This window comes from Apium graveolens, chromosome 10 (genome assembly GCF_009905375.1).
Source record: "Apium graveolens cultivar Ventura chromosome 10, ASM990537v1, whole genome shotgun sequence".
NCBI lineage: Eukaryota > Viridiplantae > Streptophyta > Magnoliopsida > Apiales > Apiaceae > Apium > Apium graveolens.
The window spans coordinates 239,379,269-239,506,998 of NC_133656.1; the positions used below are offsets into that span (position 1 = coordinate 239,379,269).

The 127,730-nt window shown below is 34.8% G+C and overlaps 13 protein-coding genes across 20 annotated transcripts; 12 read left to right on the forward strand and 1 right to left on the reverse strand.

Annotated features, from left to right (window-relative positions):
• Positions 1–2,580: 2,580 nt before the first annotated feature.
• LOC141692153 (peroxidase 7-like) lies at positions 2,581–4,351 on the reverse strand. The gene is made up of 2 exons (XM_074496892.1): positions 4,047–4,351; positions 2,581–3,354 (listed from the first exon to the last, which is right to left on the reverse strand). The coding sequence occupies exons 1-2, from the start codon at positions 4,332–4,334 to the stop codon at positions 2,581–2,583; spliced, it is 1,062 nt and encodes a 353-aa protein (XP_074352993.1). The 5' UTR covers positions 4,335–4,351.
• An 876-nt stretch (positions 4,352–5,227) lies between these two features.
• LOC141689840 (serine/threonine-protein kinase AGC1-7-like) lies at positions 5,228–8,001 on the forward strand. The gene is made up of 3 exons (XM_074494328.1): positions 5,228–5,549; positions 6,420–6,988; positions 7,071–8,001. Exons 2-3 carry the CDS (start codon positions 6,465–6,467, stop codon positions 7,918–7,920), a joined length of 1,374 nt encoding a protein of 457 aa, XP_074350429.1. The 5' UTR covers positions 5,228–5,549; positions 6,420–6,464; the 3' UTR covers positions 7,921–8,001.
• A 5,008-nt stretch (positions 8,002–13,009) lies between these two features.
• Positions 13,010–17,414, forward strand: LOC141689843 (isocitrate dehydrogenase [NADP]-like). Its single transcript, XM_074494330.1, has 15 exons — positions 13,010–13,167; positions 13,830–13,873; positions 13,961–14,070; positions 14,339–14,376; positions 14,652–14,729; positions 14,842–14,895; positions 15,004–15,105; positions 15,249–15,340; positions 15,902–16,005; positions 16,103–16,171; positions 16,253–16,368; positions 16,512–16,546; positions 16,644–16,786; positions 16,873–16,995; positions 17,066–17,414. The coding sequence occupies exons 1-15, from the start codon at positions 13,119–13,121 to the stop codon at positions 17,157–17,159; spliced, it is 1,251 nt and encodes a 416-aa protein (XP_074350431.1). The 5' UTR covers positions 13,010–13,118; the 3' UTR covers positions 17,160–17,414.
• A 908-nt stretch (positions 17,415–18,322) lies between these two features.
• On the forward strand, positions 18,323–20,871 carry LOC141692155 (uncharacterized). Its single transcript, XM_074496893.1, has 3 exons — positions 18,323–18,611; positions 18,654–19,501; positions 19,801–20,871. The coding sequence occupies exons 1-3, from the start codon at positions 18,323–18,325 to the stop codon at positions 20,869–20,871; spliced, it is 2,208 nt and encodes a 735-aa protein (XP_074352994.1).
• Positions 20,872–26,864: 5,993 nt separating this feature from the next.
• LOC141689838 (isocitrate dehydrogenase [NADP]-like) lies at positions 26,865–31,669 on the forward strand. Of its 2 annotated transcripts, none has more exons than XM_074494325.1 (16): positions 26,865–27,201; positions 27,302–27,339; positions 28,087–28,130; positions 28,221–28,330; positions 28,604–28,641; positions 29,074–29,151; positions 29,260–29,313; positions 29,420–29,521; positions 29,665–29,756; positions 30,220–30,323; positions 30,420–30,488; positions 30,566–30,681; positions 30,827–30,861; positions 30,959–31,101; positions 31,188–31,310; positions 31,380–31,669. In XM_074494325.1, the coding sequence occupies exons 1-16, from the start codon at positions 27,032–27,034 to the stop codon at positions 31,471–31,473; spliced, it is 1,410 nt and encodes a 469-aa protein (XP_074350426.1). In that variant the 5' UTR covers positions 26,865–27,031; the 3' UTR covers positions 31,474–31,669. The 2 variants fall into 2 exon arrangements, with proteins under 2 accessions (XP_074350426.1, XP_074350427.1); XM_074494326.1 differs by having other exon boundaries at positions 26,866–27,202; positions 27,306–27,339.
• A 10,103-nt stretch (positions 31,670–41,772) lies between these two features.
• On the forward strand, positions 41,773–45,350 carry LOC141689849 (uncharacterized). Its single transcript, XM_074494339.1, has 5 exons — positions 41,773–42,046; positions 42,245–42,385; positions 42,602–42,639; positions 42,937–43,003; positions 44,718–45,350. Exons 1-5 carry the CDS (start codon positions 41,879–41,881, stop codon positions 45,120–45,122), a joined length of 819 nt encoding a protein of 272 aa, XP_074350440.1. The 5' UTR covers positions 41,773–41,878; the 3' UTR covers positions 45,123–45,350.
• A 1,191-nt stretch (positions 45,351–46,541) lies between these two features.
• Positions 46,542–53,813, forward strand: LOC141689837 (zinc finger CCCH domain-containing protein 37-like). Its single transcript, XM_074494324.1, has 12 exons — positions 46,542–46,959; positions 48,235–48,482; positions 50,279–50,338; positions 50,434–50,511; positions 50,631–50,693; positions 50,803–50,997; positions 51,597–51,634; positions 51,750–51,796; positions 51,882–52,006; positions 52,577–52,630; positions 52,714–52,857; positions 53,395–53,813. Exons 1-12 carry the CDS (start codon positions 46,620–46,622, stop codon positions 53,560–53,562), a joined length of 1,560 nt encoding a protein of 519 aa, XP_074350425.1. The 5' UTR covers positions 46,542–46,619; the 3' UTR covers positions 53,563–53,813.
• Positions 53,814–55,260: 1,447 nt separating this feature from the next.
• LOC141689850 (aquaporin SIP1-2-like) lies at positions 55,261–58,486 on the forward strand. Its single transcript, XM_074494340.1, has 3 exons — positions 55,261–55,713; positions 57,082–57,354; positions 58,197–58,486. The coding sequence occupies exons 1-3, from the start codon at positions 55,420–55,422 to the stop codon at positions 58,344–58,346; spliced, it is 717 nt and encodes a 238-aa protein (XP_074350441.1). The 5' UTR covers positions 55,261–55,419; the 3' UTR covers positions 58,347–58,486.
• Positions 58,487–63,540: 5,054 nt separating this feature from the next.
• On the forward strand, positions 63,541–65,433 carry LOC141689851 (aquaporin SIP1-2-like). Its single transcript, XM_074494342.1, has 3 exons — positions 63,541–63,873; positions 64,091–64,359; positions 65,138–65,433. Exons 1-3 carry the CDS (start codon positions 63,576–63,578, stop codon positions 65,282–65,284), a joined length of 714 nt encoding a protein of 237 aa, XP_074350443.1. The 5' UTR covers positions 63,541–63,575; the 3' UTR covers positions 65,285–65,433.
• Positions 65,434–68,479: 3,046 nt separating this feature from the next.
• LOC141689839 (apyrase 2-like) lies at positions 68,480–74,061 on the forward strand. The gene is made up of 9 exons (XM_074494327.1): positions 68,480–69,139; positions 69,906–70,034; positions 70,137–70,193; positions 70,302–70,394; positions 70,901–71,106; positions 71,348–71,439; positions 72,969–73,186; positions 73,287–73,476; positions 73,565–74,061. Exons 1-9 carry the CDS (start codon positions 68,831–68,833, stop codon positions 73,672–73,674), a joined length of 1,404 nt encoding a protein of 467 aa, XP_074350428.1. The 5' UTR covers positions 68,480–68,830; the 3' UTR covers positions 73,675–74,061.
• A 1,077-nt stretch (positions 74,062–75,138) lies between these two features.
• Positions 75,139–84,681, forward strand: LOC141689833 (ricin B-like lectin R40G2). 6 transcript variants are annotated; one of them, XM_074494315.1, is made up of 8 exons: positions 77,441–77,779; positions 78,574–78,826; positions 79,056–79,178; positions 80,064–80,546; positions 81,252–81,374; positions 82,382–82,768; positions 83,116–83,238; positions 84,231–84,681. In XM_074494315.1, exons 2-8 carry the CDS (start codon positions 78,596–78,598, stop codon positions 84,453–84,455), a joined length of 1,695 nt encoding a protein of 564 aa, XP_074350416.1. In that variant the 5' UTR covers positions 77,441–77,779; positions 78,574–78,595; the 3' UTR covers positions 84,456–84,681. The 6 variants fall into 6 exon arrangements, 2 of the variants coding, with proteins under 2 accessions (XP_074350416.1, XP_074350417.1); XM_074494316.1 differs by lacking the exon at positions 78,574–78,826; XR_012562536.1 differs by lacking the exons at positions 78,574–78,826; positions 80,064–80,546; positions 81,252–81,374; ... (1 more) ...; positions 83,116–83,238; positions 84,231–84,681 and having other exon boundaries at positions 75,139–77,519; positions 77,671–77,779; positions 79,056–79,093.
• A 21,323-nt stretch (positions 84,682–106,004) lies between these two features.
• On the forward strand, positions 106,005–109,045 carry LOC141692270 (ricin B-like lectin R40G3). Its single transcript, XM_074497011.1, has 4 exons — positions 106,005–106,641; positions 106,983–107,105; positions 107,682–107,908; positions 108,796–109,045. Exons 1-3 carry the CDS (start codon positions 106,090–106,092, stop codon positions 107,904–107,906), a joined length of 900 nt encoding a protein of 299 aa, XP_074353112.1. The 5' UTR covers positions 106,005–106,089; the 3' UTR covers positions 107,907–107,908; positions 108,796–109,045.
• A 7,925-nt stretch (positions 109,046–116,970) lies between these two features.
• Positions 116,971–120,292, forward strand: LOC141689089 (NAC domain-containing protein 87-like). Of its 2 annotated transcripts, XM_074493267.1 has the most exons (4): positions 116,971–117,165; positions 117,244–117,402; positions 117,815–118,122; positions 119,372–120,292. In XM_074493267.1, the coding sequence occupies exons 1-4, from the start codon at positions 117,159–117,161 to the stop codon at positions 120,026–120,028; spliced, it is 1,131 nt and encodes a 376-aa protein (XP_074349368.1). In that variant the 5' UTR covers positions 116,971–117,158; the 3' UTR covers positions 120,029–120,292. The 2 variants fall into 2 exon arrangements, with proteins under 2 accessions (XP_074349368.1, XP_074349365.1); XM_074493264.1 differs by having other exon boundaries at positions 116,971–117,402.
• The last annotated feature ends 7,438 nt before the right edge of the window (positions 120,293–127,730 follow it).

The following is a 127,730-nucleotide window of genomic DNA, read 5'->3' on the forward strand; positions in this document are numbered from 1 at the left end:
TACGAATGATGATAATATATTTAGGAGAATATAAGGTAATTATAGTTTTTAATATTTTTTAACTCAAAAAATTGAGAAAATTAGAAAAATAAAATGAGACGATTTGAGAGGCGTCATCTAAACGCCTCCGTCTTCTCCTTTATATAAGTATATTGATATTTATTGATTTTTAACTCAAAAAATTGAGAAAAATAGAAAAATAGAAAGAGACGATTTGAGAGGCGTCATCTAAACGCCTTCGTCTTCTCCTTTATATAAGCATATTGAATGATTGATTTGTTGTAATATTGTTGCAATAAATATACTGATGTTAAATTGAATTATTTTTTAACGATGTATATTAAATATTTATATATAATAGAATATATATCCTATTATATCCAGGGTTGTATCATTATACCATATTTTGATGTTTGAATAATATTAGAACAGTGTAATCTTTTTATATTTATGATTGGTTGAACCTTCAATCATATTTTATCTAAAATTATATTGGGGTGTCTACTTCTTTTTAGTTTATATCACTGAAAAGATAAGATATTCTATTCAGTTTATCGCTGGTTTGGTCACAAAATATACCTTTATTTTAGATACAACGGTTTGATCAATTTGGCGGTTCTTATTAAATTGGTAGTACAGGGATCATGACTATAAAAAATTTGGATAAAATCTCTCTTATGCATGTTATATAATAAGGATACAATTTAGGTTTAATATATTATAAGCAAATGAAATTCCAACAATACTCTTGTTATGCAAGACATGCCTGCATAATAAAAAGATTAAGTCAAATTGACAACCTTAAGATTTAGTTGTATGAAAATCTATATTTGTATTTTGTAATTGTATACTTGAGTCTGTAAAAATGTAAGTAGATTAGACCGGGGGATTTTTCTGTGAACAGTTTCAAACTAAGGAATAAACTCTGGAAGATCAAGCCGTGATCATGCCTCAGAGAAAAGATGTAGAAGCTTAGAATTGAATAATGTTGTTCTGGAAAAAATGTTCTAAGTCAAGATATCGACAAGTCACAGATCAAGACATATCGAGAAGTCATTCGAGAAATCCAAAACAGCTTTTCGAGAAGTCACATGAGATATCGAGAAGTCATTCTACTTGTAAAGATATCGAAAAGTCAAAATGAAGATATAAAGAATTGCAGATATCGACAAGTCAATTACTCATGTAGAGATCTCAAAGATATCGATAAGTCAAATTTCGCAAGTTGAGATCTCACAGATATCGACAAGTCACTCATACATGTAGAAGTCTCACAAATATTGACAAGTCAAATATTCATGTAGAGAACTCTAGATGTCGACAAGTCAAAAGTCATATCGAGAACTATAGATGTCGACAAGCGCAAAAGACTTGCACTAAAATGTACTAAAGCCTTTTCTAAAACAACCTTTTTCTATTTCCATTTTCGGCTTAGCAAATCTGTGCAGAATCTAGCAGGCCTGTGACCATCCTTTTTCCAGTTAATCTTGACTCTTGATCTTGTATTCTTCAAGCTGCTTTTGCAGACTTTCCAATTCATTGATTGAATTTTTTGTTGACTAATAATCTTGAATCTTGAACTTGTATGTTATTTTGAATTTGAGATAATATGTCGAGATCTCCTTTGTACTGTAGAGAAGTGACATATCGATAAGTATATTGACTTATCGATATCTCGAGTTCTCGACATATGTAAATGGTTTGTCGAGGTCTCTAGTTCTCGACATATAGAATAACTTGTCGACATCTCTAGTTCTCGATATGGCTTTTGACTTGTCGACATCTTGAGTTCTCTACATGAAGATTTGACTTGTCGATATCTTTGAGATCTCTACACGTAGAAGTCAGTGTTCCAGAAATCTCTAGGCGTACCAGGACGGTGAGGATACCTTCGAGAGATTAATCGGCTAGTCGGAGATTAATCGGAACATTAATCAGAAGAATATAAATATTATTTTTTTTAATTTTTATAATTATATAATGATCCATATGTCAAATATCTGTTTAACAAAAGAAATTAGAATGATATTAAATAATATCTACACATTTGACATTCATTATGTACTAATTATTGAGTTTACAATATTAACTATATTTTAATTCATACATCTAAACTAATTACAATATGTCATTGTTATATTTTAAGTGAGAAAATAAATATATTAAATTACTTGTTAATTCTTACCAATACTTTATATTAGAAATTGATATGATATTGTGTGAAATTATGAAATTAATGAATTAAAATCATATAAACGTAATGATATAATTTTTTTCCACCTTGACCGCCTAAGACCGATTTTTGATCGCCTATCCCGCATAATCCCGATTTTGACCCGATTTTCAGAAAAACGCCTAAATCACCGTCTAGATACAAGTCGGGACGTTTTAGCACCTCCTAGCTCCTAGGCACGGCCTAAACCGATTTTTTAGAACACCGGTGAAAATAAAATATCAAAAATGTTTTGCTTATTAATAAAGGTTAATAACAATAGATAATAGATTTTGACACCTTACATCAAAGGTACAAAACCACAGAGAAAGAGAAGTATCATGAACGAGAAGTGAAGTGATCTAGTATCAACTAGTCCCTAACTTGTTGGTCCAAGCCTTGTTGACATAATTGCAATTCGATCTTATTTCTCCGTGATCTTTTCCGGTAAGGACCCCGACATTTCCAAGTTTCACCATTGACACCCCGAACTGAACGATGAAAAGTTCCGGCTGAGACGCTAATGCATGCACTAATGATGCAGTTCGTTGATCAGAATGTAAGAGTTGATCAGTTGATAACAGTCCTTTTTTCTTCTCGAGGTTCTTATAAAAAACTTGATCGAAAGTTCTTGGAGTCGTTATATCAAGATGCACGAAATTGTCTACTCGACTGCATTTTTTCTTCAAGTAACGCAAGTAGCTTGTATCAACAGAAGGATCTGGTTTTCTAGTACTGTTATAGTTAAGCAATCGTTGTCGTATAGCCGAGCAACTGCTTCTGCCTATAGTATGTGATCCGGAAAGAATCACCAAGTCGAGTATGCTCAGACCATTGGTTTCAAATTGTTTTATTAGCTGTGTCATGTTTTCATGGCCATGAGGCACCTTGTTTGCTTCACTGGAGATGGAAATTAGGCCGTCTTTTCGTCCGAATGGAACTTCCCAGAATGGACCTCCAACCATTATGGTGGCATCTCTAGCTGCTGCTACAAGAATATCAGCACAAGAAACAGTCTTTGGGCACTTCTTCTCGACTTCAGACTTTATCTCATCAATGATGTTAAAGCCTCGTAGGGTTTTGCTCACTTCAGCGGATCTTTCGCTTCCCTGATGGTTTAGTAGTATTGAAGCGTCACAACCCTACAATTCACAACATTTACAATTTGGGGTGAGCAAAAAAAAGTCAAATCAATCGAACCTGACCGGACCGGACCAAACCGACCAAACCGCCTTTTTCATTTTTTTCGGCGGTTCGACTTGGTCTAGGTTTGGTATGAATAAAAACCGTTATTTTACGGTTCGACCTGGTTTTCATCTCCAAACCGGACCGTTAAGGTCGAACCAGACTGTTTCAATATATATTAATATATTTATTATAATTATATACCATTTTTGTGTGTGTATATATATATATATATTAATTACTTAAGTTTATTTTATACTTTATATATTTATTTTATAATTAATATCTAAAAATTAGTATTTTACATGTAATATTTGTATTCTAAATTAAAAAAATAATAATTTATATTTATGTATTTAGTTAGGTTTCAAACCGTTACTGACCGTACCGAACCGTTAAATCGTGGTCTGGTCTGATCTGGTCCGAAATTTCAAAGAATTCGTTCCGATTTGATATTCTGTAAAACCGTTATATATGGTTCGGTCCGATTTGATCGTAAAAACCCGACCAAACCGACCGTTGCACACCCCTATTTACAACCACGACAAAGATTAAGAATTTATTCAACTTCCGTAATTTCTTGAGTCAGGCCCTTTATCTTTAAATTTTAAGTACTTAACCAAAACAAACAGAAGGATAGTGAAATTACCCTGACAAAGCAGTCGTGAAAATGCAGTCGAATGATACTAGCAGCCAAGGTGTTATCCTTCTTAACCAAAGCATGCAGTTTCTGCTGAATGATGCCTTCAAGTTGTGGACAAGATTTGTGATAGTATTCTAAAGAAAGTTGATCTTCGGGACGTAACATAAACCTCGATGCTCTTGCAGGCTTCGCCTTCTGAGAACTGATCCCTGAACTTCCCCTTGCATTGCCAATACAGTTAAGAATCAGAACTATGGCAATGCAGAAGCTCAGTTTCATAAGTTTGATTTCCATGAGAACGATGATTGTACACCAAGAAAATCTACGAGTATCGAATGTGTCGTGGGGAGATGATATCAGCTTTCGATTATGAAGTCTTATAGATCAAGTACATGTGCTTTGAATTTTGATATACGTGGGAAGCACTTCTCTGTAGACTATTGAGCTAACAGACTTTACAGGCCAACATGTTCACTACTAGTTCAGTTGGAGTGGCCTGTTTCAATTATTTACCTTTATTTAATCGCTTTTTTCGTAATTTAAACGTTGAAATGTTCTCCACCTATTTAAAAAATATTTCTTTGACAACTTTTCCGTATCGTATGCAAACGTTCCGTGTATTTTCGTGTATTCGTGTATCAAATTTTAAACCCGAACCTGACCCGGATTTACATTCGTGTACCAATTTGGTAACACTAACCCGGAACTAATATATTCGTGTTTACCCGTTTTGGTACACTAAAGTACACGGATTATATATAAAAAATATTAATTATTCAAAAATATAATATAAAATTAAACGGTGAGGTACTCACTCACGTAGTCAAGAAACAATAAAATATATTTTAGTATTTACAATTATATATATGTTTTTTAGAATATGTAAAATTCACATTTGGTATTTAGTATATATATGTATATTATATATTTTTAAAAATTTAATATGCGTATTTTCATTCCGTGTTATGTACCTATATCGGAAACTCAAACCCGACACTAATTATATTCGTGTATTTTGTATTAGTGTACTTTCGTGTTCGTGTATCAAATTTCCAGCTGTAAAATGAGTATTGACAAAATTTGACAAAAATGTGATGTTCTGTTATCATTCCTCTTTCCCCCTGCAAAACTCCTCTCTCTCTCTCTAATTCTCTCTCCTCTTTCCCACCAATCTCTCCCCAAGGAGTTCTTAAAAACCAGTAATTTTTTTGCAATAACAATTCCACTAATGCTAATTATAAGTAAATAAAAATTGAGAACAAAGTCTTGCTCCTATCTGGCATGCCACAGCATTTCAGAAAAAAAAAACTTCTTACCATTCATTTTCCATCAAGAATTTGAGTCCTTTCTTCCCTGCACTTTCTTTCTCCATTCTCTTCTTTTATATCTTCTCAAGCAATTTCTGGAAACCTATGAACCAGCATGATTACATGAAGATCATTGACACATGAATGCCTGTTTGATTCAATGATTTTGTTGCTCATACAGCAATTAATTTTGTGATTACAGGTTGGTTTTTCTTCAACTTTTTTCATTCTATTTTGTTTTACTGCAGATAATTTATAGATTCTGATGCATGTTTAGATGAATATCGAAATAATTGTTTCAGCATTGGTGTTATTGGATGTATTTGGAATACATGTTTACCTCATTGGCCATAGTTTTGTTCCGTCCCCTTAAGAGATGTAGGGTGTGTTTGGGATTGCTGTTGCTCCTTTTTGCCGAAAAGCAGCTAAAATATTGTTTGGTAAAATTGAAAAGCTGCTTTTGTGAAAAGTGTTTTGGATCTAAAAGCTCAAAAGCTGTTTTTCTGAAAAGTGTTTTGAACCTAAAAGTTGCTGTCAGAAAAAGTAAGGTCCCATGCTTTTCCAAAAAGCTGTTTTTCAGCTTTTGCGGGAAGCAGATGCTGATTTCAACATCAGACCTCATCAAAAATATTATTTTTTAAATTTTTTACATCATAACATATACATACTAAAAATATTACCAAACAGTCATCTGATTTTTCTCACGGCACTTTTTTCACCAGCACTTTTTCTAACAGCACAGCAATTTTTTAACAACAATTCCGAACGGAGCCGTAATCAGAAGTTTCATATTAGTGCTTTGAATGCCTGCATTAGATAGAGAATCATAGAACGCCACACTCCACGCCCATGTCTCTGTTGAGGCTCGAAACCTCAAAATCTCAAGGAATCATCGATGTGAGTGTTGAGAAACATTTAAAGACCTTGTTTCCTAGTTCAAATGTTAGAAAAACCTTCAAAGATGATGCTTGTGTGGTGATTTTCATGGTTTTTTCTCGGTTTGATTGGTGTAATCATGTTCTCCATGTACATATGTTGTGATTTAATGATATCAAATGTTTTTTTAATGTAGCTGAACGGCAAGTCATCAGAACAAGCATGGTCTGAACCTTGAGATATGGACACTAATTCACAAACTGCTACAAGTTCTAATGATGGCACAAAGAAAGATGAGAAAAAATCACAAAATAGTGCCAAATCTTCAGGACATAGTAACAACAATCGTAGTGACAGCCTAGAGAGTGCACCTTTGAGACCTCATACAGGTGGTGATGTTCGATGGGAGGCCATCAACTCCATCTCGGCTAAAGAGCCTCTTAATCTCAGCCATTTTCGTCTCTTGAAGAGGCTTGGGTATGGAGACATTGGAAGTGTCTATCTTGCTGAACTCAAAGGAACCAGCACATATTTTGCAATAAAAGTCATGGACAAGGCCTCTCTCGAGAGCAGAAATAAGTTAGTTCGAGCTCAGACAGAAAGGGAGATTCTTGGCCTTTTAGACCATCCATTCTTGCCCACTTTATATTCTTACTTTGAGACTGATAAGTTCTATTGCTTGGTCATGGAGTTCTGCAGTGGAGGTAATCTTCATTCTCTTCGACAAAAACAACCCAACAAGTACTTTACAGAGGAAGCTGCTCGGTTAGTAACCTTTCACTTTTTCATATTTGATTAAGTTTTGAGAATTCAATCAACCAATTTTAGATGTTTCTTTGTTTGTCAGATTCTTTGCATCAGAGGTACTGTTAGCAATTGAGTATCTGCATATGTTGGGCATAGTTTACAGAGATCTTAAACCAGAAAACGTTCTAGTTCGTGAACAAGGCCATATCATGCTATCCGATTTTGATCTCTCACTACGTTGTTCTGTCAATCCAACACTTGTCAAGTCCAACTCGACATATCTGAACAGTGGCAATGCAAGTGCTGCAGGCATTTTAGAGAACGAGAACACAATGCATACTTCATCAAGTTTCTTTCCTCGTATCCTAAATTCAAAAAAAAATCGAAAATCCAAATCAGAACTAGGCCTCTTAGGAGCCATGCCAGAGCTAATGGCAGAGCCAACAGATGTGCGGTCAATGTCATTTGTTGGCACTCATGAGTACCTAGCCCCAGAAATTATCCGCGGAGAGGGCCATGGCAGTGCAGTGGACTGGTGGACATTCGGTATCTTCTTGTACGAGCTTTTACATGGAATAACACCATTTAAAGGATCAGGAAATCGCGCTACACTCTTCAACGTCGTAGGACAGCCACTAAAATTCCCAGAGTCTCCACAAGTGAGTTCTGCAGTTCGTGAACTTATCCGTGGACTGCTGGTGAAGGAACCACACAAGCGCATTGCATATAAACGCGGTGCAACAGAAATCAAACAACATCCATTTTTCGAGGGAACAAACTGGGCTCTAGTGAGGAGCGCGACGCCTCCTCACGTGCCTGCTCCTGTCGATTTCTCGCAGTTTGCTTCGAAAGAGACACCTGCACCAGAAAAGAAGGTGACTGAGGTTAAGAATCATAAGAAGAACACAAGTGCTGATGTTACTTCTCATGCTGATTTTGAGTGCTTTTAAGGGTTGCATTGTCAATAATAGATGCATCTAAGTTAGGAAGATTATATTGCACATTGTGAAAAAATGTAGTAACTTTCATTTGTTGACACACTCATACTTTATTTGAATGCACATTTCAGAATTCAGAAACTGTTTTCTTTTTCTTGGCCCATTTTTTATAGAATTATGAATTAGCTGCAATGTGAGCATTAGTTCTAACTTTCATGCATCCAAATCCACAAAGTAATCAAATTCCTGGCCAAGTTACTGTATTCTTAAATTATATTTAGAGAAAAATGCCTAGAGGTAAGTACTTAGAGCATTTCGGATGGCTGTGGGATAAAATGGTCGACCAAATAATATAAAATACGGATTATCTTAATTTTACTGAACATGTAAAGATTGTACTTCAGCGGAATTGGCTATAATGGTTGTCTATATTTTAAAAATAGTATTATTTCTATTTATTGTAAATATAATATTTTATTTCAGTATGGTAATAGGTGATTTGGCACATAACTACTGATTTTGTATAATTGGAGTGCATAATATTTTTACATAATCTCTATAATAATATTTACGGAATGCCACATAAACTTTTAGCAAAAGGGTTTTGTACCATTGAATATGCTCTCACGATGTTTACCTAAATACGTAGAGTATTTTTAATGACAAAATTGTAAATTTTAAATCATTTATGTGATTACAATAATATCCTCGTATATTTACATTAAAAAATACTAGCATAATAACCCGTGCGAGCCACGGGTCATTTTCTAGAGTTTTTTTATACATCATGCAATTATAATGTTCGTAGAGCAACTCCAACAAAATCCTTATATAGGCTCTTGAGTCAAATTTTGAAGAAATGGAGATAAAATTTCTCTCCAACAAGCTCCATGTCCCCCTCTATAACATTAGGAGTTTCGAATGCTTTCTCACTTTTAGGAGTGAATATCCCTTCAACTATTATTATATTATATTTTTTTTCCCGTTATTTTATATTTAATGAATGAATATAAACAGGGTAGTAAGTGTACGTTTAAAACGAAACGATTAAACTTAATCTGTAGAATGCCGTTAGTATGTTTACAAATAAAAAGCTACAAATTAACATATATGTTGAATACAGAGTTGACCAATTCAAATCTGAATTTATGATTATGCCTCCTCAGTCAGAGCATGTCGCTTAAATGCGGTTTACCTTCGTTCACGTGGTTTGCAAACTATTGCGTGAACCCATAGAGTTTACCCAGTGCGCACACCCGAAGGGTAGCGGATGCGGGTTACCTATGATAAAAAAAAATCTTGAATTTTATTTAAATAAACTATATGTACTGCTCTATATTATTACTGAGTTCACTACTAACTTACAATTAACTTACTCATTAAAAATGATAAAAAATGCATAACTAAAGTCACAATGGCTTGTAATCATAATATACAATAATGTTAAATTTACATTATTGTTAATATTAAAGTTGATTTTAATGAAAAATATCAGTTTTTGAAATTCAACGTATGTATTTATAGGAAAATGTTAGTTTTTTATTTACATTACTGTTAATAAAATAAGATTAAGTTATATGATTACAAGTCAAATATTCAATTTTAATATTCTTAAAATTGGGACAAATCCCAAAAATAATAATGCATTACCAGTGAAGTTAGTAATTTTAATATAAATAATCAATTGACTTGATCCTATAAATACCTTAAACACATTAATTTATATTAACATAAGATATTAAAAAATTTCACATTATTGGTAAAATATTCTCGCTGAGCTTGTAATTTAAATTTACTAAACGTAGAATGTGACGATATTTTTGGGCCGGATCATTTAGTCAAATTTCGAGTATTTTTTGAACAATGGGCTAAGTTCTAAAATGCTTTCACTCAATATAATTCGAACTTATCTAAATATGTAATACCAATATAGATTATTTATATATATGCGATTCTATTTTCAATATTTTTTAAAAAATTATATATGTACATTTTAATTATTTTTTATAATAAAAAATATGTTAAAAATATATGAGATATATTTTCAAACTAAAAATGATTAATAAATAAGATAATAATACATTTATGTACTATGCCTAATTTTATATCTAGAATTCAATTCTTTAAAATTAACTGTACAAATATTCAACTAACTATCTTTTTTTTGCGGAATTCAAGTAAGTATCTTTAAAGTTAAATAAAATATTCATTTAACACAATTATATATTATGTGTATCATAAAAACCACATGCAACAATATGGTGTAGTGGTAAGATGTTGTATAGTTGAATGAAATAACTTGAGTTTGATTCCCACAAAACACATTTTTTATATAAATATTAAAAATAGGGGTAATTTAGTCTTTTCAATGAGACTTTTTAATCTCATGAAATTATACCCTTATTCTCCTATTATATATAGAAGAGATGAATGAATAGTACGTTTAAAATGAAATAAATAAACTTAATATGTAGAATGTCGTTGGTATGTTTACAAAGAAAAAATTAAAAATTAACATATATGTTGAATACATATTCGACCAAAAATTTTGAATTTCATTTAAATAAACTATATAACTGGTCTATATTATTACTGAGTTCTCTATTAACTTACAGTTAACTTACTCAATTTGAAAAGATAAAAAATGAATAACTGAATTCAGAATTACTTGCAATCATAATATAAAATAATTTAAAATTTACACTAGTGATAATATAAAAGTCGATTTTAATAAAAGATGTTAGTTTTTGAAATTTAACGTATGTATGTTTGGAAAAATGTTAGTTTTTTTACACTACTCTTAACAAAATAAGATTAAGTTATATGTGTTTATGTTAGCATGTGAATTATCGTATGTTACACTTCCTAGAAAATTACGGTGGTTTCAATTATTTATATGCTAAATATCTGATTTATGTAGATGTATAATCATTTTTAATATCCAGTGAGACAATTGATTACTTAAATAACATATATTTATAATTATTCAAAAATTAAAATTATGTAATAAATAAATTACAATAATTTATATATGTTATTCACATTATCACTAACAAACAATCCATATCTGTTTTTTACGCGACCGAGTATCAATCATGTAACATAAAAATAAATTATATATTGTAAGACTTATTATTGATATTCATGATTTTTTTCAAGAATTTGAAGGAAAAATTGTAATTATATTGTTATTTAAACTAATTTTAATTTTCTTTCATTACAACTCTAATATTTCTTCATATAATAATTTGATAATATTGTATTCTATTTTCCTAAAATTAAATATTTTTCAATTCGATAAAGTTTTATAAATATTAGTTGAACTGGTTAGTTCATTCAAATTATTGAACAATATTTTTTTTTAAATAGTATAAAATGTATTGAATCAAATGCTATAATATAGTATAGATATAACTTTTATTTGAATAATTCAAAATATTAAAATAATTCAAAATATTTGTACAATATTATCTTGATCAATAAATATTGTTTATCTAAAAGAATTCTTTTCAAAGTGCTAGTTTTTTTAAAGTGAAAAATGAAAAATAAATCGATATAATATATCATCGTAGTTTTAACAAATCACGTGAGATCTCGTATCAAATTTCAAATATTTTTAAATCGGGACAAGTCCCAAAACACTATTGCGCTATCAGTGAAGTTAGTAATTTTAATACAAATAATCAATTAACTTGATCCTATAAATACCTCAAACACATTAATTTATATTAATATAAGATATCAAAAAAATTCACATTATTGGTAAGATATTCTCGTCGAACTTGTAATTTAAATTTACTAAACGTAGAATGTGATAATGTTTTTCGGCTAGCCATGTAGTCAAATTTCGAGTATTTTTTGAAAAGTGGGCCAAATTCCGATTTCAAATTCTAAATAAACTAAAATTTATTGGCTCATTATAATTCGAACTTATCTAAATATTTAATACCAATCTAGATTATTTATATATAGGCGATTCTATTTTCAATATTTTCTTTAAAAATTATATATGTACATTTTAATTACTTTTTATAATAAAAAATTGTTAAAAATATATGAGATATATTTTCAAACAAAAAATAACAATAAATAAAATAATATTTCATTTATGTACTATGCCTAACTTTATATTTGAAATTCAGTTTTTTAAAATTAATTGTACAAATATTCAAGTAACTATCATTTTTTTTTGCGGAATTCAACTAGCTATTTTTAAAGTTAAATAAAATAATCCTTTAGCACACTTACATATTATGTGTATGATAAAAAATACATGTGACAATATGGTGTAGTGGTACGAGGTTGTATAAAAGAATGAAGCAACCTGAGTTTGATTCCCACAAAACACAACTTTTATAAAAATATTAAAAACAGGGGTAGTTTAGTCTTTTCAATGAGACTTTTTAATCTCAAAATATTATCCCTTGTTGTGCTATTATATATAGAAGAAATTTTATACTCTCCATTTTATTTTATTTTTAAAAATTGTTATTAAGGACATTACTAGATACCCAAAATTGACATAAATGATGTTGTAATTTGGATTATTTTAATTAGTAAGATTGATATAAATTTATGGGGAGTCCATTTTATATGGGGGAGTCCATCTTATTTAATTATATTATTACCATTAAGAATGTACCACCTAAAATTGAAAATTTTAATTTTGGATATCCAACATTTTGTTTTATTAAATAATTCAATATTTCCGAATCGGGAAGATTTCATTCTTTTGTTTTATCAAAGATTTCATTTTGAACATTTTGCAAAATGAATCAATTCCTCTTCCTAAATTGTATAAATTGTAAATAATTGTAAAAAAATATTAGCACAAAGTGTGTCGGCCGAGAAATTAAAAATAATTAATTCGGATTTAAGTGAGTATTTGACCGAATAATCGAATACTAAAAACGGGTACTCAAAAAATTTGCCAATTAATAAAAAATTAAAGACACACCGAATATATCCGATTTTCGAGTTTTACGAACTTGGCATGAACTAATCCAACCTAGCACACAAGTAGGGCCGGTCAAATGAGGCGGGCCGCCAGCCATCCCCGAGTTTCTGGCCTTTTGGGCTTACAAATTAAAAGCACATACAAAAAGAACTAAAATAAAATAGTTGTAAGTATCGCCAGTTTATTACAATCTGTTACTTGTAAATTATAATCTTTTTGTGATCACAGAGGTTTTGCAAATTGGAAAGTAAAGATGGCATTTCAGAAGATCAAAGTGGTCAATCCCATCGTTGAAATGGATGGTAACTTGCACTTCTTTATTTATATATGTTCTTGATGCTCTGTATCTTTGTTTCTTGAAATTCTTGTGTCTTGAATTTTTTAATATATGGGCATGATTAAATTTTTGAAATTTTGTATTTGTATGCCTTGATTGAGTAAAGTTTAGTGTTTTTTTTGTGATTTTACTGTATAGTTGTATTACTTACATAGATGATTAAGGGAAGTTAACAAGAATTGTGGCAAAGACTCAATTTTTATTAATGTGTGTCTGTGTGTTAGAATTGTACATTTATGTTTGCAGAGGTTGTGGGTGATTTGGGTTTGGTTTTGTTTCGGGATTAGACGAAAGTATCAGTCTTTGTTAGTTTGAGAGTTAGGGGTTGTTACTGGAAGTTTGGAAGCTGAGGAAGTGTTGTTTTACTTGGTATTTTACAAAAGGGGACCTTTTTCGTGTTTTTTTGTGGAAACGGAAAGGTTGCGTAGGAAGTGATTGGAATGTATGTGGTAGTGGAAAGTGGTAGTTGATTGAATTCTGTTGTTTTTTTTAATTTTGAAGATTTGATACTGCGTGTTTATGGTTTTCGTTTTGCATTTAAGGCTTCTTAAATATTTGTTTAAAGCACAAGAATTACAAGCAAGAACTTGCTCGGCATGCTTATTTTTAATGGGATACATGCTGCAGGTGATGAAATGACGAGGGTTTTCTGGAAATCAATCAAGGAGAAGGTAAGCATTCTTCATTTCTCCATTGATGTAATCTTCTCTGCCCTTTTTTGTAGATACCTTATATTGTGTGTGTTTTCTTTTCTGCAGCTTATATTTCCATTTCTAGATTTAGATATAAAGTATTTCGATCTTGGCCTCCCTAATCGGGATGCCACCGATGATAGAGTTACAGTTGAAAGTGCAGAAGCCACTCTTAAGTAAGTTCTTATTGCTTTTACATTCGACTCTGGTTTTAAATTTTCTCTGCTACTCATCCTATTGTGTAATTAATCAAAAATAGACTCCGTGCACCTTTTGTTTTATTATAACAGCTGGAAACATTTCCAAACTCTATTTCATCAATATTAAATATCAAAATGTTGTTTAAACTTCATTTCCTAGGTAGATGAGTAATGTTCATCAGTTATTGATGAAAAGTATTTGATTGTCGTTCTCTGATATATTTATTGAATAATTAAACTCCAGGTACAATGTAGCAATTAAGTGTGCAACTATTACACCAGGTACGCGTTTTAAGATCTGGAAGCAGTGTATTTATCTACTTTTATTTTATGACACAATGTCTGCAACTTGTTAGATTTTCTGTAGTTCATAAGAGCTCAATATCCTTGGTCCCATATATCAGGAGTTGTCTGCACATATATATATGCAATTAAATTAGGTGGAAACCAAATATCTAGCTGAGGGCTATATAATCAAGGCATTGCATGTTATTTTATTACTAGAAATACTCATTTTATATGTGAACTGATAGTTAATATCTGCTTCTGATTGACAGATGAAACTCGTCTTAAGGAGTTCAACTTGAAACAGATGTGGAAGAGTCCAAATGGGACTATTCGTAACATATTAAATGGTTAATGAATTTCCGCTTGAATTCGGACCTTTCTTGTTCTTGCAGACAATTTAATTTGTTTTAATTTGTTCACTTGTCGGATATTGAACAATGAAATTTTCAATTATTGCAGGAACAGTTTTCCGCGAACCAATCATTTGCAAAAATATACCTCGACTTGTTCAAGGTGCTTCCTGTTTCTTGCTTCTTCGTGTGTTTTTTTTTTCCATATTTCATTTATGTATCACTATAACTGTAAACTTCTTCTACTTACACAATTTGGAAATGCTTAAAGGTTGGAATAAGCCAATATGCATTGGTAGGCATGCTTTTGGTGATCAATATCGAGCTACTGATCTAGTTGTTCAAGGACCTGGAAAACTCAAAATGGTGTTTGGTATAATTTTATCCCACTAGTGAGCTTTCGAAAGACTCTCATTAGTTTCCAGTCTTATTAACATTGAATTTATAAATGATGTGAAACATGATCTCTTTGTCACTAAATTTTTTATGTATTAATACTTAAAATAAATTCTGCAGTACCCGATGGGCAAAGTGAGAAAACAGAGTTAGAGGTTTTCAACTTTACTGGTGCTGGAGGAGTAGCTCTTTCAATGTACAACACTGACGAGGTTAAAATTTGAGATTTTATTTTTCATTTCTCAAATATCTGGTGCAAAAGTTTTTACGATTTCTTTTGTGAACCAAATTGTTATAGTTTTATGGTAAATGTTCTGTATTTTGAAGTGGTTGAATCTGAGAGCTATTCAGGTGGATATGGTTCTATTGAAGGTTTAGTAAGGCCCAATGGGTTTTATACTTTTATTAAGTGTAGATAATATATATGTAAGCAGATGATAAAAAGTAAATGACAATGATATGTATGATAGTTCATTGCATTTGCATAGTTAGGTATACGGGAAACCGCAAAGCCATCATTAGGTTTATTTTATTTATATTAACCAACCGTAAGTGTAAAATAATCAAATAAATTTGAGAAACACCGCTCTATTTAGTCTTACACAGTGCCTCTTTCTGTAGTTCATGTTTTTCTGGGTGCCCTTAGTTTACTATTTGGTGTAGTTCTTGTTTTTACGGGTAACCTTAGTTTACTATTTTTTGATGTACTAGCTGTCCTGAGGTACTGCATATAGCCGTTTATCATTGCTTGTTTTTTCCCACTTGTGGTGCAGTCCATTCATGCTTTTGCTGAGGCTTCAATGAACACAGCTTACCAGAAAAGATGGCCACTATATCTTAGCACTAAGAATACTATTCTTAAAAAATACGATGGAAGGTATAATTTACATGTCACATATTCTTATTCATGTTCCCCACCCCCAATCCAAGAATTACTGGTTATTCTTTTACTGATAGTTTGTTTCAACTTGAAGATTTAAGGATATTTTCCAAGAAGTTTATGAAAAAGAGTGGAAGTCCAAGTTTGAATCTGTAGGAATATGGTGAGCTATAATCTTCACGTCTTGTCTACGTATTTAAGTTTCAAGTGGTTTTCCATTTTCTTATTATTGTTGATATTATAGGTATGAACATCGATTAATTGATGATATGGTTGCTTATGCTCTTAAGAGTGACGGAGGTTATGTATGGGCATGCAAAAACTATGATGGAGATGTGCAAAGCGACTTTTTAGCCCAAGGTTTGTACCTATATAACGTAAAATGTAAAAGATCAATGGAAAGTATTGTTTTTTTTACGTTCTTTCTTGGTAAGTGGAGGATCATCAGTCATGGTTGTCATGTTTTAGACTAATTTTCATATAACTTTCCCCCTTTCGTACAGGATTTGGTTCTCTTGGTTTGATGACATCTGTACTGGTATGGCTGCCATATCAAGTTCTTTAGCATTTCTAGAATGTGCTAGTTTACTTTTCCATCCTGGTTTTAAAGCTGTGACTGTTTTGATTGGTTTTAGGTATGCCCGGATGGAAAGACCATTGAAGCTGAAGCAGCCCATGGCACAGTTACACGCCATTACCGCGTTCATCAGAAAGGAGGTGAAACTAGCACTAACAGCATAGCTTCAATCTTTGCATGGTCTCGAGGGCTAGCTCATAGGTACAAATTTCAAAAACTGATATAGAAGCCATCTTTAAATTGTTATCGCTCTGGGCGGAATAATCAGCCATTTTTTATCTTGACAGAGCAAAATTAGATGAAAATGCCCGCCTTCTGGAATTCACTGAGAAATTGGAAGCAGCGTGCATTGGAACTGTCGAAAGAGGAAAAATGACCAAGGACCTTGCACTTCTTCTCCACGGGCCTAAGTAAGCACTCCACTATCATACTCTGCTTATTTACCTAGCAAGTCCAAGCTAATGGTGATGTTATTTGCAGGGTAACCAAGGCTCATTATTTGAACACCGAGGGATTCATCGACGCTGTTGCTGCAGAACTGAGAGCAAGACTGTATAAGCAATCAAAGTTGTAAAAACTTTCTTCCCCATCATAGCAATTACTTAAAAATAAAGTTTGGAAAATATGTACTTTCTAACTCTATGCAAGCGTAGAGGGAGGGAACTCATAGCGTTCATACAAACCAAAGCAAATTTGATAAATGCAAGATTTTGGGGCAAACCACATTTTGCTTATTCTCGCTTCTCCTGTCTATTTTGTTTTGGGTTCTCAAAATTTTGACAAATTTGTAAAACTAGTATTTGAAGTGTGAATTTTTTTCCCCTTTCAACTGTGATTTATCTTGGAATTTGGAGTTTGTTTGAGTAAACATTCCTTTTAGTATTATTAAAGAATGGAAAGTTAAATAAAACAGTTAAAATAATTAATAAAATTTTATATTGATTTACATAAGTTGGGCTTTCCAGAGTAGCAGTTTGATGGTGTAAGCTTGAGAACTGAATTGACATTGATCTTTATGAGGGGTTTTGGGAATGGTGTTTGAATGGGTTGACATAAGAGCATTCACATCCGAGTTTGTTTATTCATCATATCTCTATAATTTAGGAATTTATATTGATATTCACTCTAAGGCTCTGTTTGTGTGAAAACTTATAAGCTACTTATAACTTATAAGTTCGTAACAGCTTATTGAGTAGTGTTTGTCGACATCACTTATAAGTTGGATTTATAATTTATAAGCTAATAAGTTGAATGTTAGCAACGACGTACTTTTTCTTAACTTATTTTGATTTTTCGTTTTTTATTAACTTTAATTTTAAAATATATGTTTATAAATATTATATTAATTCAAAACTCATGAATTAAGATAATTGTATATAAAAAATATTTGTTTTAGTTCATTTAAATAAAAATAATTCGGACTTTTAAGTAAAGTTATCCAAACACTTATATAACTTATAATTTTTAATTTACTTATTACTTATAAATTTACTTATTCATTTTAAGTAATAAGTTACTTATTTTAAGATTTCTCAAACGAACATTAAATATTCCCTCCATCCGGATTCCCAAAATAGGGACTAATTATAGGGACCAAAAATAAGTCCCCGTATTTGGGGACCAAAAATAGTTACTCACTCACTAAGTACGTCTCTCCAATGATTGAGAGTTCCTCTGTCTTATTCCAGTAACAAGTTTTTTCCCATTTTATCTTTATTATTTCTTTTTACCATAGCTATGGAACATTCGAAACAAGCGCTGGAGGATTTATATGCTAAACTGTCCATTAAAGATGAGGAGGAAGGAGGGTTTACTGTTGAGCCGGAGGAGATTGTGAAGAAGAAGGAGGTTTTTCTTCTGGTAGGACGGTTCTTGACGGAGAAGAAAATTAATTTTGTGGCAATGCAAAATATGTTGGCAGATTTATGGCGTCCAAAGGAGGGGGTGGAGATTCATGACATAGGAGCAATGAGATATACTTTTGCTTTTTATCATCCAATGGATTTACAGAAGGTCATAGATGGAGGTCCATGATCGTTTGAACAGAGCTTATTAATTGTTAATGAAGTAAAGGAGAATGCTGATCCAAGGGAGACAAAATTAGATGATACGAAAATCTGGGTACAAGTGTATGATTTACCAAATGGTTTCATCTCTGAGAGTATACTCCAAAGCATTGGTAATTATATTGGTGCCTACGTAAAGTCTGATCCTGCAAACTATGATGGTGCATGGAAAACACATGTGCGGATTCGTGTTAAGATGAGTGCTAGTAAACCAATAAAGAGAAGGATGAAGATCAAGAGATTAGGAGGGGAGTGCAGTTGGGTTAACTTTAAATATGAGAGACTATCTACGTTCTGTTTTGTATGTGGAATCCTGGGACATGGTAAGCGAGATTGTAATGTGGTGTATGCTAATCCAGGGAAAGCAATAGAGAAAGCAAATGGGACATGGCTGAGAGCACCAGGCAGGCGAGCTAAGAACAATGTTGGTTCTAGGTGGCTGAGGAACGGTGGAGGGGGGGACGCAAAGTGGGCGGGAAAAAATAATCAAACGATTTTTTCGGAAGGCAGCAGGAGTGAGGAGGATAATCAGGGGAGATTTACGGAGGTAGATGGGAGGATAAATGAAATTCAAACTGAAGAGGGAAGAATAACAGTAATGGAGAAAAATAAGGGAGTAGAAGATAATGCTATGAGTGAATATTCAAAGGAGATGGATATTGGACATGAAGTAAATCAGGGAGACAAGATTGTGTATGATACTAAGAGACGCAGGGTTGAAAATAGTGGACTAGTGAATGATGGGCCGGAGAATATGAATACAGATGGGCCAAGTAATTCAATTGATACAGTCAAACCCCAAGAAAAAGAGGATCCAAAAAACGTGCAGCTGGCGGGCTCTGGTGTCCAGGCCCGCCAAGGATTATGAGTTTAATAGGATGGAACTGTCGTAGGCTGGCCACCTCACGAGCAGTGAATTTTTTTAAGGAGTTAGTCCAACAAATAAGGCCTAGTTTAATTTTTTGTCTGAAATTTTAGGGAATAAAAAGAAGGTAGAAAAGATTTGTAGAAGTATTCAGTTTGCAGGGTGCTTTGTAGTCGAATCGGAGGGTCAAGGAGGGGGCTTAGCTTTGTTATGGAAAAATACGGGTTCAGTGAAGATAAAAGGTAGCTGCAATCACTATATAGACTTTGAAGTTTGAAGTGCAGTGTGAGCAAGTGGGAAGATGGCGTTATACGGGCTTCTATGGATGCCCGGAAAGTTATAGACGTCATGAATCATGGAATTTGTTAAGGGGATTAGCTGGTGAATCTGAGTTACCATGGTGTGTGTTAGGTGATTTTAATGACCTGATGTTTGCCCGTGAAAAGAAAGGGGGGCGACCTCACCCTCGAAGATTGCTGGAGGGTTTTGTTGATGCTCTTAATGACTGTGGTTTAATAGATATGGGTTTCTCTGGGAACGAGTTTACATGGGAGAGAGCTCGTGGTCAAACTAATTGGATTCAGGAGCGCCCCGATAGAGGACTTGCAAACCAGCAGTGGCAAAGTTTGTTTCCAGACGCGAAGATAAGAGTTTGGGATGTGTCTTCTTCAGATCATCTCCCGTTGATACTAGAGTTAAACAGGCAAGTGTATGTTCAAAAAAGTCATCGGTTTAAGTTTGAAAATATATGGATCGGGGAAGCTGACTGTTACAATTTAATAAACCAAAGCTGGAATATGCAAGAGGGATTGAGGATTATGGAAAAAATTAAGTACTGTACGATGAAGTTGCAAGAGTGGGGTGGAGGGCAGTTGAAAGAGTTGGGGGTGCAGATTAAGCAGAGTAAAGGGAGGTTGCACAAGTTACGGTCGAGAAGGGATATGTATGGAGTTCAGCAGTATAACGAGGAAATAGATAAGTATCTTCGACTATTGGAAAAACGTGAAATTTACTGGAGCCAAAGAGCGAAGCAATTCTGGCTTAAGCATGGTGACCAAAATTCTAGGTTCTTCCATAGCTTTGCAACTGGTCGGAGACAACAGAATCAGCTCAAGGGGTTGAGAAACAAAGATGGGGAATGGAAAGATGATGAGAAAGAGATGCAGAACATTGTGGTTGATTATTTTACAGGTTTGTTTAAAGCTACGCCGGATATAGAAAGTTTAACGGAGAGAGAGGGTGTTATGCACGTTACTGAAGGACAAAACGAGGAACTGATAAAGCCTATCCTGAGAGAGGAAGTGAAAGAAGCTATTTTCTCAATGCATCCAGAAAAATCACCGGGTGGAATATAGTTGGGGATGATGTTTTCAAATTTTGTGCAGATTTTTTTGAAACGGGGGAACTGTATGAAGGAGTTAATCGAACTATCGTGTGCCTTATTCCAAAAATAAAGTAGCCTCAAAGCATGACGGATTACGTCCGATCTCTCTATGCAATGTGTTGTTTCGTACTTTATCGAAATTAATGGCGAATAGGCTTAAGAGTTGTCTGCCTACATTGATCTCCATAAATCAAAGTGCTTTTGTTCAAGGAAGATTGTTGTCTGACAATGCGCTGATTGCGTTTGAAATTAACCATTATATTCGACGTAAGACGCAAGGAAAGTATGGCTATGCGGGGTTAAAAATCGATATTTCAAAAGCCTATGATCGGCTTGAATGGAAGTTCATTGAAGATATGCTGGGTAAATATGGGTTTCACCAGAAATGGATATCTCGTGTCATGACATGTATTCGAACTGTTTCTTATAGTTTCTTACAAAAAGGAGAGGTGTTTGGCCAAGTCATTCTAGAGCGTGGGATAAGGCAAGGGGATCCTATATCCCCTTACTTGTATATCTTGTGTGCTGAAGGGCTGAGCTCGATGATTAGATGAAATGATGAGGTGGGTTTAATACATGGTTGTAAATTTGCTAATGGAGCTCCAAGGGTCTCTCATTTACTATTTGCAGATGATTGCTACCTGTTCTTCAAAGCAACTTTAACAGATGTTGTCACAATAAAAAAAATTTTGAAACGATATGAAAAAGTGTCTGGGCAAGCGATAAATTTTACGAAATCTAGTGTTACGTTTAGCCCGAACACAGCTAGTGAAGGAAAATTGAGAATCTGTGAAGCATTGGGAGTCGAGGAAGTGGAGAATTCGGGCAGATATTTGGGCGTGCCAATGGTGGTAGGGCAAAAGAACAAAGAGGTTTTTGGCTTTCTCACGGATAAAGTGAAGCAAAAGTTGAATAATTGGAAGAGTAAAAAAAATTTGAAGGCTGGGAAACATACTTTATTGCAAACATCATGTCAAGTGCTGCCAAATTTCTGGATGAACTTAATGACTATTCCTGCTGAAATTTGTCAAACTATACAAAGACAAATGAATCAGTTTTGGTGGGGGAATGGAGGTCAGAGTAAAGGTGTGAAGTGGTTGGCTTGGGGAAGAATGTGTGAAGCTAAAGCGAGTGGTGGCCTGGGGTATAAAGATTTACAACAATTTAACCTCGCGATGCTCGCAAAACAGGGATGGAGACTGGTTAATGGAGAGAATGCGTTTGTTACAAGTATAATGAAAGCCAGATATTTTCCGAAGACGGATTTTTTCAATGCGGAACTAGGAGCAAATCCAAGTTATATGTGGCGAAGCATCTTATCAACTCAGGATATTGTTAAACAAGGATGCAGAAGGAAGATAGGAAATGGCAAAGTAACTCTTGTTTGGAAAACCCCCTGGCTTCCAGATGTGGAGAATGGAATGCTTACGACTGAAATGCCACATCAGCTAGCGAATATTAAAGTGGTAAGTTTGATGAAAAATGATGGGAGGGAGTGGGACGAGGAGATCCTAAATGACATTTGTGATGAAAGAGATAGACTGTTAATACTGAAAATTGCAGTGCCTAGGAGAGAAAAAGGAAGATTCATGGTACTGGGTCTTGGACGAAAAGGGAGAATTTACTGTCAAAAGCTGTTATAATCAAATAAGGGGAGAGAGGAACATGGGGAATGCATCTTTCTGGAGGAAGTTATGGTCTTTGAAATTACCAGGTAAAATTCTTCATTTTATATGGCGTGCGTGTAAATTATGCTTGCCTACTACTGTGGATTTGAAAATTAAACATGTAAACGTGGAGACTGTATGCTCATGGTGTCATAATTCTGAGGAAAATGGAACTCATGTGCTTTTTGAATGTGTATTTGCAAGAGCAGTCTGGGAGGCTGTTGGTTTGATAGATTTGATCCAGGTTGCACCAAATGAAAATGTTTTTGATGTATTTCTGAAAATCTTCACTCATTGTACAAGACATCAGGCAGCAGCAGTGGCTTTGTTTAGTTGGCATATCTGGAATCGAAGAAATAAATGGTTGTGGGAGCGTATAAATATGTCAGTGTATGGCACTAAAACAACAGCTATAAAGATGTTGGAGGATTGGAAGCATGCCCAGCAGGAGGATAGTGCGAGGAGAACAGGTCAAAGTATGGGAAGTAGGGTGTGGCAAAAACCAGCCACAGGGTGGGTTAAGATCAACACGGATGCAGCCGTTGTTCCTGGTACTCATAAAATAGGAACTGGAGCAGTAATAAGGGATGAAGATGGCCATTTTCTGAATGCGAGGTGTATGGATATTGCGGGTGAATGGAGTGTGAGAGAAGCTGAGGCTCGAAGCCTGCAAGATGTTGTTCAATGGACAGTGGCTCTGGGATTCAGGAAATGCATTTTTGAGCTTGACTCGAAGATTGTTGTGAATGCTTGTAATGGCGGGTCTGGTAGATCAAACTTTCATTCCATTATAGCGTAGTGTGTTGAAGAGTTTAAGCACCTCGATGAGGTTAAGGTGCAATTTTCGTATAAATCTGCGAATTTAGTGGCTCATACGTTAGCTAGAGCCTCTATTTCTATGTCAGGTTTTTATGAATGGCAATTGGCAGGGGGATGTCCCTGAGTTCATTAGTGATGTATTGAGCTTTGAGTTAATATAATTATTGCAAGTGCTTTTATTTCAAAAAAAAAGTACAGGCCGCTTCTGCACACCCTCCCGTTCTCGCCACATTCATCTCACAGATACCCGCCATATCCTTCTTTCCTTTTGTATTTATATATATTTTCATACCTAATTTCACTTCTCATGCTCTCCAGATGTCCTTCTTTTGAGTCGTGAATCACCACCGATTGAATTCGTCACCTATTGGATTAATCGCCATCTGCAACTTACTCTTCTCTTAAGGTTTTTTTTTCTCAATTATCTTCCCCTATTTATCTTTTAACTGTATCTATTGATATGATATGAGTTTAGTTTTTTGGTATGTATTGGAATCAATTTTAATATTGTCTACTAATTATACGATTTTGCATCATTAATTGATATATCAAGTTAATAGAGTATTGAATTTCTAAATTAGATACAAAATTTGTGAAGAAATGATGGATACACAGGAAATGGAACATGGGTATTTTACAAGTCTTTTAACCGAAGATCATCAACTCGATTCTACTTATGTTTGGCAAAATGAAATCTCCCCTATAACCCCTGACGACTCTCCACCATTTCCTCCTAATGAAAGTAGGAAATCTGCAAGGGGAGCAAATTTTACCCTTGAGAAGATAAGTTACTTATTTCTGCTTGGTTAAATTGTAGTATTGATGTCGTTCAAGGAACTGACCAGAAGCACTCCCAACTCTGGGAAAAAATCTATAATTACTTTCAGCAGTACAAGGAAGCCACAAATGATCGAACAATAAAATCTTTAATACATCGATGGTCAGTTATTCAAAAGGCAACAAATAAATTTTGGGGAAAATTAGCTCAAGTTTATCAATTAAATCCAAACGGCGTGACTTAATAGAACAAGGTAACTCATGTGAGCAAGTTTTGTCTGCACCAACTTTGATTATCTATATCGTTCTGATATCAATATTTTGTTTGTTTATGTGCAAGTTTGATGAGGCTAAAGCAATGTACCTATCGTTAGAAAAATGCAGCTTCCAATTTGAGCATTGTTGACACCTGCTAAAAAAACAACCTAAGTGGATTTTGCATACCACCAAAGAGGATCCGAAAAAAAGAAAAACGATGTCCTCAGCTCCATCCAAAAATGTGACCAGTACTCGAAATTCTGCAGTTACGGAGGATAATGTGATAAAAGATGACATAATTGAGTTGGATCGTCCAATTGGATAAAAAGCTGAAAAGGGAAAAAGAAAGGCTTTAGATAAATAAATGGATGAAAGTATTCAACTCAGAAAGTTAAAGTATACTCATTTGGAGGAGTCATGTGCCCAGGAGAAAGAATTTTGTCGATTGAAGGGTGAGAAAATGGCGTATGATAAGGAGAAGGAGGGAACAAAATTACGTCAAGAGGATGAAAGACTAAGGTTATAATGTGAAAAATTAGACCTTGCAAAGAAAGAAGCTGATCGTATTATTATAATGATGGACGTGAGTTGTATGCCAAAGACACAACAACTATATTTTCAGAAATTACATCAAGAAATCATGACACGCAACCATCCTCCAAACGTAGAATAATATGTGTGTAAAAACGTATTATTGTGAATCTTTTGCTTAGTGACTTTTGTATATATGTCTATCAATGCTTGGTTGTAAACTAGAGCAATTGCTTATGTTAATTTTGTATGTTTGGACAAGTGATGTTATGACATTTATGACATTTATGCTTGCACTTTCTGATATATAACAATTGTAAAGGATTTCTGACTCTTTTAGGGTTGTGTGATTGGTTCTGCAGAAATACAGAACCAGCTGAAAAGCGTTACAGATCATTGCACAACTGAAGAAGATGGTAGTTGATTCGTAACCAGTTCAAGACCAAAACCGTTTTGTGTTTAAGACCTTGAATCTTGTATATAATGACTCTGTTGTTGTGTTGCAGCTTTGACAATTATTAAGTTGTGGTATAAAATTGTTATGTGTTGATTTCATATGGTTGTGCCCTATTGTTGTAGTAAAATGTGTATATAACATTTTTCTGGCTATACATTACAGAGGAATGCATAGGAGCCGGTTATACATGTCAAAGCATATATTTTTATGGCTCAACAAAAATGAAGACCTACATATTAAAATCAACATTATAGAGATGGCAAAAATGAACACAATAGACTACATATTAAAGTGATGTTATATTTAATTTTCAATTTTGAAACTGAAAAAGAGAGAAAAAAAAAGTATATAAAAAGAGTATGGGGATAAGAATGGGGAATGAGATGCAGGTGAATTTATTTTGATAAATAAACTTTAGAGATAATTTTGGGAATTGCCATTTATAGTAAGAATATAGGGATTGATATACAAAACCGGATGTGAATGCTCTAATGAATAGAAGAGCAGCACAAAGGGAAAAAGGGAAGGGGAATATTTTTGCTAGATGATTGGTTACATGAACATATATAATTTCATTCATATGTCAGTAGCTTACTTTTCAGTTTGAGTATTATTTTGAAAATCTGTATCAATTGAATTATTGAAAATTTAAAATTTTGTATGGATTTAGTTATTGACAGATGATTTATTCGATACGTATTTTTAATTTAGTATTCAAATTGAGTCGAACTGAAAAATAAGACATACTTAATATATTTGGATAAAATGAATAGTAAACTTGATATTTTTTACACAAAATATATGATTGACTAGGTTAGTTATACAAAATAAGAAGCGGTGTGAAATATACGGTTGTTTATTACACCTAACTCCTGCTGCAATTAGAGTGAGTGAAAATATCACACATGACATAATAAACATATATATTGATTGATGGATATAAGTTATCCTTGATTATTCCTAGCTATACAAATATTCCTGACAAAAAAGAAACACCGATGAACTTTCTCACCCATTTAAAGAAAGCTAGACCGATTCTTAAATGGATTGATATTTTGAATTACAACTGAAATGCATGAAGACATGTTTATATTAATTTTACAAGAATTTTTTGACTGAACGATTATGGCAGGTGTTTTTAGTTGGCCAAATATTAAATAAGGCGGCCGATGCAAATATAAATAAGCATGAACAAAAGTATAAGGAAAATATGACGTTTAGCTGGTTACGAATTTCAACGTTAGAATTTGAATTCAACAAGCACTTCGTTCACTTCCCACATTTATAACTTGAAAATGAAAGTATTATTTTCAAAAATATTTTCATACTTTTACAGTAAAGAAAAATTGAAAGGATAAAACCGCCCCTACATTCACAATAAATATTAAATTAACATAAAAATAATTCGATAATTTCACTCTATTTTACTCCGAAAATAAATAAAAAAGGCTAAGAAGATACATTTTGGTTTAAGAAAACCTAAAGAATCGTAAAACTTGTTGAAACCGCCACAACCATCATAATAGTGTCAATCACAATCACAATTTAGCGTCTCAAATTATATATTTGATTTGATATAATTGTAATTACCACCAAAAACCCTAAACCCTTGTTAAACCACCATGTTATTACATCAAAGCTTAAGCTCCCCCGGAGCTCTTACGTTTCTCGGCCGCCGTAATTCTCTTCTCTCTCGCCGGAACATTCATTTTCCGCTTACGTCATCCTCTGTTTTTCCTTGTGCTCGTCTCCACGTCAGCTCCGACACTGTCTCTCAACTTGCTCAAGACAAGGTTACATATATATATATACATACTTTTATATTAACTTTTTTTATTTTAATTTTTACTTGTTTTTGAAGTTATTTGTGTTTGTGTTATGATTGTATTTCGGAAGATCAAAGTGATCAATCCAATCGTTGAAATGGATGGTAATTACCTCCTCTCTCTCTCTCTCCCTTCCTCTCTCTCTCTCTCCATCTCTCTCTCTGTTTGTCTCTCTCTCTCTCTCTCCATCTCTCTCTCTCTCTCTGTCTCTTATATATATATATATATATATATATATATGTTCTTGATGCTCTCTGTATGCAATGTTTCTTGAAATTCTCGAAAAATTTATTTTGGGAGCATGATTATATTTTGTGTAATTTTGTATTTACATGATTTTAATGTTTTCTTTTATGTATCGGTTGAATAAAGTTTAGTGTTTTTTTGTGTTAGTTTACTGTGTAGTTGTATTATTGCATAGAGGGAAGCTGACAAGAAGTTGTTGCGAAGACTCAATTTTTATTAATGTGTGTGTGTGAACTGTATATTTTGGGGATTAGACGAAAGCATCAGTCTTTGTTAGTTTGAGAGTTAGGGGTGTTACTGGAACTATGATGTTAAGCTCAGGAAGTGTTGTTTTATTTGGGATTTTTAAAATTAAAAGAGGACCTTTTTACCGTGTTTTTTTGGAAGCGGAAAGGTTGCGTAGGAATTGATTTGAATGTATGTGGTAGGGAAAGTAGCGCTTGATTGAATTCTATTTTTTTCTGTTTTCATTTCGAAGATTTGATAGTGGGTGTTTAGGGTTTTAGTTTTACATTTAAGGCTTCTTAAATATTTTTAGAAGCGCAAGAATTACATGCAAGCACTCGCTGCGCATGCTTAATTTTAACGGCATACATATGCTGCAGGTGATGAAATGACAAGGGTTTTTTGGAAATCAATCAAGGAGAAGGTAAGAATTCTTTATTTCTCTGATTGTTATATTATTCTTCGCCCTTTTTTATTGATACCTTATAGTGTGTGTTGTTTTCCTTTTCTGCAGCTTATATTTCCATTTCTAGATTTAGACATAAAGTATTTCGATCTTGGCCTCCCTAATAGGGATGCCACCGATGATAGAGTTACAGTTGAAAGTGCAGAAGCCACTCTCAAGTAAGTTCTTATTGCTTTTACATTCGACTTTGGTGGTAGTTTTCTCTGCTACTGATCCTTTTGAGTTTTGTGTAATCAATCAAAAATAGAATTTGTGAACCATTTGTATTATCATATAGTTGGAAACATTTCTAAACTTTATCTCATCAATATTCAATATCGGATGTGTTTTAAACTTCATTCCTAGGTAGATGTATTATGTTCGTCAGTTATTGATGAAGAGTATGTCATGCTTGTCTTCTCTGACATATTTCTTAAATAATTGAACTCCAGGTACAATGTAGCAATTAAGTGTGCAACTATCACACCAGGTACGCGTTTTAAGATATGGAAGCAGTGTATTTAATCTAGTTTTATAACACAATGCCTGCAACTTGTTAGGTTTTCTATAGTTAATAAGAGCTCAATATCCTTGGTCCAGTATATAAGGAGTGGTCTACACACGCACATACACACACACACATATATTTATATGGAATAAAATTAAGTGGAAACCAAATATCAAGCTGAGGCGACTTAATTAAGTCATATATTTCAGGCAATTCAATTAATCATTTTCCCAGGCAATGCAATTAAGTCATTTCTCCTAAATCTCACAGTCTTTTGTCTCTGTTTTCCTTTATAACTATTAAATTTCAGTATCTGTCATCATTTACTACAAATTTGAATGTTATTTTATTACTGGAAATACTCTGTACATTTTATATGTGAACTGATAGATAATATCTGCTTTTGGTTCACAGATGAAACTCGTGTTAAGGAGTTCAACTTGAAACAGATGTGGAGGAGTCCAAATGGAACAATTCGTAACATATTAAATGGTTAATGAATTTTCGCTTGAAGTTGGGCCTTTCTTCTTCTTGTTCTTCCAGACAATTTAATTTATTCACTTGTCAGATGTTGAACTATGTAATTTTTAATTATTGCAGGAACAGTTTTCCGCGAACCAATTGTTTGCAAAAACATACCTCGACTTGTTCAAGGTGCTTCCTGTTTCTTGCTCCTTTATTCGTTTTATTACCATATTTCATTCGTGTATCACTATAACTGTCACTGTCTTCTACTTACAAAATTTTGAAATTCTTTAAGGTTGGAATAAGCCAATATGCATTGGTAGGCATGCTTTTGGTGATCAATATCGAGCTACTGATCTAGTTGTTCAAGGACCTGGAAAACTCAAAATGGTGTTTGGTATAATTGTATCCCACTAGTCAGCTTTCAAAAGACTCTCATTATTTTCCAGTGTTATTAACACTGAATTTCTAAATGATGCGAAACATGATCTCTCTGTCACTATATTTTTTATGTAATAATACTTAAAATAATTACTACAGTTCCAGATGGGCAAAGTGAGAAAACAGAGTTAGAAGTTTTCAACTTTACTGGTGCTGGAGGAGTAGCTCTTTCAATGTACAACACTGATGAGGTTTAAATTTACTCTTGAGATTTTATTTTTCATTTTTCTAATTTCTGGTGCAAAAGTCTTTACCATTTCTTTTGTGAACCAAATTTGTTGTAGTTTCTTTGGTTAATGTTCTGTTTTTTGAAGTTGTTATATGCAAGTAGATGATGTAAAAAGTAAACGACTATGATTTGTATGATAGTTCATTCCATTTGCATATTTAGGTAAACGGTAAACCCCAAAGCCATCATTAGGGTTAATCTTCATTTATATTACAAAATGATTTGAGAGATAGTGCTCTATTTAGTCTCACACGGTGCCTCTTCGTGTAGTTCTTTATTTTCTGGGTGCCCTTAGTTTACTATTTGATGTAGTTCTTGTTTTTCCGGGCGTCCTTAGTTTACAATTTGAATTTTGATGTACTCACTGTCCTGAGGAACTGTATATAGCCGCTTATCATTGCTTATTTTTTCCACTTGTGGTGCAGTCCATTCATGCTTTTGCTGAGGCTTCAATGAACACAGCTTACCAGAAAAGATGGCCACTCTATCTTAGCACTAAGAATACTATTCTTAAGAAATACGATGGAAGGTATAATTTCCAGGTCACATATTCTTATCATGTTTCCACCCCCCAATCCAAGAATTACTGGTTATTCTTTTAGTGATTATTTGTTTTTACTTGAAGATTTAAGGATATTTTCCAAGAAGTTTATGAAAAAGAGTGGAAGTCCAAGTTTGAATCTGCAGGGATATGGTGAGCTATAATCTTTGCGTGTTGTCTACAGATTTAGGTTTCAAGTGGTTTCCGCTTTCTAATTGTTAGTATTATAGGTATGAACATCGTTTGATTGATGATATGGTTGCTTATGCTCTTAAGAGCGATGGGGGTTATGTATGGGCATGCAAAAACTATGATGGAGATGTCCAAAGTGACTTTTTAGCCCAAGGTTTGTACCTATATACCCTAAAATGTAAAAGATCAATGGAGAGTATTTGTTTTTTCTTATGTTGTTTCTTGGTAACTGGAGGATCATTAGTCATGGTTGACATGTTTTAGATTAATTTTTATGTAACTTTTCCCCTTTTGTACAGGATTTGGTTCTCTTGGTTTGATGACATCTGTACTGGTATATCTTCCATGTCAAGTGTTTTAGCAGTACTATAATGTGCTAGTTTCCTTTCCCATCCTGGTTTTAAAGCTGTGACTGTTTGGATTGGTTTTAGGTGTGCCCAGACGGAAAGACCATTGAAGCTGAAGCAGCCCATGGCACAGTTACTCGCCATTACCGAGTCCATCAGAAAGGAGGTGAAACTAGCACTAATAGCATAGCTTCAATCTTTGCATGGTCTCGAGGGCTAGCTCATAGGTACAAACTTCAAAAACTGACATAGAAGCCGTTTTTAAATTGTTATAACTCCAGGCAGGATAATCAGCCATTTTTTATCTTGATAGAGCGAAATTAGATGAAAATGCTCGCCTGCTGGAATTTACTGAGAAATTGGAAGCAGCTTGCATTGGAACTGTCGAAGGAGGAAAAATGACCAAGGACCTTGCACTTCTTCTCCACGGGCCTAAGTAAGCACTCCATTATCATACTCTGCTTATTTAACTCTAAGTCCAAGCTAATGGTGATGTTATTTGCAGGGTAACGACAGCTCATTATTTGAACACCGAGGGATTCATCGATGCTGTTGCTGCAGAGCTGAGAGCAAGACTGTATAAGCAATCAAAGTTGTAAATACTTTCTTGCCCAATTCCCATAGCATTTACTTGAAAACAAGTTTGGGAAATATGCATGTTTAAACTGAGATATAGGTAATTGGCAATGTTTTTTTCTAATGTATTGAATATTCTTGTTTAGAATAATTCTTATGAAATAAATTCAGTGTATAATGTTACTCTTAAGTCTATAGAACAGAAACTATAATACCAGATGTTCCTCTTTTCTTTCACACAAACATTATATTTGCCCCTATTAGTCCAGAGGTGATCATCATTAATTTATTATAATGCTTTTTAAATTAGTTTTCCTCATCCAGTCTGTACTAGAAAATTTATTCCATGTTATTTTTGATTATATGTTACTTATTTTTATTATATGGAATTATTCATGCACCTTAACTTCAACAGAAATGATCAAAGTCAGACCTTGGGCACCTGACAAAGCTTATTTTTGTTTTTGTGATTACAAAACAGATTTGAAAATGTACTTCTTGCAAAGGTCTCCAAAATACAATATTCACGGTTACAAATGGTTAAATATTAAAGTGGTCACTTAATTAAAAATCATATGTCAGTTTAATCATCAAACTTAACGGGATATTATTTGAATCACTAAAATAATAGTAATAAAATATGAAACAGATAACTCAAAATATGTGCTCGAGAATTAAAAATTATTTTATGAAGTTCTAAACATTTTCCTTAAATCATATTTCAACCAAATGAAAAGTTATGAATAATCCTATTTTAGATGATATAGTGAGATTTTTAAAAATTTATCTACTAATAATTTTCTTTAAATAAAGAAAATAACTACAAAATTAAAAATAAATAGTAGATAAATTTTTAAAAGTCTTGCTATATTATCTAAAATACTAGAATTCATACATTTTCATTCGGTTGTAATATGATTCAAAAAAAATATATAGAACTTCATAAAATAATGCAAAGCGTGCGTATACACAATATATGACACGGAAACATTCACATTCCAACTCGTATCTATTATTAATCCAAATAATTATCAATAATACGATCAATATGTCTAATACTAAAAATATTTAAGCATCCGCTCTCAAGCGATATTTAAGTATGCATCTTAAGCGTTCCTCTTATTTATCAAACACAATATGACCACGTATATAGTCATCTCAAACTTAGTTATCAAGACAAACCTAATCCAATTATAATAATAATTGTCTACTCGTAAGATTTATTACTCAATCAAATTATGTCCTTTATCACCGATCACATAATATCATATTGGGTTGAAACTCAAACATCTTCCCCTTCAATCCGATACTTCATATCATATAGAACAGTAACCATCAAAACGCCAAATGCCCGTCACCAATATCACCCCTCAGGCAAAAATTCTTTCATCTCGTTTTTAAAACTTTTGAGAATCACTAATACCCGAATAACGACCTCCAAACTACCGTTCTTCATCATAACAACATATTCATTTACAAAATCATGTGCATCAACCACGACGAGTGTCCTTTCATCTGGTGAGTCAATGGCATCCAAATTCTTCACATGGTTGATCAAGACATTGAAACAATGGTGATGATCTCTACCATCTTCTATCATCTTGAGCCCGCAAAAAATAATCTTGAGAAACCAATTCTCAAGAGTGTCATGATTGATCCACGGTTCAAGGGCCAACCATCATACCGCATGTAACTTTGCCTCTTTCCACATTAGTAGGCTTCTTTTCATCAAATTCATCATTGTATTCCGCAATATCAATTGAATCCCGAACTTTCCATCAACCCCATCCATCATGAATCTTGATTCTGATATCACTTGCTAGGAGGAAATACCACAAATATACGAAATTCATAATCAATGTAGATTACACCACAAAAACTACATGAAACTGAAAACTCGCGTCCCAACTTGTATTAATATTCTAAATAATTATTAACAACGCAAGCAATCAAAGATGCCTAACCTTAACAATACTTAAGCATACGCTCTCAAGCGATCCTTGAGTCTACATCTTAAGCACTCATCATATCTTTCAAACACAATATGGCGATATTTATATAGTCATCACAATCTTAACTACCAAGACATATATATAATACCCCAGTCCCACATCGACATGATATGTGACTTCTGTTCAGTTTATAAGATAAAGTACCACTAATACTATGTGCACCAACAAATTATGATCTATTGGCGACTTGCGGTGGGCTTGTTGTTTACCCAAGTTGGATGCATTTGGGCTAGTATGCTTCGGGTTTTTTCGGACTCGGAATGGACTTGACCCGATTTTTGAAAAAAGTTCAGGATTTGACCCGGTTTGTCACCATATGATATCAGCGCTGACTCTTGAAAGCTCGATACGTCAAGTTTTCGGAGGTGGGGACACGAAGGCTGATGGTATTATCCCACAATGGTCAGAGATCTGGAGGTAGGGAGATGAAACCAACCGGTATTATCCCACAATGGATAGTGAGACAACGATCCAGACCTATGGGCTCTTTGTTCGGCCCGACAAGGATGTTAAGAGTTTAAGTGGGGGAGCTTTGTAACACTCCAGTCCCACATCGGTAGAATATAGGACTTCTGTTCAGTTTATAAGGCAAAGTACTACTATTATGTGCACAAACAAATCATGATCTTTTTGGAAGGTCTGTGGTGGGCTTATTATTTACCCGAGTTGGCTGCATTCGGGTCAGTAAGCTTCGGCTTATTTCGGATTCAGAATCGACACTTGACCCGAATTTTGAAAAGGCCCGGGATTTGACCCGGGTTGTCTTATAGGTCGATTTCACCTTATTTATTTAAAACATTTAACATCAAAGATAGAGTTTGAAAAGAATTTTAGATCTCCAGTTTTAGTTGCGTATCAAATCATAGAATCCAGTCACTGGATAGTGTGACATATAGAACTAGTTTATGCATGTCCCGGAATATATAGATAACTCGTTAGGCCTTGTCTTAAAGAGGGAATTAAACTAGCCCCTCATCGAACTATGGAAGCTGTAACTGGCATAGTGCAGCCGTAATTTAAACTGTATAAATATTGAACATCAACTTTTTAGACTTTTTCATCGGTTCAAAGTTTTTGATTTTGAAAATATTAATTTGAGCCGTCAAACGATAGTTAATTGCGGAGTTTTGCAGCTCAATGTTTTTAAAACATATTTGACTAAGTTTGGATTGAATATGGATGTGGCATTTATGGAACATCGTGCTATTTGATTGATTGTATTGATTGGAATAGACTTATCATATTATTGAAATAGTTTCAGTGAGTTGTTAGACATTTATTTAATGGATTTATGTAGAATTGTGCTTTCAATTTGTTGCTTTATAATATTTTAGTTTGACCGATGCTTGACTTTTGTGAGATTTTGGTTTTTGATTAAAAGATGTATATTAGTTTTTATTTAGAATTAATGTCCCAACAAATTGGGATGTTATAGATCGTATCAGAGTTCTACACGGCCAGAAGTGTATAGGCACTGCCTGGGTTCTATAAGTGTGTTTTTAGGCTCGACTGCCACTTGGGCTTGACTTATGGGTCTTTTGATAAATGAGTTTTCATGATAGTTGTGCACGAGTTTTCAATAGGTCAGCGAAGCGTGAGCGGGCGCGGAGAAGGAAACGCCAAACACTTCGTCCTAACGGGAATCAACAATGATGAAATGACAAGATGAGGTGCCCCGGGCACCCTCGTTTAGAAGGAAGGGTCGAAGGTTTTGGGCATATAGCTAATTGAAAGGGCAGGGACTGATTAGACGCTCTCCTTTTCTTTTAAAACATTTGATTTCATTTAGTAATAGTAAAAATGATAATAACAAATAGAAAGGAATAATGTAATGGCTTAGGTCGTATATCTACGACCAATTTGCGGTAGAAGAGAAGGTTCCATAAAAAATTGTGTGGATGAGCTCTTGACTTATTGTATGCACTTTACTGATGAGCATGTTATTTTGAGAATTTGAGGACCAAATTCTTTGAAGGGGATAATATGTAAAATCCCAGATTTTTAGATAATTCTTTATTGTGACTTTGGTGTTTAATTGTAATTATTTATGATTTAAAATCAATGATCTTTTAGTTTATAGAGTTTATTGTAAAAGTCATTAAAGTATATTTTTAAAAAGTTGTAACTCTTAATTAAATTTCAAAACTTAATTTTAGCTAAGAATTTATTTTGTTAAGAGAAAACATGTCATTAATTAATTAGTATGGATAATAATTAGATCGATAATTATCTTTATACTTAGATTGAAAATAGAGAAAGGGACAGACATCAGTTACAAGCGTTAAAAAAACCTAACAAGAGAGAAAAGATGTAGCGCCCGTCAGAGAGAGAAGGGGTGGGATTCGTAACAAGTTTAATAGGAAGGGGCAATGATTCTCGTAAACTTTTGATACTTATGTAAACTGATGTGCGTGATGTTATGTATATAATTTTATACCTACATGCTTGACTGATCTTGGTTATATATTAAGGATATTTGTGTAGTATGTTGTAATATATAAGTGATGATGTCAAAGATTACTGAAGATGACAACATCATTAGTGTTCTTGATAAAAGTGTGAAGAAAAAGCTAAATGGACATCTGATCTAAGGAGAATAATGAACTGTTACATTTCATAATCATTTTAAATTTGGGGTTAGTCTTGTTAACAGACATGAATTTGTGTTAAACAATCTTCTCACAAATTGGGGGAGATTGTTGTAAAAGACATGTATGTACTTTAATAAGACTAAGATATTTTGTCAACCCCAAGTAAGTTGTATTATTATCTTAATTTATATTTTGTACTTGTAATATTTAAAGTCTGTAAAAATGTCAAGGGAGCAGACTGAAGCCTTTTTTCTATAAACAGTGTCAAGCCTAAGAATTCTATTTGGAATAAGATCAAGAAGATCATGCCTCAGAAGAATTATGAAGAAGCTTGGAGTTGAATGAATCTGTTTTAGGAAAAATACTCTAAGTCAAGATCTCTACAAGTCACGGATTTAATGTTATAGAGAAGTCATTCGAGAACTCCAGAATGACTTATAGAGAACCCAGAAAGCTTATAGAGAACTCAGAGATATCGACAAGCCAAATTGAAGACAAGAAGATTGGAGATATCGACAAGTCAGTTTTTCACTAGAGAACTCAGGGTTATCGACAAGTCAACATTCATTAGAGAACTCTGAGTTATCGATAAGTCAAGTTCCACTAGAGAACTCAGAGATATCGATAAGTCAAAATTCACTAGAGAACTCAGAGATATCGATAAGTTAAATTTGACTAGAGAACTCTGAGATATCGACAAATCAAAAAGCCATTAGAGAAGTAAAAGTTATCGATAAGTCAAAGTAGAGATGTGAAGATTAGAGATCTCGACAAGCCTAAATTCTCTTATAGAGAACTGAAGACCTCTACAAGCCAAACTAAATATAGAGAACTAGAGATCTCGATAAACCAATATACTTATCGAGATGTCAAGTTTTCTATAGACCTAAACTGGAGATCTCGGGGTAAAATCTCAAAGTACAAAGTTGCGAATCAGTTCAATATCCAAGATTAACAATCAACAAACAATCCAAACAGCTGGATTGACAAGTCTACAAAAATCAGCCCGAAAAATGTGCAAGATCAATGGTGAAGATTAACTGATAAAAGAATATCAAAGTGAACACGGGGTGCCAAGATATGCTAAGCCAGAAATGGAAGATCTACTTTTCTATAAATAGAAATGACAAGTGACAGTTTAGAAAAACTAATAGCATGTCTTATTGTACATTGTGTAAACTAGCAGTTAACTAAGTTATAAAGTTAACACTGGTCCTTTAGTCAGTTGTAACAATTTAGATGTTATCTTGTAACACTCTCAAGGAAAAAGCTAAACTCTTTAACATCAAAGAACCTAGAAATTTTGTAGCAAAACATTCTTAATTTTAATACAAAAATTAAGTGAGTTTTGAAAAGATCTGTGTTCCTTATTCTTGCATGTTTTAATTTCTGCAGTAACACATTTTATTACAAGATTCAATTTACTTTGTTCAACCTAGCCGAAAGGATTCAAGAAAAGCTTAAAAACAGTAAAACACATTCACCCCCCCCCCCTCTGTGTTTATTCATTTCCTAACAAGTGGTATCAGAGCAAAATCTGAAAGTAAACAGATTAAAGATCCCGGGAGAATGAATACACAAAAAATCAGTAGCATCAAAATTCTTACCTTTGACAAAGCTAACTACACTCTTTGGAAAAAAAATATTGATGTTTATCAGGATGACCAATCCACTCTATATTAAGATACTAAAAAATGGGCCCTTAACTCCTATGGTTAGAGTTGAAGAATCGACAGATGGTGATATGGTCATTTCAGCTCATTATGCACCAAAAGATTCTTCTGAGTATACTGAGTCTGAAAAGGAGAAAGTTTTCCTGGATAGTGGCCTGCAATTAATATTGATTGAGTCACTTGACAATGTGATGTACAACAACATTGTCGACTGTGACACTGCCAAGCCAATATGGGAAAAGATTGAGATACTCTGTGAAGGAACTGAAGAAGTTAGGTCAAACCAGAAAAGGATACTGATTTCACAGTATGAGGGTTTCCATGACTAAGCCAAAGGAAAGTATTACTGAAGTGTTTGAAAGATTCAACAAGCTAATAAATGACTTGCAGCTCCATGACAAATACTATGAAGCTGAAAAAGTGAACCTGAAGTTCTTGCTCACTCTCCCTGATCATTCGGAACAGAAAATATCAGCAATCAGGGAATGGAGAGACTTGAGTAGGATAACACTGGAAGTTCTATATGGAATTCTCAAAATTTATGAACTTAAAATGATCCAGAGAAAATCATTGAGATCTGGCCAAGGACATGTTGTAGATGGCTCAAGTGCTTTAATTGTAAATGAAAGCCAAACATCTAATGATGAACCAAGATCTCAAACTCCAGTTGCCTTAACAAGTGAGCAAAGAACAAATGATTCAAAGGAACAAGTCATTCTGGAATGGGAAGAAGATGAGTTCTACACTCTTGATAAACTGGATGAGCTAGATCAGTCAATGACTTATTTGGCTAGAAAATTCTCTAACATTAGAGTAAAGAAGCCAAGATTTTTCAAGGGAAAAGGAAAGTCTTTCAACAAAGATAGCAGCTGGAAAGGAAAAGGGAAGACAATTCTGAGAGCAAGAATGGTTACAAAACTGGATATGTTGACAGATCTAAGATAAGGTGTTACAACTGTGATGAGTTGGGCCATTTTGCTACGGAATGCAGGAAACCCAAGAAGGTAAAGAAAGATAAAGCTTATCTTGAACTTGAAGCAAAATATGAAGCTCTTCTGAAGAAATAACAAAACAAAACTTATATTGCAAAGGATAGAAGTTGGGATGACTCTGAGAATGATGAAGATGAAGAATTTGGAAATTATGCACTCATGGCCTTGGAGCAAGGAGAATCATCCTCATCTAAATCACAGGTACCAACTCTTACCACAATTGATTTAACTGTGAATCAATATAAGGAAACTGTTGAGAAGATGAGCACATAAATGTTTCACACCCACAGAAACATGGTTGCTACTAATGAAGAAGCTAGCAGATTAACAAAGTTGAATGAGAAGCTTGAAAGTGAGAAGCAAGAAACTAAATTGTTGATGGTTGAGCTTGAAGCTTTAAAATAAGAAAATGCATATCTAAAGAACAAGCTCAAGTGTGCAAGTGAAATTGAGGCAGTGCTAAGGGAGAAGCTGTAAAAGAATGAAGTGAAACTGAAATCTTTCAGAAATGCATCTGAACTAGTTGGACAGTACCATGAGAAAAACAAGTCATGTGCAAACATTGCTATTGGCCTTGACTATGATGCTTTGAATGACAAAAAGAAAACTGTAGGTGACAAAAGGAAAGCAAAGAAAACTGAAAATGCTCCAACCTTTTTGAAGGAGGTTAATGCACCAATATTCAAAGTATGTGAAGTCAACTTGAGTGAAGAGGAATTGATAATCAAGCAAGAAATTGTTGATGAGGATGAAGAGGAGAAAACTGCAGAAGTAACTCAGTCTTCCAATACTGAAGAGAAGCTCATGGACAAACAAAGTCCCAAGACTCCTGTCAAAGAAACCAAAAGCGAAGATACAAGAAAGAAAAAGAAAAATAGAAATGGGAAAATAGGGATAAACAAAAGCAACAATTTTGCTTATGTTGCAGATGCTCCAAGAAAGAAGTGTGAAAAATGTGGCTCTGTGAATCACCTAACTCACCTTTGTAAAAAGGCAGTTAGCAAGCCAACTGAGGGAGCCTGCAAATATAATGAAGCAAATGCAAATGATCCCTATTCATTATGTGACAAGTTTGACAGCATTTCTTGCAACTTGAAAGTAATGAAGAGTTGCCACAAACTGAGAGTAGACCTTAAAGAAACAAGAATTGAGTCTACATCAGATGGAAAGCATGGACAACAGTCATTGAACTCTTTTTTTTCTAAAACAACTCATTCTACTTCTGCTGAATAAGTTAACAAGAAGAAAGTTCCCAACACTTCTTAAGTTTCTAAACACACTTAAAACTCATTGTATGCGGGGTAAAGTGAAGAAAGTCATCTGGATCATATACAGTGGATGTTCCAGGCATATGACAGGTGATAAAACCCTGCTATCACAATTTGAGGAGAAAGCTGACCATTTGGTGACCTTTGGAGACAAAAACAAAGGATTCACAATGGGATATGGCAAAATTGTTTCTGAAAATGTTGTCATTGATGATGTAGCACTGATAGCTGGTCTTGAAGTGAATCTTCTCAGTGTTAGCCAATTTGCAGACAAAAGCTTTAAAGTTTTATTCAACAAAATAGAATGCACTTTTATCAGCAAGAAAATTGGTGAAGTTGCTCTGAAAGGAGCAAGGAAAAGAAACTTGTTTGTTGCAGATTTTGACTCAACAAATAAGGATGGTGTTTGTTGCTTCTACACCAAGACATCAGAAGAACAAAGCAAGCTCTGACATAAAAAGCCGTCTCACTTGAATTCACATGGGAGAAATCACACTGATAAAATCGATTCAATCAAATAAATACAAGTTAAAATATCTGAATTTCGAGAAAGATTGATGCTAAAATTGACTAAAATTGGACCGAAATTTATTAATATTTCACCATTAAACAAAATAAAAAAATTATATTACCGGAAAGTAGATTTAATCTACTTTAATATATAATTTTTAGTTTTTTGAAATAATATAAGAGTAATATTTATTTTTTGGTCAAAAAATGGTCATTTTTTCTATAAAAGGAAATGCGACAACTAAAATGAGACGGGGAGTAGGGGTGTACACGAATCAAGTTGGGCGGGTTGGGAGAATTTAGCAACCCAACCCAATTAGTTCGGGTTTTCAAAATTTCAACCCAACCCAAACCGTTTAAATTTATAACCCAAACCAATTTGTATACTTCGGTTTGGTTCGGTTTGGATGGTTCGATCGGTTTATTAAATATACAAAATTAATATAAAAAATTATAATAAAATATAAGGTTTCAAAGTTTAAAACACTTGAAAATAGTTCAAAATAATATTACAATCCTCCATATTGAATAGTCTTAAGCATCTAATTTTCGACATCAAAAGTACTAATAATATTGCTTACGCTTTAAATATTGGAATGAATCATTAATGCAAAAAATATAACACTAATCAAACATCTATTGTTGTTACGAAATGAACTATGAACACGGATGTTATAAGTTAAATTTAGAGTTAGAAATATATGGATCTATGTAAATGACGTAACCATAATTTTAGATTAACTTATTAGCATGTACATATATATTTTAATCGGGTTGGGTTGGATTGGTTTAAAATTTTCGAAAACCATATCCAACCCAATTAAATCGGGTTGACATTTTTTCAACCCAACTATATATCGGGTTGAAAAAAATCGGTTTGGTTCGGCCGAAATAGGGTCGGTTCGGTTTGGATTGGTCGGGTTGGCCAAACCGTGTACACCCCTAAGGGGGAGTAACAAACTATCCCAATAATTTGAGATAGGTCCTAGAAGATTCACTTCACACATATGTAACTTTACATTGTTTCTTTGAGCTAATTAAAAATCTACACTTGCATAAATTATAAAAAAATGATCCAATAAACTAAAAATATAATGGCTAATAATATATTTTGAGATCAACAAAAATTTGATGAATGGGCCGTTATCAGGCCGAAAAGCAAAATTTCAGGGGTAGATGGATCCAGAATTCACAACATTCCCATCCACTCGAACTCTTAATCGGGCCTGTTCCTGGCCCAATCAAATAAAAAGAACTGGACAGACAAAATCAAACAGAAACAACTGACATACAAATGTACATTAGATAGAGTTCACTTTGACTCCACTTGCCGGCAAACATCTATATATTCATTTGTATCTATATCTTAACTTAATCATACCATGTTATTACATCAAAGCTTGAGCTTCGCCGGAGCTCTCACGTTTCCCCGCCGTAATTCTCTTCTCTCTCGCCGGAAAATTCATAAACCTCTGACGTCATCATCTGTATTTTCTTGTGTTTGTCTCCACGTCAGCTCCGACACAGTCACTGAACTTGCACAAAACAAGGTTCCATATATACTTTTATACTAGTATATAGCCCGTGCGATACATTTTTTTATAATTTTAATACGTTGCTTCGAACTTTGTACCTCTTAAATAATACTATTTTTATAATTATAAATCTAGCGGTTCTTGTATACTATTTTTTTTGTTTTGTTTAATTTTTACTTGTTTTGATGATCATTTTTATTTGTGTTTATTTAGGTTTTAGTTGGGGCATTTGTATCTGCTGTGATTGGACAAGTTTCGAAGCCTTTTACTTCTGTTTTGCTGTACGGTAATAAGTTTGAGCTTGATTTTAGCTGGATTACTCGTTCCGGTGGCTTTCCTTCTGCTCATTCCTCTGTGAGTTCTTGTACTATTGAATTTTATTTTTCGGATTTTTTGGTTTAAGGTTATTTAGGCCTAGCATTGGTAAATTTATCGGAATTTTGTGATGAATGTTGGTTCTGGTGCCTTTGAGATTTATTTTTTGGATTAATTGTCGATTTTATGTTTAAATTTGAGTTATGCTTGGTATTGTGTAGACTTATTGTGATTGTGTAATGGATTCATTGGCAGGCTGTTGTGGCCACTGCAACTTCCCTTGGCCTTGAAAGGTGCGCGTGTTTATGTATTATTGAAATTATATATGTAATTTGATCATGAATGTTATGGTTAAATTTAGTGAATTCTATATTTGTAAACCGTAAACTGTTTGTTTTGCGACTCACGGATTTTTGTAGGAATCTTATTTGGATATGTAGTGAATTATGTATGTTTATTTAGTAAGTTTTGCATATGTGTTAGGAAGCGAGGAATTATGTCTAATTTATTTACAAGTGACCTGGTCGTTTTGTGTTTGTTTTGGGGTTAAGGAAGAATTAGTTTGCTAAGTTCATTTGACTAAATTGCAGGGGTTTTGCAGATTCAGTTTTTGGTTTGGCAGTTGTTTATGCTGGGATTGTTATGTATGATGCTCAGGTTTGCATTTTTTTCCTCGATTTCTACATAGAAAAGTAGATATGTGTGTCTGCATTTGTGTGATAGTTTGATCATTTTTTGGATGTCGAACGTGTTAATGTGTTTTGTGTTTCTGTGAGACTTTCAAGCTTCTTGGACGAGGCCATAGCTGTGTTTTGTTGGAATATATCCATATGTAATAGATCCCTTGATAATTCAAGTAATTTAACGATGCATTGCACGTAGGGATATAATTATTTTTTCTGAGCTAATAAACAAGATTATATGTTTATACATAGAGGTTGTACACTTGCACTCCATTCACAAGGGAAAACAAGAAATAAAGTACAAAATATGTGGTTAGGTTATTTTCTGATCGGGTTGCTGAAGGCAGAATGTTATTGAAGCTCAACTTTAGTTTGGGCATCTAAAGATATTGCATTGGCGATGAGCTTTGCATAATGTAATCCAACTTATTAACTAAGGTCTAAGAATAAAGGGTGTAAAAAGGTCTTGCTTAAATGGTGATTTATTTATTACTCTTCATTCTTTCGTTTTTACAAAAATGATCATGTATTTCGACATAATTACATCTTCAATTTCTGTCCTGTTCAGTACTGAGGACCTTAACCCTTTATTTTAAATTTCAGGAATGGTATGTTCTGAAAGTTGAGAACACTAACTTTTCTGGGTAAAACAGAATACTTCTAAAGCTGAATAAAGATACAATATCCAAAATTGTATTCAACAGTTGAGAATAATAGTGAAATAAATGCGGGATTTTTTGTTTTATTTAATGTATAAATTGATTTAAAAGACTGTTTGCTACAATAAGAATACAGATCTGGCTTGTTGATATAACATAAATATTTATCTTCCGTCTCGGAAAACAAATAATCTATAACTGAGTATCTAAACAAAAGTGAGTAAGATTAAGATGTCATTGACCCAAAACAAATAACCGTCAAGAAGCTGTAAAATCTTAATTTTAGGCCCATGTCCGTTGAATGAAGAACCATTCGCATGATACAATCTCTTGTCTACTCTGTCAATTAAAAACTATATGCGTTTCTGTAAAGTCCTCATACAAAGGGACTTTTGTCGAACATGGATAACTTGGGTAAATCGAGACAGAATCTTAAAATAATCATGAAATTGAGAGCGTTGACATTTTTCCGGGGGATACAAAAATCAGATAGAAAATTCATAAAGATAAAAAATGAAGAAATAATTATTAGAAATGGCGTTTTGATGTTATGTTCTTTTAAATTGTTTTAGCTAGGATTCGTTGAAATAAAAAGAGGCTCGGCTAGGTACTTACCAGGCCAGGGAAATTAAATGGGCCTTTCGAAGCAAAGGGGTCTTCCTTCTGTTTTTATCAAACTAGGAGGCAACCATCTAAAGATTTGTTTGAACTTAGTTGTGATGAATTTCTTGTTTACTTTAGCTCTATTGTTCTTTTCTGATCCTACTTTAAAATTCAGGTGCTCCATTTAAATTGTATAATATTTTATGTTTGAAGTACAAATTGTATGCTTTATTTGGACCTCGTACTTGTTGATTGTTTGATATTATGTAAGGGTAACTTCCATTAGGGCAGTTGTACTAGAAACTGGAGTAAAGAGGATTTTTCAGGAAGCACATATATGAGGGTAGTAATATGTTCGTTATTATTGTAGAATTTATTAGCCTTAAAGGCAAAAGATCTCATCTTCTTAAATTTTAAATGGCCCAGGGAGTCCGGAGGGAAGTGGGAAATCAAGCAAAAGTAATTAACAAGATTTTGCCGAAGACACGGGGTAACACATGCCCCTCAAATGCAGCTTATCATATGTCTGAATCTTCATCAAAGAAACAATCCTCCTCAAGCCTGGAGAGACCAGACACACTACATCTACAAGAACCAAGTCCTACAAAGCCAATAAACAACACTACTCTACTAAGTAGAGTAGACGAGAAAACAAATCAAACTATGCCAACCAAAACGCCGCCTGACTTGATGACGGATGTTAAAGAAGGATCGGGAGATTTTGTCCATTATTATGCTCCACTTAAAGAGTCGGTAGGCCACACAGAGATAGAAGTCCTCGCAGGTGCTATTCTTGGTTTCTTAGTTAGCCTAATAATTCATACAACATGAGTCTTTTTTGTAGTTACAGTGTTATACAAGGGGTGTCTGTATGTAATTCACAAGTTTGGACTAAAAAAAAGGTTTACAGACTGTCCTGGTACTCTCTGGTTCTGCACACACATACTAGATTCTTATATCAGACAGTTTTATCAATTGTTGTACACTTTGATCAGTTCATCGCTTAATTGATCTTAGACTTTTCGGTAAATAGACGTCAATGAAACATTTCATTGTTAATGGCTACGCAATCCTCAAGCTTCCGTTAAACTGTCAGTCGAACTCGAAATTAGAGTGATTTTATTTGCAAGCATTAGAGTGATATATGTTTGGTTGCTCTTCTTCTGAATATTGTTGATTGCATGAAGAGTATGATCAAAATAAATCAAATTTGGATCAAAGAAAGATTACAGAGGATTAGAGGAAGTTGACTCAAGGATAGATGCATGTTAGGAATTACTAAAAATGGTTCATGAGTGAATGCTCTGGAACTTGCTTATCATTTCTTATAAATTTTTTAATCAAATTAAACAGAATTGTGTAGATATTAGCAAAGAACTCACTTTAATCTTAGAGGTGTCTCTTTTATGGAATAATACTAATACTTAACCAAATAATAAAAGACTATATGATCTTATTTTTTTTAAAAAAAACTTAACAAGTTTTTAACAAGCAACATTTTTTCCTCGCATGAGATACCGTTAGAATAATATAAGATCCCGGAAGAAACCTTTCTCTAAAATACCTTGAGCTTTCAGAGTAATTGGTTTTTTAACATTGGTATCAGAGCTCAGGTTGGTAGATGACTCAAGTTCGACCCATAAATGGGCTTTCGAGTGATGGAGAGTGTTAGAATAATAAGAATAATATAAGATCCCGAAAATGGTCTTCTTCTGTTTGAGATTTTAGGGTGATTGGTTTCTTAACGGATATGATATCACACACATTATTTTATAAGAAAATGGGCCTGAGGATTATCAGGTAACTCACCAACTCACCCGAGATTATAAACTTCTCTTGTATAAATTTAATCACATTTTTGTAAATACTAATAACTCATACTGAAATTATAAATTTACCTTCTTATATTTATATAAGAAAATGTTATAAGCACAATAGTACCCGAGATTATCTTTAGATACATGATTCTCATATTTTATTATTAAGAATCACTTTAGATTTCTTCAAAAAAAGAAAAAAAAGAATCACTTTAGATAAACATACCATTTTATAAACTATAATAATATCTTCAAAAAAAGGTATTCAACTCCGTTTTATATTTATAAATTATAATCTATTTTTTGTATATATATCAACTTGGACTCTAAATTCTAATCAGATAAGTTCTCGTATTTTCTAAAATATTTCAAATTTTAAATAAAATAATTACAATATAAATACCTCAATATTATATATCTAGCACAAACTCACAAATAAAACACACTAGCCTGCTGCCTACTGGTTATCACATATCTAGGGTTTCAATCTTTTTCAATCCTTTTCAATTCAATGGCGAACCCTCTCTTCGGCGGCTACAACTCCACCGCATACGGCGGCGCCGGATCTAATCTCTCCAACCTCTACTCCTCCGCCGCCGATCAGTACCATCCCGGCGATTCAACCTCTCTTCTCGGCGCTACTACGGCGAGATACTTGCCTTCCGATCCGTACTCGTCGGCGTTCTCTTCGTCGTTCTCGTCTCTCGCTGATCGGTCTTCGTTGTACTCTGAGTATCTCTCCGGCGGTTATAATAGGGCGGCGTGGCCTGGGCCGCCTGGTGTGGAGGCTGGATCGGGGTTTCCGAGTGTTGATGCTTTTGCGGGGTATAAGCGTCCCTCTCCGGCAGAAGGTACGGTGTTTTGTCTGAGTTTTTCGTGTTTTTTCGATATCGATATGGACTGTAATATGTGATTATATTTTGTTGAGCATGATATTATGTTAGGTTTAGGTTGTTGTTTAGTAGTCAATTAGGTTCACTGATGATTAGATTAACATGACTGAAGTGTAATTATGCTGAGCAATTAGGTTTAAGAGGTTCGGAAGTTGAATAAGTAATTGGAAATTGAAATTAGGTTTGGTTTGTTGTTGATTAGGAAGTTCGATTCACGTGATAATTAGATTGTGTCTAGTTTTTAAGTTGAAGAGGCTCGGAAATTGAATGAACGTAATCGGAATTAACAGAGTGATATGGTTCGGAAATTGAATGTGTAAAGTCGGAATTAAAAGAGGGATATCTGATTTGGTGATATAATGAATAAAATCGTAAATAACTAATAGGATATGATATATGAAATGAAGTAAGAATATTTGCTAAATATTAGCTCCATGTAAGTGTATCTGTAAGAGAATGGTTATAGCAGTGCCTATTGGAATGGACGGCACTGACTTATCTGTGGAGTTTATATTCACGAAGTTGTGAGGCGAATTTTCTGGTTACGGAAAAGCTTATGCTTGGGGTCCCTTTGTTGGATTGAGGTTATTTCATATATTTCAGATTTTTTTGTTTTATAAGCATATTTGAGGATGTTATTTTTGAACTCTTGGCCATATGTTAGGTATTATTTTAATCAGGAATCTATTACAATGGGGTACTGTTTCCTGTTCTTACATATATGTTTAGGCTATGTACTTGGCTTTAAAATATACTATATAGATGTGATACAGAATATTGCTGATACTTGTTACCTAATAGTTTACCTTTAAACTTCTACCGAAGTTGGATATAACAGTGTATCAATTATTAGGTTATCTATATGTTTATCTATACGTGTATAGCCATTTAGTTTGGTAACTGCAAGATTTAAATATTTTTATTATTACAACAGCATGTACCTATATATTCAAGCATGTTAAAGTCTTCTTACATGGGGGTGGCATACAAATTACATGATTTGAGCTATTTTCAATAGGAAGTTATTTCAAATGTTATATAAGAAACGATACCTATATATTGTAGTGTACAAAATAGCCTAATATAATTTCTACACGAGTTTATGTATGGATTAATATTTGCTCCCGTTCCTATTACTAATTTTTTTATTGCTAATATTAATATCAGCAAGTCCTACATAATAATAACATTTATTTTGCTTTGGTTGCTATATGCGTCTACTATCTATCGTAGCACTTTACCGTCAGACTCTTCTGGGTACCAATAGTACAGTGGGTCAAAGTGATGCTTGGTATGCTAGCAATGCTTTGGCCAAGCGTCCTAGATTTGAATTTGGAAGCAATTTGCCTATTTATCCACAGAGGCCAGGGGAGAAGGATTGTGCCCATTATATGCTCACAAGAACCTGTAAGTTTGGAGAGAGCTGCAAATTTGACCATCCTATTTGGGTTCCGGAGGGTGGAATCCCAGATTGGAAAGAGGTGATTATTGCTATCTTCTCATATTATAGTATATATTTTTGAAATCATTTTTCCAGCAATGATAATTTACCAATATAGTATCTTAACTTCTATATTTTACCGGGCTATGTATGTTATTACGAAGTAGCTACAATCATAATTATTGCATACACACTCTATTTATTTACATGTATTAATAAACAATATAATGGAGCTGTTGTAGCCTTCATTTTTTTTGTAATTATTATCTTCGTATTTGTAATAAGTTTTGTTTAGGGAAATATTTGGATTAATTGGTATATGACAAATAGAGAATGACAAATAAAGGGATGGAGAGTTAGGATTGAATCTATGACCTTGTTGGGGAAGGGGTGGGGATGAGCCTTTGCCTCTTGGAAATCCACGATTTCTAATTATTGATATGCTTTACTTTTAAATAGAAAAACAAAAGCTCCCTCCGTCCCATTCATTTTGTCCATCAATTAAAAAACAATATTTTTTCCAATTTACTATAATTATATTTTATTTTTTATATCTAAACTCAAATGATGTCATGTTTCTGAAATTTTAACATATTCTAAAACCTAATTTACTGAAATTTTGAAGAAATGGTTGGTGGACAAAACTTTTGTGACAACAAAATAGGAAATGTGGACAAAACGAAGTGGGATAGAGGGAGTATAAATAAGTTATTTGACTCGCAATAGATAAAATATATTGCATCTTGCTTCATCTCTTGATCTATATGTCCACACTTATTAGTATGTATCTTTATTCACCCTCATCTCTTGATCTATATGTCCACACTTATTAGTATGTATCTTTTTCATCCTTCAGCCTTTTTGAAGTTCTTACAATGCTACTTAATATCTTTAACTTTTTGCTATCGCAAGCAGCAACAATTAATCAAGTGTGATACTTGAGACATCTAATTTATCGATACGTGTCCTAATATCTTTCATCTTATTTGTTTATCTCTGATTTTCCTCTTTGAAGTGTTATTTATACAGTTTATCCATTTTTTACTTTGTAAATGTACCCCTATGCAATCATCCTTTATAAACAATAAGATTATATATATTGACTTTACCTAGGATGCTTAATTACAATACCATGTTTTGAATATTCAAATGGTTCTATACAGTACTTGTTGGACTCTAGTGTACTTGAATATATTATTTATACAAGTTTGCTATTTATAATATTGAAAGTTACTAAGCCATGTTCTATAAATTGAAATGGGTCATCAAAGTAGTAGTTGTCCTTTTTTTGCTAAACGAACCTTACTGGCAATGTTATTAACTGTAGACAATACATGATATGTAATACAATCTAGTGTCACATAAGAAGTCTGCTGAGACACTATATGTGATTGGAGTTTGAAATATATATGTGTCGTCTAGGTAGAATTAGGATATCAGGCACTAATATGTACTTGATCGGACCAGGACACTCAGATTTTACTATGAAAAATAAACTTTGATCTGCTTATGGAAATCATAGATGTTTTGTTACGGGTACATATATGTGGATTCTAAATGGTCTCCTCGGAACTATTACCATATACATGTGTAATATTGCCGTTATTGTCTGTATATCTTGAATTTAATATTAGATTGTCAACCAGCAATAACTAATAAGAGACATCTAGAGAGACAAGTTAATCAGACAAGCTTATCTAAACTATTTGAACTTTGGGTGTCTGGGCTTTTCTTTTGCCATTTGAGTAACACCTTTCTTGCCTTCTGTGGCTGCTATAGCCCTGCTGTACCCAATGCATCTATAACTTCTGTTTTATTACTCAATATGTTTTGTAGGTACCGCTTGCTGTTACTAGTGAAGCACCTCCTGAGAGACCGGGAGAACCAGATTGTCCTGTAAGCAAAATTCTGAAGGAATTGATTTTTTACAAAGTTGTTTTGGGTGTATTGCATGCCTGTCTTGTTGTTATACTGACATATATGTTCTGCAGTACTTCATAAAGACTCAAAAATGCAAGTTTGGTCCGAGATGTAAATTCAATCACCCGAAAGAAATAGCAGCTCCTTTGGTAGGCACATTGTCAATTTTGAAGTGTTCCTTAAATATATAATTTTAAATTTACTTCAACAGAAAACTGAGCCTATTTGATGCTTGTACGACACTAATAGTGACTTTAACTTGATTTAGGGTGTGGCAGAGAATGCTGATCCTTCACAATTACCTCAGAGGCCATCTGAACCCCCATGCGCAGTATGAATTTTTAAACTTATATTTTCTCTGTGCTCAGAACTCAGAAGTACTAATGGGATGACCTTTTGTTTTTTCGTTTGTTGATCCTCGGTGGATAATGTTTGTGCAGTTCTATACGAAGACCGGTATTTGTAAATTTGGTGCAAGCTGCAAATTTCATCACCCAAAAGATATTGTGATTCCTTTATCTGGTCAAGTAAATGGCACGGGAAATGAAGAAGCTTTTAAGAATGGAAGCGTGATGCCGCAGCCAATAGGAACTCCTGCTTCATTGCACAACTCCAAGGGTCTTCCAGTCAGACCGGTAATGCATATGTTTATAATGTAAACATTAAATGAAATACATGTTCCTTTGTGCTGTTTTATTAGAATATGTAGGTATATTTTAAATATGCTTTTGATAGTATCACCACTATATAAATTTAAGAGTTAGCAGGAGAGATTCACTGTGCTTCTCGCTTAAGTGGGCCTGTAAGTGTACTTTTGATAATTATGCTGCCATTGCCTTCCTTATTAGGCCCTGCTATTTGTCCATATGTATCCGTCTAACTTGTCCAGGTTTCCATGGTTATCAATAGATCTATGTTATTTTAACTCCGTTTAGAAAGTCTACCTTACGTATGATAGCTATCCGAGTTGAGCAGAACTTCTTTGCTTGAGATCTATCGAGGGAATTTGAATTTTTTTATAAAGATGTGTATTAAGTCAATTCGTGTGGTTGTGTAGACATATCTGTGATTTGGACCAGATTACATCTATAACCATCTGTTGTTTTCCCGTCTCTATGGAATTAGACATGTGCTTTTTTTAGTTTGGGTATTGTTTTGAAAATTTCTTTTTATCAAAATGTTTGGTTACAATTTATCCTATTCCTGCGTTGTTATCTAAAATTTCTTGCAACAGGGTGAAGTTGATTGCCCATTCTACCTGAAAACTGGAAGGTCAGTACCTCACATTATTAGAAGATTTGGAAGTAGATCACTGTTATTTTTATTTAGATCATGATTGATGAGTAACTGTATTAATACGAGTCGCTCTTGTAAATTTGTATTTCAGTTGCAAGTATGGTGCCACTTGTCGATATAATCATCCGGACATATATGGTATGTATGTGTGTATTACTGGAGGTTTCGTAGCCTTCTTCATTTGGTCTCCTATTTTTAAGCTCCCTTGTGATGTCCTTTGCAGCCACCAATCCACCTGCCGGTGCTGCAGCTTTTGCCACCACTCCTGCTCCTCATTTGAACTTTGGTGTTGTCAACCCAGCGGCATCTATGATTCAAAGTATTGACGCTAGGTTGAATCAGCCAACGGTAACTTAACACGGCTCATGCATACTTTCATTAACAGTATTATCCTTTTTTCTCCCAACATTGTTTACTTTTGATGTATGTGACTCTAAATTCTAGTGTAAATTGTTTTAACTATGAACTTAATTGAACTGGGTTAGCCACTTTTCATGATTTGTGTGGGATAATGTCCTGAGATTGTTTTAGTAGGAAATTTATTCCTTGGAATTTTATCAGTTGGATTCTACAACAGCTTTATAAAGCTTTATTTATTCATAAAAATTAGATGGCTAACCACACCAGGTTTAACCTTTTAGTGTATTAATTAATTAATTAATATGTAAATGTAAATATTTAACTTGTATAATTATGCAAACAAAAACTTGTCGATACATGTATACAATGCTTGGGGTTTGGTAGCTAACATGAACAGATGAAGTCGACTGGGGGATCAGATATCACATGTTTAGCGGACATTTGACAAGTCAGACACGTTGCAATCATGCTGCTTAACATCGCTTACGAATTGTATGTTAATTAGTGTTTACTTGGAAGCTATAATTGACAAATCTTTTATCTTGTTCTTTGATGCAGCTAGGTTTGGGACCAGCTATCTATCCTCAACGGCCTGGACAGATTGAATGTGATGTGTGTTGCTTGTTTTCCCTATATCTATATAAATAAATCACTTTCTTAACCTATATTAATCAGTCTGCATTGTTCTCTGTCAGTTCTATATGAAAAGTGGAGAATGTAAATTTGGAGAGAGGTGCAAATTCCATCATCCCATCAATCGATTTGCTCACACACAGTTGGCCAAGGAATCCCAACAAGAAAATGTGAAGCTCACTCTTGCAGGTCTCCCTAGGAGGGAGGTATGTGCTTCCGAGTTTTATCCGTCAAGTAACTAAATAAAGAATTTTATACACACACAAACCTTTCTTTTGTTCTGTATTCTGATATGCTGGTAATAATATACCCTTCTGGAGACGCAATAATCTCTACGCTATTTACAAATTTATCTATAAGACAAGGTTAGGAAGGTTCCAACTTGGAACAAGCTACCTAACATCTAAATAAATTTTAATTTTGGTTCAGAATGGTCTTTTTTGTATAAAAAATTAGAAAAAGCTTAAATATGTGCCGACTTTGTATATGCGAGTTCGGAGATTATGCTCTTAAGAGAATGTGACTACGTCATCCTACATGCTGGATTTTCTGTTCATTTTTTGATGTCTTCCAAATGAAGACAAACTAAACGATCAACATTTTGTATGACTACAATGAAGCATGTCCGGTTGTAAAGAAACCAAAAGGACCTAATTTTTATTACCTGAATTTTCAAATGTGCTTTTAATGATGTATTGTTGTGTATCACCTCTGATTGCTGACTACAAATGTATTGTTGACAGGGTGCTGTTCACTGCCCCTACTACATGAAGACCGGTGCATGCAAATATGGTGCCACATGCAAATTTGATCACCCACCACCTGGTGAGGTCATGAGCTCAGCAACAGCAGGAGCATCTGCGGCAGGGGTTCAAGCGAAAGAGGAAACTACTCAAGAGCAGCAATCATAGATGGTCTCAAGAGGCCTCTGTAGCAGCCATAAAAAGAATTTCTGGCAAGCTTCTAATTATTTTTGCTTATTGTAATCCGATTTGGTAAACCTAGCTTAGTTTTGTTCGAGATTGTAAACTGGTGGGATTTTTATGAACTTGGCATTTTGAAGGACGTAAAGCTGTATACAGTTTGCACTTTGCAGCTGTGTGTTTGGTTTTTCTAGTTTAATCCTAGTTGAAGTTTCAAAGTTGGATCTCTTTTCAAATTCTCTGATCTATTGTTACCGAAATCTCCCTTTGCTTAGGTGTTGGTTTTTAACTTAATCTTCCTGTACTGATGATTTATCAGATACAATTTTGGTGATGAGCTCCCGGCCTGTTCATTTTATCTAATTTATTTATAAATAGATATATAGACAAGTGTTTATTAACCAGAAATACAATCTCTATTCGTACCAAATTACTAAATTACTTGTTCGTTTTAACTTTTATGCATATTTTTAGAAATTTTGACTGTATACTTTTTTTTTGAATATTTTTTTTTGAATTTTTTGTGAATAAAAAAATAAATTTTACTTTTATTTAAAAAAGAATTTTGAAAAATGATTAATAAAAATAAGCGGCCAAATGTACCTTAAATTACGTGGATAAGTTAATTGGAATTCCAAATGTTACTAATAATTAAACGTTTTTTTTCTGGTTTACCGGTGGCCGTGACTTGTGACTCGTGAGTATACAATAAATACAAAATTTTATAAGTTTAATATTTTTGATTGGCCGACACATCTTAGTAATAATGAATCCAATTTCATAATTTAATCCAATTTCACACCCATCACAATCAAAATAAGTCAATTTCATAATTTAAGTCAATATCATAATTTTTAGTATTTAGAACGTATAATCATAATCAAAAGATTGATTTCTTTTAGAAAAATGTGTAAAAATGTTTGGTGTACTGAATTATGTACAGAATAATATATGTCGGATTTTAATTGAAACGACCCCTTATATTCACATAAACAAATTTAATTAAAATATCTCACTTCAATTAAAATGTCATTGTGTGAAAAAAATTTGTACACACTTTTTTTGTCAGTATTTTGTACACAATTATGTAGACCTAACCTTATTTTTTTTTGGGTTAATTACCAAATATGTCGCTTACGGCTAACAAGTGAGTTATTGATTATAAAACCGACACAAATGAGTCACTCATTTAAAAATTTATATAAAAAATATCACTCTATCATTAGTCGAATTTTTTAAAAGTATTATATATTGAGTTTCACACATTTTTTAAAAATAATATTACATCTAAATGAAAGGTTCCGAGTTCTACTATTTTATATAATATTGTTAGATTTTTAAAATTTTATCAACTATTTATTTTTAATTTTTTGATTGTTTTATTTAATTTAAATAAAAATAAATAGTAGATAAATTTTTAAAAATCTAAAATATTATCTAAAATACTAAAACTCGGGATCTTTCATTTGGATGTAATATCATTCATAAAAAATGTGTGAAACTCAATATATAATACTGTTAATAATTTCGACTAATGATAAAGTGATATTTTTGATATAAATTTTTAAATAAATGACTCATTTGAGTCTGTTTTATAAACTCGATATATTTTAACATAATATAGTTGATAATTAACCTTTTTTTTAACAAGACCGGGGTGATAGAATAAAAGATAAGTATAGCTCGAAAAAAGTGCCCTCGTGGGGTTGCCAATACGTACAAAACACATACACATTCTTTATCGTTTCTACTTATACTACTCTGCAAGTCAGTGTCATCACCCACCTAGTCTCCCACAAGTCAAACAAACTCACCGGAAACTCTAATTTTCCGACGACCCTTCAAATGGAAGCTTTAAATCTGGCGATCGGAGATGCAATACTAACTTTCATGTGGGTGTTTCTTGCTTCAACTCTAGGAGCAGTCACGTTCGAAATTGGCAATTATTTGCAAGTCCAAGGCCTGTTTTTTGATATGTTTTGCATGGCCTTTCTTGTGTTTATTATGCTGTTTATTTTCGGATTCCTTGCTTTTGCTTTGGGTGGCGCCAGCTTTAATCCTACTGATTTTGCTGTTTTTTATGCTGCTGGTGTTAAGAAAGAGTCTCTGTTTTCTGCTTCTCTCAGGCTTCCTGCTCAGGTATGTTGTAGAATCTCGATAAATGAATAATTTCGTTAAATGAATAATTTTTCGGGTGCCAAAATTGTACTCCCTCCGTCCCATAATACGTTTCCCATTTTGACTTTTTACACTATTTATATTAAGCAATTGACTACTAATTTACGTCTAATCTATAAGATCAAATATAGTCATCAGTGATTTTGTTGAATTCGTATTTTTGAGTAGTTTAATACGAAATTAGAGATATTAACAATAAAAGAGATATTAACAATAGAAAACGTTTTTAGGGACGGTTAGTTAAATAATTTTTTCTCCGGTTCCAACATTAGTTAAATGTATAAATAATTTTTTCCAATCCCAACATTAATGTGTGCAGTGTATTTTTAAACTCGATAAATGAAAACCCGTATTCATGTGTATGTCAATAAGATTTCTGTGTTGGAGTTCATTATTTAAGTGTTGTATGTGTTGCTTGCTGGGATCTAGATTTAGATCAAGAATGTAGATTTTGGTACTTACTTGATTCAGTGCAGTAATTTAATTTTGTTTATATGATAAGAATTCCGTGTTTGTTGTGATGATCAAGTGTTTACTTGCTAGCCGCACTTAATTGAATCGGAATCACCTTCTTTATGAATGATTATGTGGGTAAAGCTGTGACCTTTGCGATGATTGATGTAATGTTAATTGGTTTAGTTAGATTGGATCTATGAAAAGCTAGGGAGGAATATTTTTTTAAAAGATTGTGATGTATTGCTGCTTTTGTAAGTTGAAAATGAGGACCAGTGACTTTTTTCATGGGATATGCAGTTGTTGAATATGCTCTGTTGCTTGAGTTTTTATGTCTTTAATAATTGGTCCCTTGTTTCACTTTTGTTAGTAGTAAGCCACAAGACTAGCCATGCCATTTACCACCTTGCAAACAACTTTAGTAATTAGTAATTAGTAAATATGCAATTATGCTGATTAGATTACGGCCTTTTGGCTTATTGGTAAAGCTTAGTGGTCAGTTGCAGATACATCGAGCCTCCGAACTCTTGTTTCCATGAGAACATGGGTGACCGCTATGCTACAATGATAGGGAAACAAAGCGTTTCTATATTTCAAATCCCAATCCTAAAGTTACAATCTTTATTCCCAAATTGTGCACTTCTTTCTTATTTTTCTTGTTATTGACTTTGAAGCTAGTTAGATTAAAATGAGAAATGCTTTCCTCTCAGGTTGTGTATACTAATGTCTATGACATCAGAGATATCTTGTGAAATCCGGAGTATATATCATTTCCCGTTATATCCTTGATATTACATAGATTCTGATCCATCTGAATGTTAAGTCATATACAGAGGAAAGAAGCTAATGGATTACTTGTTAAACTTTCCATCATAGGCAGCCGGTGCTGCTGGCGGTGCATTGGCAATCATGGAGCTGATGCCAGTGCAGTATAAGCACATGGTAATGGGGCCTTCTTTGAAAGTTGGCCTGCACACAGGAGCACTTGCTGAGGGGGTGTTGACCTTCGTAATTACCTTTCTCGTGCTCTGTATTATCCTTAGGGGTCCTCAAAACGCCATTCTGAAGAATTGGTTGCTTGCCATGACAACTGTGGTGATAGTTTTTGCCGGTGCCGGTTATACCGGCCCTTCGATGAATCCTGCCATAGTACGTACCAAATGCTATTTTCTGTTTTTTTATGTTAATACAGTATATGGGTTTTTTAAACTAAATTATATTGCGTACACGAGATATAATGTTCCTAGTGTTCTGTGGTAATTAATTTGATAGATCGGTTCCAAATTCTAAATAAAATGGGGAAAATATTAATCACTGCATGCTAAATTGCAATGTTTTTCTTTTCTGGTTTTTCGAATCTCTGTGATATCTTATCCTGATTTTGATTTCGTATATAACGTTTCTCAAGCCTTAGTAGAACGTTAATCAAGAAGACATGCTTTAAATAGACATCTTGTCACGCTGTTTGTATCCGAGCTAGTGAGCTCTATAAACATCTGGCCACTAGAACTTTAAGATATGCCTCAAGTACCCAAGACAGCATTGCTTGACAGACGCTCTTAATTTAGAATTCTCTTGATCATAGTTACCTGCTGCTTCAAATTCTACTAGACCCCTTCAGGTACAAAGATGTAATGTTAGAGTATTTCAATCTGGATGTGGCATTTGCCGGGCTTTTCCTATGCTCCAAACTTTTGTCTCGGATGTTAAAGAATCTGTCAAGCATCCTTTCGAGCAGAAGCCCCTTGTTTGATTCATTCCAATGTAACCAATTTCTCTTACCAAACAAACTAATTCACCTATCATGTAGAAAGACACTGTATTAAACAAGCACTATGTAAGTTCTTTGTTCTACGCCAATCCTCATCCTAAGTGTCCTAACTTTTGTTCTCTTCAAAAAATGGTTCTTTAGTTTTTGTCTTCAGGGATTGTAAGCTTTATATTATACATCACATTCCGTGATTGCTCACTTGTTTCTTTTGTTTGTTCAGGCCTTTGGTTGGGCATATGCAGATAATCGACACAAGACATGGGAGCAGTTTTACGTTTACTGGATATGTCCATTTGTCGGGGCCATATTATCAGCTTCGCTATTTGGCATCATTTTCCCTCCCCCAGTAGTAAAGCAGAAGAAAGCTTGAACAAGAGGCAACATCTGTTCATCTTTACATTCTAGAGATTCTGTTCTTTATCAGCCACAATTCTCATTTCTTTCTAGATATATTATTACTTGTAAAATATAGATTATGTTTTTGTGTTTAAAAGCGATGAACTTTTCCAACTTAGTGCCTTTGTCAACTTTCTATCTCATTTTCTCTTTGCTATGTGCACTGATGGCTAAGGAATCTGTAGCCTCTGTTACTCTGGCTCGGGTACGGAGTGTCGGACATGACACATATCGAAGTGTCGGACTTAAGAAGTCTGAAAATTGGGGACTCGGGAACACTGTCCTGTTTTTGGACACGGATACGGGGACACAACATATTTTATTAATAAACTAGTATGTTAAGTTAGACATCTCAGACTAAAGTAACAATAGAACTTCGATTAAGGTTAATTTTCTAATTTTTTTTTACGAATTTGGCATCTTCCCTACTTTTATCTCATTCTCGCTTCTTTCTTTTTTCTTGCATATTTATTTTGAATATTAAGTGTGACTAATATTTGATCAATAAATTGGTCAACCTGTCCATGTCAGTCAAAGGATCTGACACAGAATAAGTGTCGTGTCCGAGTTTACAATTGTCCGACACAGTATGACAACCTAAGCAGAAAAGTGGGAGTAAAATAGTCTGTAGCTTCAAACTAATTTACAAACTATTACTTCCAGTTGTCTTGTTCATCGGAGATTTGTAGAAGAGTAAGGGAGTTAACGTCGTGCTCCATCTTTTGACGTCGTTTCTTCTCAATTATGATGTAAGTATGACGTAATTCAGGATACATGCACATCAATTATAAAATATATTTTTTTTCTCACTACGTTCTTAGATTGTTGTCCATTCAAGAGTAAATTACAAGGGTGTGGCTGTAGTATACACCGATTTTCAAAAATTTAGCCGAATTTTCACTTTGACGGAATGTTGGCCGAAGTTCATTCCCGCATTTTAAAAATTTGGCTGCCGTCTAGTCCGTTAACTTAGCACCGTTAAATAATAAAAAAACCCGTAAAATGAAGGGGTATTTTGGTAAAACAGGTCTAAAACAAATAAAAAATAGAAACCGACCCACTTAAACATATTCTACTATACTAAATTGTAGTCTCTCTACTTCTAAAACCCTAGTTAACAATTCTCAATCGACGAAGCTGAGTTGGAGTGGTTTTTGAGTGAGATGGAGTGGTTTATGCGACCTAGGAGTGAGTTGGAAAAATACGGAGCTGCTGAGTGCCCTAATTACAAAGGTAATTCTTTCCATTCCCTAATTAAGTGATTAGGGTAATTCTTTACAGTTTAATTCATTACTTACTTTATGTTAGAGTAGAATATTGCTGATGTGGTCCCGAATCTTATTGTCTATGTTTATTGCTGTCGGAATATTATTTATTGCTTTTGAATGGACCCATATACTCTGTGCATGGCTGATAGAAAGTGATTTTGCCCTAGTTAAACAACTCAGTGGATGACCCCCCCTTTTTGACATCGTTTATGTATTTTTATTGATTTATTATTGCAGACTATCCTGGTTTCTTTACTATTAAAATGTATCATGGAGGTCAATTTGACAATTTGAACTCGAAATTTGTTGACTATAAGATTGATTACTTTGATTTCTGCAATTTGGATTTGATGTCTATGCTTGAAGTAGTTGGGATGTTGAGTGCTGCTATTGATCATAAATCAGTAGGGGTGGATTTGTTCTTTAAATCACCAAAAGAGGGAATGGATGAACTGGGGATGTTAGAAACTGATGAGGAAATAAGGATGATGACAACTTTAATTAATGAAGAAGTGCAGTTTGTTGAGGTGTATGCTGTTGTCATTGAACCTCTTGAAGTGGAAGGTTTGCCCTTAACAGATCCACATCGTAAAGTTACAGAAGTCATAGAGTTGGAAGATGAGGATGTTAGTAATGAGGAGAAGGTTCCCTCTTCTGATTCAAGTAGTGAAGGAGAGCAAGAAGATGATGATGTAGTTGTAGAGCCAAGTCCAAAGAAGATGAATGTGAAGAAGGTTGGAAAAAACCAAGTCCAAAGAAGAAGGTGACTGAAGATGAGCATCATGTTGAAGTTGATCAAGGTCAAGGTAATGATCAAGGTCAAGGTAATGAGCAGCATGAGGGTTCAACTGCTGAAATGCAAGAAGAAGAAGAGTATGATTTAGAACATCCACCTGAAGGTTATGAGGAATGTTTTGAAGGACAGGAAGCTAACTTTGATAGGTATAGGGATGAGGAAGAGACAGATGAAGAAGATCATGAATGGTTTCCAGATAGCTCTAATGATGGGAATTCAGATCATGAAGAAGACTTTGGAGATATCACTTCTGAGTTTGAGGGGTTCAGTGATTACAGGGATGCTAATGTAAGGAGTGGAGGTAATGACTTTGGAGCTGCTAATGAGGGTGATGAAAATGTGGAGTTAAATGATGAGTTCTTTGATAGTGAGGATGAAAAGATGGCAGTTGATAGTGAAAATGAGATGGATGATCAATTTCCAGAGTTCAATGAGGAGGTTGATATGGCTAATCCTAAATTCCACTTGGGACTGTTATTCAGAGATAAGGATGTACTGAAAAGGGCCATTAAGAGTCATGCCATAGCTGAGAGAAGACCAGTGCTCAGGACAAGGAACATGGGAAGCAAGATCCAGTATGTGTGCACCCCTCCCTGCACTTGGAAAATTTATGCAGCTAAGTGCCAAAGGAGTGAGTCCTACCAAATAAGGACATACAAGGGGAAACACACTTGCCAAACAACATTTCATCAATTTAATTATTTAGGGTCTAATCAATGCACTTGAGCAATTGTGTCCAAATGCTGAACACAGATTTTGTGTTATGCATTTGTATAATAATATGCACAAGGAGCATAAAGGGCTGGGTCTGAGAGGTATACTTTGGAGTGCTGCAAGATCAACAACCTCATTTTATTTTGAGAGGAACATGGACACAGTTAAAAAGGTAAATTCAATTTATGCAGTGAGATAAATTAACTTATTTATTGTGTGCCTTGAAACATGGAATGAACTTATATTACTGTTGTTTATACAAGTTGAGCAAAAATTGTTGGGAGTGGCTAAATGACAAACCAAAGGAACAATGGAGTAGGTCAGGCTTCAAAACCACTTGTAAATCTGACATTTTTGTCAATAACCATTGTGAGGTCTTCAATAACCATTTATGTTGTATTTTTTAAATACAGAATAATGAGTCTACAATTGAGGGGAATGCTACTGAGGGAAATGAAAATGTGACCAATGCAAATCAAACTGTTGAGGGGAATGAAAATGTGACCAATGAAAATGCAAATCAAAACACTGAGGATGAAGAAGTTGCTAGAGAGCCAGAAGAAGGTGGTGAAAATTTTGCATCTGAATTTATGCATGGAGCATCTCAGCCTACACATGAGATGGATGAAAGCCAAGGAGGTGTATTCAGCCCTCAATCACCAACTACAAATCCATTACTAGGGACCACTGGTGTCACTCTTAAGGCATGGCAGAAGCAACATAAAGCTGTTACCACAAGGGCTGAGATTATGAGGGCTAGGAGTACTAGGGAAAGAAAAATGAACAAGAAATATGCAGATTAAGTATTTAGAAGTACCAACTTGTGGCATGTATTTTTGTTAAAACTATTAAGGCTAGTTGGTGAAAATTAGAATTTTGGTTGGCTAGTATTTTGTATGCCAAAACTGAAGGTATATCAGGTGTAAGGCAAATGATGTGCCAAGTCTTTTGTGTGCCAAATATTGTGCCATAACTCTTTTGTATGCAAATATTGTGCCAGGGCATTATTAATTTCTAACGTATTTCTTTGCCATTATCAGTTTTCTGTACTCTAAATATTGCCCTACTGTTGTTATTTCTTTGCAATTAACACAAACAATTCAGAACACAAACAATTCAGAACACAAACAATTCAGATATGCATAATGCAAAACAAAGCTGCCACTTCCATTCAATACCAACTACATTTTTAATAAATTCTTACTTCACAACAACATCAGCATTCACTAAATTAATTCACTACACACAACCACCAACTACAACTACCCCTACCATAATTCACTCCTTCTCACTCCCCCTGAACAAACACAGAAACAAGCAAACTAAACACACTACACAAATTCGAATTCTCCATTTTCGAGCTTCCCTCTTCTGCACCTCTACCAATTGCATCTCGTAATCGCCTTCCATGGCTCTCAATCTCCTCAACAAACCTGGAGGTGATTTTGGGTGTTGGGTTTGCTTTTTATAATTATATAGTTGTGTGTATACTAACCAGGGCATATATGGGTGTTTATATATATCTGTTATTTGTTATGACCGTTACAACTCTGAAAATTCCAAAATTACCCCTTACTCCGTTACACCTGTTAGCCTTTACTTAACGGCAGCCAAATTTTTAAAATGCGGGAATGAACTTCGGCCAACATTCCGTCAAAGTAAAAATTCGGCTAAATTTTTGAAAATCGGTGTATACTACAGCCACACCCCTGTAATTTACTCTCGATTCAATGATTTTTGAAAATTCATAAGATTGTAACTTCGAAAAATTTGAATTTGATCCCGCCCGCTCCATTACGGTAACTTAAACATTGTTACTTATAATAACCTTTTTGTATACATTTAACATACTCTTCTCAGAATATGATATCTTGCATAACCTGCATTCCAGTTACGTTACTCGGACTATTCATTTGATAATCGAGTACCCGTGTCAGACACTTGACCCGGGCATGAACACTCGGATTTGGACACTTATTCTAAGGCAAAAACATGTATATTATTTAAAATATTGCCGAATCCGATACTTAGACAAGTATTCATGTTGGACACTTCTACCCGAGTCCGAGCAACGGAGCATTCCAATAGTTCTAAACTATTTACCTCAAACAAAGAAAGAAATCTTGGTCTAGTAATATCACATTCTTACGTTTTTAAAAAGAAAAGATATCTAATATTCTTTAATAAATCAGATTCCATAAAAAATACACATCAATACAAATTTGGATATCCAATATTCATAAAATTTGCATAAAGAAGTTTCGAGTCAAAGAACGGTCCCGATAATTGGATATCTTATAAGTAACTTATACGTTTATATGTCATGACTTATAAATGACCGGCATACCCGATATATAAATCATTGTCATTAGTCAGTCAATCGTCTTGCATTCTCGAGAAAACGATCTTACATTCTTGGAGAATCATGGGTGCGATAAAATCAGCCATTGGTGATGGAATTATAACCTTTATGTGGGTTTTTTCGGCTTCGACTTTAGGACCAATAACCTCTGTCATTGGAAGTATCTTTGGAGTAGAAGGCTTGATCTTCAACCTGTTTATCACAGTCTCTCTTGTAGCTCTTATGTTGTTCATTTTCAGTTTTATCGCGGAGGCCCTCGGTGGTGCCAGCTTCAATCCTACATTATTCGCGGCATTTTATGCTGCTGGGATTCAGAAGGAGTCCTTGTTCTCTGTTTCTCTCCGTCTTCCTGCTCAGGCATGTATCTTAATATCTTAATTTCTGAATTGTTTGCCTTCTTTCGGGTTGTATTTCATCGTTGTTTTTGGTATCTTTATAGCAATTATTGTTCTATACTTCTATGGTAATTCTAATTGTCTGAATTTGAGATAGCTAGTCCAAATCCACCCGAATGTTTAAATTTAATACAAGGAGAGAAACGAATGATGAGTCTTGTCGAATATTTTTTTTACAGGCAGCTGGAGCAGCAGCTGGTGCATTGACAATCAAGGAGTTGATGCCAGTGCAGTATAAGCACATGCTAGGGGGGCCTTCTTTGAAAGTCGACGTGCACACAGGAGCGATTGCTGAGGGGGTGTTGACCTTTGCAATTATCTTTCTTGCGCTCCTCATCGTGCTTAAGGGTCCGAGAAACTCATTTCTGAGGAATTGGTTGCTTGCCATGTCAACTATGATGTTTTTCATCGCAGGTTCCAGTTATACCGGCCCTTCTATGAATCCTGTCATTGTAAGTACCGCATATTATCTCTTGTTGTGTTACAGTCTCGATATTTTTACTCACTTATAAGATGTGCCAAAAGATTATGCATTCCAATTTCCAAGTGTTTTGCAGTAATGTATGTGATAGTTGTGCTTATGACTTCTATATGTGACACTTCTTTACTGAGAAATGACTGAAATTTACTCTCTCTTTAGCCGGTCTATTTAGTCCCCAGAGTTTTCGTTCATTTTTTAAATAGCATTCCTCGAGTCTTGATTCAGAACTAGTACCACTTGAATCGCGTGTCCTGTTGTCTGCAATTTAACTCAGTAGACACCTTGCCGCCAGATCTTTATGATAGAGCCTTTCTCGACATGCCCACTTCCTTGAAAATGTTCATGTCTCCGACTTCAAATATATAGTTAATCGACATATTTAATGTGTTTTGAGCCACCAGTGATCTCACGGTTCTGGTTTTTGATCTGCATCTTGGTCCATCTTCAAGTATTTGATACGTTGCTTGCTTCAAATCATCAAAACAACTATTTCATACTGCAGTGCCTGTAGTCAGCTCTAGATTATATGATTTGTACGTTGCTTTCTTCAAATAATCTAAACAATTATTTCATACTGTAGTGCATGTAGTCAGCTCCAGATTATATGATTTGTCCTCGTTATTGTTAAGTAACCAGTCGCATTAAAATCTTAAGGTGTCAGAGAAAGGCCCGAACATGATCTTATACTCTTTAACAGTTACGATCTTATACTCTTTAACAGTCATGACGGTCTTGGCATTTGTATGCAGGCCTTCGGATGGGCATATGTGAATAATCGACACAATACTTGGGAGCATTTCTACGTTTACTGGATTTCGCCTTTTGTTGGGACAATACTATCTGCTTCGCTCTACGGTGTCATCTTCCCACCCCCTGTCAAGCAGAAGAAAGCCTGAAGAGGCGATGATTGCTAGGATTCATCTTTAAGAGAGTTTATTATGCTGATCAGATACATATTTGTTTTTTAATCTTCATTAAGATAGATCTTAGTTATGCTATTGTGCTTCAAGTCAGTGAACTATTCCAGCTAAATGCTACTTTTACATTTTCGTCCCATATATTTTTGTTACGCATGTGCGCTGACGAGAGGCTGAGCAAAATCGAACCGAAACAGAAAAGCCGAATCGAACCGTGCTAATTCGGTTTGGTCTTGATTATTCAGATATACCGCATAGACCGAAATAAAATTCGGTTCGGTCCGGTTCTTTTAAAAATATTTCGGTCCGGACCGAATATACCGAATAGACCAAATAATAAATACTATGACTATATAAAATTAAAAATATAAAATTCGGTTCGATTCGGTTTTGGTATATTCGGTTCGGTCCGACCGAACCAGCATTTCTCAAATGCTATTTGATATGAACTATTGCTAAATTATATGGTCTGGGATAGAGCAGACCTCTGCTTGCCCATGCTCGAGTCATTCCCACATGTGACAACAATGGTATGCTTATATTTCAACATGCTCAATGACATGACAAGATTATCTGGGGGCTGTCAGGGATGATCATGATTCAGATTAAACCAAATAATCCACATAAACTGATCCGATATTAAACCGGCCCAAACCGAAACCGAAATGTGCTCTGCGGTCTTGGTTCAGTTATTTTAAAAAATCTTGGGTCATGGAATTGGTTTTGATATGACCTTAACCCAAACCGATTTTAATTTAGACCGCATCACACTTGGCTACCAGGCGTTTACTGTGGGCACAATAACTAGTACATCAGATGTGCGTCCTTCCCGATCCTCTCGCAGTAGTACTAGGGAAAGGTCCTTTCAATGCTCTAACGCCCGCACCGGATATGAAGCGAACTGTCTCACGACGTTCCCCGCCTCCCCGGGATAATGAGGAAAAGTTCGAATTAGTTTGGATTTTTTCAAAACTATAATTATATGGTTTGGTTCCGATTTGACATCTAAATCAAATTAAATTGGATCACGATCACCCCTAGGGGCTACAATTTTAGGTTTCGTTTCGTTTTCGGATTTGTAGGGATCGATTTAAAATAAAAATAAAAATAAATAAATGAAATTTTAATATTAAGTGTAAATTAATGAAAATTTTAGTAATACATTGGTTCGGGTTACTTTCGGGCCGAGTATATTATGTTCAAGTCATTTTCATATTCTCTTCATAAAATTTTCATATTCCGTTCATAAACCGTGTTACAAATTGAGCCAGGTTCAAATTGAGTTTTGAATAGTAACTTTTCACTAATGGCATTATTAGTCATTAAAATATAGAATAAAATAAAATTTTATGAATTTCACCTTTTTATTGAAATTTTTGGAGTTTATACATGTTATGCAAATAAGATGTCTTGTAAAACATGTTATCATTCAAAATATGTTTCACAAATATCACTAATTCAATAAAATTATGCAAATCTCATATATTTATACAATATGTATGTTCAATAACTAAATATCTAATGTTCTACGTAGAGATATTCAAAAAATACGAAATCCGATCCGGAAAAGAGCCCGAAAAGCCCGATCCGGAAAAAAAAACGGCCCAGTTCAGTACGGCTGGCCTCCTCTTTTCTTAAAAATTCGGCCCGGTCCAAAACCCAAAAATTCCGGATAAAAGTCTGGATTTAACAAAATCCAAATCTAAAAAAGCCTGGATAAAAGGCTGGCTCGCCCCAGATAAAAACCCGAGATTTTTGAAATGTCCGAGAAAAAAATTGATTTTTTATATAAAATTTGAAAATATACAATACTTTTTATAATTTTAAAAAAAATATATTATATTATTAGAAGTAATTAATCTATATATGTTTATCTGCCTATATATTTCGTTAAAATTTTCAATTTTTTCCATCAAATTAAAAGGTATTAAAGATAATTACTAAATTTGTTGTAATTGTAACCGAATTTTATTATTATAAATTGCAAATAATGTCCTTTTTAAATTTATAATTTTATATTATATATATATTATATAGTCTGTGACTATACAAAATATTTGAATTAGGCAGTCTTGTGCATCAAGAATTCATCTAGAGTAATAACAACTAACAAGTTTGTGTTAGACACTAATAAGTAGGTGATCATACAAGATTTTGGACAATACAAATTGTTATATACATAATTATATTATTATAATTACATATATTATATTAAAAAATAATTATTTATTTCGGTGTCTAAACTACTCTCTTTGATATATCAAAACATTATTTTCTCCGGTATTTAAACTACTCATAGTTTGAGTTATAATATATAAAAATATTTTTTAATATATAATAAAAAGCCCGGATACAGTTCGGTTCGGCCCGACGCGTGAGCCTAAAACGAGCCTTATATATCTTAGAAAGGCCCGACCCGATTTTTAAAAAAGTCCGACTCGATCCGTTTCCAAAAAAATGGGGTTTTACCGGATAAAACCCGGTCTTATAGGTTTTTTGTGCATCTCTAATTTACAACATTATGCAAACGGAACATATTTTGTAGAATAATATATTTTACAATGTTATACTTATAGAATAGCTGAAATCTGCAAGATTTTTAATAAAATAGTGATGTTTATAAAATATTATTCAAAAAATAATATGTTTTGTAATATTTTAAACTATATTTTACTTGGAAAACAAATATGAACTCGAGACACTCCAATAAAACAATGAACTTCATAGAATTTAACTTTTAAAATATATTTCCCACCTCTTTTGTACAACTCTACAGATGAAAAATCATATATAAAAAAAAGGTTTTGCTTTTTATCGGGTTAAATAACAAATTTACTACTATATAACTAGCGAAATATCAAATTTACCACCGATAAATTCGGGATCTCAAATTAATCATTTTTTACACAAAAATGCTAATTTTCGGTGATAAATTTGAGATATCGTTAGCTTATAACCAAATTAAAAAGTGGCCAATTTGAGATCCGCTTACTTGAAAGTGGCCAATTTTAGACCCCGAATTTGTCAATAGTAAATTTGAAATTTTGAGGAGTCAAACTTGATAATTAACCCTTAAATAAACTACAATTAAAAAAAAATTAAAACAAAAAAATTCAGGATCCGTAGACAAACAAATCTGTAGTCAATACATTTCGTAAAAAACACACACAAACACAACTAACCAACCGTTCAATTCAGCAACACACACCTTCCCTCCATCTCTCTCTCTCTCAATCTCTCTCTCTCTCTCTCTCTCTCCCAATCTCTCCAGATCTCTCTCTGTCACTCCCTCACTAAAATCACACACACACAATCTTCAATTCATTCAATCTCGCAACACATTTTACGTATTCCACTACAAATCAAAACCTATACAAATCACAATTCGAAGCGCTGGAGTCCGTACACGACACACAGATACCTACCGCCACCGGCACCGGAAAAATCAGGTACCGATCACCGTCGGCCGCCGAACTTCTCGAAGTCCAATTCCAATTCCCCGCCGATCAATCCTCCGACAAAACAATGAAACAACGTAATCGCCAATCCGACACTTTCTCCGATCAGATTCACCGTTACCGGAGCATTATTCTCGTGATCTCGGTTCCTTTACTTCTAATTTCGTTTGTATTGTTCGTTATGACTACTCGTTCCGATACGATTGAGGATTCGTTGCTTTCGCATCGGAAATTTGCTAATGGTGGAGGTAGTAGTGGTAATAAGTATGCGGTCATTTTTGATGCTGGTAGTTCTGGGAGTAGAGTTCATGTTTTTTGTTTTGATATGAATTTGGATCTCGTGCCTATCCGAAATGAGCTCGAGCTTTTTGAACAGGTAATATGCTTAATCTGGTTGAATGATTAAGTTACATTGCACATTTTATATAGCCAATGCAATGTGTACTAATCTCGTCTCGTAATTATGTTAAATCTCGGAAAAAATGATAATTATAAAATCTGTATTAGATCGATGTAATTATGTTAAATCTTGTAATTATGCTTAACCTTGTTGAATTTTAAGCGAATGCAATGTGTATTACTAATAATTATGTTAAATCTGGAAAAAATTATAATTATAAAATTTGTATTAGATCGATATATGTAATGCCGTGATGTAACTGAATTGAGATTTACATTATATGGAGGACAGACATTGTATTAATACTTGGTTGGATATTTTTTACTATTGTAATGTATTAGAAGTATAAAATCAGCCTAGTAGTTCTGTGATACTGTAGATGTAGATGTCGGATGGAATTTTGCGATTTTAGATATTCAGTGTGCAACTGTGTTAGTATATTACAAATGTGCTATATCTTCGCGGTTTGCAAGTTTAGATGTTAGTTGTGGACTTGTAGTTAATCCTTGACAACATTATGTTATGATAGATGTATATGGAGAATTATACACCTGTCACCTGGAATGGAATCTTAATGTGTAAGATTAGTTTTAGCATTTTTTCCCTCGCAGTAGAACTCCTTCGATCTTCTCGCTCTGAATTCTGTCTTTCAATAAAGTTTTCTTATTAGGACGATCATTTTGTTAATGTTTAAGCCCGCCCTTTTTATTCTTTGGTTTCTCTCATTTTACCTTTTCTGCAGTTGAAACCAGGTTTGAGTGCATATGCAAAGGATCCTAAGGGCGCAGCAAATTCTTTACAGCCCCTTCTTGAGAAAGCTGAGGCTGTAGTTCCACAAGAGCTTCGCAGTAAGACTGTTGTCAGAGTCGGGGTGAGTAATTTGTATGACAACACTAAACAATAATTTCATGTACTACTGGGTGTTTAATACCACTTTTTTATTAATCATATGGTTATCCGACCCACCACTCAGGCAACTGCAGGTCTAAGGCAATTAGAAGGTGATGCATCCGACAGAATTTTGCAAGCAGTAAGCCTTGTGTATATATATTTCTTTTGGGTGGTGCTGATATTGTACTCTATGTTATCCTATAGCCTTAGCACCATGCTTATTAGTACTCCCATTCTTCTTTAAAAGGTTAGAGATTACCTCAAGGATAATAGTAGGCTCAAATCAAAGTCTGATTCCGTGACTGTTCTTGATGGATCTCAGGAGGGTGCCTATCAGTGGGTATGTTTGCCTTATTTTATATTTATTTGTGCCATAGAATGATATATATTATGAATATTTGTGAGGTTTAGCTAGAACGGAAAGGACAGTCATTTACCTTTTTAGAATATGAACGTTTTATCTAAATGAAATGTAGAAGTATAGGTAACTGGAGGAAAGGTTAGTGTAAATAGTGGCATGAGTCTTGGGTATTTACTCATGTTAGCAACATACTGTATGCAGCCAATAGTGGGGGGGGGGGGGTAAGATTTGAGGGGTTTTTTTCATCTTCAATGCTGAATTTCTTTAGATATTTGTGACAGTTTTGGTTTATTTATAACTGTGTAATGTATAATGGATTTAAAATTTGGGAGGTTACTCTTTAAATAATAATAAGTTTTCTTGCCTGCTTCTCTTTAGTTTATGCGCTAGGTTTCTTGATTGGACCCTGCAAATTTATAAAAATTTGGAAATATTGTAAGCAAAATTTCACGATTTGATAAGAGTTCTTATTTACATTTGTGTAGGTCACTATAAACCATTTACTAGGGCGCTTAGGGAAAACTTATGCAGATACTGTTGGAGTAGTTGATCTTGGTGGTGGATCTGTGCAAATGGCATATGCCATCTCAGAGAATGATGCTGCCAAGGCTCCAAAAGTAACAGATGGACACGACTCATATGTAAAGGAAATGTATCTCAAGGGAACAAAGTACTACCTTTATGTTCACAGGTGCGTCTCTCCTTATGACTTGTGGACCTTGTATATTTATTAATGAGTGATGTTTTGTTTTTATGGATGGATGTTTCTTTGATGTCCAGTTTACATTACACTCTCTATTTCCTTGTTATAAGTTTGAATTATCGTGCTTCGTCGGTATTCTTGCAGAAGCGAAATGAACTTTTTTTCCGTTTCCCTCAACAAAATTCTAAGTAATGCTTCCCTTGGTATGGTTTTCCTAATTTGTATACAGTTACTTGCGCTATGGGCTATTGGCAGCTAGAGCTGAGATTTTGCAAATTACCGGGGACTCTGGAAGCCCATGCATTGTGCCAGACTTTTCTGGTATGTTTAACTTCATAATTTCCATAGAGGTTGATATTGTCTCTTGAGAAGTAGTATTCTGCTAATTCCTTTGTCATAATATAAAACTGTTACTTAGTTAAGATTTTGGTTTAGAACTTTGCAGAACTTGACACTTCTTGTGGTACTAGCTAATAAAGCTATTACCTTTTTGTGTATCTTGCTCTTTAGAATATTAGAATGTAGCTCTATCTACCCATGTTCTTACAAGCCATTTTATAGGAAATCATTTCCCATATTGAGTTTGATGTGACTTTTAAGGGCCACTTTGTACTAGTAAAAGACTTCATAAGAAGAAGTATGACCTTAAATTGTCTCTACTCTGTCTATGACAGCCAGCATATCTTCCCGAGAGGCCGAGACCATGTGTTCTCCTTGTGTTTTCCTTGTGTGCGCGTGGTGTTGAGTTTTCTTTTTTTTAAAACCTATCATATTATATTGTAATACCTTGTGTACTTTACTGTTGATTTTTAGCACATGTAAAAATTATTACATAATTAGCAGAAATAAAAATTACATTTTTAACTAGAGAGAAGATGCAGTAACATATTTTAATGTATCAGTGAGCCAGATAGATGAAAATCTTAGTATGAAAAGGAATATGATAGTGCTAGAACTGAATGTTTTTTTTCCAGAAAATGACTCAACAATGAAACACATGATTCACACTCCCACCATTAAATTCCATTTTCTATATTTTACTCTTTTAAGCGTTCCGTTCTTGCCTCGCCACTCCATTCATGTGAATGAAATCTTATTAGTGCTTCATTTTGATGCTTATGCGACAACACTGGCTATTCTTTTTCACAACATTATCATTCTAGATCACTAATTGAATGGATTTCCATTTATATCCTTGGCGTGACAGATTACTCGCCTAAAAATATATACATAATGACTTGAAACACATGATCCACTCTTCAACTGTTACATTCAGTTTCTATTTTATTCGTGTGCGCGTTCCATTCTTTTTCGCCTCACTCCATCTATCTACGCGAATGCAATCTTATTAGTGCTTTATCTTGATGCTTATGCTATGATACTGGTTATGGTACATCTTTTTCCTTAACGCCCTTGAAAGCTTTCTTTTACACAGCACACTCATTCCAGATTACTAATTAAATGGATTTCCATTTTATCCTTGGTGTGACAGTTTTCCTTTGAATGCCTTGCTATAAATAATAACAAAAAAACTGTTCAAATGATATAGCTCTCTACAATTTAATTTACTGGAGGCTTTGAATAAAGTTTGTTATTTTAATAATCTTCTGAACTTTTTCCAAAGTGACATAAATTTGTTATTATTGATGTTCGTGTGTAGGTTTTTTAATGTGAGATATATGTGTGAGTTTTTATTTATAAATGTTAGTACTTATTAAGCAAGTCTTACTTTAGTGAGGCAAACATCTTGTCTTGAGCCTAGGTCCTGGAGGAAACTTTTGAGCTACAGACTTGAGTACTCTATGATTTAACTATGTGTCCTTGAAATGTTCTTTTTCTTTCTGGCGTAGGATCCTACAAATACGGAGCTACGGATTATAAAGCAGCACATTCTCCTTCTGGTTCGAGCTTGCAAAAATGCAGGGAAGTAGCTACAAAGGCTCTGAAGGTAAACGAGTCAACATGCACCCACATGAAATGCACATTTGGCGGGGTATGGAATGGAGGAGGTGGTGATGGACAGAAAAATCTATTTGTTGCATCATTTTTCTTTGACAGGGCTGCTGAGGTATAACTGTTCTTGTTTTGATGTTATAGACAACTCATGACAAATATAAACCTTTTATGGTTACTAATGTTTGTTGATCATATACTTCTATTCTATGAAGGCTGGTTTTGTCGATCCAAAGAAGCCTGTTGCCAAAGTTCGTCCAGTAGATTTTGAAGATGCTGCCAAGCGTGCTTGTCAAACAAACCTTGAAGAAGCCAAATCTATATACCCTCGGGTGGAACCAGAAAACCTGCCATACTTATGTATGGACCTTGTATATCAGTTCACATTACTTGTTGATGGGTTTGGTAAGTTTCTCCTTGTTTTAATCACTTATAATTGACATTCAAATGAGACCAAAATTCTAACCTGCTGTTTGTGCACTCCTTGAATCAGCCCTTGATCCTTGGCAAGAAATTACACTGGTGAAAAAAGTCGAGTACCAAAATTCTTTAGTTGAAGCTGCATGGCCGCTAGGCAGTGCAATCGAGGTTGTTTCCTCCTGATGATTATAGTATCCACATGGTTAAATGAGACTGGTGGTCGGTATACGTTGGTTGGCAGATTACGAGACTGCAATAACACTCCGAAGATCAGCCAGAAATCAGAAATATTCAGTTGTCTCAGCTTTAAATAGTGGAAGAGGAAATCGATTTTGTTTGTTAATTTATAGAAAATAATGAAAAATCAATCATTATTCCATTCATCTTCATTACATTATTAGCTAGCCATTGCCTGGTTTAAGATTTTTGAGAGAAAAATATAGCAATTTGTTCATACACTTTACGCGGCGTTATGTTTTCATCATATTATTATTATTGATATTGTTCTCGTCTCAAGACATTGGAATGTATGAAGGCTCTATTTTTTGTGTAATATAAATTTTCATTGCATTTCTTCGTGCAACTTATAAAGAATGATCTGCTGCTGCCAATATATCTAGCGGTAACAAAAATGTTTTGTTCTGGGATATGATATATCAAGGTGCAATTTTTACCACCAATCTTTCCTAATTCACATTTTTGTTAGAATTTCTTTTGTAATTCTTTACATAAGCAAATTGTTGGTAAAACTCCAAATGACATTTTTTTTTAACTTAATTTGTGTTTAGAGCAACTGCAATGGTACCCTTAGCTAAATTATTTACGTGGTGTTTAGGTGGTGTGACAATATTTAGAGATTATATAAAATTTGGAGCACTTCAATTATATTTTTCTTTAGTAAAAAATATACATAATCACATTTAGTTGGCTAAATTTGTCGAAACACTAAATTTCTTAGATATGATTTTGATATCATATTTATACGTAATGTCATTGAAGTCTTCACCCTTTTCTTTAGCTAAAATTTTATATAATTGTCAATTTATCATGTTTTAACTAGCAGCTCTACTAATTAACATTGGAGATGCTCTTACCCGAATCATGTTCATTTTATTTTTACATTTTCAATATTTTTATGAAATGTAATTTGATTATATAATTGTTAACAAAGTGCTGGTGTGGTTGAATTCTTTTCTCCTTCGGGTAAAGGTGAAGGAAGTTTAAACACTTGAGAATTGGGTAAAAATATGTGAATGTATAAAAAGGTATTTAGATAATAAGATTTTAGTAAGCAATTAAAATCTACCAAATTGTTTCTTGGCAAAAAAAAACAAAATCTACCAAATTCCTAAACTAAAATTAGAGAAGGATTTCATAGTCTTGAAAAAAGCGAACAAACGAAACATATATGCAAAAGTTCCATAAAATACTTCTAATTGGGATAACATATTTTCTGCAATGTGTTTTGTTTTTAAATGCAAAACTGATTTTCATTTTATTTTTAACACTTAAATCTCGAAATATAAATAATCTCAAAATAAAAATAAAAATCAAATTAAAAATTAACTAAAATTTAGATTTAACTTTCCTAATTTTCTTTCAATTTATTTATACATGTATATATCAAATTTATTGAATCACAAAATTCATAGTTGAAACAAAACCAAGCGCAGTGTTTAACATCGTAAACAAAACAAGATGCTCACATCTGTTTATCATTTTCTTGATTCCTTTTAACTTCTGAAGTAAGCATAACATGATTGTTAGTAGAAATGCAAAACTAGGTGAGTGTAACAAGCTTATATTATTACCTCGATAGGTGAAAATATCTCTAGGTCTCAGTCAGACATTTTGTCGAACAGTTTGTGCACACAAGTATAGTGTAACCAACCCATGATTGATTAAGCTTGAAATTTGTAAAATTTTAACAAGAATTCTCTGTTTGAAGATGAATCTTGATGATTTGGAGCTTTAGAAGCCAACTTATGATTGATTAAGCTCGAAAGTTGCAATCTTTTTGGTAGAATTTGTTGTTTGAAGTTGAATCTTGATTATTTGGAGTTTTAGAAGCTAACCCTTGATTGATTGAGCTTGAAAGTTGTAATCTTTTTAGTAGGGTTTTTTTTTGAAGTTGAATCTTGATGATGTGGAGTTTTAGAAGAAAATTTACGCTATCTTTACTATCTGTTAGTAATTATCTTAATTCAGCAAATTATGTTGCAAGGCCAGTTAGGTTGTTGTCTCCATGTTCTTGTTTGGTTAATGAGTCTGAGATGAGGGTTTCTGTCCGTAATTTGGAACCGTCTAGTTTTCGGGTTTTGGTTTCTCATTTTTCTTCAGTTACGGAAAGAAATGATAGTGGTTTTAGTTTAGGTAAGCTTGATGATGGAGTTAGTGATGATGATGAGAATGGTGGTGAAGATGATGATGGTAATGATGAAAGCAAGGGTGGGAAGTTGGGTTATAGGGATGAGGAATTTTTGCGGAACGTAGGAGTTATTATGGATATTTTGTTAGCCCCGCGAAGCAGTTGTTTGGTTGTGAAGGATAAGCTGGAGGAGTGTAGTGTTGTTGTTTCGACGGATTTGGTTGTGGAGGTTCTTTCTCGTATACGGAATGATTGGGAAGTGGCGTTTACTTTCTTTACGTGGGCTGGTAGGCAATCAGGTTATGCACATTCTTTGCGTGCGTACCATTCTATGATTTCTATTTTAGGGAAAATGAGAAGATTTGATACAGCTTGGGGGTTGATAGAGGAGATGAAAGGTGGGAGTACTAGACCATCTCTAGTGACTCCACACACGTTGTTGATAATGATTAGAAGGTATTGTGCTGTGCATGATGTTGGAAAAGCTATTAATACTTTTTATGCTCATAAAAGGTTTAAGTTTGAAATAGGGATGGAGGAATTTCAAAACCTTTTATCTGCTCTTTGTCGGTATAAGAATGTAAAAGATGCTGAATACTTGCTGTTTTGCAATAAAGATGTTTTCCGACTCAATACGAAGAGTTTTAATATTATTCTTAATGGATGGTGTAACATTATTGGGAATTCAAAGGAAGCAAAGAGAATATGGTGGGAGATGCATGATAGAAAGATCTTTAAAGACGTTGTCTCGTATGCCAGTATGATGTCATGCTATTCAAAACTTGGTAGACTCAATGATGTGCTCAGGCTTTTTAAGCAAATGAAAGTGCTGGAAATTGTTCCAGATAGAAAAGTTTACAATGCTGTCATTCATGCCCTTGCAAAAGGCAAGGTTGTAAAGGAAGCTCGCGATCTATTAAAAAAAATGGAAGAAGTAGGAATTGCTCCAAATGTTGTTACTTATAACTCGCTTATTATGCCTCTCTGTAAAGCCCGTAAATCAGATGAAGCGCGGGAGGTTTATGATGAGATGTTACAGAGAGGCCTTGCACCTACTATTCGAACTTACCATGCTTTCTTTCGCACTTTAAGGACGGCTGAAGATGTGTTTGACCTCTTAGAAGACATGAACAAAGTAGGGTGCCGTCCTGGTCATGACACTTTTATAATGTTAATTAGAAAGTTTTGCCGTTGGCGCCAGCTTGACAATGTCTACAAGCTGTGGAATCAGATGAGTGATTGTGGACTTAATCCTGATCGCAGCTCGTATATTGTTGTAATCCATGGGCTATTTTTGAATGGAATGTTGGAGGAAGCATACAAATATTATCAAGAGATGAAGGAAAAACACTTAGTGCCAGAGCCAAAGATAGATGAGATGCTTCAAACTTGGGTAGCGGGAAAACAAAATGCCGATAAGCAGACAGTGGAGTCAAAACATGGTCAAGTAAGTCATAGTCAGACAGCAAAGGAGACAAAAGTTCCATTGGAGAAGGTTGAAAGGAATGTAGATTTTCGACGACAGCCTGAAATTAGAAAAGTTGTGAGGGAAAGTGGATATTCATTTTGGGATGATTAGATTAAAGTTGATAACTGATGCTCTTCTGTTGCTTTATGTTCTAGACAGGGCTCCATGATAACTATGAGCAAATCAATAAAGGTTGGTCCGACTTCCTGTAGCCTGCTTCATCTTTGCTAGTCATCTCTAACAAGTGAAGAAAAGGATTTCCTAGGTTCATGGCATTTTCTTTATATGTGCTCCTATTGGAAGCCACACTTCATACTTACTAGTCATTTTTTTTGTATTGAAGGCATCAAGTTAGTCTAGTTTTGCGTTTTCGCTCCCGAAGAGCTTGATCTCTTGCTAAACTTGTGACTTGTGATGACCCTCGGTTATCTCTAGCTGGAAATTTCATACTGGTAAGCATATGTACTTGGTTGTGATTGAATGGAGTGTCATCATGTTTTACCTTTTGGATATAAATCTCATTTACTGATAAAGAAAATCTATATGGTATTATGGTACGAACCAGGATAACTTTTCTATCCAAAATACCTTAGAAATGACATCTCAAAAGTGTTTTTCCACATTTCTAAACGTGGATGAAAAAATCACATTAAAGTAAGTAAATATAAGAAATTTGTTATTCGTGTAGTGTATGCACTTGTAATGTTGCAGATTATGCATCTATGATAGGTGTAATGGTTTAGATTTTATATCCTTTAAATAATAAATATGCATACACTTACACCACTATTAAGACAAGTAAAAGTAAAAATATACTGACCAGAATATATATATTAACAATTTTAATAATGTTATGCATTGCCATGCATTTTGTACAAAACACAAATGTCCAATTAATAGGATTAACACTACATGAATATTTTTACACGCAATATTATATAAAAATTGGAAATATCAGTAAAATTTTAAATAAATATGAAAAATTAAAAATATAATAAAATTTAAATGTTAAAAAATTAAAATAACTTGGACATCAGAAGTATTTGAAATACCTGCAAAAAAAAGAAAAGGCTACTCAGATAAAATGGGAGGGAGGGAGTGAGTTTCTGACAGAAATACATCATAAATCAAAGGTCTCTCGCTCTTTTCATTGAGATTCTTGTTGTTGTACATTTGTCTTTAACTCTGCATGTATATTTATTATTACTAAAATATACACACGTACCAAAATTCCTAATATCTCCAGCTGCAAAAAAATATAATTGATCATGCTCGTTTACGATCAAGTAGATTCTCCTCACCACAACAATAATGCTCCTACGCCACCCAATGATCCCCCCGTATCCGACCCATATTTTTCAACTCCTGATCAGACTCTGGATTATTTGAGAGGCAAGCCTTCTTTTAGGATTTATACGAAGGCCGAGACTGATTGCTCCCTAACTATCCGTGATGGCCAAGTCATCCTTGCCCGTTTTGACCCGTCTGATCTGTTTCAGGTAAATCCCATGCTTTAAAATTTTGAGTTGACCGAGCTTAGATGAATACATTTTTAGAATAGAAGTTATTTAAAAAATTCGAAATATTCGAGCTGTAATCATTTCTGGATTGTGTCACATGATGGTTTTACCACTTTCATCGCCTATGTTGTATTTGTGAGGGATGTCAATATTGAGGTTGCAGTATGTGTAATTTGTTGTTATATATTTGCGATGTTTTTGATTGTAGCATTGGGTGAAAGATGAAAGATATAGCACAGAGGTTATAGATGAATATGGATTCCCTAGCTTTTCTATGGTTAATAAAGCTACTGGTCAGGCTTTGAAGCATTCTGTTGGAGCCCATCATCCTGTATGTTTATTTATTTCTTTGGTTCTGTTTTATCTTTTGTTATAATAAGGGGAATATGATATAATATAGTGATGGATTTTTATGTTCATTAATAGAGATAAGGTTTAGTTTTCTAAAGACACTTAGCTTTCAAAACGAATTCTTGATGTTTGTTATAATGTGAAATGAAATTTTAAATGTCACGGTGTTAGTTAGTAGTTATAGTTTGTGGCATGCAAATTCCGGTATGTAGATAAAAGGGGATGGAAACTCATTTCTATCTCTTCTAAACGTGATAAATAGTTAGATTCTCTGTGATTCTTGTATGAAAATAAGAGACGGAATTGAATGATTAAATAAGCATCTTGTTTTTTAAACTGATTCTGTCATTTTCCTGCTGGTTCATCAAGCTAGCTCTTTTACTCTTCCTTTGTTCTTGTTTCATCAAGGGAGTCTCCTGCTAGCTCTGTAAGCTGATAGATAAGGCGTGAAGATGCTTGACAGGGTATAATGGGGGACTTGGGAGGTCATTAAGTGCTCTCTTCTTTTCAAGCCACTTTCACCATTCTCAGTTCCACAATAGTACTGGCAAATGTTTTATCATTTCTTTTTTCTTTTTTTGGGAAAGAGGGGTGGGGGGTTGGGGGGGGGGGGGGGGGGGGTTAACAAATAACAATACTTTGTTACCGGTTGACAACTTTATAATTTGCACAGATTGATCTGCTTTTCTTAGAATGGTCTCGACTTTATTATTAATTATCTCGAGTCAGTTGCTCAAGTGTTGCACGAGTTTCTAATAGTCCCGCTGTATATTGTAGCCTTGTTATTGGTTTTTGGTGAAATTTTATCTTCATTTTTTTGGATGCTTTACAATTGCTAATTTGCAGTTAAAATTATCTTTTACAGGTGCAACTTATCCCTTATGTTCCAGACATACTCGATGAGTCTGTACTTTGGACTCTTAGCGAGGACTTGGGTGATGGATACAGAGCTATGAGGATGGCCACTAACGCTCACCTCAATGTGGATGCATTTCAAGATAGTAACGGATGCGTTCATGATGGTACTAGCATTGGCCTGTGGGAGTGGTTGCAAGGTGAAAATCAACGATGGAAGATCGTACAACTTCAGGATGGGCCTTCTTCTATTTATGATCAGATGCACCAGGTACAACTTCAGGATGGGCCTTCTTCTATTTATGTTCAGACGCACCAGGTACAACTTCAGGATGGGCCTTCTTCTATTTATGATCAGACGCACCAGGTTTGGGATTATTTAGGCCAGATGCCGTCTGTTAGGGTTTACACAAAGGCTGAGACTAATTGCTCCCTTGCTATCCGTCATGGTAAGGTCATTCTTGCCCAGGCTGACCCGTCTGACCCGTCACAGGTATTTCCTTGTTTCCTATCATTTTTTGTGTTTATTCAGAGAATTTTGAGGAATTATATTGTAATTATAATTATAAAATAAGTAAATATATTTTTTGTCCTTTTTTGCCAGTAAAAACCACCATGAGCAGCATAGTATTACAGGTTGTCATATTATCCTATTTACATAGGAGCATGGGCTTGTTATTATAATGCTCATTCTAAATACAAGTTTAACAATTATATATAACAGGTTAAATTTTTACTAAAAAGATATTATTCTTCCTAATATATTTTAAAGAGTTTTAAATAGAAGTTTTAATAATAATAAAACTAACTACACCCGAAGTTTTAAAGGTATGAGCCAAGATCTATTTAGCTAATATTTAAAATACAAAAAATAATGTCAAAATAAAACTAAATTATTCAAGCTGGAAAGCAATTGCTTTTTCATGGTAATTTGTATAATAGATATTTATGAAGTATAAACCGTATAATTCAGGTAAAACCAAATTTGAATACATTTATAGGTACATCTTAAGTATCTGTGAATATTTATAAATGATATATTGGTTTCCAACAATAGACGACTCTGATAATGACCCTTTGCTATATTGATACTTTATCATGTTTGGAATTAAAGTTTGGAACTATTTAATACTATGATATATATTTGTGTATATTTTTTTATGATAAACTGATATTTTTGCGGTGTTTGTGATTGTAGCACTGGGTGAAAGATGAGAAATATAGCACAGAGGTTAAAGATCAACATGGCTTCTCTAGCTTTGCTCTGGTCAATAAAGCTACTTTACAGGGAATGAAGCATTCTATTGAAGCCCATCATCCTGTATGCTTATCTGTTGATTTATGTTCTATTGAGTTGTTTTTATTCTCTAGCATGGAGTTTCTATATGGAGTAAATGGATTTTCATATCCAGTGCTAGAGATAAGTTTCATTGTCTCATTTTACTGGGATAAGCAGCTCTCTAAATATAAGTAAAAGTTAATGTCATTTTTTTCTTTGTAGTTAAAGTTTGTGGTTTGTGGTCCGCAGTCGATACTTATTAGTTAAATGGAAGAGAATATGTAGTCATTTCTATGTCGTCTTAATGTTATAAATAACAAGCACTTTGCACTTCTTGAATGGCAAAATGAGGCTGTCCAGAATGCTGGAAAAAATTTCTCGTTTCTTAAATTTTCTGACTTATCCACTTGACAATCAAACTACCTCTGTTACTCCCATTCCTCCAGTCTCAAGTCCAACTCCATTAATGGAGTCTGATGCATGAAATTGGTGTCAGAGTAACTGTGAACTGATTGCTTCTCCTCCTTCCATCCCTCTGTTCTTCAAAGTTCTGACTTCATCTCCTAGCAAATATCTCTTCTAAGTTGCTGGTTCTTACAGAGCTTCAGTGATATCTTTTGTACTAAAGCTGAAACTGATTCAAGTTAGAGAAAATCAGTTTCTCTTCTTTCCTCTGTTGCATCAAGTTAATTGCAACTAACAAAATTTGATTGGTTATGAAAAGTCAATCTGTGTGTACTTCATGTATTTGAGTTGCCAAATCTTATCTCAGTTGCTGTCTAGTATGGCAGAAATTCCCCCACTTCTAATTTTGTCCAACTGGGATTTTGATTGGTTGCACCACTTTCTCCTCAAGTTGAATATTAGTTTGTGTTTGTTCGTTGCTGTCAAGATGGTTATATATGATTACACTAGCTGTATACTTGTTTTTAGCTGATTGTCCAACCTGTATACTTAATGATCCTTGTGTTTTTATCTTTTCTGCTTAAACTATTTGATTTTTGTGTTTGCTCTTTAATTGCTTATATGCAGTAAAATATATTCTACAGGTGCAGCTTGTCCCTTATGTTCCTGGAACACTTGATGAATCTGTCCTTTGGACTCTCAGTGAGGACTTGGGTGATGGTTATAGAGCAATGAGGATGGCCAGTAACACTCGCCTCAGTGTAGATGCATTTAAGAATAGTAAAGGACGCATTCATGATGGTACTATCATTGGGCTGTGGGAGTGGAAGAAAGGTGAAAATCAACGATGGAAGATTGTACCACACGAGTATGTGCCTTCCTCGATTCATAATCATACGCACCAGGTTTGGGATTGTTTGAGCCGGATGCCATCTGTTAGGGTTTGCACAAAGGCCGAGGCAAATTGCTCTCTTGCTGTCCGTCATGGTAAGGTCATTCTTGCACGAGCTGACCCATCCGACCCGTCTCAGGTATTTCCATGTATCCTAATATGTTTTGTGTTCGTTCCGAAAAATACCAGCAAGTGATATAGTAGTATAGTTTGTAATATTACCCTATATGTATTATTAGGGGCTTGAGTTTGTTAACTGATTTGCTCATTGTAATACAAGTATAAAAATATGTATAATAAGTTAGGTTGAAATTGTAGCACACATCTCACAAAACCCACATTGAAACAGTTTTTAACCAATAATCCACTTGTATATAGAGTTCCAGTGAATGATGACACTGAAGATTACCTTTTACTAAAATGATAATACAGGGCGTGTAAAATTTATCTAACATTATAATATCATTGTGGTGTTTGCTATTATAGCACTGGGTGAAAGATGAAAAATATAGCACAGAGGTTAAAGATCAAAATGGCTTCCCTAGCTTTTCTCTGGTTAATAAAGCTACTGGTCAGATTATGAAGCATTCTGTTGGCGCCACTCATCCTGTATGTTATCTGTTACTATTGATTTATTATATTTTTAACCGTGGAATATGTATATGATGGAGTAATATTCATGCCCAATACTAGAGATGAGTTTCAATGTTTTACTTGTAAGAGACAATTTACTTGCTAAATGGATTTTTTATGTTTGTTGTAATATTAAATAATGTTTAATATATCACAATATGTTAGTACATAGGCTTGTGTGATCAGTACTCAGTACATAGATGAAAAAGAATGATAAGTCGTTATATGTTTCTGTAGTATTATAAATAGTTTAATACTTTGCAGAGTCTTTTATGAAATTAGAGGCCAAACGTAATTATGGAATAAACTTCTTGTGCATTAAAATAGTTATATTTCTGAACTGCCAAGGCCTGAGTTTGATGCTTTAAATTGGTCTCAGAAGAACCACGAGTTGATATATATTTCTCTCCTTTCCTCCCCTTCAAAGTTATGACTTCGGCTCATAGCAAAAATCTCTTCTGACCAAGTTTTACTTGGTTAATGATTTAAATGGCGCTTCAATACTTCAGCAATGTATATTTCTACCAATGCTGAAACTGATTGGGGATAGAGAAAATAAGTTTCTATATACCCATTTCTTTGTTGAAGCAGCGTCACAGTTAAATTAAATAGCTAATAATTTCAAATAGCAAACTTTATTCATTCTGGAAAGTCGACATATGTCTGCTTCATTGGTTCTTATTGTCAATACTGATTTCAGTTGCTGTTTGATATCATACGGATTCTCCTCCATTAAATGTTAGTTCCACTGTTATTCTTTTTGGCAGGACCATTTTGTCATTAATTTGTGCTTCAGCTCTCAAATCACAATAAATATTCAACTTATTTTTTGACAGTGTTTACCAGTCTAATCTCCATCTAGAAATGATCCTTGTATTCTTGTTTTCTGTTTCGTTGCAGAATTTAGGTATTTTTTGTTTTTCCGGATGCTCTACAATTGCTAACATGCAGTAAAATATCTCCAACAGGTGCAGCTTATCCCTTATAGTCCAGACAAACTTGACGAGTCTGTCCTCTGGACACTCGGTGCAGACATGGGCGATGGCTATAGATCAATGAGGATGGTCAATAACACTCGCCTGAATTTAGATGCGTTTCTCAATAGCGATGGACGCGTTGATGATGGTACCACCATTGGCCTGTGGGAATGGTCAAAAGGTGAAAATCAGCAATGGAAGATTATTCCCTACTAATTACAAGTCCCAAACATATTCAAGGTTCTTCAAATAGCTTGGTTGCAAATTGCTTCTGTGAGAATCTAGCCCTACTGTCAGTATCACTTACTAGACTCTGACATTTCTTTAAGCCCCGAACATTTTCTTAATATGCGTAATTTCTTTTCGGAGTTGTATTTTGAATCGTATCGACGATGTTCTGGAAAAATGAGTGAGTTAACTGAAGTGCCTATTTTGAGGTAGACGCACGTAATTTCTATAAAGACATAATAAGAGCTTTATCTTACTCCCGAATATAAAAAATGAAACAAGGTCCTATTGACGTTAAACTTACGTCTTAAATATTTAGATATGTTTATGGGTTTATTAGATTGAGATTTTAAAAATTATAAATGTTAATTTCTCGATTTAAAAGATAATACTCCCTCCGTCCCATTATATATTTCATATTTTGACTTCCGACACTATTCATGTTAAACGATTGATTATTAATTTATGTCTAATCTGTAAGTTAAAATATAGTCACGAGTGATCTTGTTAAATTCGTATTCATGAGTACTTTAATACAATGAAATTTTTATATTTAATACTAATACGAAATTAAATATATTAACAATCAAAAGTATGCATTGTCAAACGTGTCCAAAAACGTTTTTACGGACGGAGGGAGTACTAATTAATAATTTTGCGCATATTTTTGATCGACCTAAAACTTTACGTGTTGATGGAGCCTAGTGAATTTGGTTAGTGCTTCGAAAAATATTCTTCAAAAATTTGGTTACATTTTGAATATTTAAAATTTAATACTAAACTCACGATTACCTCTGTGTTTCATTTTAAATTACGTATATTAAGAATAGAGTACCTCTGATTCATTTTAATCTCTCTTTTGAAAAAATTATGCATATTAAGAATAGAATTAGTTTTTTTTTACAGAAAGAATAGAGTTAGTTGAATAACATTTATTTAATGCATTGAAAAGTAATAATAGAATTAAGATTTAAAAAAATCAAATCCTTAAAGCAATGAATATAGGAATAATTTTGGAAAATTAACCTTAAATTTGCATTGAAACTAAAAATGAACAAGTAATTTAGAATTATTCATTTTTTGCTAAATAACATGTATAATGAAAACTCTCGAACAAATTCTATAAATACTGAGTTTAATGGGTCTTGGCGTTTAAAGTTTTGAGATTGTCAGGATTCCCAAATTGGTACGAGATGTTTTATTATCAAATTAGACTAAATTTTTGAATGGTGTTATTTTTGGAAGTCCCAAATTGATACGGGATGTTTTATTATTTAACTGATTAAATCATCACTATACTTATATAAAGGAGAAGACGGGGTTAAGGTGACGCATCTCATATCGTCTTATTTTATTTTTCTCAATTTTTTTAATTAATAAATATCAAAAATACCTTATATTGTCCTAAATATATTATCACCGTTCAAAATATTCTACTAAAATTTCTATTAAATCTTTAATTAAGTTTTTTAAAATCAAATTACCATCATAATATTCTTCTTAAACTTCTACTTTCCATTTAAATCAACTTACCATATTGATATTCTCCTAAATTTCCTTTTAATACAAATTCTCCTATTTCTACTTAAAACAACTTACTATATTATATTTTTTTATATCAAAAATTACATTTACCTTATACTCTTAAAGTTTCTACTAATCTTTAATTAAGATTTTTTTAAATCAAATTATCATCGTAATATTCTTCTTAAACTTCTGCTTTTCATTTAAATCAACTTACCATATTAATATTCTCCTAAATTTGCTTTTAATACCAATTCTTCTATTTCTCCTTAAAACAACTTACTATATTTTATTTTTCTATATCAAATATTACAGTTACCTTTATACTCCTAAATAAAATATCACCGTTCCTGATATTCTTCAAAAGTTTTTACAAAATCTGTAATAAGAGAGGAAAACTAATCTCTTGGTCACAGGTTCGAATCCCACGGGAGGAGAATTTATGATTATGCCTCCTGAGCCTCATAGTCTGTCGCTTAAATGCGGTTTAACTTGGTTCATGTGGTTTGCAGACTATTACGTGATCCCGTAGGGTTTATCCAGTGGGCACCCGAAGGGTAGCGGCTGCGGGTTACCTACTATAAAAAAAATATGTAATAAGATTTTGAAATTAATTTACCATCGTAATATTCTCCTAAAATTTCTCCTTTCATTTTAAATCAATTTACCGTTTTGATACTCTCATTAATTTCTTTTTAAATATTGTTTCCTCTTTTTCTCCTAATATCAACTTACTATATTACATTTTTCTTGAGTGACGGCTCTCAAATTGTTTATATCTATCTTTTGTAGTTTTCTAAAAAATTTATATTATTAAATAGAAAAAATATTACATTAATTATTTTTTTTTTATCGTAGGTAACCCGCAGCCGCTACCTTTCGGGTGCGCACTGGGTAAACCCTACGGATACACGTAATAGCCTGCAAACCACGTGAACCAAGGTAAACCGCATTTAAGCGACAGGCTCTGACTCAGGAGGCATAATCATAAATTCTCCTCCCGTGGGATTCGAACCTGTGACCAAGAGGTTAGTTTAAAATAATTTTTAGTTTTTTTTTTGTATTTCTTATATAATCTTGATCATTTAGAAATCATGAATGATAAATAAATATAATAAATTAAAAAGTTTGAAAAATCGTTTTCTCTTTAAAAAACATTATTGCAATGAGCCGATCTCCCATTATTCAGAAATTATCAAATTGCCAACCACCATAGGTACGGAACCAAGGCAAGCAACGCAGATGCTGGATTTCGTGGTGGTAAAGGCTAGTTCAACTTATAATGCTATCATGGGGAGAACAGGGATACATGCCTTCAAGGCAGTCCCCTCTTCCTACCATTCAGTCATGAAGTTTTCCACCCGAAACGGGATTGGAGAAGAGAGAGGAGATCAAAAAATGGCTAGAAGCTGTTATGTGGCCTCTTTGAGGGCAGATGGAGTCGGGGGGCAGGTTCTTCCTATTGAAGATATGGATGTTCGAGAAAATGATGAGAATAGAGGAAGGCCAGCAGAAGAATTGGTTTCGGTTCCTTTAGACCCCGAGAATCCTGAGAGGATGACTTTCATTGGAGCCACATTAGAGGAGCCTCTTAGAGAGAAGTTAGTGAAATTTTTACAAGAAAATAGTGATGTGTTTGTATGGTCAGCAGCTGATATGCCAGGCATAGACCCGGAGTTAATTACTCACAAGCTAAACGTGGATCCAAGCCGGAAGACAGTGAAACAAAAGAAAAGAAATTTTGCCCCGGAAAGACAAGAGGCTATAAAACAGGAAGTAGAAAAGCTCTTAGAGGCTGGTTTCATTGAGGAGATTCAATTTCCGGAGTGGTTAGCAAACCCTGTAATGGTGAAGAAGGCTAATGGAAAGTGGAGGATGTGTATAGACTTCACTGATCTGAATGATGCATGCCCCAAAGACTGTTTCCCGCTGCCTAGAATTGATACTTTGATTGATGCCACTGCTGGACATGAGATGCTGAGTTTCATGGATGGATTTAGCGGATACAATCAGATCAAAATGCATAAGGATGACATTCCAAAGGTATCATTTATCACTGACTTTGGTGTTTATTGTTATCTTGTTATGGCGTTTGGTCTCAAGAATGCAGGAGCCACCTATCAGAGGTTGGTGAATAAAATTTTTAAGGATCTTATTGGGAAGACTATGGAAGTCTATGTTGATGACATGCTAGTCAAGAGTCTAGTAAAGACTGATCATATAACCCATTTGAGGAAAGCTTTTGAGGTCCTAAGGTACCACAAGATGATGTTAAATCCAACGAAGTGTGCTTTCGGAGTAGGATCTGGAAAATTCTTGGGATTGATGGTCTCAAAGAGGGGAATTGAGGCCAACCCCGATAAAATAAAGGCAATCTTGGATATGGAACCACCAAAAACTGTCAAGGATGTACAGAAGCTCACAGGAAGGGTTGCGGCGCTAGGACGATTCATCTCCAAGTCAGGAGACAAGTGCTTGTCATTCTTCAAGTCATTAAAGAACATTAAAGACTTTGTAAGGAGTGAGGAAAATCAGAAGGCATTTGAAGAGTTAAAGAAGTATATGGGCCAGGCCCCGTTGTTGGCCAAGCCAGTTCTGAGTGAAGTTTTATTCTTGTACTTGGCTGTTTCAGAGAGCGCCTTGAGCGCGGTGTTGGTTAAGGAGGAACTGAAAGTCCAGAAACCCGTATACTATGTCAGCAAAATCTTGCATGGTGCAGAGTTGAATTATTCAACTATTGAGAAATTCGCTTTAGCCTTGGTAATGGCTTCAAGAAAGCTGCGTCCTTATTTTCAAGCTCACCAGATTGAAGTGCTAACAAATCAACCACTGAGAAATATCATTCACAGTCCCAAGACAAGTGGGAGATTGATTAAGTGGGCAATAGAGTTGGGAGAGTTCGATCTCAAGTATAAGCCACGTACGGCCATAAAAGCCCAGGCACTAGCTGACTTCGTGGTGGAATGTACCATACCCAACCACGAAGTCGGGGGGCAGGAAGATGCCATACCTCAAGACAAGGGAGTCGATAATGAAAGCAAAGAGAAGGATGATAAAGAGTATTGGGTTCTCTATTTTGATGGAGCATCAAAAACAAACTCCAGTGGAGCAGGGTTGGTTTTGCAAAGCCCTGATGGGTTCTTAATTGAGTATGCCATGAAGCTAGACTTCCCAACCACAAATAATGAGGCAGAATATGAAGCCCTGATAGCTGGCCTTGGTCTAGCTGGGACACTTAGAGTCAAAAACTTAAAGGTCCGTGGAGACTCGAAGCTGATCATATCCCAGGTAAAGGGAGAATTTGAGGCAAGGGATGATACGATGGCTAAATATGTTCGCCTAGTAAGGGCTGTGATGACCCAATTTAATGAATATCATGTTGAACACATTCCAAGGGAAGAAAATGCTAAAGCAGATGCGCTATCAAAGTTTGCTTCATCTGAGATTGAAGAAAGTTCAGGAAGTGTGTACTTCCGTGTTTTGAAGACACGAAGCATAGACGTTAAGCTTGTGGCTCCCGTAGGCCTAGGGGCGTCATGGATCGATCCCATTAAGGCTCACATTCAAACTGGATGGTTGTCAAGCGATGCAACTGAAGCACGAAAGTTAACTGTTCGAGCACTAAGGTACTCTTTGATAGATGGGATTTTGTATAAAAGATCTTTCGTGGTTCCTTACTTAAGGTGTCTCAGGCCCGATGAGGCACGCTTGGCTCTTGAGGAAGTGCATGAAGGTATTTGTGGGCAACACCTGGGGGGCAGGGCCTTGGCTCATAAGATAACCCGTTTAGGCTTCTATTGGCCAGAAATGATGGCTGATGCCAAAGAATATGTGAAGAAGTGTGATCGCTGTCAGAAGCATGCACCAGTTGCTAGACAACCCCCCGAGATGCTGACCTCTATCAACTCGCATATTCCCTTTGCTATGTGGGGGATGGACATTCTAGGGCCTTTCCCTATGGCCACGGCACAAAGGAAGTTTCTGATTGTAGCCATTGATTATTTCACCAAGTGGATTGAAGCCAAACCCTTGGCCAAAATCACAACTAAGCAGGTTGCACAATTCCTGTGGGAAAACATTATGTGCCGATATGGAATTCCCCGTATCCTCGTCACTGACAATGGAACACAATTCAACAACGAGGAATTCAAGAAGTATTGTGAAGAAAATGAAATTGAGTTACGATTCACCTCTGTGGCTCACCCACAAGCCAATGGGCAAGCGGAAGTAGCAAATCGAATAATCCTGGATGGACTAAAGAAGAGGATCGAGAAGTCAAGAAATAATTGGGTGGATGAGATACTTCCCATATTATGGGCCTATAGGACTACCTGTAGAGTCACGACAGGAGCAACTCCTTTCATGTTGGCGTATGGGGCAGAAGCAGTAGTTCCCGTGGAGATATCACATTCCTCTCCAAGGATTCAGGCTTTCAACGCAGAAGAAAATGAGGAAGGGCAGAGGTTAGCCCTGGATTTAATCGATGAAGTGCGAGATAAAGCACATGCAAAGATAGTAGAATATCAGAAAAAGGTTTCATTCTACTACAACCCAAGGGTTAAAGAGAGGTTTTTCAAACAAGGTGACCTAGTCTTGAGAAAAATAGAGGCTTCTGGTGTCGGACAGAAAGGAAAGCTTGCCCCAAATTGGGAAGGGCCGTATAGAGTCAAGAGCGTTCAGGGTAGAGGAACCTACAAGCTGGAGACTATGGATGGTTTTGAAGTCCCGAGAACCTGGCACGCACAAAACCTGAAGGTTTACTACGTGTAAGATGGTCGAAGTACGATTCTCACTTGTCATTATGACAAGTAGGTTTAAAAGCACCTTGAAGCTTTGTTTGCATAGGATTTTTATTTTTTAGCTATTATAGATCAGGGTCGAACCCATATTATGTAAGGTTTAGGAAAACCAGACTTGAAATGGAAGAGTTTGAAATTATTTCAACCTATGGATGTTTGACTTGTGATAATACTTGTGTGGCCCATTAAGCCAAGTTTGAATATTAAAGTATCGGAAAAATGAAGGAGAGAATGCAAATAAGGAAAGTAGCATAGCCCCGCAGGGTAATAAGTTTTAATACAAACAAAAGTCCAGACATAAATTAAGGATAAAATTACAGAATAGAAAAACTACTCCTCCATGCGGGAGCCTTCATTCTCTTTCTCCTTATCAGCGCCTTCAGCGTCCTTCGCAGGAGAAGCGGGAGGAGAAGCAGTGTTAGGATCCAAGATGCGATCATCTGGCTGAGGGGAGTTGAAGAGGACGTCTATGCTGTCCTCCGACTCAGCCTGCTCGGGACTTATGAAGTCCTTAGGGTCGACTAAGCCCGGGTGCTTCTCAGAAACCGCCTTTACGGCCGCATCCCATCCCTGAGTAAACTGTAGGGAATAAAGACCATCATCATGAATCTCCATGAGATTCTTAAACTTGTCAGAATCCATGTAGTCATCAATGAGCTTATCCTTATCGCTCCTAAGTTTCACCAGCTCGGAATGAGCCTTAGCCAGCTCCTCTTTCTTCGTGTCCAGCTTCTTCTCCAGGACCTTGGCTCTCTCCTCCCACTTCTTCATCTCCTTCTCAAAATCATCAGAGTTACCCTTCCAGGATCTAGCCTGATGTAGGGCCGCCTGGAAATAGGTATTACTCTGCAAAAAAAATATGTATGAGTTGGCGCAAATTCATTGGGATACAAGAAAAGTTGAAATTCACAAAAGGAAGAGAAGAAAAAAGAAAATTACCGCAGCTTGGGCTTGAGAACCCAGAAGCTCAATAGTCTCGATATCACTCCCCGTAACAATGTCAGTGAAATCGTGGGGAGTGATGGAATGGTACGACCAATCCTTGGCATGTTTGGTGGATCCAACCACCGTATCGCTCCTCTTGAAGCCCCAGTTAGGCCTGAAGGAATGTGCCTTAAGTGGAGGATCCACGTCGTCCCCCAGCTCGACCACCGGGACGTGGGGCTTAAGGAAAGTAGGACCGTCAGGTTTGCTCCTGGGGTCCCTGTTTAACTTGGCCCTCTTCTGGCGGCCAGATTCCCCCTCCTTGGGCCTATTGACATTATTAATAGCCTCACAAGCTGAAAGGAAAAGCAGAAGGAATATTAAAATCCAGAAAAAAGAAAAAGTGCGATTAAAAAGAAGGAAAAATAATTACGCAGGTATAAATTTACCCTTATCACTGGCCTGGGAGAGACCAACTTTCTTCAAGGAAAACTCCTCTAAAAGGGTCCAGGTGTCTGTTTTCCCATCATCTGAAATTAAGGCTTGGTAGGCCACCTCCTCCTCATCAGTTAATCTGATGCTACCAGGACTACCATCTGATACTTTGCAAAATGGCCTACGGAAGAGTGTGGCCCAATCACCCCCAGCCCAGGTCAGCCTGACAAACTCATCCCTCCATTTAGGGTTGTTCTCGACTATAGAGTTACTATCAAAGATATGGGGAATTTTGGGCCGTCGGCGAATTAAAACCCAGCCCGGCTGACTCATGGAACTATTATAGAATTGGAAAACTTTCCTAAAGACAGCTACGGAAAGAGGGAAGCTATTCCTGAGACAAAGGACCATAAAATAGATAATGTTCCTCCAGGCGTTAGGAGGGAGTTGACAAGGGTTGATTCGTACATCGGCTGGTAAACGAGGAATAAATTCGTGGAATGGGAACCTAAGACCTGCGGTCAGGGCTCCTCGATAAATGAACAGGGTATCCCCCTCCCAATTACAAGTCCTATCCCCAGGGGCGGCTGGAGTGATCCTAAGGTGGGGTGGAAGTCTGTACAGGGTTTTCATAGACTCTATCCTACCATCTAACTCATGAAAAGTGTTACCATGATTATACGAATCTAACTCAGACAGAGAAGGATATTCATCACCTCTCGAGTTAATCATATCAATGAGGGAAGTATATGGAGATTGAATTTGGATGTTTGTACCTCTTTTAGAGACATTCATCTTCTGCAAACGAGCCAGGTCACGGTCCGCCATTAATATGCTTCGGTTGAAGGCTTGAAACCCAGAAATACTTGAGAATGGTGGAGCTGCGGTGGCTTTGGTCGCCGGAAATCGCCTTCTCAAAGGGAGAACTCTAGAGAAAAATGTGAGATAAAATGAGAAATGGGAAGTGAAGTGAGGATTCTCACTCCACACTACACTTATATAGGCGAAAAGCTCGGAATACGAGGCGTTTTTAGGCCCATTTAGCCAGGCCCAATCTAGAGGCCCATCTACAAGAAGTATTAGGAACAATCTAGAAGCTCCTGTGGAATTTAAAAAATCAAAAATCGACCAGAACCTTAATATGGTTCGATCAGAATCCTGATCGACACAGAAAAGAGTCCTGATCGATATCTTATTCGAACAGGAGGGAAGAAATCCCCTAAGATCGATCAGAGTCCTGATCGACAAAGAAAAGAGTCCTGATCGATATCTTATTCGAACAGGAGGGAAGAAATCCCCTATGATCGATCAGAGTCCTGATCGACACAGAAGAGAGTCCTGACCGATATTCCATTCGATCAGAATGGTCAAGAGCCACTTAATTCGATCAGGAATCCTGGTCGATTAAGCCCGTGTAACAATCGATTAGGGTGTCACTTTGAAGGCCAATTCGGTCAGAATCCTGATCGAAATCGATCAGGAATCCTGTCGACCAGAGTGTAAGATCCTGAGCTAATTCGATCAGGATCCTGATCGATTTTGTCTGCATCCTGATCGATTTTGAATGCATTCTGATCGATTTTAAGCCAGAAAATTAAGGATAAATCCCAGAAAATTAGGGAAAATCCCAGAAATTAAAGGATAAATCCCAGGAAATTAGGGAAAAATCCAGAAAATTAGGGAAAATCCCAGAAATTAAAGGATAAATCCCAGGAAATTAGGGAAAAATCCAGAAAATTAGGGAAAAATCCAGAAAATTAGGGAAAATCCCAGAAATTAAAGGATAAATCCCAGGAAATTAGGGAAAAATCCAGAAAATTAGGGAAAAATCCAGAAAATTAGGGAAAAATCCCGGAAATTAGGGAAAATCCAGAAAATTAAGGATAAATCCCAGAAAATTAGGGAAAAATCCCGGAAATTAGGGAAAATCCAGAAAATTAAGGATAAATCCCAGAAAATTAGGGAAAATCCCAGAAAATTAGGGAAAAATCCCGGAAATAAGGGAAAAATTCCTGGAAATTAAGATAATTCCTGAATAAAAGGAAAAATTCATTGTAAATGTGTAGGTCGCTCCACACTTTACGAAAAAACGAAACCCTGTAAAGGAACGAATAGACTTAACTTCTGCGAAACCTAATCAATGTTTCCCAAAAGTTGGGGGGCAAATGATAGGGATAAATAAATTATGCTTGTATAATTAAATACTGCATTAATTGTACAAGCTGTGGGCTGCTAGGCCCAATAAAAAGATATATGATACTCAGACCAGAAAGGTTAAGCCTGATGGACCAGATCAGGCCTGATGGAATAAAAAAGGCCCAAAAGCCCTAATTATTAATTAATTTCGTAATTAATTAATAAGGGAAAAATCAGCTATTAGGAAGAGTCCCGATAAGGATATAAATCCTTATAGATTAGCCTCAAGGGGACCTAAAAGGATAAGGAATCAGCTTCCTACTTCCTAGGACTCCTAAGTCTATCCTAATTCAGAGGCTTGTCCACCAAGTCTCCTATACCAAGTCCAATTCAAGGACTCCCATATCTATATAAGGGGCCTCACCCCACAAATCAGAACTACGTTTTTTGGCTTGATTCTCTAATTCACAGAGATACGTAGGCATCTCGTAAAGGCAGAATTAAGCTACGATACACGAGAGCAGCCATTAAAGGCCTTGAGCTCCCGAATCTTAGTAATAAATACAGCAAATAATAACCTTAGCTTTTTATCCATAACATTTGGCGCCGTCTGTGGGAAACACAACAACAACCATGGCGAGAACACGGAGAACAATTGGAGCTCTAGAGGAAGGAACACCAACCCAGGTGATTTCATCAACCGTGGAGGTTCCTCCCCATTCAACTTATGCATCTACTCAGGAGGAAGCCCAGACAGGGGCAACTCAACCCCAGCTACAAGGGACAACTCCCCCGATTCAAGGTACGAATCCTCAAGTTCAACAAGTACATATACCTGTGAATTCTCGACCCATCGGGTATGAATATTCAACTATTGTTACTACTAACCCCCTTATGGGATGCCCCTTCACCCTGAGGTTGGAGGAAGCGGATATGCTGGGCGAAGCGAAGCACGAGGGCGGTCGCCCCCTATATACGAGGTTTGGGTCCTATCCCTGAGGATCGGGAATTTTCTGGTCCATACACTGAGAGAGACTCCGAATCTTCGGATGATGAAGTGGCCCCGAGAAGGAGGCGTCCTGGAAAAGAGCCAATGGCCGATGGAAGGCAACGCCCCCAAAGCACCCCAGGGGCGAATCCCCAAGAAGTGCAGGAAAGGATCAGGGCTCATGAGGCTGAAATCCAAAGGCTGAGGCGTGATTTGGAGGCTCACCAGGCCACCAGACCCCACATACCTCCTAGGGGGAGAAATCCTCCTCCTATCATAGACCTGGATGGTCCGGTAAGAAGAAGGGCTGCTGTCCCAAGAACTGATCCAAGCAATCTCCTTCCCCTTGGAGATCCTGATGATCCAACTCCACCTTTCACAGAAGAAATAATGAATGCCCATATTTCAAGAAAATTCAAGATGCCCACTATCAAAGCCTATGATGGCACGGGAGATCCCGCTAATCATGTTAGGACATTCTCTAATGCACTGCTGCTGCAACCCGTGAATGATGCTATAAAGTGTCGGGCCTTCCCTCAAACCCTGTCGGGTATGGCTCAAAGATGGTACAGTCGCCTGCCCCCAAATTCTATTGGATCGTTCAGAGAATTAAGTCAGGCTTTTATTAAGCAATTCATCAGTGGAAGAGTCCATGAGAAAAGTTCAGCATCTCTTATGAGTCTTGTACAGGGAGCTAAGGAATCCTTGAGAGATTACCTGAATCGTTTTACAAAGGAGGCTTTAAAAGTCCCAGACCTTGATGATAAGGTAGCCATGATAGCACTGCAACAAGGAACTAGGGATGAGTTTTTCAAGATGTCCTTGGCCAAACGTCCCCCTGAAAACATGTTGTAACTCCAAGAGAGGGCAGGGAAGTATATCAAGGTTGAAGAAAGCATGAGGAAGACCGTAGTGAGTAATGAGCCCACTGGAGGTAAGAAGCGAAAAACTGATCTGGAGTATATCGCTAAGGACAAATATCCTAGAACCGAACAAAACCCTCATTCGACCCCCAAGAAGGGAGGACCTGGGCAAAAGTTCACTGAATACGCTAAGCTGAGTGCTCCTAGAAGTCAGATTTTGATGGAGATTGAGAAAGATAGAGATATTCGCTGGCCTAAGCCCTTGAAGGCTGATCCCGCCAAGCTAGATAAGAGCAAGTATTGCAGGTTTCACAAGGATGTTGGCCATGACACCGATGAGTGTAGGCAATTAAAAGATGAAATTGAGTTTTTGATTCGAAAAGGAAGGTTGAACAAGTATACTGGAGATGGAGGGGACAGAAATAATAATGGAAGGAAGAACTTTGAAGATCGTAGGAGGGACCAAGATGATCAGGGGCGGAATCCCCAACCCAGAGGGCCGGTTATAAATGCAATTTTTGGAGGACCGCGACGCCCTCGAGGGCCAGTGATAAACACGATCTTTGGAGGTCCAACTGCTGTTGGATTGTCCAAAAATTCCAGAAAGGCATATACTATGGAGGTTATGCATATTGTTGGAGAAGCCCCGAAGAGGGCCAGGACAGAAGTAACATTGGCTTTTGATGATTCCGACCTAGAGGTTGTGAAGTTTCCCCATGACGACCCGCTGGTCATAACACCGATAATAGGAAATAGCCCGGTTAAGAGGGTCCTTGTGGATAATGGTGCTTCTGTGGATATCTTGCTCCACGACACCTTTCTAAGAATGGGATATAACGACTCCCAGTTGACACCAACCGACATGCCGATATATGGATTTGCTGGAGTAGAATGTCCTGTGGAAGGGATAATCAAATTGCCAACCACCATAGGTACGGAACCAAGGCAAGCAACGCAGATGCTGTATTTCGTGGTGGTAAAGGCTAGTTCAACTTATACTGCTATCATGGGGAGAACAGGGATACATGCCTTCAAGGCAGTCCCCTCTTCCTACCATTCAGTCATAAAGTTTTCCACCCGAAACGGGATTGGAGAAGAGAGAGGAGATCAAAAAATGACTAGAAGCTGTTATGTGGCCTCTTTGAGGGCAAATGGAGTCGGGGGGCAGGTTCTTCCTATTGAAGATATGGATGTTCGAGAAAATGATGAGAATAGAGGAAGACCAACAGAAGAATTGGTTTCGGTTCCTTTAGACCCCGAGAATCCTGAGAGGATAACTTTCATTGGAGCCACATTAGAGGAGCCTCTTAGAGGGAAGTTAGTGAAATTTTTACAAGAAAATAGTGATGTGTTTGCATGGTCAGCAGCTGATATGCCAGGCATAGACCCGGAGTTAATTACTCACAAGCTAAACGTGGATCCAAGCCGGAAGACAGTGAAACAAAAGAAAAGAAATTTTGCCCCGGAAAGACAAGAGGCTATAAAACAGGAAGTAGAAAAGCTCTTAGAGGCTGGTTTCATTGAGGAGATTCAATTTTCGGAGTGGTTAGCAAACCCTGTAATGGTGAAGAAGGCTAATGGAAAGTGGAGGATGTGTATAGACTTCACTGATCTGAATGATGCATGCCCCAAAGACTGTTTCCCGCTGCCTAGAATTGATACTTTGATTGATGCCACTGCTGGACATGAGATGCTGAGTTTCATGGATGGATTTAGCGGATACAATCAGATCAAAATGCATAAGGATGACATTCCAAAGGTATCATTTATCACTGACTTTGGTGTTTATTGTTATCTTGTTATGGCGTTTGGTCTCAAGAATGCAGGAGCCACCTATCAGAGGTTGGTGAATAAAATTTTTAAGGATCTTATTGGGAAGACTATGGAAGTCTATGTTGATGACATGCTAGTCAAGAGTCTAGTAAAGACTGATCATATAACCCATTTGAGGAAAGCTTTTGAGGTCCTAAGGTACCACAAGATGATGTTGAATCCAACGAAGTGTGCTTTCGGAGTAGGATCTGGAAAATTCTTGGGATTGATGGTCTCAAAGAGGGGAATTGAGGCCAACCCCGATAAAATAAAGGCAATCTTGGATATGGAACCACCAAAAACTGTCAAGGATGTACAGAAGCTCACAGGAAGGGTTGCGGCGCTAGGACGATTCATCTCCAAGTCAGGAGACAAGTGCTTGTCATTCTTCAAGTCATTAAAGAACATTAAAGACTTTGTATGGAGTGAGGAAAATCAGAAGGCATTTGAAGAGTTAAAGAAGTATATGGGCCAGGCCCCGTTGTTGGCCAAGCCAGTTCTGAGTGAAGTTTTATTCTTGTACTTGGCTGTTTCAGAGAGCGCCTTGAGCGCGGTGTTGGTTAAGGAGGAACTGAAAGTCCAGAAACCCGTATACTATGTCAGCAAAATCTTGCATGGTACAGAGTTGAATTATTCAACTATTGAGAAATTCGCTTTAGCCTTGGTAATGGCTTCAAGAAAGCTGCGTCCTTATTTTCAAGCTCACCAGATTGAAGTGCTAACAAATCAACCACTGAGAAATATCATTCACAGTCCCAAGACAAGTGGGAGATTGATTAAGTGGGCAATAGAGTTGGGAGAGTTCGATCTCAAGTATAAGCCACGTACGGCCATAAAAGCCCAGGCACTAGCTGACTTCGTGGTGGAATGTACCATACCCAACCACGAAGTCGGGGGGCAGGAAGATGCCATACCTCAAGACAAGGGAGTCGATAATGAAAGCAAAGAGAAGGATGATAAAGAGTATTGGGTTCTCTATTTTGATGGAGCATCAAAAACAAACTCCAGTGGAGCAGGGTTGGTTTTGCAAAGCCCTGATGGGTTCTTAATTGAGTATGCCATGAAGCTAGACTTCCCAACCACAAATAATGAGGCAGAATATGAAGCCCTGATAGCTGGCCTTGGTCTAGCTGGGACACTTAGAGTCAAAAACTTAAAGGTCCGTGGAGACTCGAAGTTGATCATATCCCAGGTAAAGGGAGAATTTGAGGCAAGGGATGATACGATGGCTAAATATGTTCGCCTAGTAAGGGCTGTGATGACCCAATTTAATGAATATCATGTTGAACACATTCCAAGGGAAGAAAATGCTAAAGCAGATGCGCTATCAAAGTTTGCTTCATCTGAGATTGAAGAAAGTTCAGGAAGTGTGTACTTCCGTGTTTTGAAGACACGAAGCATATACGTTAAGCTTGTGGCTCCCGTAGGCCTAGGGGCGTCATGGATCGATCCTATTAAGGCTCACATTCAAACTGGATGGTTGCCAAGCGATGCAACTGAAGCACGAAAGTTAACTGTTCGAGCACTAAGGTACTCTTTGATAGATGGGATTCTGTATAAAAGATCTTTCGTGGTTCCTTACTTAAGGTGTCTCAGGCCCGATGAGGCACGCTTGGCTCTTGAGGAAGTGCATGAAGGTATTTGTGGGCAACACCTGGGGGACAGGGCCTTGGCTCATAAGATAACCCGTTTAGGCTTCTATTGGCCAGAAATGATGGCTGATGCCAAAGAATATGTGAAGAAGTGTGATCGCTGTCAGAAGCATGCACCAGTTGCTAGACAACCCCCCGAGATGCTGACCTCTATCAACTCGCCTATTCCCTTTGCTATGTGGGGGATGGACATTCTAGGGCCTTTCCCTATGGCCACGACACAAAGGAAGTTTCTGATTGTAGCCATTGATTATTTCACCAAGTGGATTGAAGCCAAACCCTTGGCCAAAATCACAACTAAGCAGGTTGCACAATTCCTGTGGGAAAACATTATGTGCCGATATGGAATTCCCCGTATCCTCGTCACTGACAATGGAACACAATTCAACAACGAGGAATTCAAGAAGTATTGTGAAGAAAATGAAATTGAGTTACGATTCACCTCTGTGGCTCACCCACAAGCCAATGGGCAAGCGGAAGTAGCAAATCGAATAATCCTGGATGGACTAAAGAAGAGGATCGAGAAGTCAAGAAATAATTGGGTGGATGAGATACTTCCCATATTATGGGCCTATAGGACTACCTGTAGAGTCACGACAGGAGCAACTCCTTTCATGTTGGCGTATGGGGCAGAAGCAGTAGTTCCGAGAACCTGGCACGCACAAAACCTGAAGGTTTACTACGTGTAAGATGGTCGAAGTACGATTCTCACTTGTCATTATGACAAGTAGGTTTAAAAGCACCTTGAAGCTTTGTTTGCATAGGATTTTTATTTTTTAGCTATTATAGATCAGGGTCGAACCCATATTATGTAAGGTTTAGGAAAACCAGACTTGAAATGGAAGAGTTTGAAATTATTTCAACCTATGGATGTTTGACTTGTGATAATACTTGTGTGGCCCATTAAGCCAAGTTTGAATATTAAAGTATCGGAAAAATGAAGGAGAGAATGCAAATAAGGAAAGTAGCATAGCCCCGCAGGGTAATAAGTTTTAATACAAACAAATGTCCAGACATAAATTAAGGATAAAATTACAGAATAGAAAAACTACTCCTCCATGCGGGAGCCTTCATTCTCTTTCTCCTTATCAGCGCCTTCAGCGTCCTTCGAAGGAGAAGCGGGAGGAGAAGCAGTGTTAGGATCCAAGATGCGATCATCTGGCTGAGGGGAGTTGAAGAGGGCGTCTATGCTGTCCTCCGACTCAGCCTGCTCGGGACTTATGAAGTCCTTAGGGTCGACTAAGCCCGGGTGCTTCTCAGAAACCGCCTTTACGGCCGCATCCCATCCCTGAGTAAACTGTAGGGAATAAAGACCATCATCATGAATCTCCATGAGATTCTTAAACTTGTCAGAATCCATGTAGTCATCAATGAGCTTATCCTTATCGCTCCTAAGTTTCACCAGCTCGGAATGAGCCTTAGCCAGCTCCTCTTTCTTCGTGTCCAGCTTCTTCTCCAGGATCTTGGCTCTCTCCTCCCACTTCTTCATCTCTTTCTCAAAATCATCAGAGTTACCCTTCCAGGATCTAGCCTGATGTAGGGCCGCCTGGAAATAGGTATTACTCTGCAAAAAAAATATGTATGAGTTGGCGCAAATTCATTGGGATACAAGAAAAGTTGAAATTCACAAAAGGAAGAGAAGAAAAAAGAAAATTACCGCAGCTTGGGCTTGAGAACCCAGAAGCTCAATAGTCTCGATATCACTCCCCGTAACAATGTCAGTGAAATCGTGGGGAGCGATGGAATGGTACGACCAATCCTTGGCATGTTTGGTGGATCCAACCACCGTATCGCTCCTCTTGAAGCCCCAGTTAGGCCTGAAGGAATGTGCCTTAAGTGGAGGATCCACGTCGTCCCCCAGCTCGACCACCGGGACGTGGGGCTTAAGGAAAGTAGGACCGTCAGGTTTGCTCCTGGGGTCCCTGTTTAACTTGGCCCTCTTCTGGCGGCCAGATTCCCCCTCCTTGGGCCTATTGACATTATTAATAGCCTCACAAGCTGAAAGGAAAAGCAGAAGGAATATTAAAATCCAGAAAAAAGAAAAAGTGCGATTAAAGAGAAGGAAAAATAATTACGCAGGTATAAATTTACCCTTATCACTGGCCTGGGAGAGACCAACTTTCTTCAAGGAAAACTCCTCTAAAAGGGTCCAGGTGTCTGTTTTCCCATCATCTGAAATTAAGGCTTGGTAGGCCACCTCCTCCTCATCAGTTAATCTGATGCTACCAGGACTACCATCTGATACTTTGCAAAATGGCCTACGGAAGAGTGTGGCCCAATCACCCCCAGCCCAGGTCAGCCTGACAAACTCATCCCTCCATTTAGGGTTGTTCTCGACTATAGAGTTACTATCAAAGATATGGGGAATTTTGGGCCGTTGGCGAATTAAAACCCAGCCCGGCTGACTCATGGAACTATTATAGAATTGGAAAACTTTCCTAAAGACAGCTACGGAAAGAGGGAAGCTATTCCTGAGACAAAGGACCATAAAACAGATAATGTTCCTCCAGGCGTTAGGAGGGAGTTGACAAGGGTTGATTCGTACATCGGCTAGTAAACGAGGAATAAATTCGTGGAATGGGAACCTAAGACCTGCGGTCAGGGCTCCTCGATAAATGAACAGGGTATCCCCCTCCCAATTACAAGTCCTATCCCCAGGGGCGGCTGGAGTGATCCTAAGGTGGGGTGGAAGTCTGTACAGGGTGTTCATAGACTCTATCCTACCATCTAACTCATGAAAAGTGTTACCATGATTATACGAATCTAACTCAGACAGAGAAGGATATTCATCACCTCTCGAGTTAATCATATCAATGAGGGAAGTATATGGAGATTGAATTTGGATGTTTGTACCTCTTTTAGAGACATTCATCTTCTGCAAACGAGCCAGGTCACGGTCCGCCATTAATATGCTTCGGTTGAAGGCTTGAAACCCAGAAATACTTGAAAATGGTGGAGCTGCGGTGGCTTTGGTCGCCGGAAATCGCCTTCTCAAAGGGAGAACTCTAGAGAAAAATGTGAGATAAAATGAGAAGTGGGAAGTGAAGTGAGGATTCTCACTCCACACTACACTTATATAGGCGAAAAGCTCGGAATACGAGGCGTTTTTAGGCCCATTTAGCCAGGTCCAATCTAGAGGCCCATCTACAAGAAGTATCAGGAACAATCTAGAAGCTCCTGTGGAATTTAAAAAATCAAAAATCGACCAGAACCTTAATATGGTTCGATCAGAATCCTGATCGACACAGAAAAGAGTCCTGATCGATATCTTATTCGAACAGGAGGGAAGAAATCCCCTAAGATCGATCAGAGTCCTGATCGACACAGAAAAGAGTCCTGATCGATATCTTATTCGAACAGGAGGGAAGAAATCCCCTAAGATCGATCAGAGTCCTGATCGACACAGAAGAGAGTCCTGACCGATATTCCATTCGATCAGAATGGTCAAGAGCCACTTAATTCGATCAGAGTCCTGATCGAAATCGATCAGGAATCCTGGTCGATTAAGCCCGTGTAACAATCGACTAGGGTGTCACTTTGAAGGCCAATTCGGTCAGAATCCTGATCGAAATCGATCAGGAATCCTGTCGACCAGAGTGTAAGATCCTGAGCTAATTCGATCAGGATCCTGATCGATTTTGTCTGCATCCTGATCGATTTTGAATGCATTCTGATCGATTTTAAGCCAAAAAATTAAGGATAAATCCCAGAAAATTAGGGAAAATCCCAGAAATTAAAGGATAAATCCCAGGAAATTAGGGAAAAATCCAGAAAATTAGGGAAAAATCCAGAAAATTAGGGAAAATCCCATAAATTAAAGGATAAATCCCAGGAAATTAGGGAAAAATCCAGAAAATTAGGGAAAATCCCAGAAATTAAAGGATAAATCCCAGGAAATTAGGGAAAAATCCAGAAAATTAGGGAAAAATCCAGAAAATTAGGGAAAAATCCCGGAAATTAGGGAAAATCCAGAAAATTAAGGATAAATCCCAGAAAATTAGGGAAAAATCCCGGAAATTAGGGAAATCCAGAAAATTAAGGATAAATCCTAGAAAATTAGGGAAAATCCCAGAAAATTAGGGAAAAATCCCGGAAATAAGGGAAAAATTCCTGGAAATTAAGATAATTCCTGAATAAAAGGAAAAATTCATTGTAAATGTGTAGGTCGCTCCACACTTTACGAAAAAACGAAACCCTGTAAAGGAACGAATAGACTTAACTTCTGCGAAACCTAATCAATGTTTCCCAAAAGTTGGGGGGAAATGATAGGGATAAATAAATTATGCTTGTATAATTAAATACTGCATTAATTGTACAAGCTGTGGGCTGCTAGGCCCAATAAAAAGATATATGATACTCAGACCAGAAAGGTTAAGCCTGATGGACCAGATCAGGCCTGATGGAATAAAAAAGGCCCAAAAGCCCTAATTATTAATTAATTTCGTAATTAATTAATAAGGGAAAAATCAGCTATTAGGAAGAGTCCCGATAAGGATATAAATCCTTATAGATTAGCCTCAAGGGGACCTAAAAGGATAAGGAATCAGCTTCCTACTTCCTAGGACTCCTAAGTCTATCCTAATTCAGAGGCTTGTCCACCAAGTCTCCTATACCAAGTCCAATTCAAGGACTCTCACATCTATATAAGGGGCCTCACCCCACAAATCAGAACTACGTTTTTTGGCTTGATTCTCTAATTCACAGAGATACATAGGCATCTCGTAAAGGCAGAATTAAGCTACGATACACGAGAGCAGCCATTAAAGGCCTTGAGCTCCCGAATCTTAGTAATAAATACAACAAATAATAACCTTAGCTTTTTATCCATAACAATTTGATAGCACGTCAAATACTTGATTTTCAAGATTCGGTTAAAACCTTTAAAATTTTCTAGAATTTTGTCACAAAATCCATTTAATATTCTACTTAAAGATTTAAAAAATAACAATTTTATTAAATTTCATAAAACCGTCGATTAAGGTGTGCAAGTAGTACTACCACACTCGACCTTCAATAAGCCCCAAAATTATCAAATATTTTTAATATACTCGATTATAAGTTTTTAACACCGGATGTAGGATTTATTGGAGTTGTTTTGTTATTCAATTTAAATAAAATTTATTATATATTTAATATTTTGCACGCATGTGTTTTTTCACATTTTAGGAATTCTAAATTTTAATCCGACATTTGAAAAAGTTGAAACCGGCCAACCACAAAATATTATTAATTCTATAAAATCTAAGCTAAAAAGTCTAGAAGTACTCGATTTGTATTCAGATTGTAGTGGAATTCTAATAGTAATAGCTTCATATATTATTCTAATATTCTTTATGAGGAGATCACATTTTTCGTTGCAAACTAAGGACACCATTTATATTCTGCAACTAAAATATAGTATAAAAACGTTACAAATTGTATTATTTTGCGAGTAATGTTCTACAAATATAATTATTTCATTCAAAATCTTGAATATCATACATGTATTGGATGTATACCATCATACATTTTTTTATTTTACGAAACATGTTTAGTTTGCAGAACATACACATTATACTTATTAAACTTAAATGATCTTTAACGATTTTAATAAATTGGTGATATTCATATAGAGTAAAGTTTTATGCAGTCCACCTTTTAATTGGAGTCCTCGGAGTCCATCTATGTTCTGCAAATAAAATATCTTTTAAAACGTGTTATCTTGCAAAACATGTTTCACAAATATCATTATTTCAATAAAATCATGCAAATCTCATATATTTACAAGTACAATATGTATGTTCTGCAACATGAATATTTATGTTCTGCAAACTAAATATGTTTGGTAGAATAATATATTTTACAACGTTCTACTTGTAATATCTATACAATCTGCAAGTTTTTCAATAAAATTGTGATATTTGTAGAATATCATTCGAAAAATAATATGTTTTGCAACAATTTAAGTTATATTTTACTTGCGGAACATATATGGATTCCAAAGACTCTAATGAAATAAGGAATTCCATTGAACCTAACCCTATTAATATATTTCATAGTATTTTGATTGCAAAACATAGGTGGTTTCAGAGGTCTCCAATAAAAATGTGGTCTCCATAAAATTTTTCTTTATTCTTCATTTATAAATTAAACAAATGAAAAAAAGGTCACTTAATTTTCGAGAACTCACATAATTTTCGAAATCTACATTACTTAATTGCTAAGAAAATCCATAGAACAATAACTAATCCAAAAACGATTATATTCCAAAAATAATTGGCCGACTAAAAAAATTCAAAATTTAAATTTTCGGGTCACCCAAAGAATCAAATTATTACATGACACGTTTGTAAACCCGGCCCCACACAATTAGATTTTGGTAGCTGATCAGTTTCATCACTACAACTGTACATTTGTAACTATATAAACACACAATCAGACACAAAACACAAGTACTCTCTCAAACCTCTTCATCTTCTCAAACTCACTCTTCTTGTCCGATCAAAAACCATGGATTATCCGTACGGCCACCCCAACCACAACCGCCACAACGACAACCAATACCCACCACCACCAAACCCATACCCACCTCAGGACCCGTTTACCCGACCCGGACCCGACCCGTTTTTCAACCACCCACCTCCACCCCAAGTCCACCACACTCCCCACCACCCCGGATCCGAGTCTCATCATACCTCTCACCGACCCGGATCTGACCCGTACCCGTACCCGGCCTACCCACCACCACCACAAGTCCACCATGGCGGTGGCGATCCGTATTCGAGTTACCCACCACCACCATCTGAGGTTCATGTTTATCCGCCGGGTCCGGGTCGGAATGACCCGTATTCGACCGGGTCGAATGTGCACCATGTTGCTCATGAGAGTCAGCCACATGGGTATGGGCCTAATGCTGTGCCTAATAAGGCCCATAATGTTTCGGATTATTTGAGCAGGAAGCCCACTGTTAGGGTTTATACTAAGGCTGATACTAATCACTCTCTCACTGTCCATGATGGTAAGGTCACTCTTGCCCGATCCGACCCGAATGACCCGTATCAGGTTTGCCCTTGACCCGAATGATTGTACAAATTTATTGATGTTTTTAATTTTATTGATTATGTTTGTTGTATAAAAAATCACTGATAAATCGCTAAAATATATTTATCTGAATTGACCGATTTCCGATAAATTGCGGATAAATCATCAGATTTTTAAATTGCAAATCGGTATTTAAACCGAATAGTTTCGATTTCCGAAATCTGTAATGCTGTATAGATTAATTAATTAATCATTTTGGAAATGGCTGTTTTGTAATTGATTGATAGATGTGTAACTTTATTTTTATTGAATTTTTTTTTGGTGTTATGAATTTTTTTTTGGTGGTGTTTTTGTGAATGTAGCATTGGGTGAAAGATGAGAAGTATAGCACAAAGGTGAAAGATGAACAGGGATTCCCTTGCTTTGCTTTGGTTAATAAGGCTACTGGTCAGGCTTTGAAGCATTCTGTTGGAGCTCATCATCCTGTATGTTTGTTTATTTTTTCGTGTTTTTTTGTTTTGTGTTTTCTTGTATTATGTGGAGTATGTATGTGTTGAAGTATTGGATTGATTTATATGTGCATTAGTATAGATGAGTTTTAGTTTTTTGGGTTGTTTTATATTTATTGTTTACTGAAAACCGAAAGTGTCTTACGATGGAAGGAAATGTTAAGTCATTTAAACGTTAGTGGTACTTTGCAGTCTTGTATAGAAGTAAGAGGCAGAGCAGAATGTGGATCTAGCGCCTTGTTGTTTGAAATTCATGTCTGTTTTCCTTCTCGTTTATCAGGCAACCTTGGTTCTTTGTCTTCTTATAGTCCTAGATCAGTTGAGTGAGTCCAATGATAAAATTGGGGTCAGATTTAGTGTGATCTGGTTACTGCTCAATGCCTGTTAAGTTTGACAATGCTTGTTATGAAGTTTAGTGTTTACCGGTCTATATTCTATGTTAGAACTGTGCACTTAATGATGCTTGTATACTTGTTTTTTAATTTTCCGGTGATTTTTTTTCCCTGGATGCTGCAGAATCGCTAATTTAAAGTAAAAACTTATTTTCTACAGGTGCAGCTTATCCCTTATGTTCCGGATAAGCTTGACGAGTCTATCCTTTGGACTCTCAGCCTAGACACTGGCGAGGGTTACAGAACAATCAGGATGGTCAATAACATCCGCCTTAATGTGGATGCATTTAAGGATCACAACAATAGTGTTCATGATGGTACTACCATTGGCCTGTGGGAGTGGATTAAAGGGGATAATCAACGATGGAAGATCGTACCCTACTAATTGTAAGTCTCAAACTCTTAATTATCTGGTTGGTAAATGTGTTCCGAGAGTCCAGGGTACAATTAATATTATGAAGGATTTTAGACTGATGTTTAATGTTCTAGAGTTCTGGGTCACAGTATTTGTTTAGTTTTCTTGTAGCTGTAAGCTGTTATGCCTTGCTAGATATGCGTGGTAACTTTATCATTTGCTAATTAATAAATTATGACTGGTGTAACATGAGAAAAAATTGAAAATGGTAAGGGTGTTGCAATTAATTTTACAACTCCACACTGTCAACAAATTAACAGGACAGTGTTCTGATGTTCTGTAATGAGCTGAATCACATTTCCCAACAAATTATATTTGGTCCAGCTATCTTAATATAAATGAACACTCATTTGGCTGTAGATATGGTTACCAGTTAATACGTGTTATATAATTTTGGTCATTCACCATTTGTTATTGTCTCGATTTAAGTCATGGTGAGACAGAAGCAGGAGTAGGTCAAGGTTTGAAAGATAACTAGATATGTTCGAGTCAAGAGATTAGTAAAGCCGGTTTTTTTCTCTTGCATTCGGGTGTTTTGGTGTAAGTTGAAATTGTTTGGAGTGAGAGATGGCTTGAAACAATTACGATACTGTTTTTTGTGTTGGTCACTACATACCAGTTAAATCATATTGACCCAACTGGTTTGTGGTGTGGTTTGGTTTTCTTAGCACTGGCTGTGGTCAGGCTTCATCAGTTACCTTGCTTTTTTGAAACAAATGCCACTTCTTGAACTTTTGGAAGCCCGCTAGGATTCCACTCAATTTTCTATCTCTCATGCACTAGTTCTTGTTTTGAATTGGATTTTTTTTTTATTATACTTCCTCTCTTCTCATCGGTTTATGCTCATTTGTGTATGCAGGATATCACAGGAGCTGTCTTGAAGATTTGCGTACTTGGCATGTATTGGGAGGCTATTTGATACATGTATTACCCTTTATGTCTTGTTTGTGTTTTGAAAGTGAAGTTTCATAGTGTGTTACTTTGTTATTGCTAGTTATTATGCTATTTATGTGCTGGATGAGTTATACCTAGCCTGACAGTTTGTTCTGGATGAGTTTTACCCAGTTTGATTTGAAATTGATGTGATCATGATATTGTTTTTTTTACTATACTAGTTTGTAGTTTATAATTCTGTATTTAGGAAGAGAAGAGAAGGCAACCTGTTTATAATTATCTACAAGTGCATCTAGTAAACTAGAGGAACCAGGTAGAATCATAAAGATTAGTACTGCTAAACATGTAATAAGTAAGATTAGTTCTACATTTTCATCTCTATCGACTAAACTCATAAGTCTGCAACTTGCGATTGTGATTTGTCCATATATTACGTAATATTATCCTCGGTCAACTTGGCTGAGATATATTTTCAACGACAGGTGAGTATTATCGTAACGAAATATTGCGGCAGCTGTATCACATGCCGCAATGAAGTATTGTGATAGTTATATTCCATTCAACGATGGGTGAAGAACAACCTCATATATTATGACCCCATATATTAGAGGTTGTTTGGTTGACAATAAAACACCCACGAACTTGAGTAAGAAAATCTCCAATATTACAAATCCTTAGGTAAATAATCTAGTTGTCATCTAGGTGTCAAGTATGTGGTATGTTTAGATAATATATATCTCTTTAGCAAAAATTATAGACAATCGTTTTGAGTTTGTTATATTTTATATTTGGTCAACCAAGAAAATCCTTAGAGCATCTCAAATGCTAATTTAGTAGAAGTGTTAGCTAAAACATGATAAATTGACAATTATGTAAAATTTTAGCTAAAGAGAAGGGTGAAGACTCCAATGACATTATGTATGAATATGATATCAAAATTACACATGAGGGATTTAATGGTTCGACAAATTTAGTCAATCAAATATGATTATCTCTTAACTTTTGTTAAGGGGAAGTATGGTTGGAGTGCTTCAAATTTTACATAATTTCTAAATATTGCCAAATAGATGGCACATAGACTCCACATAGATAATTTAATTAAGGGTTTTGTACAATTGGAGATGCTCTTATGTATAATTTTACATAATCATAATATAGATAATATTATTGGAGTGTATATCAAATCCCTTAGCTAAAATTTTACAAAAAGGTTGATAGCCAACCATTTTAAAATTTTAAATTTTACCCTTGGAGATGATTTAAGGGAAGTTAAATTTTCTTGGAAGATTGAATACCCATCAAACATAGAAAGTTACTCCCCCACCTCGGTAACTTACACTTCCATAAGTACCCATGTATCAAACAAAAAATATTTCCTACTTCCTAATTATTATAATTTTCTTGAAAAATATAAGTTTCGTGATAATAGCTCAACTGATTAAAGGTTTATCTTCTGTCGATCCCAGTTCTGGGTTCGATTCTCGATCATCCCAAAATTTATTAGAATAAATACCAAGGCAAATAACCCCCCTCCGTTCCACTGGGATGTTTATGTTACTATTCTACACGTATTTCGATGCTTCTATATATTATAGTTTCATAATGTTTTTTCAATTTTTTTTAATAAAAGTTTAAACATAAAACTTTTATTAAAAAAAAATTAAAAAAAATATTATAAAACTATACTTTAAACGAGTATTAAAAAACATGCCGAAAAATAACGTAAACAATCCGGTGGAACGGAGAGAGTACCAAACAAGCACTTATACCGTGTAACGGAGTTAGATGGTTGTTGGCGAACATGATACATAACATGTAAATAACTCTGTGGAAGAATAATGTATTTGAATAGGCAAATCTGGACCCATAAAATTCTTTTCTTTTATTTTTGTCCATATTCTAAAAATTTAAACACCATTTTAAAAATAACAAATCATACGCCCTGTTGTGTATAGTCAAACTAAAGAATTGTAGTAGGTTAACAATCTTTTTGGTCAAGTGAGATAATATCACAATACAATAATCCCACAGAATATATTCTACATAAAAAATATAAATAAACAAATTCAATATTAAAAAACATAAAACTGTGGAATAATAAAAAAAGATGCGGATTTGCTGTTGTGATCTTTCAAAAGTGTAAAGGGATGAGGTGGGTTGACGTCATATATATCGTCACCTTAAGAGCATGGTGAACTTCTAAGCTCTGCAAGCTACGCACATTGCACAATTACAGGGAAATATTCACAGATTTAAATATGGAATATATTGCTCCCTCGCCCGTCTCGTTCATTTTTATACGTTTTTTTTTTCAATATTTGATATGCATTTTAAGGTGAATATAAAGTAAATCTTCCATAATTTATTTCTAAAATTTTCTTTTTTCTGAATTATTTAAACATTTAATTTTTATTTAGAAGAGAAAAAAATATTATAATAAGTAATAAATATATATTATAAACGAAAGTTAAAATGTCTGTCGATTTTCCGTCCGGGTATATACAGAGTCAAGTTATACGCGGACCACATTTTTATCAGAAACCTCAGGGACAGCCGGCCTACGTTCTGCACTCAAAATATTATGAAATATATTATTTTGTGAAGTATGTTTTACAAATATCACTAATTCATTAAAATTGCTGAAGATCATTTAAGTTTAATAAGGATAATGTGTATGTTCTGAAAAGTAAACATATTTCGTAGAATAAAATATTTTGTAATGTTCAATATGCAGCACGTGTATGATATTCAAAATTTTGAATAAAATAATGATATTTGTATAATTTACAAAATATTATATTTTGCAATATTTTTATTGTAGAAGTGGTGTCCGTGATTTCCAACAAAAACCGTGATCTTCCTGGAACTTTGAAATATATTAATAATATATATATTCTAAAATGAAGGAGGGAATATATGTTGTCCAAATTAAAAGTCAACACGCTTAATAAGTAAGTTTAGTGACTTTCTTCCATTCCAATTTCATCATCCTCCCTAGTGCTGAGTAATATACAAGCACACTTGTTCTCCAATCTTTGTATTGTGTTTAATTCTTCCATAATATACATAAGTCTACAATTTATATAACTACAACTAGCATTTCTTGTTTTTATTTATTTCATGGTACCACTTACATTCTTATCTTAGAATAACCATATTATGTTGAAGAAATATAAAAGCTAGCTTACTAAATTTTTTAATCGTACGGAGCAACAATCGCTATTTTTCGGGTGCACACTGGTAAATCCAATGAGTTAACGCAATAACCAGTAATTAACAACATGCTATCAAAAGTTCAGGTTTCAGAATTTCTTAAAATTGGAGTCATTTTTATCTTCAATATTCTTGGAATATTAAAATTGTAATTTGGTGTGTTCAAAAATGGGACGAGATTTCCGGCTAGATAATTAAAAAACTTAGTAAACTTAGTATTACCGTTGACCCAATTAATGGGACTAGATTTACAGCTAATTATTGAAAATTTCACCCAATAATCCATATTTCAAACTTTTCGTGCCTGGATAAAAGATAATTTCGGGCGAAGAAAAATGTTGAAGAAATAATATTAATATAATCCTACAAACAAATTCTACAAACAAATATCTCAAATTCGTCCTAAACATTGAAATATACTTGTTTTGAACAAATATTCATACCTCCCGTAGTGTGTTGTAAAAATCGGTAGTCGGTTGAGCTACCGATTTGGGATTTGTTGAAAATTGGAGTAAAAATCGGATTTATTATAATATTAAATTATATTTAATATATTACTATGATTATATTAGTTATTTATTAACAAATATATATTTATTATGTCATAATTTCTATAATTATTCATATTTTAATAAATATAGTCTTTTTATTTTTAATAAATAATTCTATATACTCCAGCAAAAAAAAATTCAAAAGAATTAATCGGATTTCAAAAATTAAATCGGTCAGATTAATCAATTGAATAAGAGATTTTTAGAATACTGACCTTCTATATTAAATCACTCATTAGTTAGTACTCCCTCTGTCACTAAAAACGTTTCCCATTTGTGTTAGACACGTTTGCTAATACACACTTTTGATTGTTAGTATCTTTAATTTCATAGTAGTATTAAATATAAAAATTTCACTATATTAAAGTATTTATAAATACGAATCCAACAAGATCACCCATTACTATATTTGTTTTTATAAATTAGATTTAAATTAGTAGTCAATCGGTTACCGTGACCGGTGTAAAAAGTCAAAATGAAAACGTATTAAGGGACGGAAGGAGTATTACCAAATATATGAACAAGTACAATTCAAACTGTAGCAGGTATAATTTGTACGCGGATGCAGATGCAAGAAATTTCATGTTATTTACTGCTTCATCAACTATCATCAGCATGACTTCGTCAACTACTAATACACGTCTCAGTCTCGATCTATATTTGCTTCTAGGCCCTTTTTATCTCATGTCTTTTAGGTTTTGCTTCGCCCACAATTGTGATCCCGCTCTATATATGTATTAATATCTACATGGTGGCCAGAACTCCGGGAAGTCATACATCATGATTCCACCAACGACGGGTAAAACTTAGACGGGAGTTCTAGTGTTGGAATATAGATTCGGCTGAGCCTTCTGTAATATCTTGAATTTTTAGAGGTAAATAATTATTTAATATGGTATCAGAGTTCGAGTTAACGTAATAACTCATGTTCGACTGCTTTCTCCTCTCAAGATTTTCACCGGCTCGTAAGGGTTGACTCAGTTGGTTAAAGATGAAATAATTATCATATTGATCACAAGTTCGAATTTCACATGAGAAGAATTTATGATTATGTCTTCTGAACCAGAGTCTGTCACTTAAGTGCGGTTTATCTTGATTCCCGTGGTATTTACCAAGTGCGCACCCGAATAATAGCGGTTGCGAGTATTTTACGATAAAAAAAACTCAACTTCCTCTAACATCTCCAGATTTTGAGATAACTGATAATTTAACCCCGAGCTCGGTTAAGAACTTTAGTAGATGTTTTTTCTTTCAAATCCCAAATATTAATAAAAAAATTTAAACCCGAAAAGCATGGATAATATTTTATTTTAATCACGACTATTTTGAAATCCTGATACATTACGTCCGGTCGGTTTACACATGCATCTTGCAGTGCACCTCTTTTTTCATGCATAAACAAGTTATTGCACACACTAGCACGAAATTATTCAGATCCAAGCTAACTGAAAAACATATTTAGCCAGCTTGACCAGTGCAATAACATCTTTTTGTTACATGCACTTAATAAGATGTTGAAAATAAGATTTTTACTGGTCGATCTTCGTCAGTTTTCACGTTCACCTCAATCTCAATCAAAAGAAATGAAGCCAACAATAGTCGGAGATGACAGCCAAATCAGATCAAAAGACCACAACTGGAGCCCCAGTGTCTCACCAGCTGGCTATCAGATGTCAAAAGTCCAAAGACCTAGACGTATACTCGGCGATCATCGAATTATAAACATACTCGTTATATCTCACTCTTTGTAGTCCTGGGGTATAGTATACGGCATGGTGTTAATTATTGGTTTACCCATTCTAAAATTTATTAATGAGAAATGCTAGTTACTGACTGCAAAGGTTGACTCACTTAGTTAAAGAGGAGATAACTATGATTTTGGTCACATATTCGAGTCCCTAGGGGAGGAGAATTTATGATTATGCCTTCTGAGTCAGAGTCTGTCGCTTAATTGCGGTTTACCTTGATTCACGTGGTTTGCAGGTTATTGCGTGAGCCCGTAGGGTTTACCCAATTCGCACCTGAAAGGTAGCGACTGCGGGTTATTTACGATAAAAAAATGCTAGTTTCTAAAAATTCGTTCTCGAAACGTTTTCCGAATGATGAGCTGTTATCAAGTTGAGTTGTAAGATTTTTGTGCATGCACAGGTCCATCGTTATTAATGAGCTCTTCATCAATATTTTGTGGACACCTCATCAAACACACTAGAAAATCCTAATACGAATGGCTTTTATAACGTGTGACCATATGCACATAATACACGTAGAATCTCACGAATTTAGTTTATTGTGATTGGTGGAGTTTTTGTACAGAGTCCACTATTATTAATAGATATAAACCAATCAAAATAAAATAAAATTATGATATTTCACGCTTAACATGTGCCCATGAACACACACCAAAAAATTCGTAATACGAATCCCACAAGTAAAAGATGAAACGTATCACTTTGGGAAAGTTTTCGAATCATTACTCTTAATTAATTTAAAAAAAAACTCTTCCCCGCGTGAACTTAATGAGATGACATTTTTAGCGTAGTTTCTGTTTCCTTTCAATAAATACGTGTCTTGAATATTCGTTTTATACGAGTCATTGCCATTCTGATTTTTGTTCTTTCCTCTTATCCCCATAAATTTTTAGAACGTGGTGTTAACGCTCCCCTAATTTATATTTTTTTCATGTTAAAAACATTCCCATATACTAATTTATTAATTAGAGATCATATATATTTTTCTAATAAGATATTTTAATTTATGATTTTTCTTTGTTGTATCATGTACGCACAATAAAAAATTACGTAACAAGAATTGATTGGTTTTAAATCGTTAAAGTTGATAGATCCCGTGCATTCAGACTAATTTTACCAATTAAAATTTGTCAAATTCATAAAATTTATTGCTTATTCCTGACAAACTTTTTGAAATATTATAAAACGTATTATTTTACATATCATTATGGACAGATTTCACTAATATATTAAGAATCTTGAAAACTTATATAGAAAAATTGCAAAACGTTTTGTCTTTTAAATATGTTTGTATATACATATTCTATTGAATATGAATAATCTCTTTACATTTTTAATGAAATCTTTACGAAACATATATTTTGAAACTACATTTTTATAATATTTTAAATTTTAGTTACAAATCATATACTCCCTCCGTCCCATCAGATTGTTTACGTTACTTTTCGGCACGCTTTTCAATAATCGTTTAAATTATAGTTCCATAATATATTTTTAATTTTTTTTTTCTGAATAAAAGTTTTATATTTAAACTTGTATTAAAATTTTTTTTTAAAAGAAAACATTATGAAACTATACTTTATATAAGCCCTCGAAATGCGTGTAAATAGTAAACGTAAACATTTCAATGGGATGGAGGGGGTATAATTTTAAGGTCAACTTATTATTTTCCCATATAACCTTTCTCAAGAGTAGTAATCTTATACGGATCACAAGACTAAAAAGGTTTTCTTTTTTAATATGTAAAACTAAAGAGTTTAAAGGTAAATTAATTAGCAAACAAAAGAGAAAAGATTGAGAGTAAATCAAGAATGTACATCACTCGTCTACTCCACACAATGCACGCGCCTCTCATACCGGAAAGTATGTCAACTTTTATGCTAAAATTTGGAACTGACTAAGATAATTCTCTATCACACCGATATGTGTCATCTACGCGAACCTTCAAAAAAATCACTTCTAATTTATATAATAATAACTTATAAATACCGACGGTAGATCTCTTGTTAACAGGGGTGTAATTTGAGTCGGTTTAAATGGGCTCGACTCGGTTTTTCAGTTAAACGAGCCGATTTCATGTGGTTCCGGCTCGTTTACTCGACTCGTAAATTAAAAGAGTCGAGTTCGGGCAGACGTTTAGACTCGATAAAATTAAACGAGTTGACTTGCCCGACTCGTTAAAATCGGTTCGATTAACTAAACCAGCCGGCTCGACTTGATTAATGAAATTAAACGAGTTGAGTTCCGGCAAAGGTTTAGGCTTATTAGTTAAACGAGTCGGTTCCGCTCGACTGGACTAATCTCGGACGAATTACACCTGACTCGAAATTCGGCTCGCTCGGTTCGAATTACAACCCTACTTGTGAGTAACTAATAATTGTCATTATAATTAATTAAAAACCATAAAAGGATCAATTAGTATTTACCAACAAAAAATCAGAAAATAAAATTAATGAAAAATTAGGACAGAAGACAAAAGAAGCCAATAGTTAATTTTCAAACAGTTGAAGTTAATATAAGAAGATTAAACTAAAAAAATATATTAAAAAAAGTAAAGAAAGACAAGTGGATATATGTAGACCAGGACAACAGAATTAAGCTTGAAATAAACCTTATTGTAGAAGTTTCCTTGGAGCCTACGTTTGTTCCTCATCTCATTTCTTTGCTGTCCTATTTATCTTCCAACGAACCTTAAATCTCTTTTATCCTCATCATTTCCTTCCTTTTCATTTCTCGCAGCTCCACACTTCCTCTTCGTTTCGTTCGACTTTTTTGTTTCGATAATCAGTGATATAGGGTATACCGAGTTATCCAAGATGGAAGGTAGTGTTGTCGTTGTTAATCAAGGCGAAAACTGCGGTATTAATAATATTGTTGAGACTAATTGTACTACTGGTGAAGGTATGGAGCAGCTGGATTTGCCTCCGGGGTTTCGATTTCATCCGACAGATGAAGAAATTGTTGATCATTATCTGATCCCGAAAGTCGTTAACTCGAAATTTACTGCAATTGCCATGGCTGAAGTTGATCTGAATCGCAACGAGCCATGGGATCTTCCAAGTAAGGAGATATTCTAGCTCTTAAATTTCTACATCATGTTTTTTTTTGGATTTAAGTATTTAGATTATGCATTTATTAAGAAATGGTCAATATTTGATAATTACGGAGTGAGTACGTGAGAACTGTGTGTGCTGGTCCTCTCTGAAATTAGTTCAGGTGCGCGTAAGCTGTACTGGTTAAAATATTTGATAATTTATACATAATTTTACTTTTTTTGGATTTAAGTTTTTGGATTATGTAAATTATTAAGAAATGGTCAATATTTGATAATTACGGAGTAAGTACTCGAGAACTGTGTCGTGCTAGTCCTCTCTGGAATTAGTCGAGGTGTCGTGGCTAATAAAAGTAACTAGGAAACGGTAAATATTTGATGAATTGATCAGCAGATGTTCATGTATGCTTTAATTTGCAGAGAAAGCAAAGATGGGAGAAAAGGAGTGGTACTTTTTTTGCCAGAGAGACAGAAAGTATCCGACGGGGATGAGAACGAACAGGGCGACTGAATCAGGTTACTGGAAAGCCACCGGAAAAGATAAGGAGATTTACAGTAAGTCGAGAAAAGGCGGTGGCCCTGGCAGCAGCAAGCAACTGGTAGGAATGAAAAAGACACTGGTTTTTTACAAAGGAAGAGCTCCTAAAGGGGAGAAGTTGGATTGGGTGATGCATGAATTCAGACTCGAAGGCAACTTATCTTCTTACAACTTTTCTAAGTCTGCTAAGGTAAATTTCGTGATCTTTGTATACGGCTGTAATTCGTGCCGAGCGAGTCGAGTTTAGAGCCGGGCGTAATTCGAGCCGAGATTAATCGAACCGAGCCGGACCGGCTCGTTTAACTAAACAAGCCTAAAACTCTTCCCCAACTCGACTCGTTTAAATTCACTAGTCGAGCCGGCTCGTTTAGCTAAACCAGTCGGTTTTAACAAGTCAGGCGAGCAAACTCGTTTATTTTTACACTTAATCGAGTTTAAACCTCTAGCCAAATTCGGCTCATTTAACTTAACGAGCCGAGTCGAGCCAGTTAAATGAGTTTGAGCCGGGCGAGCTCGCGAGCCGCCCGACTCGAATTACAACCTTATTTTTATATCTCATATTCTCGGATGAGTGAAAATCGAACCTAGTACGTGAGATGATTGTCAGGATATGCATAATGTTGTTTAAATCTTTAGATGTACTTTTACTTTGATCATTACTTTCTATATTGGTATCTCATACCTTTTCACACTTAACCACTTTTTCTGTTATATGAGGAGGTTCTAACTTTTCCGTAATAACAAATTCAGTTTCTGTTACGTGTAGTGACGGTAACAACTTCAAATGGATACATGTATATCCAAATTTTCTAGATTCAAGATGTTAATATATCTAGATTCAATGGAAGCTTTGGTATCACACTTGTAATAGGAACCATCTACAACTTTAGTGACTTGTATAATTCAGCAACACTGAAAGTAAAATTGTGTTCATATGACGTGCTTACAGGGAGTCTTGTACAGTGAAGACGTATAAATCTATATAAGGTCCTCGTCTTTCACAAGTGATGCATCTTTTCACCGTAAAGCACAAAATCGCTAGAACTACTGCTAGCTTCTAAAACAAACACTAACAATGTGAATTAGCAAATAGGGAAATAGGCGATTTGTGTACATGTTATCCTCCGTTGACCGCTCTACTAAGCGGGATATAACAATTATATCCCGCTAATACGGAGTCTTGTGCACTGAGTATGTATAAACATGTATAAGGTCCTCGTCTTTCACAAGTGATGCATCTTTTCACCATAAAGCACAAAATCGCTAGAACTACTGCTAGCTTCTAAAACAAACACTAACAATATGTGAATTAGCAAATAGGTAAATAGGCGGGTTGTGTACATCTTATCCTCCGCTGACCCTGCTCTACTAAGCGGGATATACCAGACATGTTTGGTTTGGTTTTGTTTTATTGACGCCTATACTTTTCAACATTGCAGGATGAATGGGTTGTATGTAGGGTTATCCACAGGAACACAACAGCAATAGTGAAGCCAAGTTCAATGCTCGACCTCACGAGGATGAACTCTTTCGTCGAGAGTCTACTGGATTCGCCTTCATCATTGCCACCTCTTATAGATTCTCCATTCCTCCAAAATGAGCAAAAACCTCATGGTTTAAACCTCACCAACATCAATATTGGTACCACTTCTAGCAATGTACGACATTATAGCCAAACATCTCTAGCTCATTATCCGAAAACACAAAACTACCATCACCCTCAAATGCAACCACAAAACTACGATCCTACTCGAATAATAAGTAGTACTAATTACCAACTGCCAAACTCTATAGTCTACTCACAGAATCCATACTTACTGCACCAGAAAATGCTTGACAATCAGATACCAAACTATACGCGATTAGACAATCTTAATCAGCTCACTGATCAAGCTCCTGAGTGGCAATGCAAGGTTGAACAGTTCTCGACTAATCACTCAATGGTCAGCCAATCTCAAGACACTGACATTACAGCTGACATATCATCATCAAAGCAAGAGGAGAATAAAGGCAATATTTTACGACATCTCGATGACACCGAGGATCATTCTGTCATTTGTCCACTTTCAGATTTGGATGCATTCTGGGATTACTGATGAAGAATCAAAGACTAGCAAGAAACCAAACTTACTAAACTACTGGTATATATAGCATTAAACTAATTGTCCTTAATTTTTAGTTGAGGATAATTAGTCCAAAAGGGAAGGTTCACTGCACTGTATTAATTATTGTTTAGTGTAGTTTGACTAATTTGTAGATGCAGTTAAAACTTAATTTTCAGATAATAGGTACAACAGAGAGAATATTACTGATTTGAAATTTGTAAATTGACTAAATTATACTCCTTGTTTTCTTTTATATATCGTTTGATTTTCTTACACACAATTTTAAGTCATTTGACTGTATAGTTAAAATAATATTTTTTAAAATTTTCTTTTTTTAAATTAAAGTTTTAGTTATATATTTTTATTCACAAAAAAAAAATTAAAAATTATTATTCTAACTATGCGGTCAAAACACTTAGAAGTGTGTATAAAAGCCAAACGTCATATAATAAAAAACAGAGGGAGTACTTTATCTTCTTAATATTACATTTATATTCTTGTTTTCTTATTAATTGATTCATCAATATATATATTATATATTTTTCATGTATTTTGGCTCTCTCAATTCTCACCCACCTTGCTATTTTTTTCAACTTATCACCCTAAAGTCAATTACAGGAAATTTAGGAGAGATAAAAACAATGCTTGTTATAATTAAACAAGTGTTACTCGTTTATAGTACTAGATACTTAAAACGGTAAGATATAACAGTCGTCAGTCAGGAATTCGGACCAGTTCATGAATTCGGACCTTCCTATATGATTTATATTATAAAGGTGGTTGATGCATAAAGTCTTTGATGCGCCCTAAATTCATGCAACTGCAAAAAATGAGAGAATTTCAGCGCAAGTTGAGGTATCTTGAGGAAGACTTGATCTTCTGTCATGTGAGTGTGTTTGGGTGTCTGACTGAACATGCTTGACATATGCACATTTACAGGGAAGGATTGAAGAAAGGCTAATTGCACTATAAACATGATTATAGATGCTTAAATTTGCACTTCAAGGGAAGTATGGAGAAATATGCCTGGTGAGTGGTGACTTTGGCATGTATATGGTGCATGTATTCATCATCTGTGATATTTTATTCAATAAATAAAAACTAAACTAAAATATAAATAAAGAGTGGTTATTCATTACATATTCCGTCGTAATGTAGTAATTTTCGCAATTTTAATTATTTTTTTATAATTTTAGTTTTGCAAGCTTGTAGGTTCCACTTTCTGAAATACGATGTTTGTTGTGTCGGAGGTTACGAACTTACCGTAAATTTATATTTTATTTTATTAAAGGTGGGTCATGTAAGATAACATTCGACAATATGTTCCATTGTAAATTCTTAACGTACGATAATATATTTTATTGTAAGTTTATTTATTATTTTATTGAGAAAGTAGGTCCATGTTTACTAACTTGCGACAAAATTATATTTTGTGACGAAAAATTGAACTTTCTATTCGAGAAAAATGACGAAAAGTTTTCGTCATAAATGCCTCATTTACGATGATTTTGGTTCAAAAAAAAACATCGAAAATAACCTGATTTGTTGTAGTAGAAAACAATCCCATACATTTGTAATTAATTCTTTTTTTTATATACGCCTAAACTAGTGTTGTAAAAATCGGGAATCGGGGAAGATCGGTCGAGCTACCGATTTATGATGAATTGAAAATTGGGGATGAATCGGGGTAAAAATCGGATGTATTATGATATTAAATTATATTTAATATATTATTATGATTATATTAGTTATTTATTAACAAATATATATTTATTATATCATAATTTCTATAATTATTCATATTTAAATTAAAATAGTATTTTAATATTAATAAATAATTATATATACCGCAATAAAGAAAAATTTGTAAAAATAAATCGGATTTCAAAGATCGAATCGGTCGGATACTTTGTAGGGGATTAATCGGGGATTAATCGGGGAATTTTTTAAAAATCAGGGATTTTTAGAACACTGGCCTAAAGAGTTAACTATTTAAAAAACATTAATGAAAAGTGAATTGTTTCATTCTTGGATCAGATTAAATTTATAGAAAACAATATACGAGGCTTTTAATTAATTAAGACAGAGGGAGTTTTTTTTTAAATACATATCTGTACATTATATTTATATATTTTGGCGGGAAGTTTATAATTAGAGCAACTGTAGACTTGTTAAATGTGTTTTGGCTCTGTTAATGGAGTATAATTTTTGCTATGGTTTCTAACAAGTTTTTTTACGTTTTATTTTGTTAGTATATTTTTTTGACAGGATTTTATTCGTGTATTTTAAATTAGTGGGAATTGTCAAAATTGTTCACTTTTCCTTTTTTTCCCTCATAAAAAAAATTGTGGAAAAGAGTGACCGAGAGAGAGCCATACATTGCAGTTGTGAATAAAAGTATATTCATAAAATATGACACTTTAAAATGTATTTTAAAATGATAGTAAAGTTCTACGGAGTCCACATTTTAATTACAGTCCGCGTAGTCCATCTATATTCTGCAAATAAAATATCTTCTAAAACGTGTTATCTTCCAAAACATGTTTCACAAATATCATTATTTTAATAAAATTATGCAAATCTCATATATTTATATATATATATATATATATATATTTATGTATGTTCTGCAACATGAACATTTATGTTATGCAAATTAAGTATATTTTGTAAAATAATATATTTTACAACGTTCTACTTGTAAAATTTATGCAATCTGCAAGATTTTCAATAAAATTGTGATATTTGTAGAATATCATTCGAAAAACAATACGTTTTGCAACAATTTAAGCTATATTTTACTTGCCCAACATATATGGATTCCAAAAACTCCAATAAAATAGAGAACTCCATAGGTTTATTTTTACTTATATTTGCATGTATTTTTAAATTAATAATAATTAAGTACTACTAGATGAAACCTAAGAAACCCAGCATTATTTGGGTTAGCCGTGTAGATGGGACATTCATTAATGTTGTGTGAGAAGGAAGCATGGGGCAGTTTTTTTTATTCTTTCCGTAGAAAAACACCATCATATTATTCCGGAAACTTAATTGCTGCATTAATTTAAGTATTATTATTAATTATTATTCCTTTGATGATCAGTTTAAGCATCCTTTCGAAAGTGACACTACATGTCTTTTTTTGCCATGTATTTTGCGCGTAATTTGGTATCATCTTAACTATTCTTAAGCAAGGATATTCATACATATACACAGGAGATTAGGGGTTTATGATATAATATAGTGTCTGTTTGAAAAATTTTAAAATAAGTAATTTATAATTTAAAGTGAATAAGTGAGTAATAAGTGATAAGTTAATAAATATGTATAAGTTATATAAGTGTTTGGATAATTTAACTTATAAGTCAGAATTGTTTTTATTTAAGTGAATTAAAATAAATAATTTTTATATATAATTATCTTAATTCTTATATTTTAAGTTATATTAACATTTAAAAAAATATATTCTAAAATTAAAATTGATAAAAAAACGAAAAATCAAAAATAAGTTGTGAAAAAGTACGTCGTTACCAACATTCAACTTATCAACTTATAAGTTGTAAATTCAATTTATAAGCTGGGTCGACAAACACTCGTCAATAAGCTGTTACGGGCTTATTAGCCAATAAGCCCACTTAACGGAATTGTCAAACGGACCCTATATGCCATGAGTAATATGTAATTTTTCATCTAAAATATATTATAAACTTAGTCAAACAAATTCAATCTTCGAAATCTACAGACGATTAGATATAAGAATCGGGTTAAGATGATACGAGATTAACTGATTGAGGTATCAGTATCATTCATATCAGTGTGTTTGGTTATGGGATAAAATGAATATGATTAATTTAAAATATCTTTATGTTATTATTTTTTAAAGTATTAATAGAATCAATATCTGTTAATTATTAATTTATTTTGTACTAAATATTCACATTTAATTGTATTAAAATGAAATATCTATTTGATAACTCGTAGTCATCTAGATATGTCAACATATTGATATTCGATCTAATTCGACCCAATATGTACTGATATGAATTGATATGGAAAATATCTGAAACTCAATCTTATTACGACGAATTTAGATAGATCCGATCAATTTATTCACGATTCGACCCATTCAATATTATAGTATATAAAATTTAATATTTTATATAATAATTATGAGCATTGTATTTGGAGACTTTTGTTGTGAATTAAAACTTTATGACTTACAAGTTAATATGCGGATGATATTTTTTGAACTTTTATTAAAGCTAAGATATAATTTACAATGGTATAAAACAGTTTGAGCTTAGTTGCATAAATGCGTATTCTTACACTTTTAGGTGAAGGTCTTAGTCACCATCTCCCATCCAACTCTAAAATTATATTTTTATACCATTTTGATGTAAAAACTCTCTTGAACCCAACTTCAAAAATCACACCATTTTGGTGTGACACCAAAAATTACACCAAATTTAGTGTTATACCAAAAAGTTTACACTTTTTCAAAATTACAATAGGGTTAAGTATATCAAAAGGTTCACTCTAATTATCGGGATATCACTAGTACCACTATAGTGGAGAGTAATGACACCCCGTTAGACTTGACGGAAAACTTAACTTCTGTATCGTGTGGAATCATACGTTGATACACGTGGACACACATGTGGACATACTTTCAATTATTAAATAAACCACACTTCCAATTATTAAACAAACCCCACATAAACAATTAGTAACTATAAAAAACTCCAAAAACACATTCAGGAAACTCACAGAAAATTCTTAAAATCTAATAAATAAAACAAACAAACTATACACACATATATAAAGAAGATGAAGAAAGGTCTATGTAATTGGGATTAGAATCGCCAGAACTTGCAGCAAGAAGAGTAGCAAGAGAGAGGATTGTGGCAAAAACAATAAAACTGCATTGACCCATCTGATATAATCCAAGTAAAAACAGTTAAAAAGTCAAATTTTATCAAAAAGATAGCAAGAAACAAGATTTGTAAAGTCGAGGGGAATCAAGAGCAGTGATTTGATTGGTATACTTCCATCGGCAGAAAAAATCTCACTGGAGTAGAGAGAGATGAAGCTAAGAATGATTGATGCAGTCGTGTCCAAGCATAATCAATCTGTATGTATATAATATTACATTATACGGGGTGTGTGTTATTAAATTAATATATATGTGTAGGAAATTGGTGGCATACGTGAGAGAGAGGGTAAAGTGAGAGAGAGAGAGACGGGGTAAGAGAGAGAGTGTCCACGTGTGTCCACATATGCTCCCACGACATAGGGGTTACGTTTTTCATCAAATCAACATGTCAACTGTAACACCTCAGTCCCGTATCGAGGAGTTTTGGGACTTTTGTTTAGTTTATAAGGTGAAGTACTACTACTATGTGCACCAACAAATCATGATCTTTTGGGGGCCTGTGGTGGGCTAGTCGTTACCCAAGTTGGCTGCATTTGGGACAATAGGCTTTGGCTTATTTCGGATTCGGAATCGGAACTTGACCCAGTTTTCGAAAAAGGCTCGGGATTTGACCCGAGTTGTCACATCAACTTTAACGGTGTGTCATTACTCTCCACTGTAGTGGTACAAGTGATACCCCAATTACTATAGTGAACCTTTTGATACATGCCTCTTAGTTCAGTGACCAAAGTGATACTAACCCCGTTACAATACCATCCTTCTATTCTTTCAAAAAAAAATTATTTCTTTTGTACCCAAATACTTCTATACACTTTTGTTATCTTTCTTTTTTTAAATTTTTTGATTTACAAATTATTAATTTAATAAAATTTGAACTTTGTTTGACATTTAAAATTTTATTATACTTATTGAAATGATAAAAGTTATATAATTTAGATACATACATACATGTTTTTAAATAACAAATTCATGAATATTTAGAAATGAGATAAAATATAATAAAACTAAAAGTTTATGCATTAATTGAATAATATTTTCATTTATGCACGTGTCAGTGAATACATGCTCTCACATAATACATGCTCGAGGAAATATTAAAAATCAAACAACGTATAGTCCGGCAAGTCACTTGAGCTCAAATATTTAGCTATAATTTTATTTTCTTCTCAAAATTCCTTCATATCTAATTTATGGGAGGAATATGGAAATTTAAATGATTAATTACAAGTATAATTTGAGTTTGTATTAATATTAAATGTTTTTAAGTCTTTCTAAATATTCTAAGTTGATTACTTATTTGCTAGTAGATAATTTAGTACAAGTATATTACAAAGAAAAACAATATGCTTCTAAAATGAAAATTATTCCTTTTGATATAAATTTTGATGTAAATGGATTGAAGATGGTATAAGTTTTAGTGTGATTTTACACTATTTTGGTATAAAATTTATACCAATTTGATGTAATGGGTTGGAGATACTTGTGACATTGCTATATTTGCATAGATTAGAATATTTATTTTTTGTTTATTTTTATACATCACCCTTTTTTATATTTTACGGGCATTGAAATTTCTAATCTTCTATCTGAATGGAATTTTTTCCTCCAAAAAATAATTATTTTTAAGATTCCATTTTAGCATTTTGTTATAATGTAGAAAGTATGGACTTTTAATTGGATTATTAGTTAATTTTGTAATCTGAAGTGTTAATATTTTTCCTTTTGTATGTGGTATAATTTTTTTCTTTCTGAATGTAAAAAGATAAACGGATATATGAGATCCTCTTGTTTACCCATAAAATTAAATGAATCGAAGATATGGATGGACGTCTAAAGTATCCGACGTGTGACCAGTTTTGATCCGAATCCGATAAAATTTAATGAAAATGAAAATGGATTTAGCAAACTTAGTCTGATAAATTTTAGACTAATTTGCACTTTACATCCCAAAATTTTGGCTGAATCTCCCTTTAGGTTTAATATTTTAAACTAGAACAGTTTGCACCCAAAAATTTAGAAACGCCATCAATAAGCACCTCTTTAACGTTTCTGACGTTAACGTTATTGTCAGAACGGTATTTCTAGTAATGTATATTTTAAAAAAATTTATGCAAACTTAAATTACAGTTTGCATCTCATATTTTATCTTGAATCTCATTTTAGGTCTATAACTTTATACTGTAACAGTTTGCATCCCACAATTATTTTAAGAAAATAAATAAATTTATCTAAAATAATTCAATTTCCTTTTTCAAGTTTTGATATAATTTAAAATGAAATATAATAAGTCGAAATATAATATTCCCTTTATCCCACCCAATTCTTTACATTGGGCGACGGGGACTCGACACGCATTTTAAAACTCTTATGAAATATAGTTGTCTCAATTTTTTTAAATTCTTTTATTCTAAATAGAAATTTAATGTTCAATTTTTTATACAAAAAAAAAATTAAAAAAACAATTATGGTACTATAGTAGCCTCAATTATGAGACGGAGGGAGTATTATATTAAGAAAAAAGAGTAAATAATCATTAGCTAAATAAAATAAGCGGAATGAGAATAATTAAAGATAGTCTGATCCTAATACTTGAAAATTATTTTAAACGGTAAATATTATATAATATTCTATGATATCTAATTGTACAGTACTTAAAATATATACTTAAATTCATAAATAACTTATGCTTTTATGATTTGTAAATTTTATAAATAAAGTAATACCGTATTATAAAATTCTTAAAATTTCGCGTGAATC

What these genes read in the sequence shown, in the direction of transcription:
- LOC141689850 (XM_074494340.1), top strand. Translation starts at nt 55,420, where the DNA reads ATGGAAGCTTTAAATCTGGCGATCGGAGATGCAATACTAACTTTCATG. An exon ending in CTCTCAGGCTTCCTGCTCAG is followed by an intron (nt 55,714 to 57,081) that starts GTATGTTGTAGA and finishes TTTCCATCATAG; the next exon opens with GCAGCCGGTGCTGCTGGCGG. An exon ending in CTTCGATGAATCCTGCCATA is followed by an intron (nt 57,355 to 58,196) that starts GTACGTACCAAA and finishes TTGTTTGTTCAG; the next exon opens with GCCTTTGGTTGGGCATATGC.
- LOC141692153 (XM_074496892.1), bottom strand. Translation starts at nt 4,334, where the DNA reads ATGGAAATCAAACTTATGAAACTGAGCTTCTGCATTGCCATAGTTCTG. An exon ending in TTCACGACTGCTTTGTCAGG is followed by an intron (nt 3,355 to 4,046) that starts GTAATTTCACTA and finishes TGTGAATTGTAG; the next exon opens with GGTTGTGACGCTTCAATACT.
- LOC141689833 (XM_074494315.1), top strand. Translation starts at nt 78,596, where the DNA reads ATGCTCGTTTACGATCAAGTAGATTCTCCTCACCACAACAATAATGCT. An exon ending in ACCCATCCGACCCGTCTCAG is followed by an intron (nt 82,769 to 83,115) that starts GTATTTCCATGT and finishes TTGCTATTATAG; the next exon opens with CACTGGGTGAAAGATGAAAA. An exon ending in CTGTTGGCGCCACTCATCCT is followed by an intron (nt 83,239 to 84,230) that starts GTATGTTATCTG and finishes TATCTCCAACAG; the next exon opens with GTGCAGCTTATCCCTTATAG.
- LOC141689851 (XM_074494342.1), top strand. Translation starts at nt 63,576, where the DNA reads ATGGGTGCGATAAAATCAGCCATTGGTGATGGAATTATAACCTTTATG. An exon ending in CCGTCTTCCTGCTCAGGCAT is followed by an intron (nt 63,874 to 64,090) that starts GTATCTTAATAT and finishes TTTTACAGGCAG; the next exon opens with CTGGAGCAGCAGCTGGTGCA. An exon ending in CTTCTATGAATCCTGTCATT is followed by an intron (nt 64,360 to 65,137) that starts GTAAGTACCGCA and finishes ATTTGTATGCAG; the next exon opens with GCCTTCGGATGGGCATATGT.
- LOC141689837 (XM_074494324.1), top strand. Translation starts at nt 46,620, where the DNA reads ATGGCGAACCCTCTCTTCGGCGGCTACAACTCCACCGCATACGGCGGC. An exon ending in CATCTGAACCCCCATGCGCA is followed by an intron (nt 50,694 to 50,802) that starts GTATGAATTTTT and finishes ATGTTTGTGCAG; the next exon opens with TTCTATACGAAGACCGGTAT. An exon ending in AGGGTCTTCCAGTCAGACCG is followed by an intron (nt 50,998 to 51,596) that starts GTAATGCATATG and finishes TTCTTGCAACAG; the next exon opens with GGTGAAGTTGATTGCCCATT.
- LOC141692155 (XM_074496893.1), top strand. Translation starts at nt 18,323, where the DNA reads ATGGAACATTCGAAACAAGCGCTGGAGGATTTATATGCTAAACTGTCC. An exon ending in ACAGAAGGTCATAGATGGAG is followed by an intron (nt 18,612 to 18,653) that starts GTCCATGATCGT and finishes TTGTTAATGAAG; the next exon opens with TAAAGGAGAATGCTGATCCA. An exon ending in TGGCGGGCTCTGGTGTCCAG is followed by an intron (nt 19,502 to 19,800) that starts GCCCGCCAAGGA and finishes TTTGAAGTGCAG; the next exon opens with TGTGAGCAAGTGGGAAGATG.
- LOC141689843 (XM_074494330.1), top strand. Translation starts at nt 13,119, where the DNA reads ATGGCATTTCAGAAGATCAAAGTGGTCAATCCCATCGTTGAAATGGAT. An exon ending in GGAAATCAATCAAGGAGAAG is followed by an intron (nt 13,874 to 13,960) that starts GTAAGCATTCTT and finishes TCTTTTCTGCAG; the next exon opens with CTTATATTTCCATTTCTAGA. An exon ending in CTTCTTCTCCACGGGCCTAA is followed by an intron (nt 16,996 to 17,065) that starts GTAAGCACTCCA and finishes TGTTATTTGCAG; the next exon opens with GGTAACCAAGGCTCATTATT.
- LOC141689839 (XM_074494327.1), top strand. Translation starts at nt 68,831, where the DNA reads ATGAAACAACGTAATCGCCAATCCGACACTTTCTCCGATCAGATTCAC. An exon ending in AGGAGGGTGCCTATCAGTGG is followed by an intron (nt 70,395 to 70,900) that starts GTATGTTTGCCT and finishes ACATTTGTGTAG; the next exon opens with GTCACTATAAACCATTTACT. An exon ending in TCTTTGACAGGGCTGCTGAG is followed by an intron (nt 73,187 to 73,286) that starts GTATAACTGTTC and finishes TATTCTATGAAG; the next exon opens with GCTGGTTTTGTCGATCCAAA.
- LOC141689849 (XM_074494339.1), top strand. Translation starts at nt 41,879, where the DNA reads ATGTTATTACATCAAAGCTTGAGCTTCGCCGGAGCTCTCACGTTTCCC. An exon ending in TTCCTTCTGCTCATTCCTCT is followed by an intron (nt 42,386 to 42,601) that starts GTGAGTTCTTGT and finishes ATTCATTGGCAG; the next exon opens with GCTGTTGTGGCCACTGCAAC. An exon ending in TTGTTATGTATGATGCTCAG is followed by an intron (nt 43,004 to 44,717) that starts GTTTGCATTTTT and finishes TAAATGGCCCAG; the next exon opens with GGAGTCCGGAGGGAAGTGGG.
- LOC141692270 (XM_074497011.1), top strand. Translation starts at nt 106,090, where the DNA reads ATGGATTATCCGTACGGCCACCCCAACCACAACCGCCACAACGACAAC. An exon ending in ACCCGAATGACCCGTATCAG is followed by an intron (nt 106,642 to 106,982) that starts GTTTGCCCTTGA and finishes TTGTGAATGTAG; the next exon opens with CATTGGGTGAAAGATGAGAA. An exon ending in CTGTTGGAGCTCATCATCCT is followed by an intron (nt 107,106 to 107,681) that starts GTATGTTTGTTT and finishes TATTTTCTACAG; the next exon opens with GTGCAGCTTATCCCTTATGT.
- LOC141689838 (XM_074494325.1), top strand. Translation starts at nt 27,032, where the DNA reads ATGTTATTACATCAAAGCTTAAGCTCCCCCGGAGCTCTTACGTTTCTC. An exon ending in TCTCAACTTGCTCAAGACAA is followed by an intron (nt 27,202 to 27,301) that starts GGTTACATATAT and finishes GATTGTATTTCG; the next exon opens with GAAGATCAAAGTGATCAATC. An exon ending in TCTCGAGGGCTAGCTCATAG is followed by an intron (nt 31,102 to 31,187) that starts GTACAAACTTCA and finishes TTATCTTGATAG; the next exon opens with AGCGAAATTAGATGAAAATG.
- LOC141689840 (XM_074494328.1), top strand. Translation starts at nt 6,465, where the DNA reads ATGGACACTAATTCACAAACTGCTACAAGTTCTAATGATGGCACAAAG. An exon ending in TTTACAGAGGAAGCTGCTCG is followed by an intron (nt 6,989 to 7,070) that starts GTTAGTAACCTT and finishes TTTGTTTGTCAG; the next exon opens with ATTCTTTGCATCAGAGGTAC.
- LOC141689089 (XM_074493264.1), top strand. Translation starts at nt 117,159, where the DNA reads ATGGAAGGTAGTGTTGTCGTTGTTAATCAAGGCGAAAACTGCGGTATT. An exon ending in CGAGCCATGGGATCTTCCAA is followed by an intron (nt 117,403 to 117,814) that starts GTAAGGAGATAT and finishes TTTAATTTGCAG; the next exon opens with AGAAAGCAAAGATGGGAGAA. An exon ending in ACTTTTCTAAGTCTGCTAAG is followed by an intron (nt 118,123 to 119,371) that starts GTAAATTTCGTG and finishes TCAACATTGCAG; the next exon opens with GATGAATGGGTTGTATGTAG.